This window comes from Ylistrum balloti, unplaced genomic scaffold, assembly GCF_031769215.1.
Source record: "Ylistrum balloti isolate Yb309-2 unplaced genomic scaffold, AGI_CSIRO_Ybal_v1 Utg370332, whole genome shotgun sequence".
Classification (NCBI taxonomy): domain Eukaryota; kingdom Metazoa; phylum Mollusca; class Bivalvia; order Pectinida; family Pectinidae; genus Ylistrum; species Ylistrum balloti.
In genome coordinates this window covers 19,758-163,936 of record NW_026782241.1, presented here as the reverse complement: position 1 = coordinate 163,936, position 144,179 = coordinate 19,758, and the positions used below count along the sequence as shown (strand labels likewise).

General features: G+C 37.0%; 3 protein-coding genes across 3 annotated transcripts in view; 2 read left to right on the top strand and 1 right to left on the bottom strand.

Annotated features, from left to right (window-relative positions):
* The window catches only part of LOC132553499 (protein dispatched homolog 3-like), a 12,461-nt gene extending 1,094 nt beyond the window's left edge, over window positions 1–11,367 (top strand). Inside the window, exons 2-16 of the mRNA XM_060217749.1 lie at window positions 1–42; window positions 722–990; window positions 1,253–1,413; window positions 1,973–2,112; window positions 2,616–2,830; window positions 3,442–3,582; window positions 4,421–4,593; window positions 5,169–5,328; window positions 6,358–6,695; window positions 6,891–7,053; window positions 7,539–7,681; window positions 7,848–7,991; window positions 8,192–8,324; window positions 10,226–10,392; window positions 10,996–11,367. The exon at window positions 1–42 is cut by the window's left edge and continues 555 nt beyond it. Of these exons, the coding sequence (XP_060073732.1) occupies window positions 1–42; window positions 722–990; window positions 1,253–1,413; window positions 1,973–2,112; window positions 2,616–2,830; window positions 3,442–3,582; window positions 4,421–4,593; window positions 5,169–5,328; window positions 6,358–6,695; window positions 6,891–7,053; window positions 7,539–7,681; window positions 7,848–7,991; window positions 8,192–8,324; window positions 10,226–10,392; window positions 10,996–11,367 (2,761 nt within the window). The remainder of the gene's footprint in view (window positions 43–721; window positions 991–1,252; window positions 1,414–1,972; window positions 2,113–2,615; window positions 2,831–3,441; window positions 3,583–4,420; window positions 4,594–5,168; window positions 5,329–6,357; window positions 6,696–6,890; window positions 7,054–7,538; window positions 7,682–7,847; window positions 7,992–8,191; window positions 8,325–10,225; window positions 10,393–10,995) is intronic.
* Window positions 11,368–24,825: 13,458 nt separating this feature from the next.
* LOC132553528 (uncharacterized) lies at window positions 24,826–114,581 on the top strand. Its single transcript, XM_060217776.1, has 11 exons — window positions 24,826–24,913; window positions 44,967–45,551; window positions 78,440–78,663; window positions 79,759–81,568; window positions 104,661–104,908; window positions 110,576–110,729; window positions 110,985–111,129; window positions 111,307–111,413; window positions 112,080–112,184; window positions 112,643–113,389; window positions 113,681–114,581. Exons 2-11 carry the CDS (start codon window positions 45,018–45,020, stop codon window positions 113,732–113,734), a joined length of 4,128 nt encoding a protein of 1,375 aa, XP_060073759.1. The 5' UTR covers window positions 24,826–24,913; window positions 44,967–45,017; the 3' UTR covers window positions 113,735–114,581.
* A 5,836-nt stretch (window positions 114,582–120,417) lies between these two features.
* LOC132553553 (uncharacterized) lies at window positions 120,418–125,625 on the bottom strand. Its single transcript, XM_060217809.1, has 3 exons — window positions 125,485–125,625; window positions 121,256–121,391; window positions 120,418–120,825 (listed from the first exon to the last, which is right to left on the bottom strand). Exons 1-3 carry the CDS (start codon window positions 125,567–125,569, stop codon window positions 120,681–120,683), a joined length of 366 nt encoding a protein of 121 aa, XP_060073792.1. The 5' UTR covers window positions 125,570–125,625; the 3' UTR covers window positions 120,418–120,680.
* Between the last annotated feature and the right edge of the window lie 18,554 nt (window positions 125,626–144,179).

Sequence of the window (144,179 nt, the reverse complement as noted above, 5' to 3'; positions counted from 1 at the left end):
TGTGGTGACATACATCGATCTTCTGTCCAAGTTATCAAATGAGTAAGTATGTTCATTTTATAGTTTTGCTGTGATGACTCTCTCTTAAGATGACTAATACATTTACACACATAAATTTCACAAATTTTCACAGAGCACATTATTGTTGTTTTACAAAATATGCATTTTTATTGACACTTGATTTCATTGATAAATCTTGCAAAGCCAATATTACTATTACATGTGAAGTTATTTTTTTGTGGATTAATGAATTTGTGGATAAAAGGTAACCACAAAAATAATGACCCTACAAGAAATAAAAGTTTTTCAGTAAATCTATTGAATTTGTTTACAGACTGCAGTTGTTGGTAGCTGAAATCAATGGTTCTCAATTAAACATCTTATCATGTCAATGTATATGACTATGCATATATATCTATAAAATTATTATCATATCTTTAAAAATTACATTTGTCAGGTGATAAGTCTGTCTATTGATAAGCCCACCCTCATGTATAATTTTTTTTCCATATAGAAATAACAACAGATCTTATTTCTTTATCTTATTTCTTTGTCTTGGTACTTTGAGGCAGAGTTAATGTAACAACCTGTTATTCATTATACATACATATTTTTGGATAGGGACGTAAGATACATTTACAATTAATAATCTGTATTTACATATCACTGTAAAAATTCGTTGAGAGACATTATAAATGATCAAAATTTTCCTTTTTGTTAGTAAATTGCAGGTGCTCTATGGGGGAACAGAGATATTTGACTACCAGGTAGACAGCACTTTTTGGAAGGATGTCAAGATGGCATACATTACGATGATTTGTATATGTATCATTATGCTGTTGTTGACTTTCTCTGTGTGGCTCACCTTCTGGGGCGTGACCAGTATTGTCCTGTGTTTTCCTCTCGCACTGTTCCTCTACCGGTTCGTGTTCAGGATATCAGCCCTGGGTATCCTGAATGGAGTGGCTGCCTTTGTCATCATAGGAATCGGTAAGTATAATTATAGTTAAAGTTAAAGTTCACAAATAATTTTTCTTCGGTTTTTAATCTATTGAGAGTGAATGAGCTAATAAAAATTTCAATATTTAGAACGTATTGTGCCTTAATTTATATGTTTATTTAACTTTATATGCTATTTGCCTGGTAAAAGGCCACTCAAGCATTCAACAGTTGAACTGTATATTGTAACCTTTGCTAGTTTATGTAACACTTCAACAATTTGTACCAAAATCTGAGGTAATTTCTGTTTCAGGAGTGGACGATGTATTTGTATTCGTGAACATTTTCCGTCAGTCGAGTGGACAAAAGAGTGTCTCAAAGAGAATCCGTCATACAATGATAACTGCTGGCAAAGCTACCTTTTTCACATCATTTACCACAACTGCTGCATTTGCTGCTAATGTGTTCTCCTCAGTAAGTTGTTCCTAGTGTTGAAAACACTAGCAGTCTTTTATTGACTTTCTTTGTTGTGGAGCCTTTGTGTCACTATTTCAATATTGACTCATAGAATCAGACTTTTGATTCAGCTGTTGCTTATTGGAGGAGGGACATGTAATTTACTACAATGGTGTAAACCAAGGTAATTTTCCACAGGTACACTGTTTTCTTTTCCAGGCCAACAAGAGTGACTTCAAGCAATATTTTGTATAGTGTCTGTGTATATTATGTGTACAGTTTGATGGTTCTAATCACATGATCACACCAGTAAGGTGTTTTATTTCTGATTACATTGTCACACCATATTTTGTTTGTATATAATGGCTATTGTTGATGTTAATATTGTACACTATCAGTGATTTATCTACATTTTAAAATATAGAGACATTTACTACTAAAAAGACAAGCAACTAACAAGACATGCCCTATATATTGCATGTTGAAACGTTTTAATGAGACAATTCAGAAAAGTATGTGTCATTTGTTTAGTGACTAGTAGGAATATTAACCTGTGCACTACTTTTGGTTTTGACAGATTCCTGCTGTGCACCAGTTTGGCCTGTTTATGTCACTCATCGTGGCCTGCTGCTGGTTTACTGTTATGCTGATCATGCCAGCTGCGCTCTATATCTGGGCCTTATCTATCTACAAATGTGAAGAAGCTGTAGCTAGACTGTGAGTCACCAGATAGGATTTTCATTTTGTAGCTGGTCATGTCAGAGTTGTTTCCCTTTAAATGGTTGCTGCTGACAATACATGTTTTCATGACTATCTGACATGAAATGATTAAAGTTCCAAACAGATATTAAAGAAAAGCAAACAAACGAGAAAATATGCAGCTTTTACAAAGAAGAAAATGAATAGAAGAAAATAAAAAAGGAAATTTAACTTTGCTGTTGGTTTGATGTAATAGTTTTTATCCCAGAACAAGATTAATCCAAGTACCTCACACAGAATTTATGTGATAATATGCATCAAAGCATTAGGCAGGAAACCGGGCCATTGATAGAAATAATTTGTTTTTAAAAAATCCTAGGACCAATAGATGCTTTAATGGAACACCCCTTAGACAATTCTTATCAAGGATCAAAATATGAATAGTTAACATGTTTAGGTAGAAGTCCGGAAGGATTACTTTGTTAATGTATCATAGGATATTACTTGTCTTATGGTTACAGTATATCTCGCCTACTCGGTCGGTCCAAGAGTACATTGTCCGCCAAGCTGTGCCTTCCTGCTGATATAGCACACTTTGTCCAGGGACGTGTCCCTGACAACCTATCTGCACTCACTCAGATCTTTGATCAAGACAGTCCTGTGGAAGGGTCAGACTCTCCAGATGAGGATGATGTCCCTATGCTGATGATGGAAGACCCTATGCAAGAATATTTTGGTAGGAACTGATTCATTTACTATAAAATCATTTATTTTCGTGGTAGTTTTCTTTTTCATTGATTTCGTGGGCACTGTAATACATGAATTAATTTGTCCATGACCTGTTAAAATCAGTTTCAGTAGACTGATTTAGGTACAATTATCCAGGAGTCAAGTGACTAATAAATAGTAATTTATTTTTTAGAAAAACCTCAAAAATTGAGGCTAATGAAAATATATGATTCTACAGTATATCCTACTACTTTATGATGATTTATCAAAGTGTTACTGTTCCCTTCTGACCACGTTAAATACACCAGAATATCATATAAATTGTCATTACCCTACAGACCTCATTTGCTTTAAGAAAATTTTTTGCAAATTTGATAAGCTATGAAGGTCAAGTATAAGAATACTTTGGATGAATATATGTTTTGATTTTTCAAAGTCTAGGTCACTTACTATTTATAGTAAATCATAACTAATTTTTTAGGAGGGGTGGACATTCATGCGTTACAGATATTTTTCAGGGAAACGTCATATTTTGATTTGCTTTGTATCATTTTACTCTGCTGTTCTTTACTTGTTAGTAGTAATGATTAACTACCAGGTTGTGCCTGACTTTTCCAGATGCTGTTGATAATGATGAAACTCTGCTGGACTTGGCATTAGAACAAGAGAAAGAAGATCTACTTTTCAGCAAGATGTTACAAGGCTTTATGTTTCACTGCATAGCGCGCCCAATGACTCATATACGCTGGGTCGTTTTAGGTAGGCAGGGCTTTGTTTTTCTTTACTAATCTGATTTTGATGATAGAAAATGAGTCCTGATAATGCAGCCAGTAGAAGATTTAAGTGTGATATTTTCCTTGACAACAATATGAGGTTCATCAGACAAATGGCTGCCACGAAGCCCATTAACATTGACGTATGGAGTGTACAAGATGGTACAAAACTGACACTATTTTTTGTCAATACTATAATCTTATGTATACTAAGGTGGAAAATAGTGTGACTAGATGGAAAAAAGATAATAAGAAAACATACAGAAGATGAAAACAATGTACTGTAGTCGATTAAGCTATCCAGATGGCTTCCTCAGTCAGATGCCTGAAAAGCTTGTTTTCCTCGCGACAATTTTTGAATTTTTCCAGTCAGTGATATGATATTCCTGTGTGGAATGATCTTTAACTGCCAAATTATTGATCTTATACACTCCATATTTTGGTACTAATATGCTTCTTGCTGAAAGTGACAGTGTTATTGAAATTTCACACTCAGTTATTCTACTCGTATTTCTGTTTTATTGACTAACCAGAAGAAAATGTTCTGTAATAAGTTTTGATTCACTCATACTTCTGTATATATAGCACCCACACAATATACAACTTTCATTGTTTATTTTCTATTGTGTTTGCAGTCTCGAAATATATATCATATAACATGTATGTTATATTAGCTTTACAGAGTATGTTATCTTTGTGTAGACACCAATTTTTGTTATTTTTACAATGATTAGATGTAACAAATTAGACTTCAGATGAAACAATAATGTGTAACAGTAATGTGGTATAAAGTTAATGTAATGTCCTACTGACCTGTGTTATAGTCCTGTCCTTGGTGATTCTCGGTGTATCTGTTGGCCTGATGATCCAACTTACTCCTGCCACACGACCTCCACAGCTTTTCCGAGCCGACACTAATCTACAGATGTTACTGGACCTGAAGAGTAACCTAAGTGTGGACACGATTTCCTGTCCCCGCTGTTCAGCTATATACAGTGTAAGTACACTGGCACAGGTATTGTTGATGAAGCAGAAAACGCTTAACCCTCCCAAACACCTCTCACTTTTATACTATAAGTTTTAGCTTGGACGAAGATTTTGTTAATATGTCAGCATTTTTATTGTTGTGTCTGTTTCACTGTGATTATTAATATTTGCTCTGTGTTATACTTGATTTTTAGTTTTCATTCTTATGCCATTTTACTAGGGGTTTAAAATACTACCTATGTTCATCTGTGGAGTCAAGCTCGCAACAGATTTGGTTCATAGTTAACCAATAGTGTCATAACATTGAATATTGAAGGTTGAATTAACATAACTTGTGGGTAAATGGTATTGAAACTTAGAGCTGGTGTGTAGGTATGAGCATCATCTCTGGTGTATTTTATGGTAGGCCTCTTTACAAAAGGGTAGACAATTATACAGATATTGTTAAGTTGAAGACCATGTACTAGTTGTCCTCTATCAATTTAATTTTGCATTATATATGAAATGTCATGGATAATTTATGATTAATGTAATCACTTTTCCTGAAACCTTTTATCTATATCTACCTCAATCTATATTTTACAGATGAATCCTGCTTATAACCATGAGCACCCAGCCTATCATCCTTCTTTGTCCCACCCTGCGGTAACATCCCCCACCAGACATGTTACAAAGTCACCTCTACAGCACGTAACTAAGGGATCCTTGACTAAACTTACTACGACTAAAGTGCCCACAACTAAAAGTAGGTTGCTCTGTATGTTAAATCTCTGTTTAAATTATAATTCACTCATTTTTTTTTCAGAAAATGCCATTAACAGTCTGTAGTTTACTGCCTTGCTACAGGGACATATAATATAGTATCTGTATTTTATGTCCCTGCTTGCTGGGACGCTTTAAAACACTTTGTCATGATCTTGAGCAATGTTGACTCTGATAGATCAAACTCTAATTTATATTCATAAGCATAATTTTGTATATCAACTGTGAATGGGTTCAGCATATTGTTTAATTTTGTTGAGACTGACCAAAGGATTATTGTACATAACATTCAACTTAAGTTAACAGAAATCACCTGTTGTGTAAATGCAATAGGCTGATTAACACTGTGATATATTAAATAACATTATTTTAATAATACATCATATACTTGGTACACTCATTAAACTCTATTATGGAAGATTCTTTTTTAATGTCACAAGTTATGCAGTATACTGAATCTTTATATTGATTAACAGCCTTTAATTGATTTTCCGTGGTCCATTTCATATTTATCAACTGATAAATCATTATATAGGAATAAGACATCCCACGTCTATTTCAGTTTCTCATGACTTTGCATTAAATGATGCATAAGTATCCTATAATATGACTAACACGACCCTAAGTAAAATTTGGGTGTTGGCCCCACCTGGTTATTGTTAGATATAAATGGATACTCAAGCCACCGTCATTTAATTGGTTGGGAAAGACATGAGGTGTTACCGATTTGTCCATCTGTTCTGTGTATCATTTGTATCATTTCTCCCCGCATTCCATTCCCAATCAGTCTCATATCTTCACAGCCTCTCAACAGATTTGTTTCATATTCACCCCATAGCATCATAATATCAAGTTCTACAACTGATCAGTGATCAGATGCTGGTTTGCAACGAGTGCATTCATGTCTTAAAGGTATATTTTTGTTACCATATGATCAGTTTTCCAGTTGTTCTCATCTATACTAACATCCTTGTTAGGTCAATCTAGAAGTAGTAATGGTTTCCCATTACAGGCCAAGAAACCCAGCCTCCAAAAGTGAAGACTATGAAACCTACCCTTAAAACTAAAACTTCAATGAAAACACCCACTGGAACGTCAAAACCCATCACGCCAAAACCTCCAGTACATCCTACAAACACTGCTTTACACTGGACTCCTGGCTCCTCCCGACCAAGTACGACCACTAAGGGTCAGGGGTCAAAAGGTGTCAGTGTCTGCCAGGGTCACGACTGCTCCAATGCTAAGGACCGTCCCATGCTAGAAAGTGGTGCAGTGGTGCATGTCGTGTTTGGAATTAAAGGCATCGACAAAAGTAAAATCTCTGTCAGCCATGTACTCGATCAATCTCAGGTTCGTCTTTTATTTGCTTGCAGATATGTTATTTTGAAGAAATGAAGAAATTAAATTTAATATTAAATGACAATGTTTATGAGTTGAGACTATATATGTTTATGTTATAAATATAAAAGGTTTATAGTCAAAAGTACCTTGGTATAGAGAAAACATTCACTAAAATACAAAGTCAGTGTTTTATATTTGTTTCAGGGAACAGTAGAATTTGACTCTAAATTCAGCAAGTTCTTCTCATTTAAACATGACCTTATTAATGTGTTGGATGGTATAAAGACTCTCTGTCGGATCTGTCGTCGCATCGCCAACGAAAGTAGTCTCGTTCGTAAAGGAAGTGCTCAATGTTTCCCAGCTAAAAGTAAGTACAGGTAGCTGTGATCAATGGCATTTGAATACTAACCTGTACCATTTTATGTACAAAATGAAAACTTATCAATACACTATACAAGCATATTGATGTGTTTTAGTCCGTAGATTTCAACAGTATTGTTGTGTCTTTGCATTAAAATTGTTGAAAAATATGTTATATCATTCATTGTGTACCAAACAAATACAATAAGAAGTGACACTAGATAATTTGTGAACATTTAACTGTCATCTACATGTACATGTTGTATAAATATTTCCTTTTCTCCCTTAAAAAAAGCGTTGGTTAGTCTGGAATTTTGAAAACAGAACACTTAGGGAATACTACTCATTTCCGTTAGTAAAATTTGTCAAGATTAATCCTTTAATCTTTTCACAAATAAGTCTTAAAACCGCTATAAATTAAGGATTAATATGATGAATCTTAACACTACCAGAAACAAATATTGATTCTGTTTGTGCATTATGTGTGTTTAGTGGCATGCCTGGATGAGATCCCCGAGTGTCGAGATCTTCAGCAGACCCAGTCAGTATATGGTCGTCAGGCCCCCGCTCACTATGCTGGGGGTCTCGCAGCCAATAATTCAGGTCTCTTGTGGTGGGCCTTTGCCTTCGAATCGGTAAGTAAAATCTTTCTCTTCAAAGCTACAGAATTTGAATTTATTAAGTTAAACTGAATTCAGTCAACAGTAATGCTGAATTCAAATTATTCAGCGAGAAATCGGGATATGTTAATTAAATTATTTTTTCCTGATTAAATGTTGTATCACATACCTTTAATTGCAGACAACTCCAAAAGGAATTTCATACTTTGAAGCATACAAGCAGTATCTGAAGTGGGAGGCCCTGATAGAGAACATCAAATCCACCGAACATAAATATATAGAGGTTCTTGATTCCATGTTTCAGACGTCACAGTTCTGGACTAAGGTTAGTATACACACTGTCACTGTAGAAATTAACTTTATTCAATTTCAAAAGCACTTTTCTTTAAGTTTTTTTAATTACCAAGACTATTTGTTGGCAATTTATGGTTTGTTATAGATATAGAATTTCAGGTGTGATTATAATTACATATTATGAAAAGTTTTTTTTCTATTAAATCTTATATGACTATTGTCATGTTTCAGGTACTGATGGAAGTAGTGGCAGTGAACAGCGCCATCTATGGGCTTGTTCTCTCTATGGTTGTGTGTATGGTTGCTGTGGCACTATTTACGGGTCATGTGTTACTACTGTTTATTGTCTTCATATGCATATTGGGTGAGTAAATACCTTACATTAATATGCATGTTATAAGGTCAGTGGGTTGGACAGATAATGGGATGTAGTCTGGTCTTTTTGCCGAACAATTTACCCAAAGGGCCAATTGAGCTATATGGATATCGCGACATCTGTCCATCTGTCCATCCATTTGTCTGTGAACTTTTGCTATGGATCGCTGACAGAGTCAAATGATAGATTTAACATATATTTCTAGGAATGAAATCAAATTGACGCATGGAATGAAATTTCCGAACTTTCATTCACAAATCACAACTGCTCATTATTTTAAGAGCATGCCTACTCACAGAGAAACAAATGTAGAACTCGTACTACATGTAACATGTCCTTGAGTAAGGATGATCATCCTCCATGTTGTATAACATTAGCCTTTAATCACTAGATGTCTGGACCTTATAATAATAATAATAATAATATACAACATTTATATAGCGCACTATCTATTTTGACAAAATACTCTAATGCGCTTCACAATTACATAATAATCTTACTACAAAATTTACAGAACATGTATAACACAGTAATCAACATATGTAACACAGTAACCAAATCAAGTAAGTAGTGGTGAAAGTATGTATATACAGGACGTCTGCGTGAGAGTCTAAAATGCAGACGTAAACAGGTGGGTTTTAATATCCTCTTGAATTTGGCCAGGGATTTTGACTTTCTAGTAGCAGATGGTAAGCTGTTCCACAAAGTGGCCGCTACTTTTCCAAAGCATCGGTTACCATAAGTCACAGTCCGAGAGTTCGGAACGCACAACAAGGATTCTGTCTCCGATCGTAATGATCGTGACGGCCGATAAACGGTGACAAGTTCCTGCAAATATTCAGGAGCTGTTCCATTTATTGCCTTGTATGTATACATCAAAATCTTGTACTGTGACCGGAATCACACGGGCAGCCAATGCAATAAGTAAAGGACTGGTGTAATGTGGTCCCTCTTTCGAGTACGGGTAACTAGGCGTGCTGCGGTGTTCTGTACCCTCTGCAGACGGCTCATTAGTGTATCAGATACACCAACGAGTAACGCGTTACCATAGTCTAACCTAGAAGTAACAAGAGAATGTACCAATGTCTTGCATGCATCTGTGGTGATGAACTGATGGATACCCCCAATGTTTCTGATTTGGTGATAACAGGAACTGGCAATTGAGTTTATCTGTTTCTCCATGTTCAGAGAGCTATCAAAGTGTACACCAAGGTTTCTCACAGCTTGGACGGCCTCAATAGTTTGGGCACTGACCTTTAACTGGAGACCTTTAGTGCGTTGACACTTGTGGGAAAAGACGATCAGTTCTGTCTTTTCCTGATTGAGCTTGAGCATATTTGTGTTCATCCAAGCACTGATGTCATTTAGACAGGCTTCAAGACTTGCTACTATTATGTCCCTTATCATAATGATTTATGAGTACAGTCAAACCTGTCTAAAGGACACCTGTAACTACCTGTCTATAAACGCCTTTAGTGTTGAATCTCAGTATAGTACAACTCTTAGTAATTGAACCTCTACATAAAGGCCCCCTGCACGTAATGACAATTTTTTTTGTCCCTAGCATTTTGGTTGTTTTTATACACAGGTTTGACTGTACCTTTTTGACTATATCCTTTAAAATACAGAGATGATTTGAATATTGATTAATTGATTGGAAAGTACATTCCCTTCTTTGCAGAGATGATTTATATAGTGACTAATTGATTAAAAGTACATTCCCGTCTTTGCAGAGATGATTTATATAGTGACTAATTGATTAAAAGTACATTCCCTTCTTTGCAGAGATGTTTTATATAGTGACTGATTGATTAAAAGTACATTCCCTTCTTTACAGAGATAATTTGTATAGTGACTAATTGATTAAAAGTACATTCCCTTCTTTATAGAGATGATTTGCCTGGTGGTGGGGATATTTTACCTGGCTGGATGGGAGATGGGTGGAGTTGAAGCCATCTCATTGTCAATACTGGTCGGTTCTTCTGTTGACTATTGTGTACATCTGGTGGAAGGATACCTACTGGCAGGCAAGGCACTCCCCCAGGACCACAAACAGGTCAGAAGTTTAATATTATATATATTTGTATTTAGTCATTTACATATTTATACTAGATCCCTTTCAAGTTTGTAGTTGAAACGATTGGACTGGCTGAATGTGCACAAGAAATGCTTTGCCAAGGGCCAGTAGTACAAGTTCACAACTAAGTTTTTAGAATTTCTGCATAAATTAGGGGCGGTGCACATATGTATTTCAGTAAGGGTTAAATGAAATACATTTTATCACTGTTTTTATGTTTGAAAGGAAAAAATGGAAATTGTACATTTTGAGTTTTACATAATATTTTGAACTTCAGATGCAGGTAAATTTGGTTATTGTCTGTTACCGGGTTACTGAAAAGCTGCTCAAGTGATTTGTGTTTGTTAAGTCTACCATATACTGGTCTTGGTATATGTTGTAAAACAAGGAAGTGTATGCGATACTTGTGCATTTTGTAAGTTCTCTTGTACCTTAAGCCAGTAAGTCCCACAATAAAAAACAGCCACAGAGTTTGCTGAGATCTTGTTTGATACAATATATATATTTTTTGCTTTACTACTTCTAATTCACTACTTAACATATTGTGATAACACAGCATCTTCTTTCCATTTTTCTCATCAGTCTGCTTCCTCTGCCCGACGCTGGAGAACAAAGGCAGCTATAACACACATTGGGGTGTCCATCTTGTCAAGTGCACTAACCACTATTGTGGCTGCTGTCCCCTTAACCCAGACGATCATCAAGCCTTTTTCCAAGTTTGGCCAGATAGTAGCCATCAACACCTCTGTGTCCATTGTGTATTCACTAACTGTCTGCTCAGCCTTCCTGGCAACCATTGCCCCTGGTTACTTCAGTCCCACTTGGAAGTCATACTTGAAAGCCCTTGCAGGGACAGTCATCTTCTTAGGTGCGACTGTGCTGTCATTATATACAGCTACAAAAGCTGGGGTGTTTATCCCTGGCCCTAATGGGGAGGCACTTTTCCCAAACTAAGACATTGATGTTGGAAGAGTTCACAACAGGAAAAGGTCTGAAAACATGATGTTGTGATTAGTGCTTGTTTCAGTGTGAATTTCTCGCTTAGAGCATAATGCTGCTTATTTTGTTAAATGTATTTTGTACCGTGTTAGATTCTAAACATGGTTTCTAGGTAAGGCTCGCAATATAATGCATATCATTTCACACCAAAGCAATATTTTCTTATCTGATTCGATTTGTAGTGAAATGTTTTTTAACTTTACAACAAATTTGATTGGTTGAATTTCATGGTTACAGACTTTTAAAGAGTACACTCAAATGAACAATTTTTGCTAGAGTTTGCTATTCTTATGCCTTATTTTAAACATATTCAGTCCTAAAGTGGAAAGTAAATTTTAAAGGTGGTAGGTTATTTTCTTAAATCTAAATGTGATTGTTTTAATAGTTTTCAAATGTCTGATATCAGATATTTTTACCACAATTATATTTTGAAATGTCCACTGTCCCAAGGGTTTTAATAGTTTTCAAATATCTAATATCGGATATTTTTTACCACTGTTGATAATATTTTTAATTGTCCGCTGTCCTAGGGGTTTTGATAATTTTCAAACGTCTGATATCAGATATTTTGTACCACCAGAATTAATCATATTTTTAATTGTCCACTTTCCTGAGGATTTTAATCGTTATCAGATAATTGTGTACTACAATTAATTATTTCAAATTGTCCACTGTCCCGAGAGTTTTCTCATTTTATGATGTTTTAGTTAGATGATGAAGTGTTAAAATCTCAATGTAATCTCACTTTTGATATACGTGGGACTGTTGGCTACGGTGAGAGGGGAGACAATCCATACACTAAGGTCTGTCTTTGTCAATGTCCATGTCATCACCATTGTAATGCATTTTGCATTGTGGTATTTCCATATTTTTTCTGGTGGAAAAAATTATTTTAATGACCATCTTGATTTTTTTTCTTAATGTAATATTTTGTCCCTTTTGTACACTGTTTATCAGTGTTGCCATTGCTACTATTAAGTGTATTTAAAATGTATTCTTTCATGATACATATAGTATCAATTAGCATTTTGTAAGAGTTGATTTAGATCTACATACTAAATACATGTGATATAGAACAATAGATATCTGGAACAAAAGTTGATACTAACATTCATGTCAAACTCAGTCATATTTGTTTTGGCAGGAGTGTCAAATTTTCCTCTTGGGATTTTGGGAAGTCTACTGCATGCTTGGGAAGTTGAAACTGTATTTTTTTTCATCCGTTTAAAATACTAAAAGCTTCCGTTATCTTAATACCAAATAGCATATACTTTTATATATGTAAATAAAGCAAAGCAGAAAAATTATTTCAAGAGTTGAAAACATTGTGGTTTTTACTGAGGAAAGGACAGAGAGAGAAGTGGTTTTTACTGTTTTTAGAGACAGTTGTAGGTAAGAAAAGACAGAGGAAAGGAATGAAAGAGAAGGTGCCTAAACAATATTAAAAATTCATTTTTTATCATAATCATAATATGATAAAAAATTTTCATATACACATGCATAAAATATGAAAATTATTTTATGTCATCTAAACCAAGTCTGAAGGATTCTTTATTGAAAGCAAATGGAATCAATAACACTTCAAACAGACACTCGAAATTTGATAGGTAAGTCAGTCAATAGTTAATTATTAGTTAACCAGTTGTACACCAGTTAGTTATTAGTTAACCTGTTGTACACCAGTTAATTATTAGTTAACCTGTTGTACACTAGTTAATAATTAGTTAACCTGTTGTACACCAGTTAATTATTAGTTAACCAATTGTACACCAGTTAATGATTAGTTATACGTTGTATGCCAGATAATTATTAGTTAACCTTAGTCATCATTAAACAGTTAACCTGTTTTAGTAACACCATCATCATGTTGCAGACCCCTTATCTCTTTAGGAATACTGATTGTTATACTGGTTCCTGATATCAACAGAAGAAATATTTTTCGACTGTGATGAGAGTTTGACTAGGATGATATATTTGAATTCCATCAATTAAATCAACTATTCTTCTGTGATTGTTTCAATTTAAATGATTTTCTAGATGTCTATTTTATAAATAGATATTTTCAACTCTACATTGTACATGATAGTAAAGTATACTAGTTATCTATACTTGTGATGATATACTGTAATACTATACGTTAATATTTCAAATGTTTTTTAATTTGATGTTATCAAAGGCATTCTGTAATTTTCTTTGTGAATATAATTTTGTGTAGGAGTGCAGTTTACTGTGTGATGTTTTATATGTATTATTGCCTTGTAGAATGTATATTGTTATTAATATACAGCTGATTAACAAGATTTGTAAAATTGGTGAACAAATTACATGTCTGCTTGTTGTCGCTTGGTTGTATGTAGTTGTGGTTCTTGGCTTGGCTTACAATATCCTACTTTAAGCTTATTAATATAAATTCTTAGTCAAAGTCTTCACTTGGACAGTACAGAACACTGAAATAGTTGGTCATTTTACCGAACGGCAATATAAATTGGTGGGGGTTACTATCAAACATGGGCTTTTTGTTGAATAAATATGGTACAGCTGTTGGTAAATAGCCAGTAGGTTGCATTTACTGGTGGTTAGTTTGTTGTCATTAATAGTGGTCGCCTGGTTGTATGTGTGTACTTCTGATCACTAAGCAGACTAATACAGAACGCCATTTGATAAAAAAATGAATAAAACATATTTAGAGCATGATTTTATTTTTGCAACGTTTTGTATGCAGTGTTCTTCTTGCTGTATTTTTTCATAGAAATTTAAAAGATTGAGAGAATTTTCAGAAATTATGAGATTTTAAAGGAACAATAATATTAATGTTTTAAAGAAAGGATGAAATTAGAAATGTTCACGGTAGGAAATGCATGCTGAGTGTGATGTTTTTTGTAATACCTAGAGAAGGGTAATGACTTAAGATCTTCTATGAGGTTTTCTTATATAGCTACTTGTACTTTAGATAAATGTTTTATTTTAGGATAACCATAAAAGTCTGAAATTATCAACATAAATTTGACAGACTTGCTTTGAGGATTTGTTACAAGATTTTTGTGTATTTATCTTTTGATGCTAATATTTTAGTTACTACAAAATCTATCTGCTTAATGTTTTTGCTCTATCATCACATTAACTCATAGTTGGAAGTGACATGTTTCTCCGTTTTTACGAGAAAACTGATCCAAAGTTTTGCTTTATGACAATGCTTTCCAGTATGATTTTTTTTGGTTGTTGTTTAACCTGTAATGCTTACATAATTGACTTGATTTTGAATTATGTTACACTTTGTTCCGTAATGGCACATCTGACTTTATTAGTACTAATGACCTGAAAACTATCAAAGTTTTGTTTTCAATCAGTCATTGTCTGGGTATTTTACACATACCAAGGGGAGTATTATAGAATTATGTACTATAATATTCAGTGCAAGGCATAGCATTATGATGTTTTGGATTATGCAAGTAGAAGCAGTTATCAGCATTTCAACCCCAAAAGGTATGTGCACAAATCGGGTTTTTTATGATAATATATTGATATAGTTTCTTGCATTGAAGTTTGAAATATATCAATATGGTCTCTTGCATTGAAGTTTGAAATAGTCAGGCTTACTTTTATTTTAAAGATTAGTGATAAATATTGTCAGAAGTATGACTTGGTATTTTCCTTGCTGTAAAAATCACCTGACTCTATATAGTGTTGTGATGGAGTATCTTAAGGGTCTCTGTTGGTAGATTCGTAATGTAACTGACACTGGACATCAGTTTGTATGTGTTAATGAGATACTTTGTACATTCCAGGAATTTGTGGGAAGTTCTTTCTTGTAAATCATATTATCCTGATGGATGGTTTTAAAGAAAATTCATTAAAATTTTACTTTATTGTGTTTTTGAAAACAAGTTGGAAAATAAGTTACTGATAATGTTTTATATGTGATATTGTTTTATCAGCTGAAAATTATGATAATTTCTTCGTTTCTTTATGTTTGTAAGATTCTTTAGTGATATTTTTGATTTACATCATATTAATATTGCAGTAGACTGAGTGATCAGAATTCCATTGTATAATCCCTTTGTAGAAGTGATACTGACAGTATTAATTTTACTGATAGTAGTCATCAATCAAGTTTACTCTTGTTATCCATGTCGATCTAATTTTACACTCCGTACATTTACTTGTTGGACAATTTAAGTTTTTTATCAATAAGGAAGTATGACTTATTGATACTTTGTGCATAATTTTGATACAATTATTTACTGTGCTTGTATAAATTCCACAGGAGATCACTTTTCATGCAGTGCAATTTTATTGTAGAAGATAGTTTGTGTTTGACTTGCCATCATTCAGTGCAATGTTAAATGTGAAGACCAAGAGAACTTAGTGACAGGGGTTCGATATTTGTTTGGTTGAGAGGTTAGACCAAGATAAGGTGCCACACCATGTGTCTGAGAATGGTGTAGCTGAGAGGTTAGACCAAGTGGACGAGAGGTTAGATCAACATAAGGTGCCATGGCAGGTGTGTGAGAATGATGTGACCTAGAGGTTAGACTAAGATAAGGTGTCACACCAGGTGTCTGAGAATGGTGTGGTCGGGGTGATATGATGATAGACACAAAAAAGAAGAAGGGATTAAGTTAGGTTTGGTTGATCCTGTGAGAATTGTGTGGTAGAGAGGTTAGACAGAAAAGACCAAGATAAGTTTCCATGCCAGTTGTCTGAGTATGGTGTGGACAAGAGGTTAGACCAAGATAAGTTGCCACGCCAGGTGTCTGAGAATGGTGTGGACAAGAGGTTAGACCAAGATAAGGTGCAATGGCAGGTGTCTGAGAATGATGTGGACAAGAGGTTAGACCAAGATAAGGTGCAATGGCAGGTGTCTGAGAATGGTGTGACCGAGAGGTTAGACAAAGATAAGGCACCACGCCAAGTGTGTGAGAATTGTGTGGTTGAGAGGTTACACAGAAAAGACCAAGAAAAGTTGCCACGCCAGGTGTCTGAGTATGGTGTGGACAAGAGGTTAGACCAAGATAAGGTGCAATGGCAGGTGTCTGAGAATGATGTGAACAAGAGGTTAGACCAAGATAAGGTGCCACACCAGGTGTGTGAGAATGATGTGGATGAGAGGTTAAACTAAGATAAGGCACCACGCCAAGTGTGTGAGAATTGTTTGGTTGAGAGGTTACACAGAAAAGACCAAGATAAGTTGCCACGCCAGGTGTCAGAGTATGGTGTGGACAAGAGGTTAGACCAAGATAAGTTGCCACGCCAGGTGCCTGAGAATGGTGTGGTTGAGAGGTCAGACTAAGATATGGTGCCACACCAGGTGCCTGAGAATGGTGTGGTTGAGAGGTCAGACTAAGATATGGTGCCACACCAGGTGTCTGAGAATGGTGTGGTTGAGAGGTCAGACCAAGATAAGGTGTCACACCAGGTGTCTGAGAATGGTGTGGTCTGGATGATATAGAAGAATGATGGAGACAAAAAAGAAGAAGGGATTAAGTCAGGTTTGGTTGATCCTGATAACACTATTTATATGTAGCTTTTATATGTTTGGTGCTGCATCAATTTTATTTATTTGACAAAATATCACTTCATTGATTATCATTATCTTATCAAAGAAGTACAAACATTTTATGTATGGCAATTTCAATTTTCATAATAGAACTTATATATCTTCATAAATGTTTTGCTGCGAGTTGGCAATACCAATTATTTTGGTTTTAGACAGTTGTATTCTCAAGGTCTGTAGACTGACTTCTTAGAAGATTATAAATCAATAACTGAGAGCAGATTCTCACAAGGTAACATCCATATAGACCTGAGGACTGACCTTTTAGGAAAGCTGGTGTGGCATGGTATTGTGAAGCATGGTGAAGTGAACTGCTGTTCGCTTTACCATGGGCTTCACTTTATCGTACTACACCAGAACGATGTGAGAACTGCCTCACACAAAGTCACAATCCTTTTGAATGTTTGAGCCAACCTCACATGAGAAACAAAATAACTAAAGCATCAATTTATAATGTCAGCTATGACATTTTCATTTCCTTTTTTCAGAGAAAACTACTTGGGTGTGTCATCTCTTTATCTGCTATACATGTAACACACGTCATTATTTATTTCAATGGCTCAGCTGTGATTTTAACCCTTGTTTTCAGTTGAATTTCCTTTGACTCTCATTTGTTCCAACATGTGAGGTTATGTACCTCCCTGAGCTTTTCAATTCTTGTGAATGAAACTTCCGAATTGTTAGGTTTCATATCCTTATTGGTTAAATATGACATGTATGTCTATCTTTGTGAATGAAACCTCAGAATTGTTAGGTTTCATATCCTTATTGGTTAAATATTACATGTATGTCTATCTTTGTGAATGAAACCTCAGAATTGTTAGGTTTCATATCCTTATTGGTTAAATATGACATGTATGTCTATCTTTGTGAATGAAACCTCAGAATTGTTAGGTTTCATATCCTTATTGGTTAAATATGACATGTATGTCTATCTTTGTGAATGAAACCTCGGAATTGTTAGGTTTCATATCCTTATTGGTTAAATATGACATGTATGTCTATCTTTGTGAATGAAACCTCGGAATTGTTAGGTTTTTATATCCTTATTGGTTAAATATGACATGTATGTCTATCTTTGTGAATGAAACCTGGGAATTGTTAGGTTTCATATCCTTATTGGTTAAATATGACATGTATGTCTATCTTTGTGAATGAAACCTCGGAATTGTTAGGTTTCAGATCCTTATTGGTTAAATATGACATGTATGTCTATCTTTGTGAATGAAACCTCGGAATTGTTAGGTTTTTATATCCTTATTGGTTAAATATGACATGTATGTCTATCTTTGTGAATGAAACCTCGGAATTGTTAGGTTTCATATCCTTATTGGTTAAATATGACATGTATGTCTGTCTTTGTGAATGAAACCTGGGAATTGTTAGGTTTCATATCCTTATTGGTTAAATATGACATGTATGTCTATCTTTGTGAATGAAACCTCGGAATTGTTAGGTTTCATATCCTTATTGGTTAAATATGATATGTACATCTGTCTTTGCAGTTATCACTTACATGCATGATGTAAGATTGTCACTTCTTGTGTTAATTTTTAGCAAATATACATAATTTGTAGACTTCTTTGCTAATTTTGATAAGTCAGTTATCATAATCTCGCCAGAATCTCGCCAAAGTGTGGTGTTAACCAGATGAGAAAACAATGATTATTTTTTGCTGAGAGATAAGTGAATTCATCTGATCATGTTCAACAGTCTTTCATGTTAGACAAGTGTTGTAGAGCTTGCCTGTATCGATGATTATCTACTATTATTGTGTTGTAGTGTATCATGATCAAGATGATTATTGCTAGGTCATTTATAATATGATTGATTGTGCTATGTTAATAAAGAGAAATGTATTTGCACTGACAAATAAAATTGACAATTTCATTGTTCATGGTTTTTTTTGTTTGTGTTTTTAGCCCACCTTCATTAGATAGTAGGCTATTCAAATCAGGGTCAGTCATCCATCTGGCCATTAACAGTTTTGGTTATTGCTAGAAGTGTGAAGTACTGCTTGGATCTTTCTCCTTGGTCCCTAGATGAGCACGTTTGTCGGATTTTGGGATTGATAAAGAGAAACAAAACAAAATGGCCGCCAGTAGGCCGTCTTCGATTTTGAAGAAAAAAAACTTGCCATCGCAATCTCTTTAGAAGGACCAGATGGTTTTTCTCAAATTTTCTACTTAGATTCCCCATAGTCCCTGGTTGTGCCCATTTAATTTTGATACTGATCAGAAAATCAAAATTGACCACCGGTGCAATCTTGGATTTTGACAATGAAAGTTTGTTATACTATCTCGTGAGACTTACTGGATGGATCTTTCTCAAATTTCATTTGTACGTTTAACTTTGTCCCTAGACGCGCGTGTTTGATTTTCGAACTGATCAGAAAAGCAAAAAGGCCGACAGGCTGCCATCTTGAATTTTTACAATCAAAGTTGGTTCTCGCCATTTCTTGAGAAGCACTGGATGAGATGAACCTTTCTTGAATTTAAGATATTGGTTCTACTTGATCCCTATTACCCGTTTGATTTCGGGACAGATAAGGAAAAAAAATGACAAACAGGCGGCCATCTTGGATTTTTGCAAAGAAAGTTTGTTATCGCTATTTCATTAGAGAAATGTTCAAATTCCGTATGATTAAGAGCAAAAGCAATGGAAAGCAGAGAAAAGAAGGGGGAACTTTCAAATGACAAATAAAGATCAAACAATGGTCCCTCTGTGATATCTTTTCTTATAATGGTAATGCATTTTATATTCAGATCAGGTTTCGCTGTTTAAGATTGCATTGGAAACTCACTACCCAACCTAAAAAATCGATTGGATCGGAAAATTTAGGTCACAGTGACCTATATAAGGTGTTGAAGAGCTACCCTATTGGTGGTAGCTACAGTTGACACCACCTCGTATGGTTTGATGTATATTCGTTTGATACGTCACGAAATCTACCACCATGTAGACTCCCAATACATAACATCGCCTGAAATACCATTAACATTGAAGACAGATCAGAATTTCTAAATTATTTCAACATAGCTAAGATAAAGCCAATATACCAGTCTATACAACAAGGGAAGCACACTATCACGAGTTGTATTTTAAATGGACGAAAATATTTTGAAAAATAACAGAACTCTCATTATTATCACCAGTATGATAATTTAAAAAAAAACATATTTGAAACAGGGAAAAATACTTACCAGAGAGTTGAAGTATTAAGTCACTTCACTTTTTACATATATTTCCATGCCGTTTTGTACTGGAGTTTTTTTAAGGGAATTACTGGTACATTACTGTTTCCTTTAATTAATTACCAACTTTACTTTTGTTATTCGTGGCGCGAGGACAAAAAGTCGGTCAAAGAAAATTACTTATATCTGGGATAGACATTGTATAGATAAATGTTCCAGGTCATACAGTTGATTATAAGTCCTTTAGATACATATTTTTTAAAATAGATTTTTTTCAATTACTATAATATTTAAATCACCACAACGCCACTAGTTAACACCCCTATTCCAACGTGATATCCTCCTGTCTCTAGTCGATACAGTGCGTTATGTTTAGTCATTGATGTTAGAAAAGATCTTTAATAATACATATTGTCTTGAATCGTTCAAATAAAGTATCCCTTTAAATTTAGCTACTGTTTCCAAATCACAAGTCATTTAAATATGGTTAATCCGGTTCTATTGTGAAATTTGAGGATAGACACGACATTAGCCCTCTAGCTAGAGTGGAGCAAATATTGACTGGCTAACACAGAACAAAAAGCAGATAAATTCAAGATCATACTGGTCACCATTCTACCTCCACTCGGTAAATAGACACATATTATTGCAAATCAAATTGTAATAAATATGAACGACCTCTACTTGAAGCAAGTTATGTAAGAATAACTTCGCTGAACTTCAAACTTAGAGCGATCTGAAGCACGACGTTGAGTGAAAAATTGTAGTACATAGTTTTATGTCGACGAACTGTTTATGAATTGGAAGCAAATTTTTAATTTGTTTAATAAAGAAGAACAGATATATAACTTGTTTAGATCTTAGACCGAGTCGATTGCCTTTTATAAAAAAGATGAAATGGCAAACACCTACACATCTGATGTTATTCTAGACCCAGAGTAATCGGTCTTTACAAGATGATACTGCTTCAAATGAACTGGTCCAACCAATTATTGTCATAATATACTTCTATGGTCTAGTCTCTGTGATACCGTCGTCTCGGTTAACATGATAATGTCCTAGGTTGATAAATCAATGTGTTGACCTCATTCGAATGCTATAACTGCACATAATGCATTTTCTCATACTTGCTATAATTTGAGATGACAGTGCTTTCTCGGACGAGCGCCGTCTGTATAAGGCGATTTGAGTTTACTCCTATATATGTATAAAAGTGTCCACATGTTAGGTATGTAGGTTGTAAGCTGACAACGCTTCGATAGGTCACCGCCCTTTAATTCTCTGATTAATGTTCACAGCGTGTAACAAAAATAAGGAAACGGAACGATATTGTAGACGTTCTGGTGAACGGTGCATGTCCGAATGTGTCGCTATCTGTAGGTCTGTGGTGGTTTAATTAGCCCTGGTGGAATGAATTTATGGTGCTAGACAATACTACTGCAGTAGATATTTAAACACCTGGGCTACATAACTATTAGATATAATACCTGTTAGATACGTGTGTTTCTGATATATGAAGCTGTATCGGATTAATGACTATCTGATCTGTACATACTTGTCTTAGAGAGATTGGAAGATGGACGAGGAGTTAGACAATTCTATGGAATTACACTTTGTATGTGGGAGCTGTGCTTGATTTTCGCATGTTTCTGTAGGATTTATTCGTTATGGAAAAGTATACCCCTGCTCAAACCAACAACACAACTTTTCACTGTGGATGTTTGGCCATCTGTGGAACATTTTGAAGTGTGGATTACTCCAGAAGGTTGTTTAACGGTAAGTAAATTAACTCGAATTCATTGAGGGGAGGGTGCGACATCGCTTTCGGATCCCCATTCCATCATAACAACATTTCTTCCAAAGTCGTTTTTCTCTAATGAATATATAGACGAGATAATTCTCCTCCTTTTGACAAACATACATTCCTACACACACGCCTCGCAGTTATTCTACCGAAACCGTAATAAACCATAATGGGTCATGTGATCTGAACTCGTGTAAAATTGTGCATGCTCTGCATAAATGAATTACGCTAGAGTGAATTTCTCTATGTGATACCTTTATATACTTATGTACCCTCGACAACACAGTGGATGGTTTCAGGATGTAAATATAAGGGTGTATTGTGAGCGCGTGTCGCATTAATTTGTTCAGTGTTTGAAATATTGTTACAAAGTTTCTAGCACACACTAGAAAAAATATTTTGATTTATATATGTAGAAACAAACATGAGCTTTGAAGAGGTATGATCACAACAAACCTATTATTAGAGATATCCAGAAATGACAAAAATCGTGATAAGTAACAACAGCAGAAAGGCGTCAGGCTCATATACAAGAATAAATATAGAATGCAAATAACTTTTCCATGAACAGAAAAGTAAACAACATCGCCAGAGATTTCCCGTGTCACCCAGGCAGGCATCCTTCTCGTTGTCCCCTCCTGAGACCGTCTCTTCCTTTCCCTCCCTTTAATGATCTCTCCCTCCTCTTCGTGTTTTGTACCCCCATTTCCTTTTCGCCTCCCCCACTCCCTAATGATCACCCCTGCCTTTGCGTCGTCTTCGGCGGTCACCTGTCCTTTCACAGTATTCTCCCCCCCCCCACCCCACACACACACGTGTCCACTTATTTCTTTTACACCGTCCCAATGGTCGCCCTCCTCTGCCCTTATTAGTCCATCCCCTTCCTTAACGCCTTCCCCTGTTGTTGTCCCTTCCTTGTCGATATTCCCAGTGGTTGTTATCTTCTTTGCGCACACCTAAAGTCTCGCATATCCCTTCTCGAACTCCTCCGGTGCATCTTCCTTCTCGTACTCATCCAATCTCACCTTTCCCTTCTCGTACTCCTCCAGTCTCGCATTCCCCAGTCTCGTCTTTTCCGCTCTCCTCCAGTCTCGCATTCCCTTCTCGCGCTCCTCCAGTCCCGCCTTTTCCTTCTCGCACTCCTCCAGTCTCGCCATTTCCTTTGAATTCCCCTATTGATCACACTTTCTTAGCCACCTTACCAGTGACCACCCATTCCATAAGTTACGCCATTCCTAATGGCCCCCTTTTTTCTTTGCGGTCTCCCTTATAGCATCCTTTAATAATAATGACAGATTCTTTATTTATAGAGGATAAATGATTTAGTACATGTAAAACAAGTTGTAGACTAATTTTCAGTCATGTCATCATTTATTAGTTCATCCTTCAGTCAGTTAATCGCCTTTTCAACCTTCCGAGCGGACCGTCCCTTTCTTTATGCCCTCTTCAGTCCCAACTCATTCCTTTACCCCTTCCCATGGTGCACCGCTCCTCTTTGGGTTATTCCTCTATTTTCGTCCTCACAAGAGACAGTTTTGGCCTTTTTGCCCCAAACTGGTTACCCGCCATCCCCAGCACCCTCATCACTGGTGGACCCGTGAACGACCTTAAGAGTAAGGCCTGTTTATGTGTTGATCAGATTCGGAAATCGTAAACGTCACTTTTAGACTTGCATTTAGACCAAATATTTGTATAACACATGTGATATCTCAGGTGACCGGGGATCAAAGGGACCGATATCGACATGTATGGCCAAATACTCACGGTTGTCGACGTGTTAATCTAGTGAACCAATTTATTTCTATTTATCATCTGTTGAAATGACCGATGCTGCGTGTTATACCGCCCAGGCCCATGAAACTGCAGGTCATCGATAGATATTTTTTCATGGCCATCTCTCACAACCTCCTTTAATATCCTTTGTGTATATATCTGCGATTTAAGCATAAAAAATGAAAAATATTCTGTATCGCTAACGAACAGATATAGACTGATCATGTTGACTGCTAGACCTCACACGTATTTGACCATTGAAACTTTGTCCTTTTTTAGTTATGGTGAAGAATTAGGGGACCAAAGGTATCTCATTTTATCTTAGAAAGGGAAATAACTCGCTTACTGACTTGACATTTCTCCTTTTTTCCGTAATTATACTACATGATGGTAAAATGCTTAGTAGGCTTTATCATAACTTACCCTGTAACTTTAATTGTTCCCCTCCTTCATAAAAAGTCTACTCACTATGCTCCCCACAAGCTACAAAGCTGTAATTTATTTTTCATCTACCTGTTTTACCATTTGACCTAGTGCCCCTCCCCTTTGCCCTACTCCTATATCTCTTTCCATTATGCTCCTACCTACGGGGCACACTGTCGCGTGACACCTCCTCTTACGTATTTGTCCTCGGCTATCTATTGGCCAGGTCATTTGTCGATCATGGACCGCTAACAGGTGAAAATTCCTCTACACGGGTAGATGCACCCGTTCAATACACTAGATATGTGATACACAGCCGTTATCACTCAACCATGACCGCTACTCTTATATACCTACTGCTAATATTTACCATCAATATCAATGAAAATAGTTAGTAGTCTGTTTTTTATTGTATATGGAAATGCTTCAACGTGGTTTCAATTCGTCCGGATTATTGTCTGTGTACAAAAATTAAGACAACAACAAAAAACCCTGTCTTTTGCCTCATTAAAACGGAAATAAGGGAGAACTTGATCTTTCTGATACTCATTGTGGAAGTTATGTGTGGGATACCACTGTGCCAGTAGGAGCGTTTAAAATGAAATTATCTGCATTGTTTAATGTTTTAAAGGGCTATACACTCCGAGTATAATAGCTACAGCGAGAAAAAAGCCCGCATGTCTGTTATTGGTACTACACGGGCTGTGTGTGAACTATTTCGTGGATTTAATTGTCTATTACGTTCAGCAGGGGGTAAGTGTATTTACATTTTCTTATATGTTTACTTTATAATTTAAAAATGTTTACAATGAGATGTATCGTAACAGACGTGATTATAAGATGTTATTGTTGTAGTATTCAGTGGATGTCGAGCTTCTTACGCCTAGACTTTGACAATGTTTTATATATCTTATATAGATTGAGATGGAAGCGATGAAAACAGAGTGATCACTGTTATAGGTTCTGGTAGAGTTCGAGGATCGGCAGATGGGGAGGGATAGGGGAGGAAGGGGGAGGGAGAAGGAGGGAAGGAAGTTGAAAGGAACAGAAAATGTTACATCATTAATAAAATCGAACTTCTATCGAGCTAGTAAAGACAGATAACAGACAACAATGTACTTGAAATCTTGAAATGGGTATAACACTCCTTTGGTGGTGTGAGATAGAGTAGAAAACATGGACAGTTTGGTGTGAGGTAGGAATCATGGACAGTTTGGTGTGAGGTAGGAAACATGGACAGTTTGGTGTGAGGTAGGAAACATGGACAGTTTGGTGTGAGGTAGGAAACACGGACAGTTTGGTGTGAGGTAGGAAACATGGACAGTTTGGTGTGAGGTAGGAAACATGGACAGTTTGGTGTGAGGTAGGTAGTTTGGTGTGAAACATGGACAGTTTGGTGTGAGGTAGAGTTTGGTGTGAGGTAAAAACATGGACAGTTTGGTGTGAGGTAGAGTAGGAAACATGGACAGTTTGGTGTGAGGTAGAGTAGGAAACATGGACAGTTTGGTGTGAGGTATGAAACATGGACAGTTTGGTGTGAGGTAGGAAACATGGACAGTTTGGTGTGAGGTAGAGTAGGAAACATGGACAGTTTGGTGTGAGGTAGGAAACATGGACAGTTTGGTGTGAGGTAGAGTAGGAAACATGGACAGTTTGGTGTGAGGTAGAGTAGGAAACATGGACAGTTTGGTGTGAGGTAGAGTAGGAAACATGGGCAGTTTGGTGTGAGGTAGGAAACATGGACAGTTTGGTGTGAGGTAGAGTAGGAAACATGGACAGTTTGGTGTGAGGTAGGGTAGAAAACATGGACAGTTTGGTGTGAGGTAGGAAACATGGACAGTTTGGTGTGAGGTAGGGTAGGAAACATGGACAGTTTGGTGTGAGGTAGAGTAGGAAACATGGACAGTTTGGTGTGAGGTAGGAAACATGGACAGTTTGGTGTGAGGTAGGAAACATGGACAGTTTGGTGTGAGGTAGGAAACATGGACAGTTTGGTGTGAGGTAGGAAACACGGACAGTTTGGTGTGAGGTAGAGTAGGAAACATGGACAGTTTGGTGTGAGGTAGATTAGGAAACACAGACAGTTTGGTGTGAGTTAGGAAACATGGACAGTTTGGTGTGAGGTAGTAAACATGGACAGTTTGGTGTGAGGTAGGAAACATGGACAGTTTGGTGTGAGGTAGGAAACATGGACAGTTTGGTGTGAGGTAGGAAACATGGACAGTTTGGTGTGAGGTAGAGTTGGAAACATGGACAGTTTGGTGTGAGGTAGAGTAGGAAACATGGACAGTTTGGTGTGAGGTAGGAAACATGGACAGTTTGGTGTGAGGTAGGAAACATGGACAGTTTGGTGTGAAGTAGAGTAGGAAACATGGACAGTTTGGTGTGAGGTAGGAAACATGGACAGTTTGGTGTGAGGTAGGAAACATGGACAGTTTGGTGTGAGGTAGGAAACATGAACAGTTTGGTGTGAGGTAGGAAACATGGACAGTTTGGTGTGAGGTAGGAAACATGGACAGTTTGGTGTGAGGTAGAGTAGGAAACATGGACAGTTTGGTGTGAGGTAGGAAACATGGACAGTTTGGTGTGAGGTAGAGTAGGAAACATGGACAGTTTGGTGTGAGGTAGAGTAGGAAACATGGACAGTTTGGTGTGAGGTAGAGTAGGATACATGGACAGTTTGGTGTGAGGTAGGAAACATGGACAGTTTGGTGTGAGGTAGGAAACATGGACAGTTTGGTGTGAGGTAGTGTAGGAAACATGGACAGTTTGGTGTGAGGTAGGAAACATGGACAGTTTGGTGTGAGGTAGTGTAGGATACATGGTTACTTTTCTCTCTAGTACGGTATGAAACCATTAAACATTTGTTTGTGAGAAGTTTTAATCCATATACATTGATAAATTTGTCTGAGCTAAATGTTTAAAAGATATACTTTGGTAGTTTTAAGTAAATTGTCACGAACCACAGGAAGCTACACCACTTCAACATCTTCATATTGATGGGTGTGGTGATTTATTTCTAATCACACAGGATGTGGTTGTTGCCCTCATTGTAGATATGAAACCGACAGCGGCTTCGGGAGCACAAATACATTCAAGAATACCATTGGTCCTTACAAAAGCCATATTTAATATACGTTTAATAAATTACACTGGAGAGATTGGGGTATTGAAATGTACTCCAAATTTGGGGATCAGCAGCTTGGAATGATCGGAGATCAAATACTTTTTAACTGATGATTGATTATGGTTGTGTTATAAGGTTTTTTCTAATGTCAACTTAAGCTCTCTTTAGTTATTTTGTTGCAGATTAGCACATGCATCTTTGTCGAGAATACGATAAGATGTACGTGTGATTCTCGGTATTGTCAGTAACAGATAGACTTAGTACATAGGAGATATAGGGAGATCTACATGACGGTTTACTTTAGCCACAGTAGTCATGTACCAGTATGACACAAAAATACTTGATAACCTCCCGATTTTGGAGGGAGACTCCCGATTTTTTGCTTCATTTAAGACGTTAATATTCATTCAGTCTTCTTTATTATTCATCATTTCGAAAATCCAATTAGTTCTCTCAAAAGAGAAGATGAAAGTTTCCTTTTTATAGTATCAATTTGTTGAAAGAAGGTATATAATTGCACTTTTCGGAGATTTCGAACGCAGAGTCAGCGTTATTGGAATTCCACAGAGCAAACAAACTTGCAATAATGCCAATTCCTAGTCCATAACATGTGTACAATGTAATCAAAGTAAACAAATCATTTTTGAAATTTCAAATCGTCGCCAACACTCACGTATCTTCAATCAACATATAAAGCTAGAGTATGACTTTCATAAAATACAGGAAAAAGTATTTCTTCAATAGTGTGTTTTTCTATATTCCTCTTCAAACGCCTCGCATTATTTTTTTACACGGAAACAGCTCTTTTGGGAAAAAATGCACTATAGCAGGAACATAATAACTTTAAAAACTGAGCTCTGAACTTTTATACTACCAATTTAAAGCTTTAATTTAATCGGCAGGGGAAATAACTCTTTACTGAAAAGTTTTCTGTCGTCTTTATCATTTTTTCGGTACCATTAACCCGAGTGAAAACACAATCTACGCTATAGTTATAGAGGTCATAAAAGGTCAGTCTATTTTATTGGGAATAATCTTATAAAGACGCATCTTATCGTAATCGGATTGACATGTGGGATAATGTTGTCCTACAGATTTGTCGGTGATATCACTGGAATAAAACAGATGTGTTTATACCTTTCCTAATCAGTGTACGGTGTACAGCCACACATTTAAGCTGTTTATTAACACTGAAAAAAGCTTTTTGTGGCGTCCTGGTCAATGAATACTCGAAGGAAAGGACTTACAGATGTATTAGAGATATTTAACCTTTAAATGAAGATGAATTATGTAGCGTTTTAGCGCGCGTGATAGGCGCGTGTGATACATTAACATAGCACGACCTTTCGCTAGCCGATATTTTTACACTAGTAGTGTTGTACTAAATATGCTGACATTTAAGGTAAGGTGGTATTTAACCAGCAGAACTCTGGCGATGGACAAAGTTGTCTTTTTATAGGCTCGTAAATAACACCACAAATAGATACTTCCGCTGTACCGGGTCACCACAAACATTTGGGAAAAAATGGGTTCGGCATTCTGTGAATTTCAGTGTTTTTTTATCGTTAGATATAAGGCTTCCCTAGGGAAATATACATGTCATTCCGTTTTGAAGTAAAATCGTTCTCACTTTTCAACATGATTCGGAATATATTAATTTCTAAAGGAATATATGACCTGTCATGGAGTAACGTGTGACTTCATGACGTTACGACGTTGTGACGTTACAATGGAGATAGTGGGAAGTTTCAATCAATCACAGCTCCAGTAGGGTATATTAGACGTGGATTATAAGAAATAAATGTATATAACTGTTGTTATTACGCTGATATCAGGGAATTGTGTGATAAAATCAAATTAAATTTTTCTTTCACATTTAGATATTTTCACGGTATGCCTTGTTTTCATTTTACCAACAACTGATATCTCGCCTGATATTGTCATTTTTTTGCCGAAGACGAAACAATATTGGTAGCAACCCTAAGATCGATCTTTTACATATTCTAGGCAAAGTCAATTCGATTTTTTGTAAGCTTGGTCTCGGACCCTTCCCTTTGTTGTCGTTCTAAATTTAACATACGAAAAAAAAAATGAATTGGTAACTTCAGCGTTCGAACGAAGTCTGAATATGCCATATCTACATTCAAATCTGTCAGCAGCCGAATCGCCACATCTGTTCCACATACCAGTGTAAGTTGGACTATTCCCACAATATGCCAGCTGTATATGTAACTCGCCCGATACGAGTAGTTGGCACATGACGACCTAGCTCGGGTGCTGAAGATAAGTGAAACTTTTGGTAACATTACTGGATAATTCAGGTGTCATATTATAGTGATAGTGCACAGAGGTGATAAGCTGGTGTAATTGTAGCAGATAAGCTGATGTAATTGTAGGATGCACACGACATTTACGTTTTTATTTGGAGCAAAAATTTTCACAACAAATTAAAATAACAGACCTTCCTCCGTTTGTCCTCTGCTCAGTTTCGCCGGCATCACACAACTATCAATTTGTTATCACTGAATGAATGAATGCATGAATGAATGAATGAATAAATGGAGGGATGGAGGGGAATAGGTAGGTGGGTGGGAGGAAGGGAGGATGGATGGATGGATGGATGGATGGATGGATGGATGGGTAAGATGGCTGGCTGGCTGGCCGGCTGGATGGATGGATAGATGGATGGGTTGATGGGTAGATGGGTGGGTGGGTGATTGGATGGATGGATGGATGGATGGGTTGATGGGTGGGTGGGTGGGTGGGTGGGTGAATGGATGGATGGATAGATGGATGGGTTGATGGGTGGGTGGGTGGGTGGGTTGGTGGATGGGTAAGATGGATGGATGGATGGATGGATGGATGGGTTGATGGGTGGGTGGGTGGGTGGGTGAATGGATGGATGGATAGATGGATGGGTTGATGGGTGGGTGGGTGGATGGGTAAGATGGATGGATGGATGGGTAAGATGGATGGATGGATGGATGGATAGATGGATGGGTTGCATGGGTGGGTGGGTGGGTGGGTTGGTGGATGGGTAAGATGGATGGATGGATGGATGGATGGATGGATGGATGGATGGATGGATAGATGGATGGATGGATGGATGGATGGATGGATAGATGGATGGGTTGATGGGTAGATGGGTGGGTGGGTGGGTGGATGGGTGGATGGGTGGATGGTTGGTTGGATGGATGGATGGATGGATGGATAGATGGATGGGTTGATGGGTGGGTGGGTGGATGGGTAAGATGGATGGATGGATGGATGGGTAAGATGGATGGATGGATGGATGGATGGATGGATGGATGGATGGATGGATGGATGGATGGATGGATGGATGGATGGGTTGATGGGTGGGTGGGTGGGTGGGTGAATGGATGGATGGATAGATGGATGGGTTGATGGGTGGGTGGGTGGATGGGTAAGATGGATGGATGGATGGATGGGTAAGATGGATGGATGGATGGATGGGTAAGATGGATGGATGGATGGATGGATGGATGGATGGATGGATGGATGGATGGATGGATGGATGGAGTTTGGGTGGATGGAGGGAGGGAGGATGGATGGATGGATGAATGGATGTATGGGTGAATGGATGGGTGGATCGATGATGGATGAATGGAGGGAGGGAGGGATGGACGGGAGGAACAAAAGCACAAATGAATTAATGTTTTTGTTCTCTTGTAACTGCACTATAAATGTAACAACAGATTAGCAAACAATACAAATCAGAAATGTATGATGAATGATATGTATACATAACGTAGGACAGGAAACGTACATGTTTATATAGCCATTACATTATAAAGTCACCACGACATCGCATTTATACACACATATATATAACACATATGATCTTATCATATAAGATTTTATGAAGCGAGTCTTTGAAGGTTTTACATTTGGCGAGCAAAAATGAAAACATCGAGACGAGTTTCATAAAGCCTTACATGGCACGAAAACAAATATTTTTTATCACATAGCTCGTAGAAGTTGCATTTGGACGGATTTCAAAGTCATGATGAAACGGCATCGTCCATATTATGACGTCACAGTCGAGCCAATGAAAACGCTTCAGGGTTCATCCTACCAAACACCCCTGAACCCACGCAATAGATCGCCTCCCCTACCTCACATCCCTGAACACACGCTATAGATCGCCTCCCCTACCTCACATCCCTGAACCCACGCTATAGATCGCCTCCCCTACCTTACGCCCCTGAACCAACGCTATAGATCGCCTCCCCTACCTTACGCCCCTGAACCAACGCTATAGATCGCCTCCCCTACCAAACACCCCTGAACCCACGCTATAGATCGCCTCCCCTACCAAAAACCCCTGAACCCACGCTATAGATCGCCTCCACTACCTGACACCCCTGAACCAACGCTATAGATCGCCTCCCCAACCAAACACCAGTGAACCCACGCTATAGATCGCCTCCCCTACCTTACGCCCCTGAACCAACGCTATAGATCGCCTCCCCTGCCTAAACACCCCTGAACCAACGCTATAGATCGCCTCCCCAACCAAACACCCCTGAACCCACGCTATAGATCGCCTCCCCTACCAAAACACCCCTGAACCAACGCTATAGATCGCCTCCCCTACCTGACACCCCTGAACCAACGCTATAGATCGCCTCCCCTACCCACGCTATAGATCACCCCCCCTGAACCCACGCTATAGATCGCCTCCCCTACCAAAAACCCCTGAACCCACACTATAGATCGCCTCCACTACCTGATACCCCTGAACCAACGCTATAGATCGCCTCCCCTACCAAACACCAGTGAACCCACGCTATAGATCGCCTCCCCTACCTGACACCCCTGAACCAACGCTATAGATCGCCTCCCCTACCAAACACCAGTGAACCCACGCTATAGATCGCCTCCCCTACCTTACGCCCCTGAACCAACGCTATAGATGAACCAACGCTATAGATCGCCTCCCCAACCAAACACCCCTGAACCCACGCTATAGATCGCCTCCCCTACCTAAACACCCCTGAACCCACGCTATAGATCGCCTCCCCTACCTTACGCCCCTGAACCCACGCTATAGATCGCCTCCCCTACCTTACGCCCCTGAACCAACGCTATAGATCGCCTCCCCTGACTAAACACCCCTGAACCAACGCTATAGATCGCCTCCCCAACCAAACACCCCTGAACCAACGCTATAGATCGCCTACCAAACACCTCTGGACACACGCTATAGATCGCCTCCCCTACCTTACGCCCCTGAACCCACGCTATAGATCGCCTCCCCTACCTTACGCCCCTGAACCAACGCTATAGATCGCCTCCCCTGCCTAAACACCCCTGAACCCACGCTATAGATCGCCTCCCCTACCTCACATCCCTGAACCCACGCTATAGATCGCCTCCCCTACCTCACATCCCTGAACACACGCTATAGATCGCCTCCCCTACCTCACATCCCTGAACCCACGCTATAGATCGCCTCCCCTACCTTACGCCCCTGAACCAACGCTATAAACACCCCTGAACCAACGCTATAGATCGCCTCCCCAACCAAACACCCCTGAACCCACGCTATAGATCGCCTCCCCTGCCTAAACACCCCTGAACCCACGCTATAGATCGCCTCCCCTACCTTTGTTAGTGTAGTTAAGAATTGTGCTCTGAAGATACGCTATAGATCGCCTCCCCTGAACCAACGCTATAGATCGCCTCCCCAACCTAAGATCGCCTCCCCTACACCCCTGAACCAACGCTATAGATCGCCTCCCCTACCAAACACCCCTGAACCAACGCTATACACCCCCCTGACCAAACCAACCCACGCTATAGATCGCCTCCCCTACCTTACACCCCTGAACCAACGCTATAGATCGCCTCCCCTACCAAACACCCCTGAACCCACGCTATAGATCGCCTCCCCTACCTAAACACCCCTGAACCAACGCTATAGATCGCCTCCCCTACCTGACACCCCTGAACCAACGCTATAGATCGCCTCCCCAACCAAACACCTGTGAACCCACGCTATAGATCGCCTCCCCTACCTTACGCCCCTGAACCAACGCTATAGATCGCCTCCCCTACCTAAACACCCCTGAACCAACGCTATAGATCGCCTCCCCTAGATCGCCTCCCCAACCAAACACCCCTGAACCAACGCTATAGATCGCCTCCCCTGCCTAAACACCCCTGAACCAACGCTATAGATCGCCTCCCCAACCAAACACCCCTGAACCAACGCTATAGATCGCCTCCCCTACCAAACACCCCTGAACCCACGCTATAGATCGCCTCCCCTACCTTAAGCCCCTGAACCAACTCTAAACAACGCAACCCCTACCTAAAACCCCTGAACCAACGCTATAGATCGCCTCCCCAACCAAACCCACGCTATAGATCGCCTCCCCTACCTTACGCCCCTGAACCAACGCTATAGATCGCCTCCCCAACCAAACACCCCTGAACCCACGCTATAGATCGCCTCCCCAACCAAAAACCCCTGAACCAACGCTATAGATCGCCTCCCCTGCCTAAACAACCTGAACCAACGCTATAGATCGCCTCCCCAACCAAACACCCCTGAACCCACGCTATAGATCGCCTCCCCTACCTAAACACCCCTGAACCCACGCTATAGATCGCCTTTCCTACCTGACACCCCTGAACCAACGCTATAGATCCCCTACCAAACACCCCTGGACCCACGCTATAGATCGCCTCCCCTTACCAAACACCCCTGAACCCACGCTATAGATCACCTCCCCTACCTAACACCCCTGAACCAACGCTATAGATCGCCTCCCCTACCTAAACACCCCTGAACCCACGCTATAGATCGCCTTTCCTACCTGACACCCCTGAACCAACGCTATAGATCCCCTACCAAACACCCCTGGACCCACGCTATAGATCGCCTCCCCTTACCAAACAACCCTGAACCCACGCTATAGATCGCCTCCCCTACCTAACACCCCTGAACCAACGCTATAGATCCCCTACCAAACACCCCTGGACCCACGCTATAGATCGCCTCCCCTTACCAAACAACCCTGAACCCACGCTATAGATCGCCTCCCCTACCTAACACCCCTGAACCAACGCTATAGATCGCCTTGCCTACTTTAACACCCCTGAAACTTTCCTTTTCCTATACATGCCTCAAGTCACTGTACCCTACTTAGCCCGGTTTGGCCTACATCATTCTCCCAAGTTTGGTTAAGACATCTGACTGTTTATCTCTAGTCCTCCACCTCTGGGTTGCGGTTTCGAGGCCTACGTTGGGCAATCGCCATGTACTGGCCGCAGGTCGGTGGGGTTTTTTTTATCCGGGAACTCCGACTTTCGTTCACCACACAAACCTGGCGCGGCCTTTAATGACTGCGGCTGTTAAAAGGATGTAAAACAATAAAAAAAACTAAACAAAACAAAACCGTCCATGGACCTGGCCCTTCGTTTCTAGGTGATCACAACCTCTATAGATGATTGACCACTTCTGTAAATATGTGTCTCGGACCATCCATCTAAACAGCCTCCGGACTTTCCTTCTCCACACAAACCTGACACATCTTTTAATGACCATGGCTGTTTAGAGAATGTAAACCGATAAAAAAAATAAACAGAACCGTCTAGGGACCCGACCCTTCATTTCTAGGTGATCTCAAGATGATTGACCATCCATTTAATAGCCTCCGGACAGGTTCTTATAGAAGTATTTCGCCAGTCCACTGACCGCAAAAGTTTCTTGATAGGGCTGACGCACAAAATCCCGTAATTGTCCTTGACGCCAGTAGATATTCACAAAAGGTCAAATTTGGAACTGACCGAGGATGTAAGCTTATAAATATGCACGCAACGAAACCGTAGTTATAATCACAGAACCACGTGGGCCTTTACGTTATGATAACTGACTAAGTAGACATTGTTGTATATTCTCCAAAAGAACCAGAAGATGAAAACACAACGTATATTACAGTTGGTCATTGAGTCCGTTAGAGGACAGCACCCTAAATCAGCAGTAGAGAGAGCGGCCCCGTTAGAGGACCGCACGCTAACTCAGCAGTAGAGGAGTAAAATGTAACTTGTACCGTTTGAGCGGCCCCGTTAGAGGACAGCACCCTAACTCAGCAGTAGAGGAGTAAAATGTAACTTGTACCGTTTGAGCGGCCCCGTTAGAGGACAGCACCCTAACTCACCAGTAGAGAGAGCGGCCCCGTTAGAGGACAGCACCCTAACTCAGCAGTAGAGGAGTAAAATGTAACTTGTACCGTTTGAGCGGCCCCGTTAGAGGACAGCACCCTAACTCAGCAGTAGAGGAGTAAAATGTAACTTGTACCGTTTGAGCGGCCCCGTTAGAGGACAGCACCCTGACTCAGCAGGAGAGCGGCCCCGTTAGAGGACAGCACCTTTACTCAGCAGGAGAGCGGCTCCGTTAGAGGACAGCACACTAACTCAGCAGCAGAGGAGTAAAATGTAACTTGTACCGTTTGAGTGGCCCCGTTAGAGGACAGCACCTTTACTCAGCAGTAGAGGAGTAAAATGTAGCTTGTACCGTTTGAGCGGCCCCGTTAGAGGACAGCACCCTAACTCAGCAGTAGAGGAGTAAAATGTAACTTGTACCGTTTGAGTGGCCCCGTTAGAGAACAGCACCTTTACTCAGCAGGAGAGCGGCCCCGTTAGAGGATATTACCTTTACTCAGCAGTAGGGAAGTTAAATGTAAATTGTACCATTTGAGCGGCCCCATTAGAGGACAGTACCCTAACTCAGCAGTTGAGAAGTTAAATGTAATTTGTGTCGATTCAACGGCCCGTTAGAGGACAGCACCCGATCCCAGTAGAAAAATATCGATGGCATGTTAATATAAAAAACATATCTCGTGCTATTTTACAGGTTATGATTTCTCACTTAAAATTCTATTTCATGGTCTGTGAAATCGTGTGAAATAGTGACAAATCTCTGAAGCGGACCTAATATCGAACCACTGAAGCATGGCTACTCTAATATGGAGCGTGATCACTCTGATACGGAGCAACAGTGTTTCCTTCGATGTCCCCAATTTACCAAAACATCCGACACAATTTGTATAAAGCTAGGTAATGGTGTACATACTTCCGGCCCGACATTGAGTGACCACAAATATTAGTACACTCGGTGTATCGCCGGGGGCTTCAGATCAAATGGTAAACATGTACGTGCTATCCCGATACTTCAGTGGTTTCAACTATATAAAACTTTATTTTGTCCACGAATGCAGGCTTGATTTGGCCAGTCTCAAGTATATTAATTGAAATGTTTTTGGTTTGTTGGGGCGGGTTGTGTTTCCTGGGAAGCTGAGACACGGACCCTTCTGTGCTGTAGTGGTTGTGCCTTGGGCAACACAGTTAAATTTTTAATCTTTTTTTTTTCAATAGTTATCGCCCAGCCTCCCGTATGTTCTTCAGTGAGTTAGCCACCAGCTATATACCCAGCCTCAAAATAACAATGGTTGTTGACGGGGCTATGAACCTAACAAACAAACAAATAAACAACTTTGTAGAAAACTAGCCATATCGATACTCAGTGTCAGCCATCCAATTACGGCTACCACGATTGTGTAGGATCACAAGAAATTGAGATTTAATCACTCGAAATACTGGTATATCTACAATACATCGTGTATATATGTAAACTTTTCGATGTTTTATGTGTTTTAAAAGCGGGGATTAACACTCCGTAACATGTCACAGGATAGCTTAGTGCAAAGATGTTCGGGACGTAATTCAACCACAATTAAAGTCCATGCCTCAAAAGCTACATATCCGTTTGGTATTAAAAAGGTGTTTTGTAAAGTTAGAAAGCATATATCCTTCAATAACACAGCAAAATACGAACAGCGTATGACCTGTGACTTTTTTAGATGGACAATTAATATATATAATGGATTTTCGTTAATGCTCTTCATATAGTATGAAAAACTCAAAGCCTGCAAAAGGGTATGGCTCCGAAATGGCTTGGACAAGATCAAGAAGTTTTTTATGCTTAAGCTTTTCCCTTCTTGCCATGTTTGTGTTAAGCTCTGTATCTTTTTCGTTATGTTGTGTTAAGCTCTGTATCTTTTCGTTATGTTGTGTTAAGCTCTGTATCTTTTTCGTTACGTTGTGTTAAGCTCTGTATCTTTTTCGTTATGTTGTGTTAAGCTCTGTATCTTTTTCGTTATGTTGTGTTAAGCTCTGTGTTAGGGTCTGTTTCCTTCTGTTATACTTATGTTGGGTCTGTTTCCTTTGTTATACTTATGTTGGGTCTGTTTCCTTTGTTATACTTATGTTGGGTCTGTTTCCTTTGTTATACTTATGTTGGGTCTGTTTCCTTTGTTATACTTATGTTGGGTCTGTTTCCTTTGTTATACTTATGTTGGGTCTGTTTCCTTTGTTATACTTATGTTGGGTCTGTTTCCTTTGTTATACTTATGTTGGGTCTGTTTCCTTTGTTATACTTATGTTGGGTCTGTTTCCTTTGTTATACTTATGTTAGGTCGGTTTCCTTTGTTATACTTATGTTGGGTCTGTTTCCTTTGTTATACTTATGTTAGGTCTGTTTCCTTTGTTATACTTATGTTGGGTCTGTTTCCTTTGTTATACTTATGTTGGGTCTGTTTCCTTTGTTATACTTATGTTGGGTCTGTTTCCTTTGGTTATACTTATGTTGGGTCTGTTTCCTTTGTTATACTTATGTTGGGTCTGTTTTCTTTTGTTATACTTATGTTGGGTCTGTTTCCTTTGTTATACTTATGTTGGGTCCGTTTCCTTTGTTATACTTATGTTGGGTCTGTTTCCTTTGTTATACTTATGTTGGGTCTGTTTCCTTTGTTATACTTATGTTGGGTCTGTTTCCTTCTGTTATACTTATGTTGGGTCTGTTTCCTTTGTTATACTTATGTTGGGTCTGTTTCCTTTGTTATACTTATGTTGGGTCTGTTTCCTTTGTTATACTTATGTTGGGTCTGTTTCCTTTGTTATACTTATGTTGGGTCTGTTTCCTTCTGTTATACTTATGTTGGGTCTGTTTCCTTTGTTATACTTATGTTAGGTCGGTTTCCTTTGTTATACTTATGTTAGGTCCATTTCCTTTGTTATACTTATGTTGGGTCTGTTTCCTTTGTTATACTTATGTTGGGTCTGTTTCCTTCTGTTATACTTATGTTGGGTCTGTTTCCTTCTGTTATACTTATGTTGGGTCTGTTTCCTTTGTTATACTTATGTTAGGTTTGTTTCCTTTGTTATACTTATGTTGGGTCTGTTTCCTTTTGTTATACTTATGTTGGGTCTGTTTCCTTTGTATACTTATGTTGGGTCTGTTTCCTTTGTTATACTTATGTTAGGTCGGTTTCCTTTGTTATACTTATGTTGGGTCTGTTTCCTTTGTTATACTTATGTTGGGTCTGTTTCCTTCTGTTATACTTATGTTGGGTCTGTTTCCTTTGTTATACTTATGTTGGGTCTGTTTCCTTTGTTATACTTATGTTGGGTCTGTTTCCTTTGTTATACTTATGTTGGGTCTGTTTCCTTTGTTATACTTATGTTGGGTCTGTTTCCTTTGTTATACTTATGTTGGGTCTGTTTCCTTTGTTATACTTATGTTGGGTCTGTTTCCTTTGTTATACTTATGTTGGGTCTGTTTCCTTCTGTTATACTTATGTTGGGTCTGTTTCCTTTGTTATACTTATGTTGGGTCTGTTTCCTTTGTTATACTTATGTTATGGTTTGTTTCCTTTGTTATACTTATGTTGGGTCTGTTTCCTTTGTTATACTTATGTTGGGTCTGTTTTCTTTTGTTATACTTATGTTGGGTCTGTTTCCTTTGTTATACTTATGTTGGGTCTGTTTCCTTTGTTATACTTATGTTAGGTCTGTTTCCTTCTGTTATACTTATGTTGGGTCTGTTTCCTTTGTTATACTTATGTTGGGTCTGTTTCCTTTGTTATACTTATGTTGGGTCTGTTTCCTTTGTTATACTGATGTTGGGTCTGTTTCCTTTATTATACTTATGTTGGGTCTGTTTCCTTTGTTATACTTATGTTGGGTCTGTTTCCTTTGTTATACTTATGTTGGGTCTGTTTCCTTTGTTATACTTATGTTGGGTCTGTTTCCTTTGTTATACTTATGTTGGGTCTGTTTCCTTTGTTATACTTATGTTGGGTCTGTTTCCTTTGTTATACTTATGTTGGGTCTGTTTCCTTTGTTATACTTATGTTGGGTCTGTTTCCTTTGTTATACTTATGTTAGGTCTGTTTCCTTTGTTATACTTATGTTATGGTCTGTTTCCTTTGGTTATACGTATGTTAGGGTCTGTTTCCTTTTCTTATGCTTTGTGTTAAGTTCGGATTATTTGTTATGCTTTGCGTAGAATTCTGGATTTTTTTATTTGTTAAGTGTTTTGTAAAGCTAATGATAAGCTCTGATTCTTTGATTCTATTTTGTTTAGCTTTTTCAGGTTTTGTTTGTCTTTGACTATTAACTACACAATAAAAATAACAAATTTTGTTATTATTGTGAAACAAGCCATAATCTTCTATTAATCACTCTCGTTAGACTGGATATTACCTAACCTACAACCTGTCATATCGATACTGTATATTCGTTTAAATGATAAAATGACCTGCGTGATTGGAAATAGTCTATAATCTTTTGTTAAATATGGTTTCTTCTGTTACCAACAATATACTTCAACATTACATTGTTCTCGCTTTGTTCGATCTAGTCCTCGAAAACAGAAAGTGGACTATAAACCAGGGGGGAGTGACCTCACCGTGACTTAAAGAGAACTTCATTATGACGTGTGTGATCAATACTACTCCGCCCGACAGTGATATGAAAACTTGTCTGGTTCTCTCGTTTTTTCCTTGTGACGCCAGTTTGCTGAGACCCATTTCTGACGCCATCTCCTTCCGGCCTTGTAATCAATCATCTTCAGCAGTATGAAAAACTCCGCCAGCCGTAGTCTATGTTAGCCAGTTGATACCACTGCATTTGTTTACAGCAGTCACAATAACGAAACGATGATGTCGATATAACGATAAATATATCGATTCAAGAAAATAGTGACTGTTATCCTTTCTCCTCTTTTAACGTTTCTTCGTTTTTCAAGAAATACAACGAATCCGACTTATGATAAAAAAAATGAAAAATATACATTAATTATAATTCGGTTCATCTCACAGTGAGGGTATAATAGAGAAAATATTATTTCTCTGTTAAGTTAATAATATCACCCCCTGTATTGATGTTCCTGTAAGAAAATTTTTTTAATACTAAACATTTAATTGTTTTATTTGACATGTCTTTGTGTACTGAATACTTCAATACATTTGTAAGATTACGTGCTATACACTGTTTGACCTGCCCCGCTCGTGTTACCACTAAATCACGTCATATTATGAGTAATTGATTTTTAATTTCTGTACTGACTGACCTTTGTGTGATGACACTCAACCCTCTCTGTACTTTAAGACTTTGGGAACCCTTACTTTGTCCATTGTTACGTCACGTATAATAACTATGACCCGTTGTGTTTGGACATCCTTCATCAAGTGTTTATTGTGTGTTTCTAAAGTGTTCCCTCGACACACTAACCCAAGGTAGCCAACCCCTTTCTAACAGAGGAAATGACGAGAAGTGCTACTTATAACGAGAATGTGTCCTTTCTACACTAACAAATATGTGACTTTTGACCTATCAACTCCCAGTTTCTGATTGCAAATGGTGATGCTAAAAACCAACTTCCATTATATACAGCGACAATGTCTAGAAAGCCTCATCACATTTAGATGCAATGTATTTTTGGCAAGACAAACCTTACGTTTTCAAGATCTATATAGAAAGAACAACATATTTCTATTTCGTCGTGTGATTTTACCAACCTGACTGCATGTCCTGAAATTCTAGTGACGGCAACGCCCTCTTCATCAAATATCAGCTCGCAAAGTAATGTGTTTTTTATCACAAGTTGATGTGGTCTTAATTTTCTGTCAAAGTTGTGTTGTGTTTGTGACCGAGAAACATCAATGTGTATTGGGACGTGTTTTAGGGTGTCGGCTTATCACAAGGGAACAGACAACGATTTGGTCTGACAAAACTTGAGGCTGTTTTTCTTGGCATCTTAATTAATTTTCAGTGACATATCAACGTGAAGTACGGAACGCTATGAACACAATGATTTCCGTCGTGTCAGTATACAGCCACTATTGTAGGGCAATGATCCGAATTATCGATAGATTTACATCGAAAGCGACATTCTTTGTGATATCCAATCTAGTTATCACACTAAGGCCTGCCTACTTTGTTACATTGTTCGCGAACTTACCTACTGGAGTTTATCAACAGTTACCATTTCACAATTAACCTTTTCATTGAGTCGTTCAGCCAACTTTGTGAATTTGTTATTTTTTGGCGAAGAAAATAATCATTTCTTTTCGAGTATTGTATTTATAGTAATATTTACAAAAGCTAATGAAATGGAATAATGACTTATTTGATAGTAAGGTAACGAAGTACGACTATAAGGCACAGTACACACTTGTAGCGTGACGTTTTTTCTTACAATACACGAAAGGTTTACATATCTAATTTCAATATAAGTGAGGATCACGCGTACTTACAATTCACACAAGCATATTTTGGTTTCTTTAATACATGTAAATATACGCTACACAGGGTTAATTACTTACAACGCACGAAACACATGTTTTTTAACCTACAAATACACGAGAACTTCAAGTGTGTCTGATTATTTGCGATGTGTGTACAATATTTAAGATTAAGACGTGTTTATTTACAATGCACATGAGTTTGACGTAATTATTTACAATACATTTGAGTTTGACGTGTTTATTTACAAAACATTTGAGTTTGACGTGTTTATTTACAATACACGTGACTGTGACGTATTTATCTACATTTCACGTAAGTTTGATACGTTTATTTGGAATATACGTGAGTGTGACGTATTTATTATCAATACACGTGTAATAACTTGTTAACTAACTTAAAACACGTGTGGGAATAATGTTTTTATTTGCAGTACACGTAAGAATAAGTTGTTTATTTAAAATAAAAGTGTAAAGTTTTTTATATCCAAAAGACGCGAGTATTACGTGTTTTTAAAACACACGCGAATGTGACGCATTACTTCCAATACACGTGATTTTGATGTGTTTGCTTAAAGTACGCCTGTGTTGCATTGCCTAACGATACTTGTGAACGTCATGTGTTTATATACAATGCACGTTTGTATGACTTACAATACACATGAGCGTAACGTGTTTACTTACGATTCACGAGAAATTTGTTTGGTTATTACTAAAACATGTGCGCGTTACTTGAACTTTGCGTATTTACTTATACCCAATACACGTGTGCGTCGTCTGAAGATGAAGCACTCGAGAATTTAGCGTTCGCGTTGTTATTTTAATAATCAAATGATATCAATCATATACCTTCATAGAAATGTAGATATACAAGTTATATAGATTAAAAGCAAATGTCATGTTTTAAGGGGATAATCGAGAAATATTTCATTCTTTTAGGAATAAATCTCGAAAACGTCGTGAAACCACATCGATTGGATTTTATAATTAAATCTATCGTCACCTACCTCTAGAACGTCGGTGTCATATAATTTATGCTAATACAGTTTGTAATATATCACTCACACCAATATTTAGATGACATTTTAAGGTACTAACCATATATTCTATTTCTCCTATAACATTTATTGAAAATTCAGACTATCGAAACGTCAACAGTTTGTTGTTTAATCTTTGTTATACCTAACTATGACGTTTAGGAAATGTTGTCTAAACCTTGACGGTTATCACCGCAATTTTATGAATTTTCATAAATAAACTTGTTTGTGTTTCTAAATGTTATATTTAAGGAAATGAGACATTAAATCTGTCAAATAAATATACGTTTACTTAAATACAGTTGTATTCCCTCACCGCTGCATACAGTAAATATATGTGGTATATGTATTCTGACAATGGACCGCAAGTTCTGGGATATTTTTTATCTTTCCATACTATAAAAGCAAACGGTTGATATAGATGAAAATAAAGCATTTTAGACGTAAACATATCCCACCTGTACAGGTATGATTACTATACATTTACAATTTATGTATATATACAATACTTTAGCTTGAATATTTAATTCCTTACAACAATGGTAAATAAAAATCAGGCGAATCTCTTCACATTAAGAAATAAAAGCAGTGTTTCTCCACCTTTTCAATACAAATACCTTGTACAAAATTTATATGTCGATAGAAATTCACAATTGTTTAAAAAAAATACAACTGCATATCATGTAACAAAAGTTATCGTGTTTGCTAGTTCCGAATGATATGCCTAGTCGCGTGTCTATTGTCAATAAACAATATCACGGATCCGTCACCAGTCAGGTGTACAGCTCGAGGGTACATCGCCACTTAGTATAGGTCAGACATGTGGGAGCGAGACAGTGTTTTCTCTTGTCCCCTATAACTCTATCAGTTTTCATAGTCCAATATCAAAGGGCCTATATGAAGGTAATATTAGATCTAAATACAGGTGTGTGATGACAGAAATATCATTAGGTCAGCGATGAATAAATCGTGTTTTGTTCATTCACTCCGATTTATATAAAATGACTGAATGATGATTTTATGTTCCTATTTAGATAATTTAAGATACAGCTTGCGCCTTGTAAGGATGTCGTCCTGTTACTGAAGGTCAAGGTTACTGTAACATTTTTGTATAAGGTCAAGGTCAGGCATTATTCAAACTCATCAGCATACATTTAACAACAATACGGCAATTGATACATATTGTAGAAAGAGGTCAATCACACAGATAAAATGTTTCTAAGTGTTTGTTTGTATATTTCTTTGGGTGATAACCTTCCCAGACATACATTTAAACACTGTAGTATGAAATCGTACAAATTTGTCTTTTTAACATAATTGATGTAAAAAAAAATGGTATTAAGTGTGACGTCATTAACATTGTGACGTCACATTTGTTCAAAATTGAAGATTTGCTGAAATGACGAAACGGCTTTCAATTTATACTCGTTAGAAGGAATATGAACGGCGGATTGATCCAGTGCACAAAAGTTCTGGAAATTAATTTAAATTAAATTAAATTAAATTGACAGTAATACGGATTTCACACGAAACGTGAATATTTAAACATAAATCCGCAATATTCATTCCCCGATATCATAATTTGTCTCATCTTATCTTACGTAAACCACCTGTTTCAGTATAGGGGGTGATTCAGCAGATAGCAGTCAGCCTGGATCTCAAGTAGATACTTAAGTGGATGTAGCTTACAAAAAGTACTATATCCCGTATATGTCCCGAACAGTGTGTCGTTTATAATAACAACCACATCAGCTAGAGACATCATCCGGGAACAACGCAGGTGTTTGTTTCATAATTACAAACACAATGTTTAAATCATCATTTGGATCTATTTTCGTGTGATTTCATGTTAACAAATTAATTTGTTTATGTTAAACATGCTGTATTTCGAACTTGGCAGCAGAATTGTAGAAAACCTTCGAATTAACAAGTAATTGTATTTATAAATCATTATTTTGGTGTTGTACTGATACGTACGTAAAAGATTCTTTATCGTCAATAATTTGTGTTTTTTGTTTAATTTTTAGACGGAAGCATGATCCATATCGTAACCGGATGTGAATGTAACCAATGAGACTATGGCGCATGCGTGTGATGAACAGAGACTGCCATTTCAGAACAGCTTCAATGGGTCGTTTCAAACACCTGGTATTTTTTCACCAGTTTTGGTGAATGCATATTCCCTCAGAAATTACGACCTAAGTTATGAAAGTCCACACTTCGGAGATTTTCCTCCTTCTGTTAAAGGTTTTAAAGAAAAAATGGCGCACAATGCTGCCAATTCAAGACGAGGCTCTGGACCTGTGACAAGCTCATGGGTTGATCCATTAGCGTCGAGTGCTAATCCAATTATACAACAGACACACCCGAGCACACCGAAAACTAGCACCCCCCTACCAGGGAGAAACACAGCTTCTAAACGAATGGTTCGTTTCCATGACAGTATGACGTCAGAAGATGACCCAGTGATGACGTTCCTGCTGAAAATTTTAGACAAATTAGAGGAAGAAAGGAAAGAAGAACTGACGAAGAGAAGGAAAGAATGCCGACAAAGGAGGGAGAAGCTGAGGATGCGACAACTCACTGGTAGCTGTTTGGAAACAGACTCTGATGTAAGTATGAATTAATCATAGCATGGATTTATTTTTCGTTAATACTAAGTGGACAAGATGCATGGATATGCAATGTCGTCATTTTCTAGCAATGGTTGGGCATTAGTTTTTTTTAAAAATATTTTAAGATTAAAACTCCTTTTCAAGTTCCACCAATGAGTTTCAGCTGAAACTTGCCTGAAATGATCCTGATATGGACCTGACTAAGTATCGATATTTTTCGGTCCAATCTGAAGTCCAATATCCCCGCCATTTTGAAAAACACATTTGACTGGTGTCATTTAACTGAAAATTGATGGAGGTATTAATTTAAGACAGTCAACAAAGTATTATAATTTTTCGGATTGTCTTGAAATCCAATATGGCAGTCATGAACGCCATTTTGAAAACACATTTTAAAATTAACTCCTTCTCCGGTTCCATTGGTGGTATTACTTTACTTGCAAATATGTTTTATATCCAGTGTCATCTCTAAACTCTCTTTATCTCTGTTTCATATTTTGAAGAACAAAAACCAAGATAAGAAATACTTCACAACATCATATCAATCACATGACGTCACTTTCGAGATTCTGACTCCACGCAATTAAGCGGCTAATTGACAAACTTACCGGTCACGAATTTTTTCAATGTTTTGGCTAAGAACAGCAAATATAAGGGGCCAAATTATATTAAAAGCGCTTGGGTGCACCGAAACCGGAAGAGTTTGAAACACTCCTCCTAAGATCAAACTTTATTCTAAAAATCAAGAAAAAATCACATTTTTCTTTATTTAATTGATCATAGCTTTTTTCTTATGCCAAATTTGACAAATAATGTTTGCTTAAAATGACAAATAGATTCCAATGAACAAATAAGTGGTTATAAGAAGCCTTGCGATGAACCCTTGCTTTGTTATGGAGCCATTTGTGAACCTTACCTTACACCCTTAGTAAATGTCACAAATTCTATAATAATTCAGGCCCTATGGGCCTTTTGAATTTTTAAAGTGCTATTTCCGGGGGGTGTATTGGGGTGCTATACATGCCACATGGTTTGGATTAAATCGTGTCGTGGGCAAAATTCCATCGTTCGTGAAAGAGGTCCTTTATTGTGGGATGTCATTTTGAAAAAAAGACCAGTAGTAAAATCAAAACTTCAATAAAGAGAACAAGAAAATCGCAATATTAAGTTGGTCGACTTGTTATTGTTTTCATACGAGGCTGAATTTAATGACGAGCTTATCAAAACAGGTCACGAAGACCTTGCCAAGTAGGTTCAACAATTTCAATTTCCCTTTTTTCCCTTTTCTGGATAGAAACATACCTGCGTCCGCAAGTTGAGGTGTTTACAAGTCGCAATTGATTCGATATTCAATGGCCTGTTGCCACTATCACATTTTTCGTGCAAGAAGATGTCAACTGACGGACAAACTCATAACACTGGGTTTTAAAACGTTATGGGAAGGTTGATAGTCACTATCGTGATCTCGTTGAAAAATATTCTATTTCTTTGTGCGATATAAAGCTGGGCGTATTTGATGCTCGTTAGCTTGCCTATTGGTTCTGTTGTTGTATGCATTGTTCTCATTTGAAAGCGTGACATTTATTAACCAAGGTTTACATAACGGGTGTCGTCGATGAAGCAGAAGATGTTTACTCTTGTACCTTTTCAGGTGTCTCCATGTAAATCTTTCTTTTGTTTACATTTTCCGTATTTTTATTGAATTTTAGTTTAAATTATGTTTATGTTGACATGTCGGTATTTTCTTGATGTTTTTTGTTGTGCGGAAAAATGTTTTGCGTGTATACAACAGGATATGTAAGCTTCTTCGCTGCCATATATAGAAACAAATATAAGATATTGGTTTCCAACTTAATGGGGCATTAGCAACCATTACCCACAAACACATTCTCTTCTCCTCTTCATCTCATTCCAAGAGGTTATAACAGTAAAGGGAAATAACCGATATCCTTGAAAATATCTTGTATGAAAATTCCTCAAGGAATTTGAGGACATCCTAGCCGATGCCTTCCTCCTGTTCCTTGAGAAAATTTCATACAAGCCGTTTTTGAGGAGATACCAGCTGAGGAAAATCTCGACTTGAGGAAATCTCAAGTTGAGATGTTTTATACAAGTGGGGCCAGATGTAATATGCCTGTCCATACGTGCATTGTTGATGTCAACTCGAACTAGCTGTAATTGTTTGTAAGGCTCCTTTCAATTTACTCATGGAATTTCCAGTAATGATAAGAACATATCATTTTTTACGTTTTATTTTGAAACTTCAACATGTAGCTGTTATATATTTACGATTCGATGCGAGACAACTCTAACAGGAAGCCAAGGGAAATAACTCGTGCTAACCTGCTATATATGAATTTATATGACGTCATTAATAGTGTACGATAGCATATCCAATTCATAAGAAGACAACTCCCTAAAAGTGACCACAATTAAATAGTGTTTATTATTTTCTATTTTTCAATGTTTCTGACACACGGCAGTACGTTGTCCAACTCTAGAGCCAGTCTTTAATCCACTGTAGATCCGGGTAGATCTGCAGTATGGAACTGAAACATTGCATTGTCTCCCTTAGTACCTCTTACACGCATCGAAGTACCTGTACACTAATTCTAAAGGCTAGAATACAGAGTAATTAAAAACATCATCGAAATAAAAGAAAGACTAGGGACAAATGTGTCGAAATCAATTTGTAACCTGATAAATATTATATACAGAATATACTGACAGCTTAAGAAGTGTTGGTCTGTTATAGCGGTAGTAATTATGAAAATACTTGTTCTAATCAGTATCATATAAGTGTGTCATTACTTATGTTAAAACTCAATCATTTCAAATTGTAGAAAGAACCTTTTCTGTTATAACTTAACTATTCATTCTCTATACTTTTCTATAGCGAATAAAGTGAATCCATATGTTTGCCAGGGGCGTAGCTTCCATAGAAAAAAAATCCCAGGCTTACACATAAAAAATCCTTGCATAGAGTATGTCGGAAAAAATTACAAAACTAAGGTTGAAAATGAATATCTAATATTTTTGATACATACAAAAATATAAATAGAAAATTGTTGAATAACTAGGCCTAGTGCATTGCTTTCCGGAACTTTACACACGGCATACTATTCTAATTCTTACTATCATTTCAACGTTTCCGATTATAATGTTGTTAAAGTGCAAATTTTCAAAATGCTTCAGGATTACAGACGTCGATCGACAAGTTTTTCAAACAAAATAAAATCGAATCGAGTGACCACACTAAAAGTGACACGTCCCCTGATCCCCCCACCAGCGCCCTGCTATGGACCCTCTTGGGGCCTAGGCGGCCCAAGACCTCTCGCCTGGGCTTACACATTTCTGCTGGGCTAGCTACGCTCCTGAATTTGCCCCCAGAACAATGGCTACCGATATTTCTATGCCGTCTGCCATCATGGACACTTGTGTAACACACAGCTGTATATATGATATGAACACTTATGTAACACACAGCTGTATATGTGTAACACACACAACTGTATATATACTGTATATATAATATAAACACTTGAACACACAGCTGTTTATATATACGAACAACACACAGCGGTATATATTATACGTAACACACACAGCTGTATATATGATATTAACACTTGTGTAACACACAGCTGTATATATGATATGTACACTTGTGTAACACACAGCTGTATATATGATACGTACACTTGTGTAACACACAGCTGTATATATGATATGTACACTTGTGTAACACAGCTGTATACATGATATGTACACTTGTGTAACACACAGCTGTATATAGGATACGTACACTTGTGTAACACACAGCGGTATATATGATACGTACACTTGTGTAACACACAGCTGTATATATATGAACACTTGTGTAACACAGCTGTATATATACGTACACTTGTGTAACACACAGCTGTATATATGATATGTACACCTGTGTAACACACAGCTGTATGTATGTAACACACACACAGCTGTATATATACACACAGCTGTACACACACAGCTGTATATGTGTAACACACAGCTGTATTTATGATATTAACACTTGTGTAACACACAGCTGTATATATACGTACACTTGTGTTACACACATCTGTATATATGATACGTACACTTGTGTTACACACATCTGTATATATGATACCTACACTTGTGTAACACACAGCTGTATATATATGAACACTTGTGTAACACAGCTGTATATATACGTACACTTGTGTAACACACAGCTGTATATATGATATGTACACTTGTGTAACACACAGCTGTATATATACGTACACTTGTGTAACACACAGCTGTATATATGATACGTACACTTGTGTAACACACAGCTGTATATATGATACGTACACTTGTGTAACACACAGCTGTATGTATATGATATATATACACACTTGTGTTACACACATTGTGTAACACACAGCTGTATATATGATATGTACACTTGTGTAACTTAGCTGTATACATGATATGTACACTTGTGTAACACACAGCTGTATATAGGATACGTACACTTGTGTAACACACAGCTGTATATATGATATTAACACACAGCTGTATATATGTAACACACACAGCTGTATATATGATATACATGATACGTACACTTGTAACACACAACTTGTGTAACACACAGCTGTATATATACGTACACTTGTGTTACACACATCTGTATATATGATACGTACACTTGTGTAACACACAGCTGTATATATGATATGTACACTTGTGTAACACAGCTGTATACATGATATGTACACTTGTGTAACACACAGCTGTATATATGATATGAACACTTGTGTAACACAGCTGTATATAAAATACGTACACTTGTGTAACACACAGCTGTATATATGATATGAACACTTGTGTAACACAGCTGTATATATACGTACACTTGTATATATATGATACACTTGTGTAACACACAGCTGTATATATGATATTAACACTTGTGTAACACACAGCTTGTGTAACACACAGCTGTATATATACGTACGCTTGTGTTACACACAGCGGTATATATGATACGTACACTTGTGTAACACACAGTAGTATATATGATATGAACACTTGTGTAACACAGCTGTATATAAGATACGTACACTTGTGTAACACACAGCTGTATATATGATATGAACACTTGTGTAACACAGCTGTATATATACGTACACTTGTGTAACACACAGCTGTATATATGATACGTACACTTGTGTAACACACAGCTGTATATATGATATTAACACTTGTGTAACACACAGCTGTATTTATGATATTAACACTTGTGTAACACACAGCTGTATATATACGTACGCTTGTGTTACACACAGCGGTATATATGATACGTACACTTGTGTAACACACAGTAGTATATATGATATGTACACTGTATATATATGATATATACACTTGTGTAACACACAGCTGTATATATGATACTTGTGTAACACACAGCTGTATATATGATATTAACACTTGTGTAACACACAGCTGTATATATACGTACACTTGTGTTACACACAGCGGTATATATGATACGTACACTTGTGTAACACACAGTAGTATATATGATATGTACACTTGTGTAACACACAGCGGTATATATGATATTAACACTTGTGTAACACACAGCGGTATATATGATACGTACACTTGTGTAACACACAGCTGTATATATGATACGTACACTTGTGTAACACACAGCTGTATATATGATACGTACACTTGTGTAACACACAGCTGTATATATGATATTAACACTTGTGTAACACACAGCTGTATTTATGATATTAACACTTGTGTAACACACAGCTGTATATATACGTACACTTGTGTTACACACAGCGGTATATATGATACGTACACTTGTGTAACACACAGTAGTATATATGATATGTACACTTGTGTAACACACAGCGGTATATATGATACGTACACTTGTGTAACACACAGCTGTATATATGATATATACACTTGTGTGACACACAGTGGTATATGGTAAATCACGATGAATCACGACATTTCTGACTAATCCTCGGTAGATTAGCCAGATTAAAAGTACCGGTGCGTAATTTATAAACAAACCCGTTGGAGCGTGCTCACCTGAGTACTTGTTCCAGTGAAAGGTAATTAGTTTATCAGGTACAAAGGCTAGCGTAACGAGCCCAGCCCCGTTACTGATTTGCCTATGTCCACTAAATCACTTGTAATTATCAGTAAATAACTACAGACTTATACATAACAGAGCACTAACTAGTCTTGTGTGATTATACCAAGCAAAAGTGTTCAGAGGATTCGTACCTGTCTAGGAGCTGATGATAAAAGGTAAATATTTAAAAATTTCTATCAATATGTCACTTATTTATCATGTATTTTTTTCTGTTGATGTGCAGACGTAACGCTAATGTCAGAGCGTTCACAAATCAAAGAGACTTTACTCGTAATTTGATGGGCGTATCAGCAATATTTCTATGATCACAAGATGTGTGTAATATTTCCCTTCTCATGATGACGTTGGCGAATTTAGTAAATATCACATAGAATGCGCAACGGTCTTGTTCCGTATTGTTATCAGTTGGTTGATAATGTATACAAGTAGCAAATCTCGCGTGTTACGTGTTAAATATGCACGTGTAAATCCACTTAAAATGTCACCACTGTCAAATATCTTTCCGTTTTGCTTTGTTTTTTTATCGTGTCTATTTATCTATTTTGATAAATAAGAATAAAGTTATTTTAATTTTATTTCATTTTAGTGAAACGAACGTTTAATAATATATATATATCAATGAGTAGACGTTATTCAGAATGAGACCAAGGTTTTGTGGTACATAGATGATTCTCTAATAATATATTTACACGTGCAGTCTCCACTTACTCTCTTTATACCAGAATTCAAATCAATATATACATTTATTTAAGATGCAATAACAGAATCAAATTAAACATCAAATACATAAACATGAAATATATAAACAAAACCAGATATTTATCATTTTACAGAATCATTTAGCAAAATATGCTTTTTATCTATTTATCTGGAAAGAATTTAGATAGATGAGAACAAAACCATTTACTTTTCTATATCGTTACACAATAAAATTTCACAGAAATCTGTTCCGATACTGTAATTACACAACCCATCTCCCACCATGAAATGATTTTGGGCTTAGAATTCGATAAACGTTGCTGTTAGGTCCAATTCTCTGTTAACAATATTTATAAAATAGGATACTATTTTAGCATCGATGTTTTCTCCAGTCTGTTTCTGATATTAGTAAGTTAAAACATGCCAGTAGTTTTGGTAAGAATGTTCGACACATTTTTTAATTGAGCAGGTTATAAGTTTGGAGTCTTCGCGTTTGTCTTCTCTGACATCAAAACGACAGTGGGAGCGTTATGTTTTATCAACATGCCCTCTGCCTGGCCAACTTCAGAAATAATGAGCCAAACAAAACTAAGATAAATAAATAAATAAAAAAAGAAACTTATCACACCTTCTCAGAACTGTCAAAGTACACAAATCTGCCAAAATTTTACCAAAATGTCATTTTATTAGAAATGTGACATAATTAATTGGTAGATAAGCCAATTAATCCGTGAGATTTTCAGGCCAGGTGGTTGATTGTAAAGTGTGCATTGGTGTAATCCGTCCACTGTGACGGTAGTGTTTATATTATTATGGACATCGGTCAGGGACAATGGTCAAACATGTCCAGACTCTCTGTGGGGGAACAGTGGACAATAGAAATCATATCAGACACGGACAGGTACAGATTATAAAATATTTTATACCTGTCAACATAACATGAGAAAGAATTGGACAGCCTTGGGTGTTAACAAAACACATACTAATATAGACAAAAAAATTGGCAGCAGGGCATATCCACAGACTGGGTCACTCGGTCACAGACCGACAACGATGAAAATACGGAAACACCGAATGTGCGGAATGCGGCGTTGTTAACACAAACAATACTCGATTCCTTATGCACAAAAAATACTTCTCATATTGGTTTAGTGCTTTCTAATTTTGCTGACACAAGACCTTCTTATCCATTCGCTATTTTCATCAGAAATTTGCTGTTTTTGTTTCTATGTAAAATGTTTCAGAAATTTAGTTTTTGTTTCGTTCATCAGCACATAAGCAAGAACATTACGATTTTCAATGACCACATCTGTCACTTATACATTCATGTACTTAAAATCCAGGATACTTCTAACCGTTGTCCTGAGACCTATCTGCTTCCTTTCTATCGTTTTCTCTCCAAATTCCTCACTAGACGAAACCTCACACTTGCTCTCCCCTTTGGCCGACCTGCTGCCCTTTGACCTGCGAAATGGAGTTATGTGCTCGATACTCCATTGTATGTTGCTATAAATATGAAAATGGTTGTCATTTCAAAACGTGACGTCACTCATTTGTTTTAACCAACATTTTTACATGGCGGGTGTTTTAAATAAAGCCGAAGACGCTTATCCTTCAGGAACATATAGTCTTATTCTGTTGTTCTTTTTCATAAGTCTCCGAGGAAATATTACTTCATTTTTTCTTTTGCGCCTGTTTTATTGATTTCAGTGTTAAATTTAGATTCCATTGACACGCCGGGCTGGACATAAATAGTCTTCTTACGATGTAATGTAACTCGATGGAACGTGTTTCCAGATTTTTGTGTATAACACTATGGAAACGTCCTTGAGTGACCCCACCATACGTAAACACTGTTTTACACTACCCAGTTAAAATCTGAAAACAAGAAAGGCTCTTCAAGATTAGCCGCTTACCGTCACATTAATATGGAATAACTTACTTTTGAACTAGATACGCACGACGAATTCAATTTATGAAAACAGGAAATGTTATAGCATACGTGATATTGAACTGGTTATACGATGAATTCAATTTTATAAAAACTGTAAATGATATGGCATTCGCTCCTTGCTCTCAAAATAAGTAGAATCTGGCTTCTGGATATTTGGTTGATACTGAAATACTTTGAAACCAAATTTATAAGAACATAATCATCCATGTTTGTATTGAGTGTAAAAGAAAGTTATGGAAATTTTATTAATAGAGCTCCAATTATTCGTTTTTCTCTTATACATGCATTTACTACTTATTTGAGAAGTGAAAGGATTTGAGATGAAATGGGATGAAAGTAAGTTAATATAAGCTAATTAGTCATCTGTAAGAAAGTTCAAATATTGACGTTCGGTCGATTAAAACTCTATAATATAACAATATCAGATGTCATTGTTACAACTCATATTTGATTTTCTTTTGCTTCATTTGACATGTGTCTTTAAATGAAGAAATAATTTTCAAAAGTTGTCCATCTGGCGAAAATAAGTCTTAATCACCAATCAAGTTAAACACAATAATGTTCATTTCTAATTCTTCATACACACGGAAACTTTTAAAAGAGATATTCTAGAAATATAAAGAGTTAGGTTTTGTTTAAATACATAAATTGTTCCTCGTTAACATCTGTTATTAAAACGAGGACAGTAAAATTGAGTTGTTATATTACCATATGATGTTACCATTGTGATATGACAAAGAGGCTAGGAATGATGTCCTTCATGTAAAAATCTTAATTATTCCATTGTAATGAGTATTGTTCTAAAAGAATGCACAATATATTCTAGTTTTTAAAAGTATTGTGACGATTATACTCCGGAATTTACACACCCCGTAATTGCCTTACCTACATAACAATGTTATAAACAGGTAGTGTAATTACAGGATCACGTTTTAGATAATGTGATAACTTCTTCATTAGACCGAGCCTAAGAAAAACACGCCAGAACAACTGGCATGTATTGTCGTCTCCTCTGTAGGCTTTTCTATTATTTTTGACAAAAGAGTTTAAAATAAAGCAAAGATCACCGTCTTATTATATTGTTTTTCCTCTCATATTACTATCTGATATTTATGATAATTGTTTTATGTTATGCGTATTAAATCTAACGTTGGATATTCGTTACATTATGCCATGTCGTTATACTGTATAAAAGACTTTTGAATAAATATCAATTATACCATCACAAATTATCAAAGTTTATGCAAATACGAACATACAGGTGTTACGACCCACTAGTATAGTAGTAAATAGAAAGTATTCTCTTGCAGCCTTCATATGTTTATGAATTGTAGAGGATGACAGGGTAATCTTGGTGGAACATGTAGACACCTACCACTGATCTATCACAAACAGTTCAATAGATTTGTTCACGGGAGCGCCTGTTGAATAATGAACACTGAATATTCGCTGAGTGAATATTTGTATATATGAAGTAATGGATCTTGTTTTCCAGACAAAACCCCGAACATAGTTTACATTGTAACCACTCCAGGCTTGGCCAATTTTTAACAGGAGATCTCAAGTCATTTTACCTTTGTTTGAATTAGTAATTCAATCTGAAGCATATATTTTATTATGATGAGATCTTTTGTTAATATATTGACATAGCTGACCCACTTCCAGATCTGGGCACTACCTGCATATTTGTATACATATACACAAGGACGTTATACGTCGGACGACACATCGACTTAAAGACTACACTATCCTGTATATTGAAGTTGTGAAATCTAATACATTTCTGATCAGCCTTGTCGATGGCTTTGCGAGATAGTGTATCCCATTAAGAATATACGAACCTTTAAATATTTCCTATTGAGCCAGATAGAACAGTAATCTATGTATAGGTATTTTGGAGTTTTTACGACGTGTCTCTGGCGTTTTATGTAACTTCCCACAACGCTATACACGATGGCTGCCAAAATGAAGGTAAGAAGTTAATGTAAATTTATTATTAACCCTTCCAAACCTAAACCTTTCCTATTCACTGTAATGATCATGTGTTTAAAGCTCGTGTTGCTGAATTTGTTTTCATGTCTATAGGACCAATGCTCTCAATGCTTGGGGGATACACAAATGTAGTCACCGTACACCAGTAAAACGACATTTTGCTGTGAATTATGGACAGCAGTTATGTCTGGTTTTTGTTCCAATGGACTTCCCTCAGTGAAATTGTCAGTGGTGTCTAATATCTTATCAACCAGCTGTGAAACACCTGTGACTAGATAGTTACGTAACTAAGTGGAAAGTTATTTGATTAGCTGAAAATTGGTATAATGACGTTCTCTATGTAGCGATGAAGCGTGACGTTTTGTTGCCAATACGGAAATGTTTGTGATTTCATTTCGAAATCATCGTCTGTATATATCTGTTGTCTGTTAGCATCAATACCAAATGAAAAATGTCGAAAACTGCTTAAGCAAACACTTCTTTAAGTATTAAATTTGCTTGAACAGCGATTGTTAAAACTGACTTTCTCTTTAAATCACCAGACCACCAAGAAGTTCCTGTTTTTGTCTTCTCTCTAAATAAACCTCAAACTTCCACAATATATTTTATGTTTCTTTACCTGTTGCCCTTGGGTAAACATGGTATGTACACACTATTAATGTTTTTATTTTTGTTGTCTTTTCCTTTGGTTTTGTTTTTATTTTTGTTGTCTTTTACTTTTTTCCGCATCGGCGTATCTCTTTCTTGTTTGTTTGATACGGTGATAAATGTCCTCTCGTGAAAGGACAGATATTGAACACGTCAAACAACGTATTGATAAAAAAATATACACATTGGGAATACCAGCAAAAATAAAAAAGAAATTTAATACAAACGTTTTAAAGATAGCGTTTCTGAAAACAAGCTTTCGAACCACTTAAAAACTGTCGAGATATGTGTTTCAGCTGACAGCTCTTCAGTTACAAACAAAGCTATATTATTATATGCAAATAGCTCGGATTTCGGAATAAATTGACTTTTTAAATCCCCAGATATGGTTTAAGTTTACGATAAAACATGTAATGTATTTGATAGGACTATGAGGTTATTGTCGGTCGGATTTCTGTGACTGGTGTTAGGTGTCACTTGTTGTCCGTACACACTGACCGTGTCCACATCATCATTTCTAGTCTGTACCCAGACTACATGTCCCGACAGAACTGTGCTGTACACACAGGAGTGCAAGCAAAATCTGTATTTTTCGCCGTATTTATCACTAATGTGACACAGAGAGAAGTGTGTAAAGTCCTTGTATCTACTAGTTTATTATTTTTTTTGTCAAAATTGGCAAAACGTTTGGAAATGCTCCTATAATTCAGTACAAGTGTGGATTTTTGAATGGGTCACGTCCTCGTTAGAATTGTTAACAGACTACTTTGGACAAGAAGAGATGTACTTGGGTAAGTTAAAGTATGCTATCATTATACTTATGTAGAAAGGTGTCAGTGGCACCAGTAATGTAAAATTATATTCATAAATTTGATTAGATATTTTGCTTTAAAGTGTCAACAATTGTGACGTCACGGGTAACAATAAAACGACACTGGATGTTTATATATCATGTGTTGTGATACAGCTAGAAATTCAAATACGTCTTTTATTGCTAACCAATGAAGCTGTTGTCATGTATCAAATGTTATATTGTGATATCTGAAGTTAGATACTTAACAGACGAACCTATCACATTGGAAACGTTTATACAATTTGAAAATGTCACTTTTTATCGCTACACGATTTAAAAAGTAAACAAGACATACCTAGAATCTGATAAAGCTAGTGTGAACAGGTCGTTTATCGCGATACTCGTTAACATCGGTAAATCACTTCATGAGGTTAATTTAAATAACTCGTTTAACACGTCACGCTTCATTAACAGATAAAGAACTGTAATAGCCGTGTGTGTAGTCACACATTCCTTCTGGTACCATTAGGTATTTAGTCCGAACTCGGGTATAGTGTCCTCCATATTTGTGTATTGACAACGTGGTATATTTTGTAGAGTATTTGTGTCCTGATTTAGTGTATTAGGATAGACATATCTTTGAATATGTTGTTTCTAATATGCTTCTTATCTACCTAATGACCTCTACTTAGCTGACAGTGGGAACCTCGCCGACTTACTCTAGAAACAACAACGGAAATGCCGATAATTCAACAGAATCTAAATTTTGAATAAAATTAGTTGAATATAGGGCAAGATATAAACTAAAGAAAAATACACACAGAGACTCGGGGAAAAAAGCACAAGAAAATAAGACCATGTGCTCCAGAAGGAAAAGCATCTTCTACTTCATCGACGAAACCCGCGATGTAAATCTTGGTCAAACCAATTAAGCAATGTCATGTTCTCAAATGACATCGAAGTAAACGATTACGAAACCACCAAGTTTGAAACTATCTTTCTTAGCATACAGCTTGATTGAAAGCTGTCGTTATTGGTTTCGTTGATGAAGGTAAGCGCTGAAGAGTCTGTCGTATCCTTGAATTCCAATTTTGGTGAGTATATTCAATGGCCATGGTGTATAGATTACTTGTTATTTAAAGACACGACATCATCAATATGTACAGTATATAAATGAAAATGAAGGCCTCCGCAGTCAGCAAGGTCTTTTATGACGTGTTTTAATAAGCCTCGCATGAAAACAAGAATTAGCCATCCCAGAGACTCAAATTTTCCTTTCAAAATATAGACCCTTTCAGTCTAAGTATATGACCATCGCCCTGGAAATTCCAACTTTCTGCTCCTCCGGGCAATTGCTTCCTATCCGATCCTGTCTGGACATCTATACACCGTCCTTGCCCTGGAAACCTTATTTATACATAGACCGATGATATGGTTTCTGACATTTTATTGTCTTATCCAAACTATTCTAATTATTTTATAAAGTTACATTGTTTTTCCATATTTTCATTATTTGCTTTTAAATCTGAAAAAAATAATATGAGCTCATAAAGATATAAGAGTCAGACAGTAAGGTGCTGTTTAAGAGTCTCAATGCTTTTCCTAATCAATCAACTACCCTGAACTTCATTACCTCCACTAACCTTCCAGACCTACTACCAATACACCTATCTCTCCCTGGAAGTTATCATAAATCCGCTGACCAGATCAAGTCATTGTGCTATGGTTTATATACTTCGTAGTGTATTGGTCAGCCAACCCACTTCAATCTAAATGTCGATTTAAGAACACGACCTGTCAAATCTTATCAAGTCTTATCGATAACGATTGATGACTTTTGTCATTTATGACTTTCTATTCCTGTAGATTTTATCAAATTTGAATTACCCCTTACAGAGCATAATATCGCTTCTAAATTCCATAAACTCTGTGTTTTAACTCATATACTCGTTACAAGTATGTCCAAATACTTTCGGTCAGGGATGTGATTAAGAGAAGTGTAGAAAGACATACCTTTACTGTTACATATTGGTATAAAAGGAAGGTAGTGTAGAGCCAGGGACCCTATATGTTACATATATATTGTCAGTACGGGGATACCGTACAGAAAAATGATCACTGGGTTCTAGTGTAATCAAACAAGGGAAAGACTATTTTACACGAGTACATCACGTTGTTCTAAACTTTTCAGATATATGAAAGTTACGACATTTATTTAATTATGAAGCACCTTCACATCTAGATTTGACTTTATTTTCGATCGGATTTTCCTCGGTCGCCTATTCTTCAGAATTTGAGCCTTTGATGTTACTGGCGAGTTCTACAATGACGAAACAGCTGTATGATACAGTTTAATTCATTGTTTGTCGTTAATGTATCTTACTAAAGTTGTATTAAAAGGTGTTTTCATTTGTTCATCTTTTGTACAATCTCCCATTGGTCGTGCATTCTCATTTAGGCCTAAATCTAGAAATACTACTTATGCAGAGCGAGGGAACTACAACAGACTTTTGTTATATTCAGACAAAACAGAAGTAACTACGTTTCTGAGACAGTTTCGGTATAATCTGTGTCAGAATCGCTGATGGCAGGTTCTCTCTCTGTATCATACCCTTAATTAAAATTCCTGTCTCGACGGAGGCCGGTTTCTCTTTCCTATGGGAAACTAGCAACGTAAACAAACATGAAAAAGAAGAAAACAAAATCTAAAATACTTATCAGAAAATTTTAAGCTTTCATTAAATGGCAGTTATTTCATGAAATTATACAGCAAAATACGTGTATTTGCACACGCTGGTTCATAAATTCGTAAACGTCACTGAAATGACAAGCATTTGATATATGTAAATAAACAACACCTGTTGGGAACCTGATATTTTGATAAATGGCTCTTTTGATATCACGAGTTATGTGTCCAATATTGTTGAAAATCGTGGTATGATATTAAATCAAATGGTTTTAATCAGTCAGAGGTTAATGGTCAAAACGACCTTACGCCATCTATCAAACATGTATTTCAAGTTTATTTAATATTTGAGTAAATTGATATAATATGTTTTAGTTATATGACTTTCATGTAAGCAATATGTAAACCCCCACGGTTGATGGAGGACATCATGCTGTTTTTATACATTTGTATGCCATATGCGGCGATATAGAAAATGTTTGCTCAAAGGAAAGAAACCAAAGCTCCATGACGAACTTTAAAAATCTGATAACATATTTGAATAAATTATTTGTTTACATTTTTGTCAGCCAGTTTTCTGTAAACGGCGGTGTACTCGTTTGATTTATTGTCACGCACGCGTATCGCCTGTTGTTCTATTGGACGTTGGGACACAATCTTCCCAAACAATATTATCTCTCTAATGAACCATGGGACGACGGTGGTCCATAAGGGTATGAACCTCATGTAAGTGTTGGTACGTTATATACTGTTATGTACTCTAGTGAAACAGTTGCGATCTAACAGGTATCTGTGTGTTGCTGTGTTTTCTTATTTTTCGCGTCTTACTGCGTGAGGACGATTCATTTGAATTCACAATATTTCTAAGATTATGATGGTGAACTCTAGACTTTGCAAAAACTGAAAATGTTAAATTCATCTTCATTCTAATCAACTATCAAGAGGATTTCCATGGACGTTGTCAGGCAAGGTAGGTATCAGTAGAACAAGTATTTATTTCTGAAACCTTTATTTTATAGTACGTATTTCGCGTCTGGCTTGGAATGCCCTTCAAGCATTTAGAAACGTACTTCAGAAAAAGTAAATCTTTAAATTGTGATATCATAACTCATCTTGATTGAACTGTTGATAGAATCGTAGCCACTAGCGATATATGGGCGTAAGTACAATAAACAAAAGCGTCACGGATGAAATAATGATGATGTAGGATACACTGGTATATATATGATTGTGTACGTGGATTGTCTGACTGCATCTGAGTTATCCTATAGATTACTATTCTCAGCTTTCAGATGTAAACGTGACTGAAAATATGAAGGATTCAACCTAAAGATGGAAATCTGATAACATTTGAATAAAGATTTAAACACCCTCTAGAAATATTTGATGCGATGCTAATACAATGTCACAGGTTACAATAGGACTTTGATATGTAGAGGGATTTATACTGAATTTTTTTCCCCTATTTTGTGTTAACTCGTGCTGATGTTAATATCTGTTATACTGGGTTCCAGGCCATGGTACCATTGGGTTGCGTATTTTTGTTTAATTGCTGATGTGCTAGAATGAAACAAGCAATAGAATAATAAGCAAGAAAATAGCATGTCACCAAAACTTAATGTCAACTCAAAATCGATGAAATGAGGAAAAATAATTGATAAAAAAACTTACACAGATAAGTGTTAAAATTGTACAAGGAGAATAAGACCAGGTGTTTCGAAAGAGAAAGCTTTCGTCGACGAGCTTTACATGGTACTTTCCGTAAAACCATTGTAGTGATATGATAGCAAAAGTACAGATTGATCAGCTGTAATATTGCCCGACTGTAGAGCAAACTTTAAAAAGTAATAACAAAACGTTGTAGATCTCAAAACAAGGAACATATTTCACAACGACGAAACAGTACTGGGTTTAACATTATTTAGTTCCTGTATAAAATAACATAAGAAAGGATTACATTTTGAGTTGATAAGCTTCCTAAGTTTGTAAATCAATTAAAATGCTTTTTTGTCTTTGCAAAATTCTTTTCCCTGAAGATGGTTTAATGTTGTCTTCTGTATCGCGAATTTCACTTTGTTGAGAAAGTCAATGGTAATATTCTCTTAATGTGTCGGGCTTACTGAAATTCAAAAGGGCAACCCTATCAAAATCACAAGTACGTGAGACATTCACTATCAGAAAATAGAATAAACAGGCCAACATAAAGACTTTCGTAACATAATGGGGAAACACTTTAGTGTCCGTAGGATTTAGATATGTTTACATCGAATTCTTGAAGGGTTTCCAGTTTTATTGTTAAATAACTTAAATTGGCATCCTGTTCGTCCCGATCCTGATAAAATAAAATTGCTAGTTTATGCGAAATCTGAAATTTTATTCTATTTGGTCCTCACTGCTGAGCACTGGAGGGTTATTTTTACGACTTGAGTCGGTGCCAGAGTCCTATATATTCAGCAATTTCCCTGAATGTACTTGAATGTGTTTGTCGTTGTTGTATGGTATGACATTTGAAATGAAATAAGTAAGACTTCCTAAACTTTATGACAAGGTTTCCTTCTGAATGCCAAGATATGAATTAAGAATTCTACTTTAAATGGCATGTAAATAATGATAGGGAAAAATAACCAACATTTGTTTAAAGGTATGACTTAAGTATTTCTATGTAACTTAGTCTATGTCTTTTTTCTGTTTTGATGAGCATGATTGCATCCAATTTTAAAAATCGATTTTATACTAATTTTCTGACGTACATTTTCATGACATTTAATGAGTGCCAAATAAAAATCCGAAACTTTTTAAATTATTTTTTTTTGTATGCTGAAGTGAATAAAAACAATTAAGAATATTCCAATACGTCGACAGAATCATAATCCCGACTCAGATTCAATCAAACTAGGGCAACATAGGAACAAAATAAATACATGGACACTGAAATTATAGACTGTATATTATACCAACATTTTATTTAAATTTTCTGTTTATTGATGTTTTTGTAATAACTAATATTTTTGTGATGATCACCAGTCCATAACTTATTATAAAACCGTCATTAAGAGCTGTAAATGGATTGATTTAATTTAATATTCCTTTTTTAGAAGCAGTGCTTTAAGTAGACTAGATGAGAAGGGATGCGTGACTGTTGGAGTTCTATAGAAGGTAGTGATAACGAGTTGAGACAGATCAGTCAGCAGGTCACATTTCAATATAATTAACACGTTTGACGTTTCTGCTTCTATATTACGCTGTAGCAGTGAACGGTGCAACCTCAGACATGTTATTTGCCCTCGACACTGTTCCTGTAAGACTTTTTTCCATCGGACGTTTATATGTGAAAGATCTATTGCGTTTGGCTCTCGAGTGCAGTACCAGTGAATATTGTACGTTTTATCCGGGACACTACCTGTGAATATGTCATGAAGTCATGACAATGTACCTGTGAATGACCTATGAAGTTTTGCCATTAGACACTATACCTGTGAAAGCTCTATGAAGTTTTGCCCTCAGACACTGTACCTGTGAAAGCTCTATGAAGTTTTGCCCTCAGACACTGTACCTGTGAATGACCTATGAAGTTTTGCCCTCAGACATTGTACCAGTGAATGATCTATGCAGTTTTGCCCTCAGACACTATACCTGTGAATGCTCAATTAAATTTTGCCATCAGACACTGTACCTGTGAATGATCTATGCAGTTTTGCCATCAGACAATGTACCTGTGAATGAACTATGAAGTTTTGCCCTCAGACACTGTACCTGTGAATGACCTATGAAGTTTTGCCCTCAGACATTGTACCAGTGAATGATCTATGCAGTTTTGCCCTCAGACACTATACCTGTGAATGCTCAATTAAATTTTGCCATCAGACACTGTACCTGTGAAATCTCTATGCAGTTTTGCCATCAGACACTGTACCTGTGAATGAACTATGATGTTTTGCCCTCAGGCACTGTACCTGTGAAATCTCTATGCAGTTTTGCCATCAGACACTGTACCTGTGAAATCTCTATGCAGTTTTGCCATCAGACACTGTACCTGTGAATGATCTATTCAGTTTTGCCCTCAGACATTGAATGTCTTAATAGTGTAGTACGTTTTCTATCTAAAACATTAACGTTTTGCTCATGTTGACTCTAACCGAGGTAGAGATTTATATATGTCCATATTCAAGTGGCTCAATATTTACACTCTCGTTAATGTGGCAAACATAGACGAGATAATATACCCCCATCAAAAGAATACTGTAACGTCGTGGAGCTGCTGATATATATGGTGGTGTCTGTACTAAATTATATATAAAACACAGGTCGCTCTGAAAAATATTAGCTTTTATGAAAGGAAACAGTAAATACTGTATTATGTGAAAAATATGACGTCACATTTTAAGGGATTTACGAAACATTACCAGATGGATTTTCATCTTACAGGTAAGTTACATTCCATCTGTTTCATTCTACCTGTGTTTCATTCTACCTGTGTTTCATTCATTCATCAGTTTACATCAGATAATGTTTTCAAGTGCTTATTAAAATATAGCAGTTTTTAAAGAATTATTTTTGTTAAACCGGAATTGTATCGTTTTCATGTGAAATAGTCCAGAATTAAGAAAAAAACCAATTATCGGTTTTTCCCACACTGTAAAACATTTTTAAAACTTACAGTATATAATGTATACAAGAAATTCAAGAGATGAAATAAGTACATGGTGATAAATATATTTAAATAGAAGTTAATGATAGCTTTGTCACCACTTTCCCTTGACTCGAATCATTGAGTTTCTAGGTCTACCCAATATAAATACTTTTTATGGATAGTTATGTATACACACTGACTGATAAGTACTTAGGTCCGGGGTGACAAGTACATATTATTTCAATATTTCATCAGTATTGCTACATTTTGTTCCTCGTAACTTGCAACTTTTCTATTGCTTCTTGTTTTTTTTTATTTTTCTCATTTCTCATGTCCGTTGGACCGTCAACCATTGATTGAAGCTTTTAGGACACAACCAACCATAACGTTAAGTCAAATATAGTGCTTCCGTGTTGATGTTTTGAATTAATGTGCCGAGTGGCTTTGGTACTTAAAAATATTCTTTTGGGAAGTGTAAACATGTGGTCAGCTTTAATCTTTTGTTTACGTAACGGTGTCGTCGATGAAACAGAAGACGCTTCCGCTTCCGGAACATCTTGTTTCCATTTAACCGTTCTTTTGTCCATATTTTGTCCTATTGAATTTGAGTTTGGATTATGATGATGTTGACATGTTGGTGTTTTCTTGTTGCTTTTTTATGTTGAAATTTCTAGATAATTTTGTCGCTGATTCTTGTTGGTGGTGTTTTTTCAATACTCGAAGTATAACAACAAGTATGATTTAATGAAATCAAAGATATGCGCTGTAATGAAGGCTCTGGATCGGCCCAAAAGTATCTATTAGAACTTTAACTTTTTTGACAATTTTAACAAAATTATACTCTGCCTCCCCGCCCCTTCCCTTTGATATAAATGAATAAAAAATATATAACTGACTGTGATCAGGTGGACGTATCATGCGTAGTTTGCATTCATATAAACGTTTCAAATCCCGTTGTGAAGTAAAGGAAATTAAAATTTTCAGCTTAAGTAGAACTTTATCATTCACCCTGTAACACATGCCGGACAATTCTTCATTGCTTAAACCAGCTACACATTGTGTATTCTTTGTCTTTTTAGTGTATTTGGTGTTTCTGTCAATATATAAATAGCCTTGTCATATGGAGTGCAGGATGTTTTCTGTGCATATTCCAATGTTTTGTCATTCATAATAGGCAGAGGAACGGAAAAACGCGCGTTAACTCGTATTTTGGAAGTTAACAAATTCTTTTATCAACATAAGTCACAATGAACTTGTCCAGTCGTTCTGTTGAATAATGACAAACACCTACACAATCAGAAGCGTGTACTTTTGTCCACCAAACAGATTAGAGATCAAAGGTGCCTGTGTCATTAAGGTTAGCGAGCATTCGGGTCATGAGGTCAAAGCAATTCCCAAACACTTGGATGTGATCGTATCGATGATGTATTGTGATTTTAATAATGTGTTCGACAGACCGCCCTTCTCCCCACACAAATGTACAGTAGGTATATAATGATTAGTTATGAAAAAATGTTGACACGGAAGGAGGTGACATACAGTATATGGAACAGACATTTTGGAGTTCTGATACTTTTCTAAACGGAAGTTTCCTTCAGATATTTCTACAACGTGAGTATCTGCTGTGAGTATTAAGGATGATAATGGTCGTAATTTAAAACAAAAATATATTTCCGCTTTTTGAGACTTGCATATCGCTGAATATACTAAATATGTGTATGTGTAAGCAGTTCCAGATTAATTTAAAAGGACACATATTTCGCGTTAAATGTTGTGTATAGTCAGCAGTTTAAAAATCAATCACGTAACCACTCTTTAGGGTTTTTTTTATTAAGGATACAACTTCTACAAATGTGATAATCATTTGAGTACGGTTTGCCATTATTGTAATGACTTATTTAAGATTGGTTCTGTATTTTAGATATGTGTTCAATGTCTATCTGGCTATTTATCATATTTAGTAGAAGAGTCGTTGAAGTCGTCAAGTTCCTAGATCTAACTGCAAGTAGCATGCAAGGTATTACCATTTTTACAAGAAGCGTCTTGCCTGAACAACAAGTCTTATTGCTTTTTTCTCTTCTTCTCTTGTATTTTCTGCTTTTAAGGGGTCCAATATCTTCCTTTAATTAAGATACGGAATTTAAAAACTTCGTTTACATATTTAGCCTCAGGAATAGAATATTCCACTTCAGTTCTTTGGATACCGTCATCTCACTATTCCAAACCATTTCACACTCCACACTCCACACTTAGACCAAATTTTTGACAAGTCCATGACACATATTTCCATTGATACGTCCTCGATATGTAACGGCAGCGTACACCTCTTATTGGTGTCATGCCAAGGAAGACTATCTGTTATGTGTAAATAGTCGGTCAATTATCTACCTCGGGTAAAGTTACACACACCTATAGTGTAGGAATATACACTTTATTAATCAACGGTGGTCAGGTCAGTATCAACTCTGTCATTATAGTACAGAGTAGGTGTAACGGTAACATCATCCTGTCACTACAGTACACGGTGGGTGTAACGGTAAAATCACCCTGTCTCTACAGTACACAGTGGGTGTAACGGTAAAATCACCCTGTCTCTACAGTACACAGTGGGTGTAACGGTAAAATCACCCTGTCTCTACAGTACACAGTGGGTGTAACGGTAACATCATCCTGTCACTACAGTACACAGTGGGTGTAACGGTAACATCATCCTGTCACTACAGTACACAGTGGGTGTAACGGTAACATCATCCTGTCACTACAGTACAGAGTAGGTGTAACGGTAACATCATCCTGTCACTACAGTACACAGTAGGTGTAACGGTAACATCACCCTGTCACTACAGTACACAGTGGGTGTAACGGTAACATCATCCTGTCACTACAGTACAGAGTAGGTGTAATTCTAACATCATCCTGTCACTACAGTACACAGTAGGTGTAACCGTAACATCATCCTGTCACTACAGTACACAGTAGGTGTAACGGTAACATCATCCTGTCACTACAGTACACAGTAGGTGTAACCGTAACATCATCCTGTCACTACAGTACACAGTAGGTGTAACGGTAACATCATCCTGTCACTACAGTACACAGTGGGTGTAACGGTAACATCACCCTGTCACTACAGTACACAGTGGGTGTAACGGTAACATCATCCTGTCACTACAGTACACAGTGGGTGTAACGGTAACATCATCCTGTCACTACAGTACACAGTGGGTGTAATTCTTACATCATCCTGTCACTACAGTACACAGTGGGTGTAACGGTAACATCATCCTGTCACTACAGTACACAGTGGGTGTAACGGTAACATCATCCTGTCACTACAGTACACAGTGGGTGTAACGGTAACATCATCCTGTCACTACAGTACACAGTGGGTGTAACGGTAACATCATCCTGTCACTACAGTACAGAGTAGGTGTAATTCTAACATCATCCTGTCACTACAGTACACAGTAGGTGTAACCGTAAAATCACCCTGTCTCTACAGTACACAGTAGGTGTAACGGTAACATCATCCTGTCACTACAGTACACAGTAGGTGTAACCGTAACATCATCCTGTCACTAGAGTACACAATAGGTGTAACGGTAACATCATCCTGTCACTACAGTACACAGTGGGTGTAATTCTTACATCATCCTGTCACTACAGTACACAGTGGGTGTAACGGTAACATCATCCTGTCACTACAGTACACAGTGGGTGTAACGGTAACATCATCCTGTCACTACAGTACACAGTGGGTGTAACGGTAACATCATCCTGTCACTACAGCACACAATAAGCATAATTTCAATATCATCCCCATTACAAGACAAAAATGTTGTGACGTTAGTTTGAACACGAATAATGTTATTGTCCTCAAGTTTCTTGAGTATGAACAGATAAGATAATTCGTGTTACTGTAATAGGGTAAGGGTAAATCTGACAATTATAGATATCAAATGCAGTACTTTTTGTAAATATCAATTAAAAACGAAGTCTAGAACATCAAATTATTGGATAACTGATGACAAATACAGATTCAGGGGAAGAAGAGAACTTACTGAGACATCTATTACAGTATCCTCTGTACAGAACGAGCTGATAAAACATGAACAAAATAAAATGTCATTGTATTATCATATTTCAGCCAAGTATTAACAAATTATGATGAGAATGAAAAATCATATTATCTACACGCGGAAAGAGCAATTTTTAACAATTATATAATATTGGATTACTAATTTGATTGTTTGACACGGAAGGGCGTTTAAAATCTTTAGGTCTGTTAATGTTCGCTATCACATTAAAGTATTAAGTGTTAGGTATACATTAGAAATGTTTCTCACATTTCTGGGTATGGTGATGTCGTTAATTTTAATGTTTATTCATACATCACAGTTACTTCTATAATCTCATGTTATTTAAACTGTCGTTTACATTAATGGCTAAGCGGAGGTCAATGTTAGTGGAAGTCCGTCATTCAGGGTAGTTTTTGTCATTATCATATTGCTCTAAGAATATATCTGTCAGTATTTTTCACACCTTTGTGTATGTGAGCAAAGGAAACAATTAACAGCATATTGTGAAATATTTAACGAAATATTCTATAAGCAAATTTTCTTAACAAAAAACTGATTTGTTTCATTTGAATGTCTTATCAGCCCCTGTATTATAACTTTCATCTGTTCATTGGCAGAGTTTGTTGTTGTTATATCTTTATACATTGTAGTATCATCTTGATGGCAATTAGCGTTGATAGTATTATTAGAAAACACTTCCTGTCAACCAAAACTAGAACACCTTTCAACCAAAATACATAAAAACCAAAATACTTGTCAACCAAAACACCTGTAAACCAAATTTCTGTCAATCACCTTTAAACTAAAATACCTGTAAACCGAAACACCTTTTTAATCAAAACCAAAACACCTGTCAACTGAAATACCGGTCAACCAAAATACCCGTAAACTCGTATGTTTTCTTTGAGTTCAGAGTTATGGGTTTTTGAACATAACTATTTCCCAGTCACTTTGTGGAAAGTAATACTCGATTATCCACCGATATGAAAACTTCATGTCATTTTTTATCATTTTGTGGATATATGAGTTTGTTAGTTTCCACGACATCAAAGACAGATTTTTTTAAAAATGTTTATTTACGTTTGTACAACTGTATTGCTGTTTGTTTTAATGTTCGTATGCTTGGATATGGAAATCCGTTTTTGAAACAAAATAGAAAATAACTATGACAAGCTTATAAATAGAATTGGTATCGGTGGTACTGGTCTGACAAAATAATTATTGTCAACAAAGTCGCAATATGTGATAAATTTAGAACATATAAAACAAAAACGTGCATGTAAGTGTCGTTTTAAGACAAGCATTTTTCTTTCTTTCAAGAGTATTTCAAACAACACGGGCAAATCAAAAGCTAAGAGGTAAAGGAAAATGTATAAATATGTCAAAGGGTAAAATTGTCAGGTTGAATTGGCATAGAGTTTGTGGTTAAAACACAACTAGAATACACAAAACAGTACTCAAGTCATCAATTGTTCTGTCCTTCTCAACGTAGTATGAACTTTAACCTTTGTCATTCTGTAAATAAATTGTATTCCATTTACTCTGGCAATACATGAATGTTACGTGAATTACCGTCACCCTACCCCAACATAAGATAAATGTACTGGGTTGTTAAATTATATTTCACTCTTTTATTGACACGTCAATTGATGAAATTGTAAACTTATGTTCAAATTTGTAGATTGGAAATTTAAAAAATTTTAATGGGCATCATGTTACCTTTTGATCGTTTAATTGCACCAATTGATCATCTTTGCAGCAGTTTTGAGTAATTTCTAATTACCTGCCAGAGTTTGAAATCACGCTCCGTCGATTGATTATTAAATTAGCAATGCACGATATTTTGAAATAATCAACATATTTCGTTTTTCCCGTCAAATGAAATTTTATCGCGTCATACCTCGACAGAAATGATCAATTCCAATGCATTGAAGATAGACTGATGGATGTGACTCTGAACACAAAACGTCGATTGTAAATGTGATAGGTATAGACAACATTTCTGTGTAATTCAATGAATACATCACTGATATATAATGAGTATTGAATGATGTAATATATATTGTGACGTCATAAAATCATTATATAACTGGAAGTAATATGATAAAGATAGATTTAATTAATTTCCTTGTCATGATATTAACAAAATTCATCGTGGTAATTCTTTCCTTGTAAAAATGCTAAAAAGTCTTAAAAATAAAAATAAGGAATTATTACTACGCGTTTTACTTAGAATGACTGTTTCAAGTTTAATAGTTAATTCAATTATAATAGATAGTGAAACAGGATAAATGAGATGATGTTTTGAATTCTACGTAATTTTTTGATCCCTCGATTTACATCGGACATCCTCAACAGTACCTCGCACTCCATGAGGGTTGCTTTATACTGAAAGTGATGTGGATTTACTTCTCGTTTGTATTCAATTTAGTATCAAAGTACTAATATGTTTGGTCAAAACGTGTGGTTCATGTGATCAGATGTGATTTTCAATAGGCATTTTTACCTTATATTGTAAAGGGTAAGATAAAAGATCTTATATCAAGATTAGAAATAATACTAAGTACATATGTCTAAATGTGGACGGTATTTGAGCTTGCTATATCGCACCTGTTCGCCATCAGATAAACAGGTGGCGACGAAATGTATCGTATTTTGTCCTCTACTGTCAGACAACTACTGGTAGTTTGTTCTACTTCACAAATATTGAAATATCACTGATGGTTTAAAGAACTATCTTCAGAAAAATATGATTGTGATCAAAATACGTAAAGTATTATTGAGACCATAGACCGGGTTGTGATTGTGTGTAAGAATAATATTGAACAGCCGTGTTGGGTCGTTTCAGTTTGACTGGCGTCAGGGGGAGCAGGACCCACACTCTATGACAAACTTACTTTAATCACACAATCTACAATAAATAATGATGGAATGATCAAAGCCATTTTTCCCATTTGATTCAAGCTATGTTTATAAAATGTTTCGGTTCGGACTTAAGTGAAATCTGGGCACTTGACCGGCGTTCCATTGATTGCACGTACGGTGTGAATGTAACGGAATGTTTAGGAATTTAATAGTGTCGATCACTGGGCGGATGTTTTCTTTTAACATCTCCACCTGACACGAATCAATAGGTACTTGGCTGATTGGCATGTCGGGTAAAGAGTTTAAACAAAAACGAAGGTTACATCGTCAGAGGAAACTACTCCCTGTTGAACATATACAGAGAACGTATGTTATCCTATGAGGGAATAAATCCAAACACATTTCCTGATGACATCTTATCTAGATCGGTTTTAAAGATAACGAATGTGGCGTTCTCGGATGTGGCTTAAACTCAACAGGTTTGTCAATATTGTTAGAAAACCTGGTTTTACAAAAGTGGATTCAAGTATCTGGAGAGTTCATATCTAGTACAAGGAAATGATGTCCCTGGTTGTCCGTTTTTTTTTTTTTTTAATATTTCCTTTGTTCTATTGTACATAATGTTTTCCTATTTATCCAGGTCCTGTTGTAGATTTCATTGCTGACCTTTGTCCGCTGACCTTTGTTCACCATTATTGCTGACAGTTTAATAACACACCGTCTTTGTTAATGTCCTATACGTGTTGAGTGATACTGATACGAGTGTTGTTCACACTATCAAATCATCAACAATTTGTGTTTGAGCACTTTATTTCATTGTTTGTCTCTACTGTATCTAACTGAATTATCAAAAGGTGCTATTCACGTGTGTGTCTTTTGTACAATTCTATGACATGATGTCGCGTTCCATGTCCTTGTATTTTTATGAACGGAAATTTAAGTGAAAAGGTTGTTATAAGAAGTGCAGTTCCGTGATATGTACTAATGACTGGAACCCAAAATCACGTGTTGTATTACACTTGTATTAATTTAGACAACTGCGTGAATACAACAATTTCCGAGAATCAAATGATGCACAATAGACACACAAGTGAATAACAACATTTAACATGAAATTAGAGTTAGCTGCGGTAGAGCAATGAGCTAAACTGTATCATACAGCTGTTTCGTATTCTGGGATTAGTCCGTCATCTTGATTTTCAAGTTCAATATTGAACAAAATCAGAGGAAATGATACTGTTTTTGTGTACTGTTAGATAATGTTCAGATTAAATGCCCTATTATCTGAATTCTGTGATTATTGATCAATGATTTAAAAAGTTTATTTCGAAAATATTCTCGATATAAAGTATAACTGACCACATTGGCAGAATAAATGGTCGACCTTGCAGAGGGTCCTATATTTTTATGAATATAGGTCACACGTCTGGAGATACTAAATCTTGTGTACAACAGACTAAGGATATGAGTACCTGTTTCTGTGTAAGCCATTCAACAATGGTGAGCGTGGAACAGTAAGTACTCTAACCCAAGCTCTCTGTGCTACCCAAAGCTTATGAAATTATAATACATTCCGGACTCGCGATAGAAGATCAGTATACACCCTGTCATTGTATTATACTTTTAAATTCGGTGTGACGTTATTGGCAGCAATACATCTGCGGAAGTGTTTAACAAATAAGTATACAAAAGTGCGACTGAGGAATCGTACATTTAAAACATATGCATTAAACCAACCAATTTGTGACTGTGCTTTGGGAAAGACAAACGTTTTTGGAAATATGAGGTTCGTTTGATCCTTGATGGAACTTACTACGTTTTGTGTATGAGAGTGTCTGGTCTGGCCTCAAGACATACCTGTATTTCTGATGGAATTACGTGAGATCAGAACGTATACATTATTCTAATCTAATTTACGTTGAACAGCTTATTTAACATAATGCTATCGGCAGTGTGATTCTCTACGGTGTTCAGACATTTCTCACTGTTAAAATATCTTTGTCTGTAGTAGCGATTACAACGCGGAGTCTATCGTTTATATGGCATAGATACAAGAGATGTATCCATGGTATTAAGAAGATCTTGCAAGAGGTATGGTATTGTACATTGTATTTGTTAGTGTTACTTCCATACTGTATATTGACCACACTAAATGGCATCAACATTTCTGCCCTAGAATGATGTTGTTCTTTACAGCTCATGGTGCAGTGTATAACGGTATGGCATGTTGACAATCAAACCTTATATGATTTATCCAGAATTCAGGGGTTTCTGTTCCGTGTTAAATCATCGTGCTATTACAGATTTATTTTAAACAGCTGTTCCGAGTTTTTTAATAGCGACATATTAGCATGAATTGGCAGCATATATCAAAGCATTTTTATCCAAAGCGTTGTTTTACATGTATACGTATAGTTATCACTTTTGATACATTATTCACATGTTGTTTGATATCATTTATTTGTGTAATTAAAATTATCATAACAAAAATATAAGAAGACTATTGTTCTGTGGATATTTTTTACTTTACGTTTCGGTATCTTCGCTATCTGCATGGAATCTCCATCTTTCATCTGGTGTTTTCGCTCTTCACATGTTCGTTTTGCCTTTCTCGTTATTCGTGGAGGTTTTATACACCTATTCCATTTGTGTTGATGTCAGTATTGAGTCGTAGATATTGCAGTATTATCTTGGGGTTTTTTTTACAGCAAAATGAACAGTAAACGAACTAACACAAATACATTATACAGTTCAGTACAATAATTTAACCTCACTTAAAAGATTCGTTTCTTCATGAATAAAAAGATGATATCGAATAACTAGGTTAAGAGTTTTAATGATATCGTCTCTAAGAATATGATATCGACTATAAATACAAGTGTTATTAGATTGTATCTAAAGGATTAGACGTAATATTGAATTTGGTAAAGTAAAGTGTAATACGAGGCACTATGTCAATTAACATAACCGCTGATATGTATCTCATCTGTTTAAATAGATTAATTATCAACAATAGTATGTGTACCCGTGCGATATCGTGTTCTTCGCCTCAAGGCTGTGGCGAGTACTTTACATTTTAAAGCACTGAGGGGGAGACAATGTGCTGATATCATATCTTTTATCTTGAGACTGTATTTGAAAACTATGTGGTAACATTTTCCTCTATATCTCGAGTTTATTTAGGGCATTTTAAGAAAATAGCATTTGTTAAAATTTTGCCGTAGTTTTATTGAATTTAAGTTTTGATTATGATCATGCTGATTTTTTGGTATTTTCTTGTTGTTTACTGTGGATTAATGGGTCAAATAATCTGCTTTTTGTTCTCTACATAAGTGGAAGTTGAGACTTCCATTACTTTGCAAATACATAACCATGGAGTCTCCATCTGAAATAAACAATAACGACTGTTGACTTCTAGCAGGTACGATACTCCTAGTATATATTAAATGTAAGAACCAGAGTCGGGATTAATTTAAGTTTTACTAGTATAATATACCTGTATAATCGGCAATAATCCCTAAGATATTGATACACAACCAGTTTAACACACAAGTCAAATGTAAGGCTTGCTGACTACGTCTTACAGCTAAATAATGACCAAGAAAACCGCAGCTCCTAAGCGTGTTTGACTTTTAAGAGATTTATTATAACATTGGTTTTAGGCCAATGCCGAGTACAGTTTTCACGTAAACTAAAGAATCGATCAACAAGCTAATTATGTGTCGTATTTATTACATAAATGATGTATTGTGGGTATCACCTCAGCTTCCTAATACCCTCTGTTAACGTTGGTACAACCATCGGGATACAAGTTAAATAACTTCTATTGTAGTGCCTTTGGAAGGCTTTAAATGGATATAGACGTTACCTGCACGATCTTAATATTTACTGTAATGTTGTACCTGGATGAACCTTTTTCATGAGGTAGATTTACTATGGACAGTTTTACTACTATATACTGTTATCCGTTACTGTTATTACTTATAGAACATTTCTCTGTTATTGTGCCTTTGGAAGCTTCTGTTGGATAAAGACACTTTGACGATTGCACTGTCTGTTGTACTAGTGGTAAGCTTTCTTATGGAAAAGACATCAAAAGTTTATTGCATGTGGTAAGGTTTCTAGTAATTGTCACATCACATGGATAACTTTACTGTACTGTATGCACTTTTGACAAGGTGTCCTGAGATACAGACGTCACATGGTCTGGCAATCTTCCATGTGATGTAGACGTTCCATTGCACTTAACGGTATGTATGTATTTTCGACAAGCTCTTTCATGATGTAGACGTCACATGGGTAACGATACTGTGTCGTTGGTTGTTTGAAAGTATTCTAAAACTACATTTATTTATATAATTTATCGATATTTAAATATTTTGGGTAGTTTCTTTTTGAAAATCATAGAAATAGTCAAAATGTTGAATAAATTTAGTGCACAGATTATAGTTCGATCTTGCTAATTTACAACACGAAATTCCAACAACCAGACGGTTATCAGCTGAAATTGCATTTTCTCCAGTATTTTTTGGTCACAACTCGTGAAAACTTGTTTATGGCAGAGCTATCGAAAGCGATGATGCTTTCACAAAGGCCTTCCTTATCCTTATCGTGAATATTTACGATATACATTACATGTGGGTATGTTACGTTACACAATGCAGATGAAAGGTTGTTTGTTTTAATGGCAAAAGAAAAAAATAGATATTGTTGGCACGTTTGATTTTAACATCAGGTGATAGAGTAAGTTTTTCATGCTCTGTTGATTGAAGACTACACTGTATAGTTTGTAGGGGAGATGTTTTATCGTGTTGTATTCGGATTTGATCCCCACACAATACATGTCTGATATCGACGTCGTGGAATGTAAGGCGGTGTCGGGAAATGTAATACTTCAGCTTTTGTATTGTTCGAAATGAAAACACTGTTATCCATAAAGAGATCCGATTGTTATCTGTGGTATTACATGTATGAACATAGATCTAGATAAACAATCAAAACATCAAGTCTCACTCGATCTCAACGAAAAAAAAATCTCAAATGCCGATCATGTCACCAGGGCACGTGACCATTAGAATATCTTAAGGAAACTTGCTTTAATTTGGAATATTTAAACAAATCGTTATCTAAATTTAACTTTTAATCGATGAGTATTCAAAAACAATTACGACAATGAGTTTACAAATATTTGAATTAAAACACAAGTGCATAACGTTACATGTACATAGTGTTAATAATTGGATTAGTTACCAGAAATACCAATGACAAACATGTATTCTTTATTTTTCTTTAATTGAGTTCCTTAGTTACTGTTAATTAACTTAATATTGCCTTAATGCTGAAATCCTGGCATGAGAATGATAAATGCTGACTATAGAAGTTTTAGAAGCAATAATTGAACATTAAACAATTTGGATGTCAAAATGTTGATACGCTGATCACTAAATGTAATTCTATAGACATATACAATTATAATAATGATTCTGTGATTGATTTAATCTCATTGTGATGTTAAGATTTCTTGTTTTACATAGAATACATAATCATTTATCTCCAATGTACATTAATTTGCTTACCTTTCCTCCAGACCTACAAATCAATTATAAATTTCACTGATAATTACGTATCATGACTGCAGACTTTGCTAAATGACGACCCCACACCGTGAAATTTGCGATCTTAACGAAAGTTACACAAGTATGAGAACTGATAGGATTGATTGTCAGGTCATACCGAAATATCTACAACAGATCAGTATTCATTGTCCGGAACGAGTACGTATCCACGTTGTTTGATGTAGATTAATTCAAGAGTCCATACGAGCCGAATAAGTAAAATCAACGTCCTTTGTGTGTTTTATCAATAGGGATTTAACGTGTATTTAATAGTTGTTCTGAGATGATAAAAGTGAAAGTAGGTAGAAACGACATTAAGTCTGGTGTGCTTACGTTTATTTGGTTTTTCAGTTACATACCATTATTCTAGTATGTTAAAATGTTGAATTTGTAGAGAATTAAATTAAAGTTTGAATGTACCAAAACCTCTCCCGAACTTATATTTTGCTAGTTCTTCCATTATTTTACCTTTGTTGATATGCCCTGAAATATTGGCACTTCGTCTACTTCTCTCAAACACACGCTTCGCTACAGTAATAATTTCTCTTTACGATCATAATAAATGTTTGGCGACTGAGCATTGTACCTGTGATGTTTTATCATAATTCTGCTTCTCCCCCAGCAGGGCCTCTCTGCGTTGTTCAGAAAGACACTATAACTTTATTAGTAGATTAGTTTTGTTTCTTTTGTTTTTATTAAAACTGGAAATCTCTAACTATTCCATACTTGATATATTTCAGACGTCCAGCGACAATGAACTTGACCTCTCCGTGTTCTCTGTAGAGCAATTTCAACAGATGAAGCTCAAAATGGCTCAAGGTCATTCACTTGGACCAAATATTAAGAAGGATATTTCAAAAACAAATGGTGTGGCTAGTATGGTGGAAAGGCTGAAGGACCTAACAATGGCCGACATTGAACAACCTGAGCACGCCGCCTGGTTATTTGACCAAGGCAATCACAAGTAAGAACCTCCCTAGTATGTAGGTCCTATTTATCGCGGAAGAATCACGATCATTGGGACTTCTTGCTTCCTCTATTTAACATGTGACATTTTTGGGTGAACACGTTACCAGAAATAACGACCCCACGATAAGGATATTTCAAAATTAGTATTGAAAGTTCAGAGCTATTTCTTATTAATATATTCTTACATCTATGTGTCACTTCAAGAAAATGTGATTTCACAATATTTCAATTAGGTTCACCATTGCCAGCCATTCTAAACATAAAATAATGAAACAGTGTATTCTTATCTAGTAAGCGTGGACACTAATTGTCGGTAGATGTCAACATAAGGAATTCAGATTCTGAAAAATGATGGCTGCAATTTGTCTGTTTACTTAATGAATCATGGGATTAGCGCACCTCTCCCCATTTAATTTTTCCTTTTTTTCGGATTTTCCTCAGTCGCCTCCTAGACTTTAAAATTATTATCCTTAGTCCTTGAAGGACGAAACAGTTTAGAGTAAGATACATTACAGCCAAACATTGAATTAAACTGAATCATACAGCTGTTAAGTCCTTCTAGGACTCTTGTCAGTGATGATCAGGACTTTAATTGTGAAGCTTAGGAGGCGACTGAGAAAATCCCGAAGTGTGCGAGAGAAATTTCAAAATCAAGATGGGAGGTGAACTAGTCCGTAATTCAATAGATTTCGTAATTTTTATATATACATATTTCTGGTAATTCCAAAAGAACATCACGTACAGTATTTGAATGAATTAAAATGGTATATATAGGTAAAAGCAAAACTCAGAGAGTAAAAGTCTGCCAACATTGTCTATAACAAAATTTTCTATCGCACGTGCTAGTAAGTGGCCGTGTGTGAGAATGATTTCCCGAATGTCAAAATAAGCAATTGTTGATAAGTTACAGACGAAATTTCTTTTTTTTTCATGCTTTAAAAAATTGAATTTTATATCAGATTTCGTGTTTTTATGTTGACGCTATAATTTGCTTACAATTTTATGTGGCATTTGAATTGTATTCATGTAAAAATTAGATGACAAATGTCTTTCTGGCAAAAGTATTTTATTTCTTATTTCTCTTCCATAGGACAGTGTGGTGCGTTGTCGCAGATATGTTGTTCTGTATATTTGAGAGCAAAACGTCCGAACGTCCGCAAGCAGTCGTGTTGTTACCCGGATGTGCCGTCCGATCACTGGTATACAGCTCGGCAACGACAAAACCCCATCAAGGTTCATCTAAAACAATATCTGGTTTGGATAAATATCAGATCATTTTGGATGATTCAAGCACACACAAGAAATACCTGTTCAGTGTCCAAAAGAAATCAGACTTACTTTGCTGGATGGCGTATCTCAAACCGGCGTCAAATTTAGAGAATGACATACAAACAGATACACCCACTGGCCCAAGACGTCACTCGGTTAGTGGGCCTGTCCCAAATCTCAAAGGAGACGCTCAAACTCACGTCACACCCAAATATGCTCCGTCTGCCAGAACTTCAATTCGGACATCTAAGCTGGTCAAGTCAGAATCCTTTACGAATGGGGTACATGTTGGGGATGCTGAAGCCTCTCCAAGTCCTGAACAAGGGAGTTCAAGTCCGATTGCAGGAACGTCTCCTCCAAAAGACTCACTTGGAGATTTCCGTCGGCGGTTGCGAAGGGATACGGAACCAGAGATTGTTAAACCGCAGCCTGTAAAGGCTACTCATTTCCAAAAATCCTCTCCGCAACAGAAAAAATCAAATCCATTCAGAAAACTCAGATCCTTCGGTAGTTTAGATAGTTTGTTTAAAAAGAAATCTTCTAAAGACACTGATTCCACAGATTCTAATTCGTTGGATGATCACGACGGTGCGTCATCGCTTTCCTCCTCTGTTGATTTCACAAGTGCTGGTCTGATCGATTCCGAGTCCCAGGCGAGTCTCGGCCGATCACAAAGCCGCAAACTTTCCCGGTCACTTGACTTTGGCAAATCTGAAAAGGGTTTGAGTAAGGGTATTTTGAGAACCGCTTCAGATTTGAAGGACAAACTAAAACGCAATAAACCTGAAAATCCTGTTATCCTGAAGGATCTGCAAGAGATACGCATGAGTGGATATTTGCAACAGAAACATTTAGTCAAGTGGCACAAACTATGGTGTGTTGTTTGTAAGGGGTGTTTGTACGGGTTCAAGTCAATGGCTCCCGATGAGTCCGCGACTGTGGCAGTGGTTCTGAACAACTCAAAGGTGGAATATGTGTCTGATCAAGAGAAAAGATTCAAAAGATCATATGTGTTCAAAATCTCTCATCCAAATAGGAAAAGTGTTTATTTTAATGCAGTTGACAATACAGAACTATCCAACTGGCTTCAGTGTTTGCAGATGGAGGCAAGTAAGGTAAAACTAGACAAAGTAGACAAAGTCAAGGCTGAGTCATCACATGGTTATGAACATATAGACGGTTACACTAATTCGTCATCAGTGACGTCTCCATCCCATTCGCGAATAGCTAAGGCGTCATCAGCACCACCTAAGGTGAAATCTAGACCACGCAAACCCAGTCCGTCAATGGACGACAGTAGAAGAAATTCTCTTCCAAATGGACCAGCAAATGGACATACAAATGGCGATAGAGAACTCTCCGGAAGTGACGCAGATTTCTCGTCGTCAGCAGACGAATGGGGTGTATCTTCGTTACCGATCATGGCCAGTAGGAATTCCTTTGGTTTACCTGTTGATGATTTCCCCGAACATGACCCAGCTTTAAAGGAAGTTTGGCAGAAGGACCGGAACTACCTGTTTAACTTGGTACGTGCCAAACTAAGAGGCTACCGAAAACGAAGAGAGAGTGACACCCCTGGTCTTAACAACGAAGGTTTGATGGTGGTCAACGAAGATGTCCGAGAACTTCAGGTAAGTGGCTGCAATTCCTTTCTTCAGTTCATATTTTCTTTTATCACATAGTATGCCTGTTACCACGTGAATGCGCCTAAGTTATGTTTTGTTTATATGTCACTAATGTAGCAAACCAAAGCGTCCTTCATTTCATTTGCCAATCAAAAACTTGATAGTGGTGTCATACTATGGACGATGACGGCATGCCATGAAATGGAACTGGCGCAAAAAAATGACTGTCTACGTTAAATTTTCTCCTCCGCATTTTTACTTTAAAACATGTTCAGATTTAACCTTTCTGTATCATTAATTTGTTTTCATTCAATAGGAGATTTTAATATGAGTTTTTAATGTTTTAATTTGTTTCCGCCAAGGCCCCAAAAATGGTCCTGTAAAATCCCAAATGAAACGAAAATGTGTGCGTTATTTAGAACAGAACATAGAACACCTGGTGGTTTCGATGGCTTGAGTTGCTAGAGTTACTTCCCTTATTATACATTGGGTATTAAAGTGTAAAAATCAACAAAATAGTTTTTGTACAAGTCATAGAGAAGTTGGAGTTACCTCCCATCGGATGGTCAATTTTGTATTTTTTCACAAAATCCCACAAATATTGAGCTGATCAGACCTGCAATCACTTTACATCAAAGTTTCAGTCGTTTGTTTCCCGTTAAAGGTTTTCTTGCCCATGTGGGACATGACATTTTTTTTGGGAAGTTGGAGGGAGGGGGGAAGTCACATTTGTTTATAGTAGTTGATTACATTATGTATAATAAGACAAGCTTTGTAAGGCAATGAGTACGCTGGCTACATGTGACCTCTGACACCTGAGCCAATTAATTACAGGTAAAAAGACCTTAGTCAGGCTGTCTGTCTGTTTGATACATAGTTATACTGAAGCTGACATGCGTTTCTTATATCTTATGTCGTAAACCTGGATTTTATGATTTGAAAGCTGTCTCCTCATCAGGTAAATCGACCGACTGTGTGAGGCTGGTAGTTATGATATACGTGATCAATAAGTGTGTATATATCCTTACGTTAGATTTAGTCAGTTCATTATTAAATAAACGCCCACAAGCCCATAAATATCATTAAACAGATCCAAGTGATGTCGCCATCCGTCATTCCATTTATTCATTAGTCGATATTCATGACAAAATAAATGTGTTTTAGGTTCAGTATCGTCCATGAACAACATATTAATCTGATTTATTCTGATATTGATTTTTATATATAGTAAACTTGTTGTAGCGTTTAAGTGCAAAGATGTGAGGTCATCAACATTGCACCAAAGATAGGCGATATCTAGCGAATGTTTACCATAGAGAGTGTTCAAACATGTACAACTAAACCTGCTTAAAAAGATAGTAAACAGGTGATAGGGAAATGGCTAGCAAAGGCAGACTGCCTATATCTAGTGAACATAAACAAGTGGACTTCACAGAAATATATTTGTTATATATAAATGACCTGGTTAGACAGGGTTTTCTTATATGGTGTTGGCTTTGGAGAAAACGTATTTGGTATAAAGGGAAGACCAAGATGGACAGGTATTTGTTGGAAAATGATGACCTTTGCACACAGGTATTTTTTTAATAAAGAAGTGACCTTGGTGGACAGGTTTTGTTATAGAAAGGTGACCTTAGTGGACAGGTTTTGTTTTAGAAAGGTGAACTTGGTGGACAGGTTTTGTTTTAGAAGATGTCCTTGATAGACAGGTATTTGGTATATAGAGGTGACCTTGAAAGCAGGTTAGACTGTCCTTAGATTTGTTTCATATAAAACAATATGTGAATGTCCACAACATTACCGCTCTTTTCTGTAGAGTTTACAAATGTCACCATGACGGTCACTTTCTGGTCATTTCTCATTTTGACCTACATGTGTCTGCACGGACGAGGGTCAAGAGGTCAACTGGAGCCCGGGGGCATTGGACAAACCTGTCCTGTACAAACGTTATGTATAATTGGTGTGACATTGTTTAATCGTGTTCATCGAAGCCATCTGTATGAGAATAGCTGTCATATACACAGCTTTATCTAGAACAGGTCGTGTTATTGTACACTTGCAAGGCACATACATAGTGTAGTGTAAATGTAAAGGATTAAAATCAAACTCTCTAAAGGTTACTGTGATATATCTAATGTAAATTTTAATAGAATTGTTGAATACCATTGATTAAATATGAAAAGGGAAAGATTTGGCGGGAAACGTTATATAACATTGCTGAATACCACTGAAAAAACACTATGAAAACATGTAATATTTGGGAAAGATTTTATATAACATCGCTGAACACCATTGAAAAAACTATAAAAACGCTGAACATTGGGCAGGACTTTATATACAACTGTTGAACACTGATAAAAATTATCATGAAGGCGAAACTTCGATCGTGATAAATTTGCAAAGTGTAGTACGTGGCACGTGATATCAACTAATCAGCAAACAACATTATTTATAAACATTGTTATCTAGACCCCCGTGTCTTGACTCAAGTTTTCTGACTCCTTAAGTAGACGTATAGCTGTGAATCGAGAGTAATTATCTCTGTCTACTGTAGCTTAAGGGTTGGTATAATGTTACTGTAGGGAGGAGGTCGGATTGAATGTATAGATCAAAAATAATCAACCGGCTCGCCGATATTTTATCTTTTATAGATCAGATCGTATCACGCTAATCTGATTGTTTTACAGGGGTTTTACTATGAAAATGAAACATATTTGAATTCGCTCCAGGACACAAAATATTCTGAGAAACATAAACGGCTAAATGAAGACATGCCTTGAGGAATTTGATTTCGTTGCCGTCGTTAGAAGACGTTCTACTGATAATGAAGGAGGTGAAAAGGTGGTCATCTCTGTAAACAGATATAATAGGGTAACATCTTTAGATACAGGGGTTCTATACAAACAAGCTTTAATCCAATCAGCGCGTATCTCGCCACCAAGAGTTCAACATATTCCATTGTTTATGTGAATTTCGAAACCAATTAGCATCCAAGCTACGATGCTCATGGATAACAAGAAAACTGAATGTCTGCTAATTTGCAAAACATTTCAGCAAGGATAAGGTAGACAAAAACCTACATGGTCCAAATTCTTGAAATTATTTAGATTTATTGCCAAAATTGATGGCAAAGTCCATTCAATCTCCATTATTACCTTATAGATTCGGAATCAAATGCCAGAGCTGTCAGCTGCTTATCGTTTCGTTTGACAAAGAAAAGCCACTTTTGGAAATTTAATAGCTAGATTCTTCTTTTTTGTTGGCTTGGAGGCTTGATGAGTGACGTTACCTGAAATACTGATATAAGCCATTAGTAAAACACAAAAATCGAAACGAGACAAAACGGAACGCTGCGAGACCAATTAATAGCTTGACGAATGTATAACTCAAAATAATTACCCCAGGAAACCTATCCTGATACCAAAGATGTTTTTCGCCGCATAAATGTCTCTTAAATCAGCTTTAAGGAAATTGGCACTCAATGAAATTCAGTTACCATGAGGAAAGGGATGTTTACGTTTGCGGGGTTTGTAGATAACTAGATTCATAGTTCAGTATTTGTGGGTGATGGGATGGGGAACATCAGGGGGAGGTGGCGACCTGTAATAAGGGGGCGGAGTAGTCATGTAGAGATATCAATTCATATACGTAATACATTTACACCAGTACCATGCGACGGTGCGGAATGGTTGGAACATTTAGATACTTTTCCAAGGTCGATCTCAGGTAAGTTGCGAACACTTTAGTGTTGTTCATATTTACGAACAGGTTCAGCTTGAACACCCGTTATCGTTCATGCTTAAGGTCAGACTCGGTCTTAGTGTTAGTCATTATCAAGGACAAACATGACGGGAAAAACTTCCCCATATATTTACATAGATGACATGAACTTTATTAGTTTTGTCCCATTTTCTGGACAAACAGGTGTAAATCTTGGTAATCATATTTGTAGGCACGCTGGAATTGGACTTCTGATATTTTCGATTTATTGACAGCATGAAATCGTGAGTGTTCACATTTGTTAAACAGGCGTCATTTTTTAGCGTTTTTCAGAACATAATCATGAAACTTGTGCTTTGCTTTTTTAATTCGTGTTTAGTATCCCCAGATGAATTGGTGTCCTTGACATTGCATACACACCAGTGTAAAAATAGGTCACTGGTTACACAATTTTGAATTGTTTATACCCTTGTACTTGATGGATTTACTGTCGTATATATGTGATTTTAATTGATTGGTTAGCGCACGTGCTGATAGAATTAGAGTAAGTTAACACCGTCACTATTCAGTGTGTCCTTGGAGGTGAGGGGGTCAGGAGAAAATGGCTTCTGTCCGGGAGTATCGGGTACACGTTATGGTCGTCCCATAAACACCAGTATTATAGCATACTTAAGTGAAGGGAAATTGAATTATTTTCCGCTTAATTTTCAATTTAAATCTTTCATAAATGTCTCATATTGTTACAATATAATCCACGCTGTGATAATGTGGTATCTATCTCTGCCCCCTACCAACACCTGTATATAACCAGTATCTGGAGTGTTAAATCTATCAGCGTTAATACATTACCTCCAGTTTCGGTGTAGAATACCGCCCGTCATATCTATTACTGGTATTGTCTGGCCTAGCGGGACTTTACAACAAACCCCGACATCCTACTACGCCCCGACATATTATCTACACAAACCAATCTAGCTCCTTTTATGGTAGGGGTCAAATTCAATAAACAAGATCCTCGATATTTTTTTTTATTATTTTTGGAATAATATGCTGAGATGTTGAGACATGAAACTGGTATGTTTTCTATAATTCTTATCTTCTTTACTTATTTCGAATGTAATACTTTGATTTAAAACGTCCTTATCCAATATCTACATCGTACAACCGTACAATAGTAATACACACCGTGACCACTTCCGTAATCGTTCACAGCTAAATTTGTTGGCAGTTGATGTAAAACTCAATACAATCTGGTCGATGTAAGAAACAACAGACAAACACTGTAATATACCACATTTACAACACCAGACCTAGCCATGATTAAATTAATTTCAACTTAAAATCAACAAGTGCACTTTGATAAGACAATTATGTCTACCCCAGCTACAAGATAAATAAAGATATATTTAATCAAACGCTGGAGTAGGTCAGCTTTTCGATTTTGCTACAATCTGCCTTAATTTCTCCCTAATGAGTTAAACACTAAAAAGCTCAGCATAGTACAGCAGTATGTTCATTAAAATTTAATGCTTAAACAATACGATACCTAGAAAATCAACAACAACAACAACACGGGTCCCGACATTGTTTACAAAATTACGCACTTTTGTACTTCCGGTTGTTGGTGTGGTTTTGACTGATAAGGGCAATCACGTGTAAGTGTAAATATGTAGACTGAGATCAGAAACATGAAAGTAAAACTTAACGAGCAGTAAATATCTTTGTACCAAACGTGTTTATTTCACAGTTCGGGCGTAAACATACTAACATACTAAACTCTTGGCCTATCCAGGCGCGAGGGTGTACCTCGTAAAATCTGACGTCGAAATCGTTGTAAATACACAGACAATATTATGGTGAGTTTAATGGTCATCTGAATAATCGGCTTGGTCAGGGATACGGGTTTATGTCCGTGTACTAACCGCCTCCCAATTAGATTGCGGAAGTTGTAAATAGTACGACAACAAAGAGAATTAAGGCTATAAAGAAGATCGATTCTGACCGTCTTACTGGCGGGTGCATCAGTGAAAAGGGAGAGTTTAACGTCTGGTATTCGAGATTCTGATAAAAGTCAGTGTAGGTACAAATTCCAACATGAAGATGTTTGCTTTTCGGAAGTAGTTTCAGTTCAGAGACTTGACGCGGTAACAAAATTTAATCAAAGCGAGCCTGAGTTGACGAGAAAATAAATTCTCGAATTGAACGTGAAAATGTTTGTACTTTTCGTGTGTAGTTTGGTTAGTTATAAGAAGTTAACAAAGTCTGTTTACTTATTTATTCATGCTGTATATAATCGGCATTTATACATTTACCTACAATTGATTAAGTTTCAAATTGGAACGTTTCAGTAAAACGTGTTTAGATTTCAAACAACTTTTTTTAGGTAATTTAAATTTGCCGGATCGTTAATTTCACATTTTAAAGATAAATGTCCCCGATTAGGAAATGGATGTAAACCAACACTTTTGTTGTCGGGAGATTATCGCTCCATGACTTCTGTAACTGAATGCAGTCTGCTGTATTACAGATAAATGTGTTAGGGTTGATATGAACAATAGGCAGTCATGCTGTCTCGTGCTACTACTTGTAGATTTGTCCTTGTACTTAGGGACAAGGACAAAAGTGAGCCAAGGTTCTACTAAAAACGCTGGGAATTTTTACCTAAACTTTCTTCTCCAGTTTCTTATATTTGAATCGTCCCTTTGGGTACCTGAAAATAATTGTACCCCAATGCTAGGACTGTCGGAACAGGAGGAATACCGTGTCCACGTTTCGTTATGACAACTGAATACCAATTTTGCTAATGAACCAGTTTATGGACACAACTTTCACGCGTTCGTAAATTAAAAATACCAAGACAAAAAATGTATGAATAAAAAGCAGTATGAGTTGTAAGTTATAATTTCTGATACTTTAATAGAGCAGACCACACGTCATTTCTCAATTGATTTGAACAATTGATTAACCGATACAATCGGCTTCAGAAAGTAAATAAAATAAATGTGACATCTTAATTCCAAATACCTGCTCCATAAAGCTAGCAGTTCCAATACTTCTATATAGATAAAAAGACATTGAGCAAATTCAGCAGGCTTTCTGACCATAATATAAAGTCAGATGTAAAGCTGTGCGTGTCCGTTTCCGTTGCAACCCCCGGGCTGTCCGTATGTGATACGACCCAAGGGCCTTTCGAACTTATTGCGACAGTCCAACCTGGGTAATTCGTCAATAACTGTCACTAGCTGAAGAGAGGCATGAGGTGTAGGTGTCGCTCACGTCATCACAAATTACAGGTGATTACTGGACACCTACGCCATCATAATGTGTCGTTATGACATTGTCATTGACGAGTCTTGACCAGAGAGTTAACTGTACCATAGACGTTATATATGTTTCTGACTGTACCAAGTCGTAAAAAACACTTTTATTGGAGGGTCTGAATGAATGTGACGCTTGGCTAGTGAATGACAACGGTGAAACCAGGACGTTTTTCTTCTAGCAACGTCATTAGTATCAAGTTTTGATGAAAACCATAATCCACAAGTTATTCTAGACCCCATTAGGTGTTTTGGATACGTAAAGTGTACGTACGATAACTGACCAGTGTCTGTTGGTCAGTTATAGGTGTGGCCAGACATACGTCGATGATATGTTTATGGACAAATGTCATTAACTAGCAGACAATTACATACATCTGTTTACAACAGGACAAAGACCAGACACCCACCAGACCACTCGTGTGCGGTCAGACGTGGGGGTCAGTCTGCAATGTAACTCTCTAAGAACCTACGTGATTGGAAGCAAAGGTGGTTCTGGATTAACCATAAAAATAACAAAAACATTGAAAAAAGACGTCAATATTCTACCAGGAAGAGAGATTACGTAGTAGTGGAATGGTGTTTTTTGTTTATCTAGCGCTGATGACGTGTGAACGCTGGGTCTGAGAGATGATTCGCAACTTGTAAGTATTTTAAAGTGATAAACAGTTAGTTTACGTCAACACTTTCCAACAAACAAAAGGAGTCATTATCCAGGAGTAAGTGTCAAGTTAAGACTGCCCTAATGATGATTACATTTGTCCTAATCACTGTGGGTGTTTGTCATTCAGATATATTGATACAACACGATAAACACAACGTATTTTTTATCAAAACACTTAATGGATGACCAGGACCTTTAATTTCGAACTGTTTTAATTAGAAGAAAATGGATTGAAAAGAGTTATAGCCTAAACGAGAGTGAGTGGGTTACACAATAGAGCAGGTTACACGAGAGACAGCAGATTTCAAGATATATTGCAGATTACATGAGAGACTTCATGTTACACGAGAGATAGCAGGTTTCAAGCGATATTGCAGGTTACATGAGAAACTAGTTTACACGAAAGACAGTAGGTTACACGAGAGACAGCAGGTTTCAAGAGAGACTAGGTTACACGAGGGACAGCAGGTTTCAAGAGAGACTAGGTTACACGAGAGACAATAACTTACAAGAGAGACTTATGTTACACGAGAGAATGTAGTATACACGAGAGACGGCAGGTTACACGAGAGTTTCCATGTTACTAGAGAGAGTGCAAGTTGAACGAGAGACAGACGAGTACTCGGGAGACAGCAGCTTACACGTAAGACAGCAGCTTACACGTAAGACAACGTAAGACAGTGGGTTACACATAAGACAGTGGGTTACACGTAAGACAGTGGGTTACACGTAAGACAGCAGCTTACACGTAAGACATCGCATTAAAAGAGCTATTCTGACGATGAATTGACAAAAATGTGTTTTATATGTGTAAAAGTATAACCCGTTGTGAAATTTCACTAAGTAATACGCAAAGTTGTCAATTTTATCATAACATCATCATTAATATAAATTATAACAAATAATTCACGGGTTTATTATCAGGAATGAAAAAAATGATAGAAATATATATTAATCATAAATGATCACAAAAAAATACTTGTCCGCTTTAAGCTCCGTGGATGCGTCAAAGTTCGCCGTATCATCCAATCAAAACACGTTTAGATTTTAATCTATGTGGATTTATTTGTTTTGTTTACAAAAGATTTTAATAATACTCATCAACTGTGATAAAAGTGGTATTGTCATTCCGAAAACTGTTTTCCCATATGGAATCGTTTAAGAAGAGAGCCATTTGTAATCTTCCTTAGTTGGTCATGCTATAGTATATACCTGTACCAAACCATGAGTAAATCCTTCCAGTCATTGATGACAGAATGGAGTTTTCCTCAAGTATTATTGTGATCTTAGCGTAGAACCAAATGTTTTTGGTTCTGTTTGGCTATAACTTTATATCTTAGGTTTAAAATTGATCAAACTTATTTGAATTTAATTTCAATTAAATGTTATTTTAAGAAGAATTCACTTAATACGTTTTAATTGCCTAGTTTCTTATGTGAGATTTGATCTAATGATGATGAATTAAAGCTGTCAGCTTCTAAAATCTGATCTACAGGTACATGTATAATAGCAAACGAGAATATACGGGAATTTATCTCTCATCAGTCTTTCAGAGGGTATTCTAAAATGTCCACGTTTTCTACATAAATTCAGTAAACTTAACTAAAATGAAATACAAAAACATTAAAAGGTTTATGTAGAGCGGGTTCAATGAATGAAATATAAAAACACAGAATTTTAACTGCGAAGAATGGCGATTGTCCTTAACGACGGGTTTACGCATGGCGTAGACTTGGTGTTGAAATGGGCACAACTGATATATCATTTCCTTGAAGAATTATTAGTTTCCGGCTGTCGTCACGATATGCAAGAAAAAATTTGAGGCATTTTTGACATTTCATGCCAATAAAATTGCACTTTCGCACCAAAAACACATAGTTGCTTTTGTAGGTGGGTTTTAAGCGTGTCGTATGTATGACAGAGGCGGTCACAGGTGTGCACACAAAAATGCATACTATATAGCGCCATGTACATCACGAGACTAGGAGGTCTTGTGTCGTCCCTCTCGTCTGGTAGATATCGTCGTATCGTATATCGTATAACACATTCTATTTGTGGTCTAATTAACTCAGGCGAAACAACATAAATCGCATCACTGACTCCGTAATTAATTACATAATGAATGTGTCCCTGTCTAGTTAAAGGTTTGATATTTCACTTAACCTGCCTCTGGCAATATTGTCATCTCTGTGTTTACTCGCAAGCTTTGTTATAGACATTGTACGTAAGCTCTGTAGTATGAACGTTAACCCGCAATAACGTTTAGCTGGTAAATATTGGCATCTTAAATCTCAGGTGGGACAATATCACGATAGGCTACGAATGGATGTCTTTGATAGTCAAGCAATGATCAACAGTTAAGGGTGTGTGATGTCAGCTCACTAATGTGTCCTTTGCACAATCTACGAGATTGCAGGTGGTTGGTAGACACTACAGGTGGACTTTTAGTCACCGAGCTTTGCCGTAACCTGGATACCACGTTTAAATTCATCGAATAGTGGCACGGTTCAAACACATATACTTGACGCTGTCCTAAAATTATCTTTTGTATGAAAATAATGAAATCAGTTGAATTATGGGACTAGTACACCATTACTGACGAGTTCTAGAAAGACGAAACAGCTGTATGATGTAGCATTATTGGCGAGTTCTAGAAAGACGAAACAGCGGTATGATGTAGCATTACTGACGAGTCCTACTAGGACGAAACAGTTGTATGATGCAGTTTGATTTATTGTTTGGTTCTACTGTATCTAACACTAAATTTGTGTTGTTTTTGTGTGTCTCTGGTGTAATCTTACAATAGTAATTCCATTGTCAATTCAATTGTGTTGAAACCTGTCGAATGTATAAGTTGTGCAAAGATGATCACTGACGTCACGAGGTCAAAGGAACGTCCCCACGTACCAAAGAGATAGTACGACACTGCCGAGAAAACTCACTGAAACACGGATCCAGTGGCTGAGAATGATAAATATTGTTACTCTTTGGAGATATGTTAACGTTTTCTGTTCGGTGCGACATCCTTCGCTTTCTGTTTTGCCGAGCCAATCTTTCCTTTTTTCCAGTGTTAAGTTTCTTGTTAAAGAGAGCACTTCACACTTTCTGATATAGTAAAGCATTGTCATTATTTTTAAGGCAGTATTTGTCCCTTTGATGTGGTGAGGTATTTGTCCCTTTGATGTGGTGAGGTATTTGTCCCTTTGATGTGGTGAGGTATTTGTCCCTTTGATGTGGTGAGGTATTTGTCCCTTTGGTTTAGTGAGGTATTTGTCCTTTGATGTGGTGAGGTATTGTCCCTTCTGGTTCGGTGAGATATTTGTCCCTTTCTAGTTTGGTGAGATATTTGTCCCTTTCTGGTTAAGTTAGATTTTCGCTCCTATCTTTCCTAATAGATTCCTGCTATTACGATCAGTTTCGTTTTCCTGTGTTCCTGTCACGGTGTTGTTTTTTTCACCCTACCTTCCCGAGGGTTCAGCAATGATTTTTTTTGCTGGAAAGAAGTTGGTAAACGTAAAGAAGATTGGAAAATCAAACATCAAACTGAAAAATATGTTTTACTGCTGATTGTCGTATTTTTATGTAAAAAGCAAACTATAGGGCGAAGATTAAGGAAAGCCGGATATCATTATGTAGGGTGAAATGTGATATCTATACACAGTGAAATATTATATACTTGTTACGAAGGTTAACGCGACTTTTTCCCTGTCATCTCTTCACTAAACGGAATTAGAGCGAGTATTCTTTTATAATAAAAAATAGGTATAAAAAGGAAATAATCCCGCCGTTGTATATTTTCAATAGATTTAGAACGATATGGTCTTTCACATATACAAGTTGATTATTTATGTTGACTAAGAGGAAGGAGAGAAAGGATATCCTCTCTTTAGTGAGCGCTGAGACGTGTAGATAAACTGTAACGTAGGGGGTACAGAAAGTCAGTATATGATATCTGTGGACCGTGACAGGCCCCAGCAGTATGTGACAGTTGTTGATCATATGTCCTACCTGTCCGCTCCTACATACTGTTAGCGCTGCCTACTAGTGTATATAAGACATGGGATTTATACAATTAATTAGTGTTTTTTCTCCAGTGTGAAGTTTGAATCATTTTCTCATCAATGGTTATAGAATGTGATAGGTAAAAGATACACCATTCATCATCTGTGGGACAACAGTGTCGACGGTGAAGTGTTTACCTGATAGTACCTAACATCCAGGAGGTGTAACTGACAAACAGAAACCAGAGGTTTACTCTGTACGGAACACGAGGAGGTACCATGTGAAAATATGCTGGGACACTCGCATAAATACTGACTAAATACAATGTGTGACAGCTTCAAATATTGAAAATCAGTTTTGGAAAACAGTATTGATATTTTTCATAGGCCGTAAGACATGATGGATAGATCAAACGATATTTCGTGTTGCTGTTTTGTGTGAGTTACCTGTAAATACCTGGTGTGCGACACTCCCGCTGTTCGTCACCTCATTACATACGTTGCACGTGCATATAGATATTGAATTGACATTTGTGTCTATATGCTTCAACGATGCACCTTATAGAAGGTCAGAGTTGAACATTTTGCAAAATTATTTTTATTGACATGTAAGCTTTTGCCTTGGCGACAGGCGGTTTGAAAGATTTCTGCATATACAGGTGGATTAGGTGATATATCATAGCAGATTATTAGGTTGGTTCATTTCAGCGTATATGTTGCTTTAAGTGTAGGCTGGAACATCTACAAACCAAGGGATCACCAATGGGTGCTGCTAGAGATGTTTTAGAAGTCTACGTTTAAAGGAAACTGATGATGAAAAACAACACAATGGCCAACTAATTTACAAGACTGGACTATGATATACCCTTTTATGTATATGTGGTATAATCTACCTGGTCGGGAAGTCCCGCCGTAAACGAGAAATGAGACTGGGTTATCATTTAGTACACTCTACTGTACGCTATAAAAAAAGAACCGATGCATCCGGATAAGTTTCCCATAATCTGGTGTCATGGATGTATGATCTGGTTGTCAGGTGATACAGATCAAGGATACATTTATATATTCTAGCCTTCCGGACAATTTTAACTGACCATACCACATGTGTGGGACGGATTACGCTGACCTGAGGTCGATAGGCTGACCCGAGAGTTGTTTTTCTGCCCGACACAACACAGGCCTCACCTGTCGGATAAACTTTAAATGAAAGGCTGCGATATTTACGATGTCACAAGAAGGCTATAATCTGCCTATCAGCGTTGTCATGTTTGTTTTGAGTTTCATATGATTCCTATTCTTAACACGTGACAACTCCGTATGTCTTTTAAACATGGTTCCGATGTTTCCATTGTGTTTGAACTGGTACACGTATTTTTTAACCTGTGATTTAAACACTTCAGAATCAAATTTAATGTTACTGGAGTTATTACGTTCAGAGAGGAAAACAAGCACGGAATGACAAGTTACGAAGACGTAAAACATTGAAAAGATCCAGAGTTTTGACCTTTTTATAGTGCTGTTCGTACTGAGGAGGAATATATTTATTGCGTGTGATGTGTTGAGTTTCAAGTGGAAACGTCTAAAAAGAACGTCAACATGTCGCTAATGAGAAGACTTTCCGATGTAAACTTAATGTTTCGAAGAAGGAGTTCTTCCGCTTCTCTCCCAAGTGGCCGCCATACACCGGAAGTGGAGGATGAAAGTTGTGACATCCGTAGTGAATGCGGTGACGTATTAACACCACTTCCGCTAGCACGGAAGTTAAACATGTCCCCAAGATGGAGCAATGTCAAGGTGAGGTTGAAATGTCAAACACAGGTTGAAGGTTATATGAGGTTGAACTCGTGATGAAATGTGCTGGTAGAGTAAAATTAGTATACATACGGATTATAAGGATATTGATGCAAATATACGTGTGACTGCAAGGTATTAGAATTAATGCTATTTTGACGAGTTAATTTATTATGACGTCTACACATCTTTCACGTCTTGTTGTGGCGTGTAAACATCTGACAATGTCGTATACACGTCTTGTCGGGACGTGTAAGCATATTACTGTGACGTATGAACATCTCTCTTTGACGTGTTAACATCTTACTGTGACGTGTACACGTCTTGTCGAGGCGTGTAAACATATTACTGTGACGTATAAACATCTTACTATGACGTGTACACGTCTTGTTGGGACGTGTAAATATCTTCTGTGATGTTTAAACATCTTACTGTGACGTGTTCACGTCTTTTTGGGACGTTTAAATATATCTTACAGTGACGTGTGAACACGTTGCTGTGACGTGTACACGTCTTGTGAATAGATCAGATTCTTATACAATGTTGTTTTGAGTTTAATTTGGTACAGTCATGACGAACAATCGTCAAATGTGATGTTCGTCCTTAGTAGGCTCTTGAGAGACCATTTGTTTGTTGCAACCTTTAGGAATATTAATCAACGACACGCACTCTCACTTTTCAGTGCACACCAAATGACGTCACTTAGAACTATAATTATTGAAATAAGGTTGTTTTTTCACGGGTGCTGACGACAAAGGTTCTGACGTAAAGCAAATCGTCATGTTTTGGCAGTTGAAGTGATTGTTTATAGAAATCTCTCGGATACATAAAATAGCAGTTGATATACACTAGTAAGATTTATTTACGTTTACAATTCAGGGAAAGGTTTTGGAAGAGAGCTGCACGTGCCTGGTTTGAAATGTTTAAAACCCGTGTAAACCAATAAAAACCTCGGTATATTATTGTTATAGTGAAGTCGATGTTTTTATCATTGCTTCATGAATAAACACATTTTACTGATGTGGTATGCAGTCAAGGTATAGACGAACAATTTCAAGCTCGATAGGGCCCGTAAGAGCCCGCAACAAAACATACGATGTGATAGGCTTCCCAACAACAATGGGGACTGTCGGTTAGAGTATTATCATGTGATGTTCTATTGTAATGGAGGTATGTGACCTTGTTAAGGATTTACCATGTATATCTTAAATGGAGGAAAACTTTCGTCACTAGTGAAATTTTTGTTGTTGTTTTTTTTACATAAGTACGGCTAATTCTCAAGAATTATACTCGATGGTTATAATGGATAGTGTTGTATAACGAGTCTGGCCAAACCATGCCTATTGTCACTCGTGCATGATCTCGGATACAGGATTTAGTTCCGTTTCCAAAGGACCGTGATGCCTTAGATCTTGTTTTTTATCTTTTGAATTATGTCTGGGTAATATATCCTGAATTTAACTGTACTTTCAAGGAATTAATAGTTCGTAGATCTTACGTGTGAATTTGTAATTATATTTAGTACGATTTTGTAGCGGAATGTATGCATTCTTGTCCCACTTAGCGATTCATATCCACGCAAAAATTTGGGTCATAAGATATATTTGTTCTGGACAAGGATTACCGAGATAATCCACAACTCAAAACACTACCTATAGGTTTCTAGACGTCTATCTACGAACAAGTCTGATCTATAGCAGCATGTTACGGGTTCTATAACAATCCGTATAAACTTAACACAATCACGTGACTTCGTGACGTGCTCTCAAAGACTGACTTGTTGTTTTAACACTCGCCACACGTTAAATGAAGTAAAACAGAAATATTTGTCCATTAAAGACTCCCTGGAGGGGCTGATCAGTTTATCTTCACAGCGAAGGTCAATACGTGTGGCGATTATCCTGTCTGACTATGGTATAAACAAGAGCTATGATGATAAATGACACTTAATGTCCAGTTCGTGTCGCGTTAGTAACTTCTCGTTGGTCAGTTTTTTGCCAAATATGTCCACAAATGTCGTAGAAATTGACACCATCACAGATTTTACGGGCTGTAAACACATCACTTGAAACAAAGCCCTGATAGGCCAGTGTATTGGACTGGAAGCCTTCAGACTATAACTTATATCAAAGTTTGCTGGTGCTGATACGTGTGTATGATTGTGGTATATCAGATGTAAATAAAGAGCCTTGACAAGTCTGTCGACTGTAACGGACAGCGGATCCAACATGTACCTACTTAGTAGAGTGGCAACATATCCCGTCACATTATTCTTCAAATGTTTGGTTCCATCTTACGAGAAGTCGTCATAATGTTTACTTTCATATTGTCTTTGTCTAAACAGAGCTATGTTGATGAAATACTTTGAACGTGTATATGTAACAGTATTTCTAGTTTTAAGTGTTCGTTGATAAATAGTTTTTCGTCATTACATTGATGATGAGTGACTAGGGATCCCGATGTTCTCATTCACAGGCAATGTTCCGAAATGCAATTTCTGGAAGTAGTTGGCGCTAATCGGTTGCCGTACTCCAACTTGACCCTCCTATTTTTCTACCATAATTAATTGACTTATCAATCTAACGCGACGTTGCGAGTAGAGAACGAGATTTAGAAACTATATTTGTAACTCCCGAAACATACCTGGCTCGTCAAAATAATGTACGGTCTAATGGTTGTCAAGTTATTCCCTGGCTTGAAAAGGCCACATGGGCCTGTACTCAGTAACGTCTACGCAATGCAAGGTTACCATGCTTTATATGAATATCTTCTTGGCAGAGATTCCCGACCCAAACCACAACTTTTAAATTCTGAAGATAACGCCTACGCAGGTAATGTGAGAGTTTTGCGCTGTAAGGAAATGAGACGGTGCACAGAAGTGAAATATCGCTGTCGTGTATATCATATTACTGATAATTAAAATTAAAAAATTAAATTTTTTGAAGTCGACAGTCAGAACTAGTATTTTGATGTAATACCTGTTTATTCTGCTTTCTCTAACTCTTTATGCCTACACGAGAGTTACAGAAACAGTGAAATGACTCACAGCATACCTGGTCGACATGGAGACAAATCTCTCTGTAACAATGTAATTGATCTTTTTGACTTCTCTACTCTCTATGAGAAAAAGACCAGCATATTTTTACCTGGCGTGTTTCCAGAGGTGTAGGTATTTTGTTGTGTATGTAGATGTATACACCGTAAACAGGTGTGTTTGATGTACAGATAGGTTACAAGCATATAATATACCAGAGTATCATTTCATTTTCTTAACGCCTAATTCTGTATTTTTTGTGTAGTTTGCTCGTCATTTGTATAAAAAAAATCAAAATGAAATCTCAATTCCCTTCGTGCCCGCTATACAGGTGACCTGGATGCTCGCCTTCTCACTCACCTGTTCCAATACCTGACAAACTAACCGTGGTAATTTATCACACCTGAGGATACAGGTATGTATGTACTATACGTATGTTTAACCCTAAACCTCAGTGATGTGGATTTGGTCGAGATTTGTCAATTGGAGTAGTACACGAGAGTTTGAATTTAGTCATAATTCATCATGCTTGATGAAAGTGTCCGTGGCTTGCCATTATACGTGTATATTTAAACACGTGTGCTACAATTTGGAAATCCAAACAGGACTGAAAAATGTTGACCCGGAATCTAAGCAAAAAATTTACAAACGGAACGATGCTAAGCAAACCTTTCAGTGATGCTATATGTCAGGGCTAAAACTATTGAAACCCTGAAGGCGGATGAAGAAAATACAGACAAACAAACCTTGAACAAGCCTCAATGTATGGTTTATTGATTAGTGTGAAAATGGTACATCATGTAAAAGTTGGAAAATCTTCAACTTTGAGTCATATACATATATGTATGTCAAGGTCACACAGATAACGTGTCATGTCACGTGATCAACACGTTTTGTGTATGCTATCTGGTCTCTGTTGGTGCAAGCAATATTGTTAATGAAAGAATTGCCATTCTATCGAGTACAACTATATACAGTGAACAGACATGAATACTTTGTATTTGTACAAATCAGATTGAGATTTAGAGGTATCTGCCTATCAAGTTACCTCCCTTTTCATCGTGATTAGATCGCTCAAGCGTTTAGAATTACGTCCCTTGTGCCTACATACTTTACCAAGGTGTTAGATAACACCAAGTAATTCTCAAACAGTGTATGTCATTGTCCATACAGATCTATACTGTAGATAGTAAATTGTAACTCACCTAGCTCGGGAAGATGAGGGATAAAATCTACCATTATATACCGGGAACGCAACTAGTTCGTCATAAAAACGAGTAGATGTGACTGGACTCAAACGGGAAAATGGTTATTTTGAAATGATATACCGGAAGTACGAGGTTTGACTTACGCAGCTCGTCAGAAAAATGTCTAAACTGTTATATATCAGTGTTTGTGTCCTCAACAGAGACCAGATCTTGAAAAATTAATGTTTCCATACAATGAGTCCAATTAAACTGAGTGACCGGAAGTCGCTTTGAATATGCTGGTATTTCATTGATGACCTGAGACTATAACGAAACCTACAGCGATGAATATCCACACACGTCACATTCTATCACGCCCGAAACAAAGCTTATCTTAATCTAATCGTATTTTATGATATGCGAAGAGAGATGTCCAAGTGTTGTTTATGGCACAAATGATGTCTGTAGAATACGTTCACGAGACAATGTGACACCGTACTGGGTCATTGTGTGATCTAACTCGGTATTTACTACGGGTGTATGAGGTCATTTCGTACTTAATAGTACCAAATACTTACTGTATATATATAGATGTGTCACGTGTGGGGATGAGCTTGAATATTTGTTCTCTGATTATTAGCTTAGGTATTTTTTTTGTGTGATAATTTTCAAGAGTGTACAAACGTACCGCAATCAGTCATTTGAATACAAATAATTTTAGTTGAGAAATAACCGACAAATACAATCTAAATCACAACACATTCACTCTCAAATTATTTTATATATAACTCTGCCTCTATTGTGAACGGTCATATAATCCGCATGTACAACACAATCTGTGATTGTAGTTAAAATGTGACGAGTTTTACATGCTGGCTATGGTGCACTCGTGACATGCTAAGGAGGAAGCCTGCTCACGTTAGATTGTGTGATAATCGTTACCATGTTAATATACATATGTATACACTGAAGTGCAATGGCTGGCCATATACTTACTTAAAATGTCAGCTTTCTCTCGATACATGGAGCAAACGTTAACCTGTCAGCCAATCAAAAATCAGCAGTTATAGATATCCATTTTTACAATTTTATTCATTTATTAATTCACTCATGTGGAAATCCGCGAAGAACCGAACCCCATAACGACATGCATACTATCATATTCGTCTTGGTTTGGTCTAAAGAGTGTCATATGTCCAGACACCTGGTTCTGTGTGTGATCGCCAATTTTGTCTTTGTTGCAAATTATTTAGGTTTATATTTAGTAAAAAAAAACCACTTCATTTTAGCAGTGTACGACAACTAACGCTAACTGATGTGCTGTTTTATCAGCATGCTTCATGTCTTTGATTAACTTATCTCCTGGATACAAAATCTGAACTTTGCTCTTTATTTGAAAATAAACATTTTAGACATTTGATCTAATAACACATAATGTATGATGTAGACCTACGTTCGTCAGTGTCCCCCATCCCCTTTCCCTGGCCCCGTGAGAACTTTCGGCTAGCATGCGTCTTGTCTGGGGGTGATGTCGAGACATGGTGTTATCAGAATGAGAGTTGCACGTCCGACCCCGAAAGCTAATGATTAGAAATACATCCAATAAGATCAAAACACAGATTAGATTCGTCGTGACGACGTTACGGCTTCCTTCTCAATTTTATCGCCCTCTTACAGATGTTTCGTTTGTTTTATTTGAAAGCAATACAGCACTGTTTTGTGATAATGTAACTGAGGTCGATATAAAACCCTATCAGGATGAAAGAAAAACGAAACGAAATTCAGTTTACGCGTAACACGCCCTAGATATCTGTAACACGGTCCGGATATTAACATTAGTATAAGACTGGGCCCTTTCTCGGACAAATTTATTCCCTACTCACGTCAAGTGATTTCCGCCGATACACTTATTGGCATCGGTGGTGTATGCCGGCGTCAAACCAAGCCTCCTTATCTCACTTTTAAACCGTCGACTGTAGCATTTACTATGACGTCATAGAAAAACCTCGTAAATGTCTCTATATTGACAGCCTGTTTAACCTCGGTGCCTCGTTTTCAGGACCTTTAGTAAGGTGCTCGGATCCTGTGTTATGACCAATAAACCTTAATGTGACTATAAAACAACAATACATATAGAATTTATACAAAAGCGTTCACAGGTTTATGAAATTTAAATCACCAGACATGCGGTGGAGATTATTTGGATGCTTGTTGATATAATAGACCGAGATAGATAGGGGATGGTCATGGCAGTCATTCCTATGAATCCTCTTATACCAGTGTACGATACGGCTCATCAGAACGCGATTACCTCGATATGATGCTCAGTCATTAGCACGTGACCCATCCCTGGTTCACCGCAAAGTCAGATGAGAGTGTCGCAGAAGGAAAATACCTTTTACAGCATTTAATATCGTGATATACATTGTCAAAATAGTTCAGACTGATCGTGATGGAAACGTGCGGAGGTTAATTCACAAATAAAACAGGGTTCACGGATGCTGGTCAGACTGGTGATACCTAACTGTAGGCCACGAGAAAGGCGATTGTGTTATCCTTTAAGCCATGCGACCAGCAAATATCATTTAACGATGAAAAACTGTATAGGTGATTTTCAATAATGAAACGAAATGTCAGAAATTGCGATATTTTTCTATCAATGTTGACATCAGCCTGTGTGCAACAGATGTGTACTCGATTTGTCATAAGCCTGGATGATTCAGTTATAGAAAATAAAACTAAGAACACATTTCCTGGGCAGATGGGCAAGGTTAATGAAAACATCTTTTATACAACTCTGGTTAGCTTAGCTACTTTCCAAATACATCTTACTTGTTGGAGATATGAAGGCATGGTTTTGTCCGTGTTAGAAATTTACTTTTAGGAACTAAACAGGGTACTTTCAACTAAATTACCGACAATTGTAAGAGAGAAAGATACAGTTGAGATACATGATGCGTTTAAGCTGTCAGTTACCATGTAGATGTACTCATTATCTCGTACAGCCGGTAATGGTAGCTATTTTTATTCTAGGGACTGGTTCATTTTAAATCTAATTATTTCCGAAGTTTGTTGTAGCACTAGCACATGTATGGCATACACAGTGGGTATCTACATCCAACAAAAAGTGCGATTCTTCACTTTCTTGGCTTTCCATTCCCTACGTTTAAAACTTAAATGTGAAATCTTGAATTGCTTTGATATAAATGTCTCTGGTTGTTGCCACATTCACGAAAGAATATTACACAGAAACACCAGCTGTTGCCGGCACGAGTCATACTCTGATATATGTAGATTCTGATCTATTTCTGATGTCACGTGTTTTTAATACTGCTTCTAGTTGCTGACGCTGGATAAATTAAATCAAACTGTGTTTCGGTTTTGAATTGACTTTAACACATTTGTTTGGTGTTATAAGTAGATTTCATACAAACTGACCTTAGTGCAAGAAAATGTCCCCAAAAAAGATGAGTAGAAGAAATGTAAACAGTGTATCACTATATATCAGTATAGGCAGTTCAAAACCGAGCGAGGAGATAACAAGTGAGACGCGCCAGCTGTGAGGACTGGCAGGGCTGCGCGTGGGGTAGAGGGACACATACATCATCTCAGGGTCGCCTCGACTCATCAATATATCACACTATGTACGCACGTCCAGGAACTATGTGAAAGCGCGTGCTTTACACATCCAGGTCTTGTTAACGTGTAACAATGTTTAGTCAATTCACACCAGTCGAGAGGGATTCTCTGAACATGTTGGATTAGTAACGTTTGAAACTTCACAAAAAACTTGTTCCCGGGAGTGATCTTCTTCTCCAAATGAAAGATCGACCTACACGTAATGTTGTAGCGGTGAGCTTGATTCCATAAGTGTTGCAGGTATGGTCTTGATTCCGTGTTACTTTATCAGATAAAGAAAGTTACCTTGTATTGTAGGTATAGGCTTGATTCCGTATTACTTTATCAGATAAAGAAAGTTACCTTGTATTGTAGGTATAGACTTGATTCCGTGTTACTTTATCAGATAAAGAAAGTTACCTTGTATTGTAGGTATAGACTTGATTCCATGTTACTTTATCAGATAAAGGAAGTTACCTTGTATTGTAGGTATAGACTTGATTCCGTGTTACTTTATCAGATAAAGAAAGTTACCTTGTATTGTAGGTATAGACTTGATTCCGTGTTACTTTATCAGATAAAGGAAGTTACCTTGTATTGTAGGTATAGACTTGATTCCGTGTTACTTTATCAGATATAGAAAATTTCCTTGTATTTCACTTTGAAGTGACCAAGAGTGAACTCACCATGCTTATGTTGTTTGATTTTAATGAACCTGGTCATTTTCTTGAACTTCACGAATTACAATATTCCAATGGACGTTTTTGGAGACTGATACAAAGTAACGCCTTTCTGCAAATCACACGAAGTATACCATTATCACGTTACCATCATGACGTCCTATTTACTGACGGACATTGTCTCACATTTACAGTAGTGCAACTGATTTTAGTGTGATTTGAAGCTGTACTTACTTTAAATAGCAAAGGTGCAGGAGACGTAAACATGGTTATTAAACTTGCTAGTCATGACAAGTTCTGTCATTCATATCAACTATTAATGTCATATATAAACACTTCAATGCTTAACTAAAAATACGTATTGTACAACTCGGTAAATCGTTTTGCTTTTCGCAAGTCACACACATGGATATCATAATTCACATACACTTATGAATATCCGGATTGTAATTTACGTGCACGTGCAATGTTTTATTATAGTCTGTATTAATTGATGTTCATGTTTTTACGTCCATTTAAATAAAGGAGTCTGACTGCATTACACCGACACTAGACTAGTTATAACAGTTACCTAAACGTTGTGTGGGTGTGACTCAATCAGCTGTATACATACTTAGCTGGCTATTTACCCGTTAATGTGTGTTGACAAATACATGTAATATACACGATTTCCGACCCAGATGGAGCTGGATAAGGGCTGGGAGCATACTATTAACTTTGTTTAATTCCTGTAACGGAGGATATTAAAATATTAACCTAGGTCTGGGGATCTACTTAATGTAGTCACCTATAACAAAACTTCAAATAGTCTTTATGTGTTAAACACGTAAGTGACATTTTAGCGGGACCGCCATATTTACACAATCGCGACGTGAGCTCTGTAAAGTATCGGGAGACTAGCCTGGACAGCTATCACTCACGGGTATGTGCCTCATTACGGCTTGAACACCACATTGATCCTACAAAGACGGAATATTTATTAACATGCGTATTTACGCACCAGGTGGAGTTACACATCAGTATTTTTGCAATGTTGTCTTAATCTATGATGATTGTAACGTTTTTTCGACGCTTTGTGTTTTTCAGTCAAACGCGCGCCATCTAAGAAGAACAAAATCTGTTAACGTTGTACCGTCATCTGCTTCCGCTTCCGGTCCTGGAAATAAATCTGTTGCCATGGCTACGAAGGTAGATAACTCTCCTGAAGCCTCTCCGGCATCTCGACGGAAGAAACAAAAAGCTCTGTTGGTTAAGAAAATAGCTGCAAAAGATATCGAGGACCCCACTACAACCGGGTACATGGAGAGGAAAAATATCAGTGAACAATGGCTTAGGTAAGCAACAGTTTCTTCATTGTAACATCAAATAAAAATGTCCGGACATCGTTCTGTTTTTACCCTATTTTGTAAGCGTCTAAGAGAGAAATTATATACGCTGTTTCTTGCAGAAATTTAAAGGTGTGAAATACAAATTTTCGCCCTTTCCCCAAAAAGTCAGTTTCGGCAATATAAAGGTCCTTTGTGAATGACATCATTGTGTAGTATTGTATGTTTGTGTTTAAGTGAAGGTTAAGTACCTAGAATATGTTCAGTTATGTGAGTAGGTTTTTCACCTTTTTCTGACAGGAAAGCTGTTTATCCTTTCTGTTTACTTTTTCAACAGACTGGAAATTGGTTAATAAGATAAAGGGAAGATCGGGTGCCTTTGTAACCCGTCGCTGATTCGCTGTGATACACAGTAGATATCTTAAATTCTCTGGCCTTACTCTGACTTGTTTGATATTGCCTGGTGTGACCCAGTGTCCCCAGACTGTGACAAAATATACGACTAATATCAAATATAGCAGTTTATTGATCATAAACATGAGTCATATACATTTAAAGCTGTTTACAGTTGTTACTACATGGTAAGGTATGTGTGTATGAACATATAGATAAATTATGAATAAAAATCGGAGTTATAACGATGCTAGGGGAGAGGTTGTGACTCTCATTACAAAACGATAAGGGATTTGACAAAGGTAGGTCACTCACTAGTAAAGTTGTCACACAAAGAGTGTCGTTATAACGGAATAAATCTTTGAAGATATCCAATGGTCTGTCAACACTGTTTATTAATGTTTAAAGTTGAATTCCCTCGTGTTTTCACGCAGGTATTATTCCCTGTGATAATTTAAGGTATTTATCCTTGATTGAGAAAATCATTAATTTTCCATCAATACCCCTAATTATGCATTTTTTTTTTATTTTTTACTTTTCGTTGCATCATTCAATTACGTAAATACAAAGTATGTTATGATTGATATTCACATTGCCATATGATTTATAATGAAGACATTGAATTTGTTAGGCATCGTTGAAAATAAGATAACAAGACCTTACAAAACTTCAGTCAAGGATGTGTTTGACACTTTCCTACTTTCCCCCAATTTTACAATGGAGAAGATTATAAATAGCTACACGTTGGAGTAATGCCTTCTCGTAATTCATGTATTCCATCGAAACACGTTATCTTCTTACAAACTGTTTTGATAATTATTTCCATAAAAAAAGGCAAGCTTTCTTAAATGTTGTGGTTTTATGACAGAATTCTGTCCGATATACTCGGAACTTTCCATGAGTTTAAAGGGACACAGGACAGTGGTTACGTAGCAAATAACTTCTCAACACGGATATGTAAATTTTCGATTCTATGTGAATTTTAAAAAACGATGTTTGACTAAATTGTCCCTTTCAGGGATTTGAAGGCTCATTAATTCGACAGTGTTTTATGGGTCATGTAATTGACATCTGAACTTGCATTTATTTTGAAAAAAAAAATCATTTTACGAGGTCAATTTACCTTACATTTTGTATTTTTAACAAAATGAGAAATAAATTTCGTAGTTTGTACCAGTGCTTGAAATTAGAATGCCGTAATGCTAAATCTTATTTAGTGTAAACTGAATAGTATCTTCATTGTCGGTATGAACTGGGGCATTAGTGTCAAATCAATTCGCCGATATTTTCGTTACTTTATGGTACATTAGTGTCAAATCAATTCGCCGATATTTTCGTTACTTTATGGGACATTAGTGTAAATTGAATTCACTGATATTTTCATTACTTTATGGAACATTAGTGTAAATTGAATTCGCTGATATATTCATTACTTTATGGGACATTAGTGTAAATTGAATTCGCTGATATATTCATTACTTTATGGGACATTAGTGTAAATTGAATTCGCTGATATTTTCATTATTAACTGGACATTAGTGTAAATTGAATTCGCTGATATTTTCATTATTAACTGGACATTAGCGTAAATTGAATTCGCTGATATTTTCATTACTTTATGGGACATTAGTGTAAATTGAATTCGCTGATATTTTCATTACTTTATGGGACATTAGCGTAAATTGAATTCGCTGATATTTTCATTACTTTATGGGACATAAGTGTAAATTGAATTCGCTGATATTTTCATTATTAACTGGACATTAGTGTAAATTGAATTCGCTGATATTTTCATTACTTTATGGGACATTAGCGTAAATTGAATTCGCTGATATTTTCATTACTTTATGGGACATTAGTGTAAATTGAATTCGCTGATATTTTCATTATTAACTGGACATTAGCGTAAATTGAATTCGCTGATATTTTCATCATTAACTGGACATTAATGTAAATTGAATTCGCCGATATTTTCATAATTAACTGGACATTAGTGTAAATTGAATTCGCTGATATTTTCGTTACTTTATGGGACATTAGCGTAAATTGAATTCGCTGATATTTTCGTTACTTTATCGGATATTAGTGTAAATTGAATTCGCTGATATTTTCATTACTTTATGGGACATTAGTGTAAATTGAATTCGCTGATATTTTCATTACTTTATGGGACATTAGTGTAAATTGAATTCGCTGATATTTTCATTATTAACTGGACATTAGTGTAAATTGAATTCGCTGATATTTTCATTACTTTATGGGACATTAGTGTAAATTGAATTCGCTGATATTTTCGTTACTTTATGGGACATTAGTGTAAATTGAATTCGCTGATATTTCCATTACTTTATGGGACATTAGCGTAAATTGAATTCGCTGATATTTTCATTACTTTATGGGACATTAGTGTAAATTGAATTCGCCGATATTTTCCCTTGTTCTGGTAGAGATAATAACATCCTGTATACACATCCTGTGTAAAAAACAGTCTTATATCAATGTGTGGTGTAACGATCACCCGTGAAGCTTACCGGCTTTCAACTTACTTAAAAAAATAATGATTTGTATGTTTATCCACCATATGTAGTGCACGTGTTTCTTTTCTAAGTAGTTTATAATTTCGAATCTTGTCATATTTCCAAAATATATGGGTAAACTACAGTAGGCGTATATATCATAGTTTTGTTCGTTATAAGAGGGCGGTTTACTGGCAAGTCTCGGACCGACGGGATAACGATCTGTTCTGATAACGTAAAATGGTATATGGTGTATTGACGCCTCAGAGCTAACCTTTCCTGTACACTGACGTCAGATTGTACAGCTGTGTTGATTGTCTTTTATTTACAATTTTATTTTTTTCTTTGCAATTTGTCAGTAACATGAACAGCAAACAAGTGATAAAGTTTCTTCTTTTTACACAGTGAAATCTGTACACAAAAATAACCATTTCGTCTCGAATGTTATATTTTTTACTTATTTTACAGTTTGTTTGAATCACGAAAAACAAACCAGTTACAAAGATTATCTCTGATTATCTTTATAATGGTGAGCTCTGTTGAAAAAAACAACTTTTTGTATCAGATTTTGAAATCTCAATTTACCAATTCGTGAGAATCCTGATCTTCGGCAGTCAACATGTGGAAAAGTTTGTACAAATATCTGACATCGTCTCCAATAGGTTTATTCACCACACTAAAAAGGCACTAAATAACTTACAGTTAGAATTACAAATGTAACTATTGTTCCATTGTATAGACTAATAAACCAATTACTAGCGTCAATATTTCCGGAACCAGGCCGGTGTAGGGTTAACTCTGAAACAAATAAACCCACGATTCTGTACCTGGTACTACCAAATGTCTAGAAGTAGATTATTTTCATGGATGTTGTGATATATTTGAAATTAATTGTGTAACAAATGTAAAAGCATCCTTCAAATTTTACACATTTTCTGTTTAATATTCTTCACGGATCTTGGCCCATGACCAATAAAACGCATCCTCTTTCACTAACAACGAATACTTAAAGCTATCCCTACAGGAACAGAGCTACATGTATCCGAGATAAGGACGTTTGCGTGATGTTTACCGAGATAAATGGGGATGAGATAGAGCCAGATGTGTGGGTGGGGGTACACATCTCTCGTCTGGGGGTTATCGGTACAACTGACCTGCACTCACCAATGGTAAGCACGCGGTCACAGAGCGCTCCATCAACTCAGCCTTTGATTTCTTAATTTTGTTTTTGTGTACATTGAGGAGATAGTTAACAGTTTCTGCTTTCAGAGATCACACAGTATGTGTGTTTAAGATTACAAGAAAGTGAAATTAATTTTGAAAATATGTAAAATTGAAAAATAAGAAATAATTAAATAAAAAAAATGAAATATTCAGAAAATTTTTAGTGATAAATGTGTAATAATTAGTTGACGAAAATTTTGTAAATGTTTCACTGTGCGCACATGTATCACATTATTCTTGTCATTTTCATTTTACATTTTACCATACAAAAGGCCAGTAAAAATGAACACGATAAAAATAATTTCAAAAAATATATATTTAAAACGAAACCATAATTACGATCACATGAAATCTAAAATTGCTTTCTTAGGCAAGTTTTACCGATAACATCACCACCTGAACTGAATATTTCACATATGTGAAACAGAAAGTTGGGGTGGCGTTAGAAATCTTATATTGTCTGAAGATATCATCTAGATAACAGTTAATGTGTTGGAGGCCATGTTTCCAGTGAACTGGATCTGAGTAAAGATAAGGGTTTCAAAATTAGACAGCAGTACCGTATGGATAAAACATTTGTAAAAGATACAAAAAAAAGCCCGCAAAAGTCGGTATTAGAATCGGAACAAAGGTAAGAAATTGGTATTAACCTTGAACCCAATACGGAACACACCTATATCATAAAATATATATAGTTTGTTATGTCAATGACGGGATCCTACTAGCTTACTGCAAAAAAGGTATCATTGAGCTGTTTTTATAATCAGTTTTACAGATACTGGTTTGTCCTCAAGAGTCTCTCTCTGTCATTATAATTAGTCCTCATTGTTACATTACAGGTACTGGTTTGTCCTCAAGAGTCTCTCTCTGATATTATAATCAGTCCTCATTGTTACATTACAGGTACTGGTTTGTCCTCAAGAGTCTCTCTCTGTCATTATAATTAGTCCTCATTGTTACATTACAGGTACTGGTTTGTCTTCAAGATTCTCTCTCTGTCATTATAATTAGTCCTCATTGTTACATTACAGGTACTGGTTTGTCTTCAAGAGTCTCTCTCTGTTATCGTAGCCAGTCCCTATTGTTACATTACAGGTACTGGTTTGTCTTCAAGAGTCTCTCTCTGTCATTATAATTAGTCCTTATTGTTACATTACAGATACTGGTTTGTCTTCAAGATTCTCTCTCTGTCATTATAATTAGTCCTTATTGTTACATTACAGATACTGGTTTGTCTTCAAGATTCTCTCGCTGTTATCATAGCCAGTCCCTATTGTTACATTACAGGTACTGGTTTGTCCTCAAGAGTCTCTCTCTGTCATTATAATTAGTCCTCATTGTTACATTACAGGTACTGGTTTGTCCTCAAGAGTCTCTCTCTGTCATTATAATTAGTCCTCATTGTTACATTACAGGTACTGGTTTGTCTTCAAGATTCTCTCTCTGTTATCGTAGCCAGTCCCTATTGTTACATTACAGGTACTGGTTTGTCCTCAAGAGTCTCTCTCTGTTATTATAATCAGTCCTCATTGTTACATTACAGGTACTGGTTTGTCCTCAAGGGTTCTTCGCTGTTCTGTTACCTTACTCCGGACGACACGATGACCGTCGACCTGCTGGACGTCCGCGGCTACAGGGGCGAGTGTCTTGTTGACAGGTTCAGGGGAAAACGCTTCGTACTTCATCTCACACACGAGGTTCGTATACGCACGTGCAGAACACGTGCATATTTATATCTGGTATTTATAAAGGCACTTTTAACTTGCAAATTTTATGTGCATTTGCATAAACTACTTCAGCTGGTCGTTTCCACTCGTAGAATTCTCGCTGCCTTTCTATTTGCTCATCATTCTTAAAACATTAAACGAAAAGAAAGTAAGGAACATTTCAGATGTTGAAATGAAAAAGCAACGATAACTTATTTAACTTCAACCGTGTTTGCTTTCTTTTAGGAATACGTGTCCATCCATCTATCGGTTGACAGCCGGGACGATATGGAAGAGTGGAAGGCAGCCATTCAGGATGCGGCGGGGGACTCCCCAAGTCCACAGGCCGAAACGTCAGAGACAGTAGTGGTAGAGGCTAACTCTCAGACAGGTATGTAACATTAAGTGTAATTGCGTTGTATATTAATTTGTTCTTTGTTCCAACCACACGTTATTAAACACAAAGAAGAAGTCACATCCTCTTTTTTGTCCTCAAATTACATGTCAAGCTAAATCGAATCATTGGCCATGAATATTCCTGAAGATTTATTTTTCCTATTTCCTACAGATGGCGCTACTTATGAAGACAAATGTGTATCAGTCAAACAGAAGCTTTTGAACGAAATGTTACGTCAGAAACACGAGCTGGAGAGGAAGCAGGCAGCTCGTCAACGGGTAGGTCGTCTGTTAGGGTTTTGATTTTAATAATCCTTCATAATGATATTCCAATTTACTGAATTCAGGATATACTGCGTCTTTTTCCCTATTTATAACTTCGAAATCCAGGGGTTCAAATGTCAATATGTCAGTATACGCACATCCTGGATTGGAGACTAGTAGAAATATGGGTGTCTAGTTTCGAAATTGTCACTAATCAAATGGATCATTTCTAGCCTTTAATTATGTGGATCTCGCATCCAAACACTGAACGTATTAAATGCTGCAAAATAGTATAATTCGCACTCGGTGGGCAGATGTGAAATATGTGGTTTTTATGAATAGTAATTGTTATGTGAACAATCTATTCCTGGTAAGGTACAAGTTTGGTCATTCTAGCACAATGAACTTAGTTGTCAGATGTATTTGATGGCGAATTAAACTTTCTAGATATAATTTTGTTATCATATGTCAACAGATGAACGCAATGATTTACTTACATAAAAACCGAACTTTATAGAATAAAAAATTCAATTGTTTAAAATTTCAATATATTCCAAATGTTCTTCATTCGAAGATGAAACAGGTTGCCTTTTGTGCCGTGTCACTTGATTTCTCCAAGTGATAATAACCTTTAATGTTGTTCGAGTTGTGTCCCTTGACGTTACATTCTGCTTCTTTCAGCGTTCTCAGGGTGTTGAATCCCCCAACAAAGATCTCAGCTCGGTTGAGAAACAAATAACCTACGCGACCCACATACGTCAGAGACGCTTGTCAACTCAAATCAAGGTAATATATGCGTTTGTTTTGGGAGATGACTTATATTGTGCTGGCATAGTAGTGTCATTAAATAAATAAAAGTTTCTTTGTCCTACGGAGGTTAACAGTCACGGTATTAATTATGTGTTTGTTAATTACTTAATATTAAATATATATGCAATTTAATATATACATATCCTGAAAAAGAAATGACCTAATTCATGAAAATATTTATTGAATTTACTGTACTGAAGAGCTATGTTCCTCATAATCAAACTATATTTTAGTGAGGTTAGTATTTCATTTCATTGGTCTTTGTTACGCACCATGACTATTTTACTATGACGTATCCTACTTCTAAAAGACGGTATCTTTGTCAACTTTGCGAGTTCTTTGCAGAAAGTGAAGTTCCTTAATCCTTATTCTACCGCCTTTCTGACCATAATCCTGATCACATCAATGTTTATTTTGCTTGTTTATTACATTAGATGGAAACGATAACCAAACAGCTACAAAGCCAGACCACTTCAAATAAACGCTTTCCGTTCAGTTTTGGAGGCAAAAAGAAAAACAACAACCAGGAGCACCTTAAAGGTCAACTGGAGGAGTTGAACAACAAACTACAACAAATAGACTATGATCTTACCTCACACATCAACAAATCCACGTCTAACTCGGATTTGCTTGATATGAATCAAAACCGGAAGTCCAACGGCAATGGCGTTTACGAACATGAATTGCGTGTCAATGATGATGTGACATCTGGAACCAGATTACCAACAGGAAGCAGTAATAGTGCAAAGGAAGACAGTGATATGAATAAGACAAATACTTTGAAAAATAGTGTTCAGAAACTAGCTCAAAAGACATTTTCTAGATCTGTGAAATCGAAAAAATCAAAGCGTCCTGGTGACGGTGATTCTGCAATAACGAACGGGTACCTGTCGGACTCAATGGTGATAGATAGACATCGAATCGACCGTGAGGATATGTCGAATGATTACGACTCGGAGGATGGAATAGATAATCACAAGGCCGACAGTCTGACCGACCTGACCACAACCACCACCTCTCATACAAGTGAGGATAATGTGTTTGATGATAAATCTGACACTGACGGCACCAAGTTTAAATCCAGAAAAAGCAACTCTTCGTACTCATCCAATTCTTCTACACATTCACAGCAATCAACACCGAGGAAGGAGGTCGACCCCAGCATCATGGCGGAAATAGACGTAAGTATATAAATTTTACAGTAATATTTTGTTGGTAAATGTTTTCTGTCACAGACATGGGCTGTGAATCGCACGCTTATGAGGGGTGTATTTCCGTGGATATCATTATGCTCAAAGAATTGCTACATTTTGTTTTGTTTGTTTGTTTGCTTGCTTGCTTGTTTTTATGGTGGAGAATGCAGAAAATATCAAAACATATGGATTGTAAATTTAGAGAGCAAACATATTGCAATGATAATGTGAAATTTAGAAAGTTCGAAATCCTCCTAATTGTTTTATTTTTTATTCCAGGCATTTGAAGATTTCACGAAACAGATTTTGAGTAGGAAGACTGTAACATCTTGAGAATGACAGTGAGTGTTTCCTGAGGTGTGCAAGTCATCTTTACCCAATCCTTCAGATGTCATTCAATCTCACAGTCATCCTCCCATGATTAGGAACACTGACTCCACATAACTATTGAGGCTGCGGCGGTTATGTTACACAGGGTGATTGTTAGAGAGAAAACAGACGGACGATATGGTCTTGAAGCAATGATTAAGAAATTGTATGAGGCCACTCTCACCAGAGTAAGGAAAAAAGTCCTGTCGGGTTTTAAATAACGGCCAGTGAATTCTTGGACAGGGTATCATGTTTCCACAAAGATCGTGTTGTTGATGACCAGGCGGTTTAAATCTTTTATAAAAATAGCAGGATTTATACTAACTTTATTGAGAATTGGTGCGAGAGTTATCTCTACTTACCTCTTACCAAAACGATATAACAATTGAGAACTATCTTTTGTTATCAGTATATTTGGTGAAAAGGGATTCAAGCGTCATCACTGAACTGTGTTGCTATAGTAACAAGAAGTTATATGATTCGTAGTGTGGAACTTTCCCGAAAAGGAGATGCATTTCATATTTGATATTGGACACCATTAAACCAAACAATTCAGTGACAATTGTAAGTAATATGTTGTATATTTGCTTAATCAATTATACGAAACAAGCTTACCACTTGTGATGGATCAAAGCTGAGGATTTTCCAAAGTCTCTATGTCCCAGAGAGGAAAGGCAAAACGTGCAATGCAAATTTGACGGCAGGCTTTATCATTTCAAAGTTTAACAAAATTAATTTTGAAAATGCATAGGACAATGTGTTGTAACACAAATGAATTAATGTTTATCTAAAATAAAATACATACTTATTATCCGTTTTGTTCTCTGTTGTGGTTGCTGTGGATACTTGTGTACGTTTTTATCAGATGGAAGGGAGATAACTCAAAATATAAAACTGTTGTAAGTTACTCCCCCTTAGATTTAAAAGCAAACAATGTACATTGCATTGCGGTATTTTCACAAAAAGCTACAAAAGTGCACAGATGGTGGACAAAGTGGACTCTGAACAAATATTTTTTTGTAAATATAGATCAAGTTGTAACCACAAAATGGATAAAACAAAGACATAATATAAACGATAGATCCGTATCGTTTTTGTCGTAATGTTGCAAGTAGACTTGGCTGACACTGTAAGTATCAATTTGGTGTGACCAATATATATCTGCATCCCCAACCTATGGTGTTTAAATGTCTCGGTTGATTCGATGTTCATGGACCTATCTTTATTAGTACGGTTTTCGTACTAAAGGCGTCAACTGATGCACGATCTCCTCACACAGGGTTTCAAAAGATGCAGATCGATGAAAGTTATGGGGAAGTTTTACGGTCGTCATAGTGATTTCATTAAGAAATCGTCTATTTCTTTGTGTGATATGAAGCTGGACGTGTTTTATGCTCATTGGGCACCTTGTTCTCATTTGAGATCGAGGCCTGACTTACTTGGATTGACCAAGTTTTATATGGCGGAAGTCGTCGATGAACCGGAAGACTCTTACTCTTCCGGAACACCTGGTCTTATTCTCCTTGTTCATATTTTGCCAATTTGAGTTTGGATTATGATTACGCTGACATGTTGGTACCCTCTTCGTTTTTTCTCGAATACCAGTGATTTATGTTAAAGGGTATGTTTCTTTCGAACACAATATAGAATTTGAATGTGTTAACTTTAAATTGACAAAACAAGTATTTTCTAACTTTGGATATTTGTAATAATATGTATCAAATTCAATGGATGTACGTTTTGAGTCCGTATTTGAAGGAATTCACCTTGGGTTCTGTGAAAAGCCTCTTGGGTTCTGGTGATGAAAGCTAGATGAATGGAAGGTTTCTTATTTGGTCATTGAAGCACTTCGAAGGGCTGCTGCCGGCTTTTCTTTCGGATGTTCACCAACAAAGACGTACACGGGGATGATGAGGGTTCTACCAATATGCCATGGCCTGCCAAACATAGTTAGTGTTTCAGCACCTTGGTTTCGATTCTATATTTAGATTGTACACTAGACACTAGTTTATAGCAAATTTGAATAAGAATTTAGAGTTAGATATAATAGAGTTAGACCAAATTATTAGAATACACCATACAGTTGTTTTGTCCTTCTAGGATTCGTCAGCGATGTTAAGGGCCTGAGACTTGTTCCAGTGTTGTGATGGCGATGGCGATGTTAACTTTCACAACCTTGCTAAATCAAGCATTTAAGCAATTTTTCCAGGACCGACACATTTTTCTCTTGCTGTGCTATGCTATATCAGTTTTGTTTTGAGATCCGAGTTGCCTTAAAGAGAACACTAGTTTATTATGTTGACCGAACATGTGAACAAATTGTGTGTTGTTGCTACTTGTCAACTGTTTGATAATGATATATTTATGTGTAAGAAAATCAGATAATATGATTGTTATCCAGTTTTTAAATGAAAAGAAACCATTTATTTTTCAATGATTTGTATGGGGTTTTTTGGCCTGGGTATCAATATTATATTTTCTTCCCACACGAAGAACTATAGACATGGTAATCAAGGAAAGTCTACCTATACATAACATGTCTTTCCAAAGATGCAATGATTCGTGTTGCCCATATATGGTAAGGATAGATATATACTTTTCTTATTATATTCCTAAACTTCACAAGAGTTCATATATGGAATGTTACAACCATCCTTAGTACATGTTGCATCATCAAATCAGGATTGAAGTTGTATTGTGGTACTAGAGAAGCAGATTTTGTGAAAAGTGGATTTTCAAGGAGCGTTGGAGAATAATATCCTCTTCTGAAAAATATTTCAAAATTTAGGCATTTAGCATCACTGATGAGTCCTAGAAGGACGAAACATCTGTATGATGTAGCATCACTGACGAGTCCTAGAAGGACGAAACAGCTGTATGATGCACTTAAATTTATTATATGACTTTACGGTATCTAAATCTGCAGTTATATCAAAAGGTTCTATTCATTTGTGTATCTTTTGTACAATCCTCTTCCACTATCACATTCCAAGCTTAAGCAATGCCTCCATTCCTTGGCTATAAGAGTTTTCTTTTCAACAGAAAGGCAAACATCAGTACAAGAATATGGTAATAATAAGTTATACTGGCGCGTATTTCGCCAGGAAAGCTATACAGCGAACACCTTATTCTCCTTGTACTGTGTCAGAAGTTTGATTTTTGTATCACAGCTTTGGTGTTGGATATCAGATTATATTGAAATGCTGGGATTTTCACTATAGTTTATATATTTAGTACATGGATAATTAAGTTTCAAAATTAATTCTTTACGCCATGTCAGTGACCTATCGACCGTCATTTCTGCGTATACTGTTATTGTGTTGTGAGGGTGTACCTGGTACTCCCGCGGTGTATTAACATTATGTGTGATGTAGCATCACTGACGAGTGTATTAGGACGTAACAGCTGTATGACCTGTAGCATCACTGACGGTGTAAAACAGCTGTATGTGTTGTGGGGAGTCCTAGTCAGGACAAAACAGCTGTATGATGCACTAAAATTTATTATATGACTTTACGGTATCTAAATCTGCAGTTATATCAAAAGGTGTTATTCATTTGTGTATCTTTTGTACAATCCTCTTCCACTATCACATTCCAAGCTGTTGCAATGCCTCCATTCCTTGGCTATTACTAGTTTTTGTGTTGTGGGGTGTACAAACATCAGCGGTGTATTACTATTGTTGTTTACTGGGGCGTACCCAGGTACTCAGCGAACACATTATTCTCCTTGTACTGTTGTCAGAAGTGTATTTTGTATCACAGCTTTGGTGTTGGATTAGATTGTTGTGGGGTGTACCCGGATTTTCACTATAGTTTATATATTTGTACATGGATAATTAAGTATTCAAAATTAATTCTGTTACGTGTCAGTGACCTATGACCGTCATTTCTGCGTGTATTACTGTTATTGTGTTGTGGGGTGTACCTGGTACTCCCGCGGTGTATTACTATTATTGTGTTGTGGGGTGTACCTGGTACTCCCGCCGTGTATTACTATTATTGTGTTGTGGGGGTGTACCTGGTACTCCCGCGGTGTATTACTATTATTGTGTTGTGGGGGTGTACCTGTCACTCCCGCGGTGTATTACTATTGTTGTGTTGTGGGGGTGTACCTGGTACTCCCGCGGTGTATTACTATTATTGTGTTGTGGGGTGTACCCGGTACTCCCGCGGTGTATTACTATTATTGTGTTGTGGGGTGTACCCGGTACTCCCGCGGTGTATTACTATTATTGTGTTGTGGGGGTGTACCTGGTACTCCCGCCGTGTATTACTATTATTGTGTTGTGGGGTGTACCTGGTACTCCCGCGGTGTATTACTATTATTGTGTTGTGGGGTGTACCCGGTACTCCCGCCGTGTATTACTATTATTGTGTTGTGGGGTGTACCCGGTACTCCCGCGGTGTATTACTATTATTGTGTTGTGGGGGTGTACCTGGTACTCCCGCCGTGTATTACTATTATTGTGTTGTGGGGTGTACCTGGTACTCCCGCGGTGTATTACTATTATTGTGTTGTGGGGTGTACCCGGTACTCCCGCCGTGTATTACTATTATTGTGTTGTGGGGGTGTACCTGGTACTCCCGCGGTGTATTACTATTATTGTGTTGTGGGGTGTACCTGGTACTCCCGCCGTGTATTACTATTATTGTGTTGTGGGGTGTACCCGGTACTCCCGCCGTGTATTACTATTATTGTGTTGTGGGGGTGTACCTGGTACTCCCGCGGTGTATTACTATTATTGTGTTGTGGGGGTGTACCTGTCACTCCCGCGGTGTATTACTATTGTTGTGTTGTGGGGGTGTACCCGGTACTCCCGCGGTGTATTACTATTATTGTGTTGTGGGGGTGTACCTGGTACTCCCGCCGTGTATTACTATTATTGTGTTGTGGGGTGTACCTGGTACTCCCGCGGTGTATTACTATTATTGTGTTGTGGGGTGTACCCGGTACTCCCGCCGTGTATTACTATCATTGTGTTGTGGGGGTGTACCTGGTACTCCCGCCGTGTATTACTATTATTGTGTTGTGGGGGTGTACCTGTCACTCCCGCGGTGTATTACTATTGTTGTGTTGTGGGGGTGTACCTGTCACTCCCGCGGTGTATTACTATTGTTGTGTTGTGGGGGTGTACCTGGTACTCCCGCGGTGTATTACTATTATTGTGTTGTGGTGGTGTGCCTGGTACTCCCGCGGTGTATGTAATTGTCGATGAATAATGGAAACCTGGTTCTTTTAACATTGTATTTCAAACAGCAGGTTTATAACAAGCTTTTTGTACGGAGCCGTTTAACGACATGTTTCATACCTATTTAATTCGTTTTTTTTTTTTTTTTTGAAATAATAATTCGTTTTTCGAAATATCACTTCGTTGTTTCGAAAAATTAATTCGCTTTAACGCAATGCTAATTCGTAACCAAAATATTTCGTTGAAACTAATGGTGGTTCGGAAAAACGAATTATTATTTCGCTAAAAAACGAATAAAATACAAGTATGAAGCATGTCAGTATACAGGCTCCCTAATTTTGTGCCAACCCTCTGACCACAGAAGACAACTTGGTAACTATGGTAACTCTATACAGAGGTTCGTGCAATATATGTATTCTTCTCAGAGTACGGAAATGTATATATAATATGTAAACTTTATTTTACAACAATTGCGAAACAAGCTACCAGCTTATATTAATCAATTATAATTGGTCCGGTGGAAGCGCACACGAGCGGTCTTATTGTGGGAGGAAACTAGAATACCAGAGGAGAACTCACGTGGCATGACAAATGTCAACGTAAAAGGCGAGTGCGAGACCACTGTGCCACCTGACCATCCAAGTCATATCGTGAAATATTAACACTCCCGCGAACTTGAAGCGGTATTGAGTTGTCGTTCTTGACTACAACACTAAGCATGATAGGAGTTCTTTCTTGTTTATTGTGAAGTAAGTGTACTGTTTTTTTATCAAGAAATTATTCAAAACTCATATGCGCTCATATTTTAGCTTGCGAAGCTCTGGATTTGTCGTGACAAATACCGGGGTAAGAAATTCCCTTTGTTGGAATTTCCCGACTCTAAATTAGATCGAAATGACGACATTTGCTTTATTCAAGCGATTTCATTGGTTGGTATAATAAGATGATGGATAATCGTCCTACGTCATTTTAAAAGTAATATGCGATTGGCTGAGAAAAAGAAAAGTTATAAACGCGAAACCAGGGGAACCCCTGCAAGGCGTACTCTCGGTATACAGTCACGGACTATCTCCTGACTTCACGATAACCTTTTTTGACGGTGAAATTCCGTTTGCTTTTAAATTCGAAATTAATTGTACATTTTCATGAATACTTCAACAATAATTCGCCGAAAGTAATAGAGTTAATTTTTCATCGATAGCGAACAACGGACGGAAAACTCAACAATCTCGGCTTTCATGCACAAGAAACTGTTCACTAGCCAAGAACAGTAACTCTGTATTTATCTCAAAGAACAAGTATTTCCCGCTATGGGAACCTCAAGTCTCAAAGAAAAGTACAGATAACAGTAATTATAATCCAGAAATGAGGTGAGACTCCAGGGAACTAACGTGAAACTGCCGCTACTAACAAATCACATGTACAGGAAAAAGACACAATGCAATGTCTGTGGCTCACATTTATTGTGTTTAAAAATACATTATTTCAGTATAAGTAACAGAATATAATGTGCCTAATTATATATATATAATTTTTTGAGAAATCAGGAAAATGGAGTCCCGCGAAAATACATGTTGTATTTCATTCTGTAGTATACATTGTTCCGTATCATTGGATAAAAAGAATGGACAACCTTAATAAGGTATATCAAAGTTTCCCAGGAATATTAAAAGGACTTATGTTATTTAATTTTCTGATAACTATTGTATACTTTTACAACTATGGTTCTTCGTCAGGGTTGAACACCAGGGGTATGCCCACACAGGACACGGAGAAGGTACAGTCCTTGTTAATTGTTTTTTTACATGTACCTGGAAAATCAGCGGACGTTGGCAATTGGTTCTTGTCGTCATTATACCCAATTCTGTAATGACATGTATACAATAGAACAATGTAAAATATTTGCATAAAATGTGATGTATTAGCGTAATAGGTCAAAGTGGAAGAAAACATTCAGAAAAGTCGCAATTTCTTAGTAACGGAACATTCCACGGCATTCGGGTTTTCGGCAATGTGTATTTTATGTGCAGAACTATTTTTTAAGGTCAACATAGCTGACCTCTCAGGGTACACTTTAAACCCAGTCAGCATCCATACAGAAAACAGTGCGATCGTTTTCAATGTCTTTAGGCTGAATTATATGCACATTATCGTTCCAAATGACAAGTACCTCTCATACCCGATGCTTTATATTGGTAGATATAGCTTTTGGAGCTAAAAGGTTCGATCACGATGTATTTTTGTGTAATGATATTTTATATAACGTGATTACAGGATGAAAAAAGGAATCTTACCCACACTTCTCGATCACATTGGGTCTGACGCACTCGTACATCATACACTCAGGGTAAAACTTCACAATTATGGCTCTCACTGCAAGTGTACTGCCATTAAAAAAGCACGCGCCATCATCGGTATTTAAGGGGTTTTCTGTATCAAAGTAAAAAGGAAATGTCAAACTACATTCAATTTTATTATCAGATATCTGTTTTCAAACAATGGTAATTAACTTTTGCTTTGCTCAATCAATTATCATGAAAAAAATATAATGACCGAAACCATGTTGAGGTCCATATCAGTTTCTATATATAAACGCATATTCACCGAAACTAATGTCATGAACTGTTTATTACGAAATTAAGTTTTTACAGTCACTATACAGTACGGAAAGTATGAACATTTTAAAGAGAAAAATAATGTATTTAGCAAAGGGTTTTGCGACTTCATCGTTGAAATGGCCTCCAAAACGAAAACCTGTTTCAAAAATAGGTCCTAGTTTTTATAAAATTAATTACGTTCAATATTGAGTTCATAAAATCACAAAACCGGAAACAAGCTGTAACAATTTATATAAATCCGTTTCCTGATATCATTTAGTTATGACCTGATGGTCCAATCACTGAAATATATAAACGCAGTTTTTGCAGTAATTTATTTGTATGCGTAATTCGAATGAATATATGAAAGTAAAGTAAACGGTATGGGTTCGAGGGTGCGGGTTAGGGTTAGGGGCTGGAAGGGGGGGATGGAAGGTAAAAAGGAAGGGATGGGGGCGTGTTCCTAGTTATGATGCAAACAATGAGAAGATAAAGAATGGCTTTGCTATTTAAATACAATAGGATTCCTCAGAATATATTAAAATATTATTTAGTAAAATGTGATTAGCAATCTTGTCGTTTTTAAATTTGCAAGAAAAGAAGACATACAATAATAAAAATAAACAATGTTGAATCCCCAAAAAAATCTCTAAATACAAAATGCGTTTATTGAATGAATTAAAAATTTGTATATTATTATAAAGTTATTCACATTGAAGAAAAAACAAACAAACGAAAAAAAAAAAACAGAAACAAATTAAGCCAGAACAAAAACCGCCATCATATAAAAAATGAAACCGAGAAAAAATTGGTAGATTTATTGAGTTTGGGCAGGTTTTACCTGTCAAGTTCAGGCTAAATGATAGTGAACATAATACTGAACTGTTCTGTGATTGAAAATTTGGTGGAAATGTTGAACCGGAGGTGTTGTTGGTGATTTCTGTGGTGGCTGATTTTTGCCATTTCGTTGTTTCGTTTTGTCGCCCCGACAGAACGATAATTATTGTCTTTTCGCCCACGCTAAAATTCGTCTTTTCGCAGCGACATAACAAAAAAACCCCGATAATTATCGTCCTTTCGCCGCGACAAAACGATAATTGTCTTCCTTTCGCCGCGACAAAACGATAATTATCGTCCTTTCGCCGCGACAAAACGATAATTGTCTTCCTTTCGCCGCGACAAAACGATAATTATCGTCCTTTCGCCGCGACAAAACGATAATTGTCTTCCTTTCGCCGCGACAGAACGATAATTAAAGAACACTGTAAAACAAAGACTTGTTGACCAATATTTACAAAAATGAAATAGCGATGTATTCAATTCCTGAAAAGCTACATGTTATAGAATTTTCAAAACAAAATATTATTTCGAATATTATTTGGATAATATAGATGAAAAAGAAATAATTACTCTGTAAATCCCGTACTACTAACCATAAGTATTTTGTTGAAACCGGAAGATGGCACGGCATTGAGTATGAAGAAAGGAAATGTCCATATTGCGATCTAGGGGATATTGGTGATGAATTTCATTACCTTCTCCAATGTCCTTTTTTCTTTAATAACAGAGTTTTATATATTGATAAATACTTCTGGTTCAGGCCTAACACGATCAAGTTTAATAAATCAGTGAATATTACTTATGTTAAAACATTAAAGAAGCTGTGTACTTTTATAAGAATGATTAATACCACTATTTGTCCCCCCTAATGTACTAGCGGTATACGATATCATGCATTTGTAAACACAGTAAAATGGATGGAGGAAGCGAGTGTTTCTGTCAACTGTAGAGTCACCTTTAGTTTTCCATCTACAGTAGTATCACTATTGATATTTCTATACTGTTGTATTTACATTGAATGCCATTCATTGGCAATTGATTTAATGTTTTATTAATAAATATCCTCAATTACAAATAAAATTTTTTAATTCAGATCCCTGGTGATACTCTCCTTGATGTTTGGTCTCGGTATCATTTTTTTATTTAAATTCTGGCAAAACTAATCTACAACTTGTTTGTGTTAATTTAGATTCTGGTCAAGTTGTAATTGAATGTGTGTGGAGCCATATGAGTGATTAAGCTGTGATTTTAAACCACAGCCTCAGACGGTCGAAAGACATTCACCAGGCCACAAATATCTCACTGTATATGGTCACATCCTGAACAGATTCTGCAATAATTTTGAAAAAAAAAAACCAACAACAAAGAAAAGATGTCTTTGAAGTAACATGTGTATTGAAAACTAAATGTTATATCGTATTTTTTTCACTGTTTGAAGTTTAAAGCTGTCAGCCTTACATATAATAGTTTGAATGTCAAGATCCAGTCAAACCTTATAATCTGAAAATCTCCGTTATCAGGAAAGTAAATGTACCATTACAACAATTGTAATACTCTCAATCCTTACTAACTTGAACATCTGCAAACTTTTGTTTTGTATGATGTATACATGTAAAATTTGAATTGTCTGAATTGCTATCCATGTAGGAACTGACTAATAATAGATTTGATGATTTTGATATCAATATTCCTAAATAGACTCAGTCAGTAGATTTGTTAGTACATGTATTACTGATGTGATACAGCTTGTGACATGAACATCACATTTCCATTCTTTTCAAACCTTCAACTCTTTTGTGATGAAGTATGGATTGAAATGTTCAAAAATGTACAAAAGGATGTTTATATTCACATTTCCCCTAATTGCTAACTTCAGGTATCAATACAAGACTGCTGTAGCATGGACAATATGATGATACTGGAGCAACCAAGCTAAGCAAGTGCCATCAAAGCCAAAAAAATATATACATTTATCTTTCTCCTCACCATTTACTTGTATGGAGCTTTATGCAAAATTAAAATGATTTCATCTAAAAAATGTACTAGCCTACCTACTGCACTTTACTAGATAATAGACATCATTCGTGTCATATTAACGTCATTATTAACAATATATCATATATTGACTTGGGACACTACTCTGTTTGTAAAAATTATTGTAAATATGTTTCTCTGTACAATATATTTTGTGAAAGAGAATAAAATTGAACCGAATTGAATCGAATATAAGGTCATCAAGTTCGATATGAAGATCATCACATAAAGAGATGTTTAGTACATACACTACAAAGGTTTTATCGATATATATATATATATATCAAAACTTCACAAAGGTTATATATATATATATATATATATATATATATATATATATATATATTAAAACTCAAATATTTATATACATGTTTATATATATATATCAAAACAACAACCTAACAGTAATATCTTATATATATATATATATATATATATATATATATATATATATTCAAAACTTCAAACAACCTAACAGTAATATTATATATATATATATATATTTAAACTCCCAACAACTGAACAGTAATATTGTTTATATTTATATACATGTTTATATATATATATATATTAAAACTTCAAACAACTTAACAGTAATATCTTATATCGATATATATATATATATATATATATATATATATTCAAACAACCTAACAGTAATATTATATATATATATATATATTAAAACTCAATATTGTTTATATATATATATATATATATATATTAAAACTTCAAACAACTTAACAGTAATATGTTATATTGATATACAAAACTCTATAAAACCGTTAAACAATTAACTGGGGTATATATAAAACATAATAAGATAATATCTTACCGTTAAAATGTATTAGTGACGTAGAATTTTGCTTTATTACTTTTCAACAGTAAATTGATACCCCGGAATGAAACCCTGTGAGAAAAACGCTTGTACGATATAGAGTATAGTGTAAATATTGAATCTAATGAAATCATTTCAAACTTTTACAACACATGGCTTTAGAGAAAGATGGCTACCGAAACCTCACGATCAAAGCGTTTATGATAGATCATACCGTTTGTCAAACTTATTTCAGTACAAGAGCTCTCTACACTGCCTGCTGCCGAGAGGATGACGAGAAGAGCTAGATACGGTAACATCGTGCGTCCAGAGGTTATCCGAAGATTATCGTTTCTGTCCTGTTCTATTGGTTCCAAGTCTTACTGACGGATCCGGCTGTTTTCGAGGAATGTTGGAATGAATCTGGACCCCGGATTAAATATCTATATAAATGACTAATTTTCAACCATATGTTTCAATGGTATTATACTTTTTGTATCTTATTTGTATTCTGATATGGGTGTGTGCTGTAAATATGTTTAATTCAATATGGAAGAAAACCTCGTGCAGATCAATACTTTTACAACATCTTGCAAGTTTTTTTATCAATATATTGTTTAAATTGATCTGTATTTCTAGGATAAAATGCTTGGTAAAACAACTGCAAAAATACAGAACCATATACTAATAAAGGGGGCATAGTGATACATTTCAAAAACCATTACTAATGAAGAATGTTAATATTGGTGACAGAAATAGCCTGAACAATAATGATGGTATTATGTTGTATATACGGTTTGGGGCCTCAAACAGAAAGATTAAGACATCTTTATTTATGATGTTTTGTTTTTCAACACAGTCACTTCCAATTGATATAGAAATGATATAAAATCTATACTATCTCTTTTTCTCTTCTTTTCTCTCTATCCTATCATCTCATCTTTACCTCCTTTTGACAAAATGATTTAAACTTACAATTGTACGTCTACGAATTACTTATCTTCATATCTATAGTATAAATATGTCACGTGCAATATGTTAATTATTTGTAATTTCATTTATGGAGAAGAGTTCATAAGTTGCTAGAACTTGTCTCTGATCCATTTATCTAATACTGACCGGAAGTCGCTCGAGGCCAGGCCAAGAGAATAGGATGGATGAGGAAGGCTTTTATAGGACTCGGGCAACTAAATCAATAACTATATGTTATTACTTAAGCATTTAAGCTAAAAACATTAATGTTTGAAGCTCAACACAAGGTACAACTGTCTAGATTTATAGAAACATACCTGTCAAAGGCTACAAATAGCATAATTTTGTAGGTTAAATAGCTTCTCGGACTGTCATTGCTTTCAGAAATCGACAACCGGAAGTTTACAAGTGGAACTAACTACCAACTAGAAGATGAAACAGAACCCCGGTCGCTCATTGGCTTATTAAGTTGGTTGTATGAGTCCTTTTCAGCCACACATTCGCATAGCTTCCATCAAAACTTCGCTGTGTTGACTGGTACGCTGTCCAGGTGAAGCGAAATCCCTCGACGGGTTTCCCAGTCGTTTCTCCTCGATTGTTGAGGACATTTGCTCCAGTAGGATAGCGTAAAACTACACATAGAAGGCGGTCGTCGTTCACTCTTTAACCTGTGCGGCAGATTGACCCTACAGACTAGGATTTTTATCCTCGCTTTATATTCAGTTTTGTCGATTTTACCAACTCACCTAAGGTCTGAACAATTGCAGCTAGTAATTCTACAAGGAACCAGTAGCTAAGACGAGAATGTATATTAAGTTTGGTGCATTTTACCATTAAATAACGAAAGAAATCACGGGTGTTAGACTCGAACTTTTTCATATCCCCTCCTATCTATGCCTCATTTTGATAATGACAGCAGGTATGACTTTAACAGTAGTGGAGTCGACACGAAAAAGTGTTAGACTAAAAAACATTTTGATATCCCCTCGCATCTATGCATCGTTTACAAAAGTGGAACCATCCGACACGACAATGTGCGAGACTCAAACTATTTTTATCTAGTTGTATCTATGTTTCATCGGCAAAAGCGACCAGTACAATATTTACGATATGTACAACGCATAAGTGAAAGTTTGTGCGACTAGTACAATATTTACGGTATGTACGACACATTAGTGAAGGTTTGTGCGACTAGTACAATATTTACGGTAAGTGCGACACATAAGTGAAGGTTTGTGCGACTAGTACAATATTTACGGTATGTACAACGCATAAGTGAAGGTTTGTGCGACTAGTACAATATTTACGGTATGTACAACACATTAGTGAAGATTTGTGCGACCAGTACAATATTTACGGTATGTATAACACATTAATGAAGGTTTGTGTGACTAATACAATATTTGCGTATTTAAGTCTTGTATCTCATTAACGTTTTGTATAATACTGACTCGTATGATATTGACACGATGTTGATTTTTGTTTTGTTATTTCGACTTTGTCACGCGCCATGTGGATTTGTAAGAAGATTGACAACGATTGAATAGGGGATTAATGGCTGCAGTGTATACAGCCTGGGTGTAAGGGCGTGATAATTACCATAATGATACCACATGTCGCCTCAATTTTCTTTTTAAACAAATAGTTCTACATTTGTTGTATTTTGATATTTTCATCACGAAATAAATTGAAACAGCGGCTGGGCAGTGTCAGTAAAAAGGTGGATTCATGACGGAGATCGAAGTGATTCTAAAATTACATGTCTATTCTACATTCCGAACATGCTTTGGAGTAAAGATGTATTTGTAAATCCGAAATTAAAGAACGCCCAATGGTTTTATAATTTTCTCCTTCAATACTAATGCATTATACGAGATGATTGAAAATAAGGACACATTTGCAGGCAAACACAAACATGTATTCTGAATAGCAGTTTAATATAGACACTTGTGCGCTCCGTTTCAATTTTTACAAAACATGGGTCGTTTGGATTATCTAATGTCTAACGCCATTTTTGTTGACAAATTATTTCAAAACGAGAAAAGGACGACCACCTTAGTTAACACAGGAGAGATACGATATGATCACCTTTATTAACACGGTAGACAGAGGACTATCATTTTTGCTAATAAGAGAGAGAAGGGGGACTATCATCTTTGTTAACACCAGAGACAGACAGAGAAAGGGGATGATCAACTTTGTTAACATGAGAGAGAGAGAGAGAGAGAGAGAGAGAGAGAGAGAGAGAGAGAGAGAGAGAGAGAGAGAGAGAGAGGGGGGCTATCATCTTTGTTAACACCAGAGACAGACAGAGAAAGGGGATGATCAACTTTGTTAACTGGAGAGAGAGAGGGGGGTGGGGGAGAGGGAGGGAGGGAGAGAGAGACGGGAGGGAGGGAAGTAGGGGGGGGGGCTATCATCATTGTTAAGACTAGAGACATAGAGAGAAAGAGGAGAATCACCCTTGTTTACAAGAGAGAAAGATGATGGTTATCTTTGTTAACACAAGCGAAAAAGAACGATCACCATTGTTAGCACGAAAGGAAGATTTGTCAACAAGATGTATAATTTACTCATTAGTCAGACTCTTAAAACGTAGTAGAATCATTTTCCTCATTCTTGTACATGGTGCGCGCTACCCGATGCTAGATCTGTCTTTCTCGTCCGATCTGTCTGACTCACTGACACAACATTTGGCGCTTAATCAGGCTAATGTCTTACTTAATTGTTTTCCTGGCATAAAGTATAAAAGAGGGATAATCAAAGAGAATTGGAGAAATTGGTAATTAAATAGCCAATAAGAATTTTATCCATTCAATAACACACGACAATTGAACCTATTATAAGTATCAGCTTGAGATCAATTGATCTGATTGGCTGACATTATTTATTAACATATTCTCACCTTCTGACCTTCGTCTCGAATGAAAATTTTGTTACAAAATGTCAGTGGATCAATTGAAGACATACAGGTAAATGATTGCACTATTATGACAATTATCGGTGGTATTCCTCCTCATATCCCTAGTTGGTCAAAGCTAAAAGGTAACTTACAGGCTCTACCCCTGTTTTACACTTTGTCTAATTTCTGAAAACGCCACTTCTTCACAATAGTAACACTTTGTCACACATTTCATATGCCATACATAAAATGAGTTCGTCGTCAATTCTTTGGATACGGTAAGGTGCTAGAATTACGTTTAAAAACTCCTGTTTGTTGTAGAATGAAAAATATTTCATATTTTGAATTTATTATTTTAAAAAAATATGTAAAACATAGTGCTGAGCCGAATAAATTTCACCCATGGTTTGACATTTTTGTTTATAACACACAAGAGTGCTTGATTTTCCCAACACTACCACGATAAGCCAGTTACCTATACTTAATATCACGACTTTCACCCCCGTATACAGATCTATACATAAATTAAGAATAGGATAAATAAACAACAAGATAGGTTGATGCTTGTAGTAAGGAAATGATAGCATTTCAAGGTTTATCAACGGTGTACAACTGGCAATGGTTTGCTACATTAATAGTATGTGTAACTGACGATAATTTGGTACACATGGCAAAACATGTGCCGGTATGAGAGACTGAAATAATGTTTGCGGAAGAGAAACGTTACGGAGGAAAAGGGGAGAGGGGGAGTTTCACTTACGTGTTAGCAGAGGGGATGGTGTTACGGAGGGCGAAATTAACAATAACCCGATGTGTGATGTTACCGGGTGTATGCTAGGGTGAAATTAACAATAACCCGATGTGTCATATCAAGGGGTGTATGCTAGGGTGAAATGAACAATAACCCGATGTGTGATGTTACGGGTTGTATGCAAGGGTGAATTTAACAATAACCCGAGTGTAATGTTACGGGGTGTATGCTAGGGTGAGATTAACAATAACTCAATGTGTGATGTTACAGGGTGTATGCAAGGGTGAAATTAACAATTACCCGATGTGTGATGTTGAGGGGTGTATGTAAGGTTGATATTAACAATAACCCGATGTGTGATGTTACGGGTTGTATGCAAGGGTGAAATTAACAATAACCCGATGTGTGATGTTACCGGGTGTATGCAAGGGTGAAATTAACAATAGCCCGATGTGTGATGTTACAGGGCGTATGCAAGGGTGAATTTAACAATAACCCGATGTGTGATGTTACAGGGTGTATGTAAGGATGAAATTAACAATAACTCAATGTGTGATGTTACGAGGTGTATGTAAGGTTGATATTAACAATAACTCAATGTGTGATGTTACAGGGTGTATGCAAGGGTGAATTTAACAATAACCCGATGTGTGATGTTACGGGTTGTATGCAAGGGTGAAATTAACAATAACCCGATGTGTGATGTTACCGGGTGTATGCAAGGGTGAAATTAACAATAGCCCGATGTGTGATGTTACAGGGCGTATGCAAGGGTGAAATTAACAATAACCCGATGTGTGATGTTACCGGGTGTATGCAAGGGTGAAATTAACAATAACCCGATGTGTGATGTTACAGGGCGTATGCAAGGGTGAATTTAACAATAACCCGATGTGTGATGTTACAGGGTGTATGCAAAGGTGAAATCAACAATAACCCGATGTGTGATGTTACAGGGCGTATGCAAGGGTGAATTTAACAATAACCCGAGTGTAATGTTACGGGGTGTATGCTAGGGTGAGATTAACAATAACTCAATGTGTGATGTTACAGGGTGTATGCAAGGGTGAAATTAACAATAACCCGATGTGTGATGTTACGGGGTGTATGTAAGGTTGATATTAACAACAACCCGATGTGTGATGTTACGGGTTGTATGCAAGGGTGAAATTAACAATAACCCGATGTGTGATGTTACCGGGTGTATGCAAGGGTGAAATTAACAATAACCCGATGTGTGATGTTACCGGGTGTATGTAAGGGTGAAATGAACAATAACCCGATGTGTGATGTTACCGGGTGTATGCTAGGGTGAAATTAACAATAACCCGATGTGTCATATCACGGGGTGTATGCTAGGGTGAAATGAACAATAACCCGATGTGTGATGTTACGGGTTGTATGCAAGGGTGAATTTAACAATAACCCGAGTGTAATGTTACGGGGTGTATGCTAGGGTGAGATTAACAATAACTCAATGTGTGATGTTACAGGGTGTATGCAAGGGTGAAATTAACAATAACCCGATGTGTGATGTTACGGGGTGTATGTAAGGTTGATATTAACAATAACCCGATGTGTGATGTTACGGGTTGTATGCAAGGGTGAAATTAACAATAACCCGATGTGTGATGTTACCGGGTGTATGCAAGGGTGAAATTAACAATAGCCCGATGTGTGATGTTACAGGGCGTATGCAAGGGTGAATTTAACAATAACCCGATGTGTGATGTTACAGGGTGTATGTAAGGATGAAATTAACAATAACTCAATGTGTGATGTTACGAGGTGTATGTAAGGTTGATATTAACAATAACTCAATGTGTGATGTTACAGGGTGTATGCAAGGGTGAATTTAACAATAACCCGATGTGTGATGTTACGGGTTGTATGCAAGGGTGAAATGAACAATAACCCGATGTGTGATGTTACCGGGTGTATGCAAGGGTGAAATCAATAATAGCCCGATGAGTGATGTTACAGGGTGTATGTAAGGATGAAATTAACAATAACTCAATGTGTGATGTTACAGGGTGTATGCTAGGTTGAAATTAACAATAACCCGATGTGTGATGTTACAGGGTGTATGCTAGGGTGAAATTAACAATAACTCAATGTGTGATGTTACAGGGTGTATGCTAGGGTGAAATTAACAATAGCCCGATGTGTGATGTTACAGGACGTATGCAAGGGTGAATTTAACAATAACCCGATGTGTGATGTTACAGGGTGTATGCAAAGGTGAAATTAACAATAACCCGATGTGTGATGTTACAGGGCGTATGCAAGGGTGAATTTAACAATAACCCGATGTGTGATGTTACAGGGTGTATGTAAGGATGAAATTAACAATAACTCAATGTGTGATGATACGAGGTGTATGTAAGGTTGATATTAACAATAACTCAATGTGTGATGTTACAGGGTGTATGCAGGGGTGAATTTAACAATAAACCGATGTGTGATGTTACGGGTTGTATGCAAGGGTGAATTTAACAATAACCCGAATGTAATGTTACGGGGTGTATGCAAGGGTGAATTTAACAATAACCCGATGTGTGATGTTACGGGGTGTATGCAAGGGTGAAATTAACAATAACCCGTGTGATGTGTGATGTTACAGGGTGTATGCAAAGGTGAAATTAACAATAACCCGATGTGTGATGTTACAAGGCGTATGCAAGGGTGAATTTAACAATAACCCGATGTGTGATGTTACAGGGTGTATGTAAGGATGAAATTAACAATAACTCAATGTGTGATGTTACGAGGTGTATGTAAGGTTGATATTAACAATAACTCAATGTGTGATGTTACAGGGTGTATGCAGGGGTGAATTTAACAATAAACCGATGTGTGATGTTACGGGTTGTATGCAAGGGTGAATTTAACAATAACCCGAGTGTAATGTTACGGGGTGTATGCAAGGGTGAATTTAACAATAACCCGATGTGTGATGTTACGGGTTGTATGCAAGGGTGAAATTAACAATAACCCGATGAGTGATGTTACCGGGTGTATGCAAAGGTGAAATTAACAATAACCCGATGTGTGATGTTACAGGGCGTATGCAGGGGTGAATTTAACAATAAACCGATGTGTGATGTTACGGGTTGTATGCAAGGGTGAATTTAACAATAACCCGAGTGTAATGTTACGGGGTGTATGCAAGGGTGAATTTAACAATAACCCGATGTGTGATGTTACGGGTTGTATGCAAGGGTGAAATTAACAATAACCCGATGTGTGATGTTACAGGGTGTATGCAAAGGTGAAATTAACAATAACCCGATGTGTGATGTTACAGGGTGTAACAATAACCCGATGTGTGATGTTACAGGGTGTATGTAAGGATGAAATTAACAATAACTCAATGTGTGATGTTACGAGGTGTATGTAAGGTTGATATTAACAATAACTCAATGTGTGATGTTACAGGGTGTATGCAAGGGTGAATTTAACAATAACCCGATGTGTGATGTTACGGGTTGTATGCAAGGGTGAAATTAACAATAACCCGATGTGTGATGTTACCGGGTGTATGCAAGGGTGAAATCAATAATAGCCCGATGAGTGATGTTACAGGGTGTATGTAAGGATGAAATTAACAATAACTCAATGTGTGATGTTACAGGGTGTATGCAAGGGTGAATTTAACAATAACCCGATGTGTGATGTTACGGGTTGTATGCAAGGGTGAAATTAACAATAACCCGATGTGTGATGTTACCGGGTGTATGCAAGGGTGAAATAAAAAATAGCCCGATGAGTGATGTTACAGGGTGTATGTAAGGATGAAATTAACAATAACTCAATGTGTGATGTTACAGGGTGTATGCAGGGGTGAATTTAACAATAAACCGATGTGTGATGTTACGGGTTGTATGCAAGGGTGAATTTAACAATAACCCGAGTGTAATGTTACGGGGTGTATGCAAGGGTGAATTTAACAATAACCCGATGTGTGATGTTACGGGTTGTATGCAAGGGTGAAATTAACAATAACCCGATGAGTGATGTTACCGGGTGTATGCAAAGGTGAAATTAACAATAACCCGATGTGTGATGTTACAGGGCGTATGCAGGGGTGAATTTAACAATAACCCGATGTGTGATGTTACGGGTTGTATGCAAGGGTGAAATTAACAATAACCCGATGTGTGATGTTACAGGGTGTATGCAAAGGTGAAATTAACAATAACCCGATGTGTGATGTTACAGGGCGTATGCAAGGGTGAATTTAACAATAACCCGATGTGTGATGTTACAGGGTGTATGTAAGGATGAAATTAACAATAACTCAATGTGTGATGTTACAGGGTGTATGCTAGGTTGAAATTAACAATAACCCGATGTGTGATGTTACAGGGTGTATGTAAGGGTGAAATTAACAATAACCCGATGTGTGATGTTACCGGGTGTATGCAAGGGTGAAATGAACAATAACCCGATGTGTGATGTTACCGGGTGTATGTAAGGGTGAAATGAACAATAACCCGATGTGTGATGTTACAGGGTGTATGCAAGGGTGAATTTAACAATAACCCGATGTGTGATGTTACAGGGTGTATGCAAGGATGAAATTAACAATAACCCGATGTGTGATGTTACAGGGTGTATGTAAAGGTGAAATTAACAATAACCCGATGTGTGATGTTACGGGTTGTATGCAAGGGTGAAATTAACAATAACCGATGTGGGATGTTACAGGGTGTATGGAAGGGTGAAATTAACAATAACCCGATGTGTGATGTTACGGGTTGTATGCAAGGGTGAAATTAACAATAACCGATGTGGGATGTTACAGGGTGTATGGAAGGGTGAAATTAACAATAACCCAGTTTGTGATGTTACAGGGTGTATGCTAGGGTGAAATGAACAATAACCCGATGTGTGATGTTACAGGGTGTATGTAAGGGTGAAATTAACAATAACCCGATGTGTGATGTTACGGGTTGTATGCAAGGGTGAAATTAACAATAACCCGATGTGTGATGTTACAGGGTGTATGTAAGGGTGAAATTAACAATAACCCGATGTGTGATGTTACGGGTTGTATGCAAGGGTGAAATTAACAATAACCCGATGTGTGATGTTACAGGGTGTATGTAAGGGTGAAATTAACAATAACCCGATGTGTGATGTTACGGGTTGTATGCAAGGGTGAAATTAACAATAACCCGATGTGTGATGTTACAGGGTGTATGTAAGGGTGAAATTAACAATAACCCGATGTGTGATGTTACGGGTTGTATGCAAAGGTGAAATTAACAATAACCCGATGTGTGATGTTACAGGGTGTATGTAAGGGTGAAATTAACAATAACCCGATTAGTGATGTTACGGGTTGTATGCAAGGGTGAAATTAACAATAACCCGATGTGTGATGTTACAGGGTGTATGTAAGGGTGAAATTAACAATAACCCGATGTGTGATGTTACGGGTTGTATGCAAGGGTGAAATTAACAATAACCCGATGTGTGATGTTACGGGTTGTATGCAAGGGTGAAATTAACAATAACCCGATGTGTGATGTTACAGGGTGTATGTAAGGGTGAAATTAACAATAACCCGATGTGTGATGTTACAGGGTGTATGTAAGGGTGAAATTAACAATAACCCGATGTAATATTTTATGTGTGACTTTGATATCCTGACGCGACATGTCGAAACATTTCCTAAACATTCGTTAGTATGTCACACTGAATAGTTACGCGATAGTTAACTTCTCACACTAAATACTAATGACACTACTAAACTTACATGGCACTTGACTTTGACTCTGCACTTAACCATATCAATTTACTGAATTATTACCTAATTACTAAACGAAAAAGACTTGAATTCCAGATTGGACGGCAATGCAACACAACGTAGACTTCAACATTGAACAGCATTTTAAAAATACTAAACCACGACACTTTAATCGCATTTAAACATAACTTAATAATTACACTTAACTGCATTTTAACACACCTCAACTATATCATATGCCGAATCATAACACTGAACTGTATCAATTTTGGAAGCGACAACATTTAAGCTTTGAACTGCTTTCAGTTGGCATTCATTGGGTTATGAACGCCGATAGGATAAGACCAAATTTAATTAAGCGCGTTAGCATTTCATGTTGAATTTGTGTTTATCCATGAAAGCCAACTGAAAGCAGTTCACTGCATATGTTTACTGATTTCAATTTTCATCTTGTGGTAAGGGAAGACAACCTCTATTTGCCTACGTTTCTTGTAATATTTCTATGTTGTTGGCAGTTCATGGACTGGTAATACACAACTGACTTTGGTAAAGTTACATCGTAAGAATGTCATACAATGGTAAATATATGTTAATAAACGACAATGTTCATAAAAGTAATGATTTATTTATAAATGTTACTTTTTTGAGAACATTTAATGTGCTATCAACATTTCGTCTACAGGAAGAATAAGTGTCGTATCCTCGAGGTCTAACGTCACTTCCTGTGTTTGCGGTGGCTCAATCTTAACATATTCGTAGTTACATCACGGAAGTGTCATTATCTTGTACCCCTCTCTATGCTGGACCTCGTGCGAGTTAATATTATATCTAGAAAGAAACAACATTGGACATCATCGGAGTTTTTATTCTCTTCAGCGTCAAGTGTTGGATTTGTATGTTTTAAGATATATTTAAAGACATAAGCGTTTATCCCGATTGTACACTTTATTAACCTTTTCTGAAGTGTTCTATATCATAACAGGCAAAAACATAAACAAAAAATAACAAATCTTTTATGCTATTCACAACTAAAATGTCAATGTTTCAGTGTAAATACAACATCTGCCTGTAACTTTTTATGAGTCTTTCTCGTAAGATGATTAACAAAGTAGCTGTTACATCTATATCTAAAATTTGCCATTTTACTGTAGGTTTTTCATATGTGTTCACAAACAATAAATTCACTCCGTTAATTTCTGGCGACCCAGTAGTGGGGCAGATTGCTGAAACAATCTTTCACTTGGTGATACAAGCACCATATTTGGCACAACAGTGCGTCAGAACCTACTCTCCTAAAAAAGTACGTTATCCACTTCAAAATACAAAATGGCCGCCAATTTTCAAGATGGACGCCATTCGAAGCGGTTTTAAACAGTGTTTGAACTATATTTTAACTGGATGATCCTATCTTGATAGTCTTTACATCGAAGTATATGTTTTTGAGTGTGTGAAATCCAATTTTGCATTTCGAAAATCAAAATTACTGAATATTATGATGATTTAATGGGGATTACACTTTGTCAACATATAGGGTACGTAACTTTAACTTCCATTGTGTTTTACAAACAATGGGAAGAAAAAACTGATTTACTTGTGTGTTGTTTGAGTCAGGAAACGACTTCCTGTTGATGTAAAGCTTCGATGGTTCTTCTTTTAGTCCTCACATTTGCAGGCACACAACTGTGTACACTTCAGGCTGAAGCGATAACATTTGCATCGTCCTCGGCATTCAGTATTGCAGCCTCATTTTGTCAACTGCTCACAAGTATGAGCAACGGGTGGAAGTGTTGTCCAGAGAACTTGCCAGACCTCACCATCCTTTTGCCAGCACCAGTTGGAAGGGCTTTCAGAGTGCATTTTGCAAACTGTTGCCTGGCCCCATATGCAGGCAGCTTGGAAGGCAGACCGTTTCACATGCTGAACGAGGGATGCGCTTGTCGGTGGAATGGCATAACAAGACCTTTGCTTCCAAGCAAACAAGTCCAGTCTTGCATCATCAACCTTACCTGTTGTATTTATCTTGTCATACATGGTGATGACAAACTTCTCGAGGATGTTGATGTCTGCATCGTCTATGATAGATGGGTATTGACTGAGCGTTTTGAAGATAGGGCTCACTTCAGGGCAAACCTCCCATGCTTGCCATGCAGTGTTTTTGCATTTACCACGAAAAGCTGACACAACTTCACAGCCAGTGAAGGCGTGAAAGAACAGCATACCATTGTTGTTTTATGGGCCAAGATTCACCACCATATCTTGAATTGGCAACCATCTAATAGACGGACTCGGGCCATATTCTACCCAAATTATTTCCTGAAGAGTCGCAAAACACTGATTGCAACAAGAATATCTGTGTCACATGCCTTAATCAACACAGACTTCATCTGTTGATTGGCTGCATGAAGAGCATGTGTGAAGATTCTGGAGTCAGCTTCTTCGTGGTTGCAAGGACTTAAGTCTTCAAGGCTGATGGGTTTGTTTGAAAGAGCCTGTTCTCCTTTGGTCACAACTATGACATTGTAGATACACAGGGTCACTATCAGATCTTGTCAGATAGGAACCCGAATATCTCAGTCTTATTGTCGCTGTCTAGCAGCTTTTCCAGTTGGGTGGTAGTTTGGTTTTGTCTGTCACTCTACGTCGATCTCCCTTACCTCTCCTTGTTTCAGCCTTCAGACTTGAAGTCCAGTAGACATTAAAACCGATGTCTGTTCGCCCATATTTATGAGTATGTCTGGATCTTTGGAACTACATCTTGGACAGCATATTGCCCTTGGGAGGAGATGGATTTATTTTTGAGAATAAAACAGGATGGAAATTTGTGTAGGAATCAGGGAGTTCTGGGACATTCTTTACACTGCTGTTCTTATTTAGAATTGGTTCTTGAACTTCGCTTTGATTTTCTGATGTTGATTTTGGAAGATGGAGATGCTGGTTCTATGAAATGACGAAGTCGCAATTGTTGATGAAGGATTATGATCGATGTTATCCATCGCACTTGTGCAGAAGATGCCTTTCCTCAGTTTGAGAGTGGGGAGGGGGGCAAACCACGCCTTTTTCAATGTAACTGCATCTCCAAACGGAACTGATATGTCAAGTACTCGATCATATGGAATACTGAGACCATGGTCATGAAGCAATTCTTTCTGGTTTTAGCATAGACATCCCCATGTAGACCGGTTTGCAGTTGTCCTGAAGGAGCTGAGGTCAGTTGTAGTTGCTCCAAACCTTCGCTGAAATTTTATGTCTGCCCCATGATCAATCATACATACAAACTGAAGCAAAGCTGGAGGCAGGGAATCATACACTGAAGTCTCAAATATATTGCCCTCAAACTTAGACTTGTGTTCGACCATGTGTCTGCGCAATATCTCAGGCATCAGTATAGGATGATGCTTCTGACAAGACTGTACCCACGTCTTTTTCAAATGCCCGAAGTACATCTTCCTTTTCTTGAGACGACTGGAGTTTTTCTTTGTTCTCCGCTGCAATGTGTGCCCCCTCTCTCTCTCTTATACAGGGCTGTTAAGCAAGAGCAATGGTATTTAAGTTCCATGGCCACCACATCTCCACCACTCAATAAAGCCAGAAGCTTACCATTATTAAGTTTACGAGCGCATTCATTGAGCCTTTCATTTAGCTGCATGGTCATGGCTGGTCGCAGCTCTGATGTTGGTTCCATTTTTTCACATAAGAAACACCACTGCACTTCAATGCTAGTCCATCGCACTTTAGAGTGTCCTTGACAGGATCATTCTGAATTTCAGCTGCTCTTATAATGGCACGCTCGAGTTTGCATTTCTATTTTGGCGACAATTTTGGTGATACTTTGCACTGTTTCGCCCCCTTGTATCCTCAATACCACCTCCATCATCCAATCTGGATGGGCCTAACCTGATGGGCAACAGGTTGATTGCCTGATATTGTGGTATGGTTTTGGCTATTATGGAATAACCATCAGAATTACGCTCATAACGGGTAGCGGGAGACTTCAACTCCTCTTTCGTATCTGTCTGACAGAGGCAACACTTCCTCCAGTCAGCTGTAGTCTCGCAGCTCAATGGGTTATTGGCGGACATCTTGTGTTATACGGTTAAAGGCCGAGAGTTTATCCTTTTAGCACCCAACCGTACAAAACATCAAAGCACATTAAAATATGAAATACAACTAGGTTCAAGCATACGTGCCCTACACCTACTCCGTTACCCTTGGCTCGGCTCTCCCGCGCTGTCACATCCTGTCAATTCAGGTGCGGCTATCTAAGTACAGTACTACAACTAACTAAAACTTCCAGTTGAGGTATATACAGGGGCTTATTAGATAGCATTTGGAGGACTAAAGTATACTACAAACTACAGTGAGTACACCACTTCAACAGTTTATAGCTAGTAAACTACTAGCCGATACTGAACCCCATGCTCAGTCTCACAGCAGTGATGTCACCAGTGTGCCCTGGTTGTGCTTTGACATCACTCTTATACTCTGACCACAGCATTTTAATGAATGAACATGGATGTTGCCCTTCAACTTAATGAAATATCTATGATCAAACAGCTTATGAAAACGCTAATTTTGAGTCACGTTATAGCCACCATCTTGAAAACAGGCGGCCATATTGGAATTCAATTTACACCATTGGGTTTTTCCAGTTATAATACATTCATTTTGATGTTTGGGTCATTAACACATTTCTGTTCATTCAAGTCAAGTTCTACTTCAAAACCATTTTTTTTTGCATTTGACGAGGCAACCATCTTGAATCTTGAAAACTGGTGGCCATCTTGGTTTTACAGCTGGATAACATACTTTTCTTAAAGAGGACATCACGAACATCATTTGAACCAAAGTTGGTGCTTATATCACAATGGTTATGGAATATTGTCTTAATCTGCCCCACTACAAGTGAGTCTTCAAAGTTTCCCCTTGAATGTATGGAGTATGTTCTTGTTGTTATCACAAGTGATATAATTACATTACGATGTGCTAGGTTCTTGTAGCTGATTACCATCTCTGTTAGCTGACTACCATCTCTGTTAGCTAACTACCATTTCTGTTAGCTGACTACCATTACTGTTAGCTGACTACCATCTCTGTTATCTGACTACCATTTCTGTTATCTGACTACCGTTTCTGTTAGCTGACTACCATTTCTGTTAGCTGACTACCATCTCTGTTAGCTGATTACCATTTCTGTTATATGACTACCATCTCTGTTAACTGACTACCATCTCTGTTAGCTGACTACCATCTCTGTTAGCTGACTACCATTCTTGTTAGCTGACTACCATTTCTGTTAGCTGACTACAATTTCTGTTATCTGACTACCATTTCTGTTAGCTGACTACCATTTCTGTTATCTGACTACCATCTCTGTTAACTGACTACCATCTCTGTTATCTGACTACCATTTCTGTTATCTGACTACCATTTCTGTTAGCTGACTACCATTTCTGTTAGCTGACTACCATTCCTGTTATCTAACTACCATTACTGTTAGCTAACTACCATAACTGATTGCTGAATACATTACTGTTGGTTGACTACCACTTCTGTAAGCTGACTACCAGCTCTGCTAGCTGACTACCATTTCTGTTAGCTGACTACCATTTCTGTTATCTGACTACCATTACTGTTAACTGCCAACCATTTCTCTTAGCTGACTACCATTTCTGTTATCTGACTACCATAACTGTTAGCTTCATACATTACTGTTAGCTGACAACAATTTCTGTTAACTGACTACCATTTCTGTTAGCTGACTACCACTTCTGTTAGCTAACTACCATTTCTGTTATCTGACTACCATCTCTGTTATCTGACTACCATTTCTGTTAGCTGACTACCATTTCTGTTATCTGACTACCATTTCTGTCAGCTGGCTACCGTCTCTGTTATCTGACTACCACTTCTGTTAGCTGACTACCATCTCTGTTATCTGACTACCATTTCTGTTAGCTGACTACCGTTTCTGTTAGCTGACTACCATTTCTGTTATCTGACTACCATTTCTGTTATCTGACTACCATCTCTGTTAGCTGGCTACCATCTCTGTTATCTGGCTACCATCTCTGTCATCTGACTACCATCTCTGTTACCATCTCTGTTATCTGACTACCATCTCTGTTAGCTGACTACCATCTCTGTTATCTGACTACCATTTCTGTTATCTGACTACCATCTCTGTTATCTGACTACCATCTCTGTTATCTGGCTACCATCTCTGTTATCTGACTACCATTTCTGTTATCTGGCTACCATTTCTGTTAGCTGACTACCATCTCTGTTAGCTGACTACCATTTCTGTGATCTGACTACCATTTCTGTTAGCTGACTACCATCTCTGTTAGCTGACTACCATCTCTGTTATCTGGCTACCATTTCTGTTATCTGGCTACCATTTCTGTTAGCTGACTACCATCTCTGTTATCTGACTACCATTTCTGTTATCTGGCTACCATCTCTGTTATCTGGCTACCATCTCTGTTATCTGACTACCATTTCTGTTATCTGGCTACCATTTCTGTTAGCTGACTACCATTTCTGTTAGCTGACTACCATCTCTGTTATCTGACTACCATCTCTGTTAGCTGACTACCATCTCTGTTATCTGACTACCATTTATGTTAGCTGACTGCCATTTCTGTTAGCTGACTACCAAATTCTGTTATCTGACTACCATTTCTGTTGGCATAATCCAAGTTCTGTTAAATGAAACATTTATTCAATTCAAAAATGTTTTTCCTTTTTTTTCAACATACATTACATAGGCGGATGTGGACTTAATGAAAAAGTGTAAGATAAGATATCGATTGTTTGGTTTGATCGACTGATTGTAGTATATTTAGTAAGTATATTTGATCCTATCATAATATATTGTGCCCTGAAATCGTTCCCAGTAAGTCTATTCTTTCTCATTGATGATTTTTCCCGATATTACAAGTTACATTTCAAGATCCACACTCTGATGTTTTGACCGGAAGTAAAACATCATTCAATATAAAATGAATTCAAACATAATCTCTTGCATTTTTGTCGTTTTATGTACTTTGTCATTTACAGTTGTACTTATAAGTTGAAACGGGCGATTTATATCATGTTTTCACTCGTGGACTACATTTTTGAGGGCGTAGTTGACAGTGTGATTCGGTTAATAGCGTCAATAATTCTCTTGGGTATAACTATGGGAGACTTTGGTGGATTTCAACTATATTCGCATGACTCATCAGCGCAAATCACAGATTTAAAATTCGTGAATTCCAAAATAGAATATAATGTCTATTCTCTTCCATTCAGCCCTCCGGCTGTCCGGTTACATTGCACTTTTCACTCTGCAAGGTGCGCGACACTGACCTTCAAAGGCCAACATGAAAATTGCGTGCATCACCACTGTACCGAGGTCACCCTATAAAAGATACGTCCACCCGTGCCCCTACGCTTTTTTGCCATTCAGGTGCGCTTGACAGACTGAACATGCTGTGTTTGTCATTAGTACACTTAGTATTTTTGTTTGGTTGTACTTTGATTTCTTTTTGACAGTTTTAGACTGTTTCGCATTGAGTGCTCGGCCTCCAGGTATGGTCGTGTAAAGGCGGTGCGGGGTAAACCTGTGTCCACCCCTTCTAGTAAGAGTAAGGTAAGTTTTGAGAATGAGGATAATATTTCTCTCCATCCGGCGGATGAAGAAGCCGTTGGCTGTGACTATTTTTTCGTCCGTATTGTACAGCCTTCCGAAAACGAGGTCCCGGAAACGGAATTTTTGTTTGATGTTGTAAGCGGCGAGGCCTCTTACGTACCCGTTGAAGTAATGCTGGAAGGAAGCGTGTCGCTTCGGCAGCACTGGGGGGACCCGCACAGAATGAAGGAGTTGGAGTCTAAACTCGAGCGCCTCTCTAGGGAACGTTGTTCCGTACTTTCTGACGATTAATTACCGTCTGTCACAGTTTCCTGTGACCCTGTGCATGACCCGCTGGGTCTAGCAAGTGAATATGAGTCCGAGTTTGGTGACGGTTTTGACAGCAGGTTACCGGAAGGTAATAACGCTGTTAGTTTAGGGCTAGATGAGATTTATTCTGACATTTTCCCAGCTGCAGAGGCCGAGGAGCTTATGTCTGATATTTTTGGCGAAGTGAAATATGAACCGGAGGTCCATGAGGGCGTGGCACGGTTGGTTAATTCTGCTTGTACGAAAACAGCAGATACGGCTAAAATGATGGAGAAATATCAGTTGCCAAAGAACTGTGATGGTCTTACGGTGTCACGTTGTAAAAGAGAGATTTGGGGTAAATTGAACAAAAATTTGCAGACGAATGATGCACAATTACAGGAAGTGCAGAAATCCCTGGCCACAGGGCTTATACCTCTGGTTAAGCTAACCCAAAACTTAATGACTTTGCCTCAGTTTAGGGAGACACTTAGGCCTTTGTGTGTTGATGCGTTGTCCTTAGTTGGGAATGCTTTTCAACAATTGTCGGTTAAGAGAAGGTATGGCATGAGGCCAGCCTTACCGGCGTCTTATCATGCTATTTGTGCTAAAGACAGGCCGATGTCTAA

Bases quoted from the DNA above. Each gene is read 5' to 3' on its own strand.
- LOC132553528 (XM_060217776.1), top strand. From the start codon at position 45,018: ATGGCGCATGCGTGTGATGAACAGAGACTGCCATTTCAGAACAGCTTC. The intron at 45,552-78,439 runs GTAAGTATGAAT...GATATATTTCAG, and splicing joins GTTTGGAAACAGACTCTGAT to ACGTCCAGCGACAATGAACT. The intron at 111,414-112,079 runs GTAGGTCGTCTG...TGCTTCTTTCAG, and splicing joins AGCAGGCAGCTCGTCAACGG to CGTTCTCAGGGTGTTGAATC.
- LOC132553553 (XM_060217809.1), bottom strand. From the start codon at position 125,569: ATGTTACCGTATCTAGCTCTTCTCGTCATCCTCTCGGCAGCAGGCAGT. The intron at 121,392-125,484 runs GTATGATCTATC...ACTTTGATACAG, and splicing joins TGAAATAAGTTTGACAAACG to AAAACCCCTTAAATACCGAT. The intron at 120,826-121,255 runs GTAAGATTCCTT...ATGTCATTACAG, and splicing joins AATGTGATCGAGAAGTGTGG to AATTGGGTATAATGACGACA.